Raw genomic sequence first — 144,179 nt, forward strand, 5'->3', positions numbered from 1 at the left:
ACCATCATTTGTGTTGAGTTTCATTCATTCATATATATATGTATTGACCCCCTTCTTTAAATTAGATGTTTCGGAAGCGGGATGAACTCCTAGCACCAGCTCCCATGCGAGCAATTCAAGAGGAATTGGCGGCATTCTTTCTTGACCACGTGATCCCTGAAGACGGAGAATTCTATGTGGACCCTTAGTCCGTATGATTATATTTGTAAGAGATAATTATTGTATATATGTAGCCGGTAGTGTTGGATAGATATACGAGAACTTGTTGTTCGACCAATCTCTCGGAGAAGGAGAGGTGGTCGATATCACTTCTCTCTGTATGCATATATGTTCATGACGATCTTCTGTTTCCTTCGTTTGCTTACTAGCTAGCTAGCGTGTCTAGTCATCTCTATACGTATGTATAGTACGTAGCGTCGACCAAGCACGGACATAAAACGGGACACTTCTCTCTATTAATTATAGCTAGCTAACACAATATATGAAACATCTAAATTAACCCCCCAAAACCCCCAAACCCCCCCTTTCAAAAAAAAAACAAAAACCCCAGCCACAGAAATGCTGACGCGTGGATGCCTATTGGTCCCGGTTGGTGCCACCAACCGGGACCAAAGGGTCTCCTGCCTGGGCTCTGCGCACAGGCCATGTGGAGGCCCATCTGTCCCGGTTCTGAATTGAACCGGGACTAAAGGGACAGGGCATTAGTACCGACCCTTTTGTCCCGATTCCAGAACCGAGACAGAAGGCCCTTACGAACCGGGACAACATGCCCTTTTTCTACCAGTGCTTTAGCGCCAGTTCGTGCGAAACCGGTACCTAAGGGGGGGGGGCTTTAGTCCTCACACTTTAGTGCCGGTTACCGAACCGGCACTAAAGGGTCTTACGAATCGGTGCTATAGCCCGGTTCTGCACTAGTGTGGATGCATATTTGCGTTCTTTTAAGACAATCTGCATGTTTGCGTGATTTACGGACTCACGGTTTAGGCATGTGAATGGATTAGTGAGCTGTTGTCTTTGGGCCCTTTGTTCCACATGAGGTGATTTGTTGGGGTCAGCCAAGATATTTTACTGGGTTCACGTCATTTAAATACATATACATATGCACGTACCAGGCAAAATTCACTGGGTTCACTTGAACCCAATAGCTCTACGCTGGCTCCGCCGCTGTACCCAAGAAGAAACGGGAACACAAATTTTATTGCCCATTCAAAATATATCGTAAGCTCTTGCCTACCAAGGGACCTAACTCATAACCGGAGCATTAGTAGCTATCGACCTAACCGAGAAGCAATGACTTTATTTCACTACCTCAAGTCTTCCATAAAGAGTGAGCCTTCACTAATCTTATTCCTCATCTTACTTCTATGTACTGGAATTGTTTATTCTCACATCATGCATTCTTTGTTTGGTCCATGCATACTAGTTAGGAATTTAGATTTCATAGATGTAAGCATAGGAGACACCAGGAACTATCGGTGAATAACCAAGATTAGAACATGCACAAGCCTGTTGTTGAACTCTAACACGTAAACTATTTTCCCCGTCTGACCAGTGCACATTGTATGTACCCTTGTACTCCGGTCTTCTTATACACTAGTCTCTCGTGCTATTTCGTGCAGCGAGCAATCCAATCTGGTGATGCACCACGAGGCCTCAAGAGAGAACGCTAGCATGGTCAGTCGATTTGGTTACACTGGGGAGAGGGACAATGGGGACGGCTTCGAAATGGTACATACAAGTGGTGATCGATGCATTTGGTTAGCATGACTCACATGGCAGCTCAATGCGACAAGGACTGAAGAGCCTCTAGATTTATAATGCGTGCTCCCAGGCCGAAAATATAAAAAGGCATGTACGAGTTTTATTTTTTTTCTCCGGATACATATCGATGTCCCCTATTTATTGGTACATTTTTATTAAATAATATACTGATATGTAAGGCACACAAAAGAGAATTTTCTGGCATATCAACAAGAAGGAAAGTAAGCCCCTTTAGATACTTGTATATTATTTTGTGCACACCACATGTAAAAACATATATTGATGAAAATTCACGTGCATATACTAGACATCTATATGTAGTTTTTTTTTCAGAATTGTTTGGGCTCTAGGAATCAAGTTTTCTACTCCCTCCTTCCATCCATATAGAGCCTAATGCGTTTTTCGAGGCTAACTTTGACCAAATGTTAGAGCAATAATATATGACATGCAACTTACACAAAGCACACCGTTAAATTCGCGTGTGAAAGAAGCTTTCAATGATATAATTTTCACATTGTGCATGTCATGTATTATTAATCTTGTCAATAGTCAAATACGGTCTTAAAAAACCCATTAGGCCATATATAAATGGAAGGAGGGAGTATATTTTTCATTAAATAGAACGGCTTTTATATATAGTTTTTAGTACTCCCTCCTTCCCAAAATGTAGGACGTGCTTGACTTGCGAATGGTCTTTGATGCATGAGATGACCATTAATATATATCAAAATACATGGATTGAACATGTATAAGTGGTAGCATCGTATTTATCTTGCAAAATAATTTTATTTCATATACCTTTATATTAATTTTGTAGACATACAAGACTTCAAAATCATGGTCAAATTTGTGCGATGAAGACTAGAAAAAATCAAGACGCATTATATTTTGAAAAGGATGGAATAGTAAACTCGCCCCCTTACATATAGTGTCGTTGGGGCCTGTACGATGCAACATCAGATGTTAGAGCATCTACATCTAATCTCCTTGAATCTTCCTCAAACATTCGCGTATGTGTCCGGACACTGACCGGATGTGAGAGGAAAGGAAAAAGGTGACACAAGCACACACATCCTATATCATCTTTGTACATTCGGGCTGTCCACAAATCCTTATTTTGAGACCAAATATGGGGAGGATATGAGGTCTCGTAAGCACGTCCGGTCAATCCGTCACGTAGGACACGACCCACCACGGACCACATTTTCTCTTTAGTTTTTCCTTCTTTTCTTTCTCTCTCTTCATCTCCGTCTGACCGGGCATATAAGGAAGAAAATGGGAAGCATGGCTGCATACACGAAAAATAAGGGTTTAAACCGGACACGCTAGGACACTGATCGGGCACGTCCGCCGACATTTAGGGGTCCGGATTTGCTAAGTCCGGTTGTAGATGCTCTTAGTTTGTTTGGGGTCGAACTGTCTTGGCTTGCTAAGGTCAGGCTTTAATCCTAACCAAGCCACCCACATGCCCCGTCAGCCTCTTCCTGCCACACTGCCGCCTCCACTTTTCCCCTTCCCAATGACGTCCCTGCTATTGTGCTACCAGTCCTCCCCTCTCGCGTCGCCACTAAATAAATATGGACGTCACGACACTCCTATTTCGCGTCCATGCTGGGCGGCCATGCTGATGTCATGTTTGCACCATGATCGTGTGACTGAGGAAGGGCGTCTCCATGGTGCCGTTGGTGAGCCGCGGGAGGCCAGAGGTGGTGGGTCACCATGGCCGCGTCGGTGGTCACCATGCTCCCGTCCCCTAGTCTCCACCTGAGGGGGTGGGTAACCACAACTCCGGCCCTAGTCTCCGCCTAGCTTGAGCAGTAGCAGCCACGAGGGCGCCTCGCTTGAGCAGTAGCAGCCGCGAGGGGGCCCGCCGGAAGCAAGCAACAGCAGTCACGAGGCCTCCATGGGGAATTTTAGGGGAAGGAGATAGAACTGACACTTGGGCCCCATATGTCATAACGTCCAATGTACAGGGGCGGATCCCAATAGGGTCATAGGTGTACGATGTGCACGCAAAATTTTCTGTAAGAAAAATCGTATATATAGTATATAGTGGACACATATATCACTTGTGTTAGTGCGACGGCGTTTGCTCCGGCGTCGGCGTGGAGCTTGGGAGGTAGTTCAGGAGCGGATGCAGATTGCGATCTATATCGACGACATCTGGAAGACAGAACGTGTGCTGGGTTCGTGGTTCGTCGATGGTAGGTATGGTTTCCTCCTTCGGTGTCTTAGTCGTGGTGGGGTGCTAGATCTGGAGTTCGATGATGTGTCCCGGGTGTTGCTCTGGTCTGATTCGTTCAACGGCAATGACTTCATTTTTGGTGAGGCACCTTAGAGGTCCGCAAAGCTGCATATCAGCGATGGAGCTGCGTCGAGCTTGGTTGAGGGGGTGATCCCGTCATTCTTTTCTTCGGTGGCTGCTATGGTGGTGCCGGAGGCAGGTGACGGGTGTTGGTGTAAAGCTCAGAGATGTTCAGCTATCTTTTTAGTTTTGTCATGTTGGTCCTTATGTGACTTGTATTTTTGTTCTTTACAATATGAATGAGACACGTATTACCGTGCAAAAAGAAAAATATGTATAGCTAGTTTTTTTTAGGGGTGTGTAGGTGGTATTTTCTCGTCCAAACCAAGCTCAAACCTCAAACTAGTAAAAGCCCGTCTAGATGGTCGTCTCCTTTCAGCCAAGTAGCACATTTATAGTCAGCACTCGTACACATTAACACAGGACCATGCTGGAGTCAGTTGATGCTAGAGAGGGGAGAACAGCACGACAACCAATTTCCCAATTCGAAAATTCAATTATATTTGTGAAATCCCTAAATTTGTAGCTTCCATCAATGAATATTGTTGCTATAGCTCGCCACTTGATTTGCCTGTTAGGTAGGGGAAGTAAATCCGATATCATGAAGAAAAAAAATGGATTCTATGTTAGGGTGAACAAAAAAATTGAACACACAAAGTTGAATTCCTGAATCTGCCACTGCCAATGTAACCGGTCAATGTGACAGAGTTGACATTCGTGCCCTGGCAAATCGGCCATTCCTGCCATGATCAGTTTTAATTTTTACCTAATCGGTCATTAAATGCTAAAAAATAGTGCAAAAGTGGTAGTTTTTTTTGGAGAAAAGTATACTTTTCATCCCTCAATTCTTGGCCGAGTCTAGATTTGGTCCATCAACTCCAAAACCAGACAACTTGCACCCTTAACTTCTCGAACCGGACAAGATTCATCCCTGGTCACGGTTGACCGGTTTTGGTGGTGTCCCACCCCAGTTTTAACCGTTCCTACTCAAATTTGCCTACCTTTTCCAAATCCACGTACTATTTTCAAATTCGGTTACTTTTTCAAATACGTGAACCTTGTTAAATTTTGTGTACTTTTTTTAAATTGGCGTACTTTTTTTCCAAGTTCATGTATTTTTTTCAAAAATGCATATGTTTTTAAAGTTCATTTAGTTTTTCTAAGTTTTAATTTTTTAAAATTGATGCACCTTTCATATTCGAGTACATTTTTCTGAAAGAGTTCATGAATTTGAAAATTTTATGCGAACTTGAAAAAAGTATGCGGATATGGACTTCTTTTGCGCAAAATATGTGAATTTCAAAAATTATTTCAACTTGAAACAAGTACGTGAATTTCATACAAAGTTCATGGATTATAAAAGAAACACGGATTTGAAAAAAATGGACTTTGAAAAGCATGTGGATTTGAAATAAGTATGCGAATTTCAGAAACAATTCATGGCTTTGAAAAATACTTGGATTTGATAAATTTACACAAACTTGGGAAAAATACGGGGATTTGAAAAAAATACGTAAATGTTAAAAATCACGGATTTGAAAAAAGTACGAGAATTTCAGCATAGTTCGCTGATTTGAAAAAAAAAATATGTTTATTTTTAAAAAAAATGTGCGACCTTGAAAAAACTATGCAGAGTTGAAAAGTGTATGTGAATTTCAAAAAGTTCACGGATATAAAAAGTTTACAGTAATATGAGTGAGCACCGGTCAAAACCGGGGTGAGTCAACACCAAAAACCGGTCAAAACCTAGTCCAGGGACAAACCTTGTCCGATTTCGGTAGTTGGGGGTGCAAGTTGTCCGGTTTTGAAGTTGAGGGACCAAATTTAGACTTCACCAAGAGTTGAGAGACGAAAAGTATACTTTTCTCTTTTTTTTTTTGCCATAGTTGGTCAAATTGTGGCAGTTTTTTTGCCAAGTACTCTCTACATAGGTTCTGATAAATATATGTACAATGGAGAGCTGGGAATGAGCCAATTTTTCAAGAACAAAGACCGAGTAAGTGTCAGTAGAAAATGGTGTTTGTATAGTTTCAAGAATATAATGTTTATATTTGGTGAGTTCTTCAACGTGGCAAAACAAAGGCTCCAGCCATCCTGACCCGCACAAAATATACCCCTCCGTCTGAAAGTAAGTGTCTCAAGTTTAGTACATGTATTAAAGTTGAGACACTTTTTTTTTAGAACTGGCATGGTTGAGACACTTGTTTTAGAATGGAGTGAGTATATCGCTAAATGCTGATATATGCGTACAGCTATTTTGACCGGGCACAAACAGATGAACAGTAGCAGAGAGTGGCCTTATGAAGAAAAAAACCCGCAGAGACGAGCTATTGTCTCAGGTGCCGTCCATGCATGCACCTCATTGCCAAAAATCCGAGGCCAAAGTCCCGAAAGCACCATATGAAGCATGCAGACGCGAGGCAGGCTCAAAAGGCACACGACACAAGACGTCCACACGCCGTCTCCTGCATGCAGTCCAGCGCCCTGCCCCGACGCCACTGCGCGCGCCATTCCCCTACTTCTACCCTTCAATCTGCTCGTCCACATGAAGCAGAAACAAGATGAGCTAGAGTACCTAAGGTCAACTCCACCGCGCGATCCCAAATAAACGTCCGTTTTATTCGATTCTATCCGTTTGAGTAGGGATTTGGGATCGTTTTCGGGCGTGTCCTGAGATGCGGTGGCCGTGCGCCAAGCGCGCGGACGCATCCCGGCCGCATCATGTACGCGTATTATTTCTTTGCAAGTCTTTAATTTTATTTCATCATTTATTTTTTGTACATGAAAAATACATCGTCACATTTTGACTAGTAAAGCAAGACCAAAGAAAACAAGAACCACAAGAATACATTTTAGAAGATACCCAACTTCCATAACTGCTCCTTTGAGTTGGGTTAGGGCCTTCTCGATGCACTCGTTGTTGATCTGTGGAGGAGGAGGCTCGATCTGGTATCCTCCTTTTTTCTTCAAGCCAGAAGTCGATATTGCTTCTTCCTCACACCTAGTCTCGTGTCTAGCCTCTAATCTAGCAACAAGTGCACTTGTCTCATTTACAGCCTCTATGCTAGCTAAAAATGCACGAACATGTACTAAATTTCGCTCTATCAATATATCGATGTACTCTTCTTCCCAATACTAAAACTTGCATCCATTCTACACAACAAAATTTGAAGTTAGCACAACTAGTCAAATCTAGAGCACAAACCGAAGCTAAAAAAAGTGCATACCCCATCGTTTAAGCACTTGATGAACACCCATCCGGGATGTTCCGGCGTTGTAGACACGCGGCACACGACCATCCTTGGGCAGTGGTCGCACTTAATGAGTGGCAACGGTGCGCCGGCGAGCTTTTGCGCAAGCACCGAGCCCGGCCGGCCGCCATTCGTGTATCTGTCGGCGGACCACCGACGGTGCAGATCCGAGCGGCTAGAGGAGGAGCCACTGCCTGCATGTGACCTTGCGGCCCTGCCAGGGCCTTCCAACGAGGTGCCCGGCCAGTCCATGACGCGACCCGGCCTCCCACAGCCGGCCGAGCTCAAAACCGACCGGATCCGCCCCAAAATCGGCCGGCGGGTGCGCAAACCAGGTGGCCGTGGTTGGGTAGCTCGGCGGCACCGAGGGGAAGGGGTTGGACGAGCTCGCGTCCGAACTGCACGGCTGCAATGGCAGTGGCGGCGGCGGCGACGACGAGGGGAAGAGTGGAGGGGGTGCGGCCGAAGGGAGCGAGGGGGCGGATAGAAAAAGGCCTACGTTGTGCCACCGACGGGCGGGTCAGCGGAGGACACGCGCAGACGACCCGCGCGTCCGCGTGGTGTCCGGTTCACCCCAAAAGCGGCGTAAAGTTGGGCCGCGGATGGGTCGAAAGCGGACACAAAGCGGACAAAAGTCCGTCTATGGCCGCGCGCTGGGCCGTCTTGTTTGTTCCTTTTACCCCAAACGGACGGGGACGGACATGATAGAGTCGCACGGTGGAGTTGCCCTAACCGTGTCACGCCGCTGTGCCGCCCGTCGCCATTTGCGCCTAGGCCCGCCTGTGCGACGGGCCGTGCGATGACGTTAAGCTACGCCGATGGCGCCGTCACGGCGGACGCGCCCGCGCCCGTGCGCAGCAGCAGCAGGCGGGCAAGCCAGACGCAACAGTGCAGCACTGTGCGGGCTTTCTTTTCTTGCTCCTCCACCGCCCGGCACCACGTGTGCTGCTGCCACGCCAGGTCATGCCGATCACGTCAAGTCATGAAAGTAGCAAGCAGGCTGTAGGGCCGACGCACATACGCACGCATGCACTCCCGGTCTCTCCGGTCTCGCACTGTATCTGCTAGTGTTGGAATTGTTGGAATTGTTTTGCTTATGAACAGTCGTTTTAGTTTAAACAATGCACACATGAAGAGATAAATTCCAATATAATTGAACCGAGGTCTGCAGAAAAGAATATAGCTCGAATGTGCCATTTGATATATAGTATTATACCCAGTTTTCTCACGTACAAGAAGACAATCTTGAAGTAACTTGCAAACAGTTTTATCTTGCTGAGGCATGTTGGGAGGATTGTTGACTCGCTTAGAAGAGGGCACAACTAGAAAAATCGGTTCTATTTAGCTCGGTTTTTCCTCGCTGAGAGTGTGATTTTCATCCCTTTATGCTAGCTAGCCGCATCTACTTGGAAAAATAAAACTTTGGAGGAAACCCCTTTTGATCAACAAAATAAAACTTTGGAAGCTCATTGTTTTCTCAAAGGGCCGTTGGCTGAACTTTATTAGATTGGGGGAAAGAGTACAACAGGGTAGCCCAAAACAAGAACGCCTCGCAAAGCCGGATGCACTGGCCATGACAAGAGAGCAACAAGTCTGGCCAGGCTTAGGTCGTCAGATCACTGATACAACCCACGGCCCTCCAGACGCTGATGTCTTCCATGGATAAGTCCAAAACTCCGTCCGCGGAGCTGGCAACATTATCAAATATCCTCGCGTTTCTTTCCTTCCGAACCCTCGAGTGTAATAAGGTGTCAATCGTGTCGAAGTTCGGCCTCATTTCCTTGGGGATCCCCGCCCTAGCCTTCAACCACCACTCCTCCGCCTTGTTGAAACTATCATCCGAGGTCAGGAAATCCGCTCTTGACCAAGTCCTGGATCACATACAACCCTGCTTTGTGAAGTTGCAATGCACAAATAAGTGAGAGCAGGTCTCGGGTTCAGATATACACAAGGGGCAGGTGCCATTTGAGGGCTAATTCCTTCGTTCCAAGTTATCTGTCGTCAGACATCTCCGGTGAAACAGCAAACCACATAAAATAATTGCAACGGGGTGGCGCTTTGGATTTCCAAATCGGCTTATAGCAAGCAAACCGAGTCTTCCCCATGAAGAACATCTGATAGGCACTTTTGACAGAGAACAGAAGATCATTAGTCAACTTCCAAATTGGTCGGTCCCTAGTGCCCATTGTTAGAGAGGTGGCTTGCACAATGTCCCAAACCCTAAGATATTGGGCCATGGCAATAAGCATTAGTCCTCCTTAAATGTCATTGATCGAGGCGCGGCCTTGCAAGGCCTCTCTGACCGATCGCCCTTTGTTATTGACAAACGAGAACAAGGCCGCACTATGGCCGCGATAGAACGGTCATCGAGGAGCCAGTTGTCTGTCCTTTTGACCAGGAACTGAAGCTCATTGTTTTGAAGCTCCTGTATCCTAATAGCCTAGCCTTGCTAAGGACAACCAAGCGCAAAAAAAATCATCATATGTTTAAAATCTTCATCGCTCACAACCTACGCAAAAAGAAATGAACACACAATTTTTATCGTATGTCCAATAGATATCGTAAGCTCTTACCTACCAAAGGACCAAACTCATAGCCAGAGCATTATTAGCTATTGACCTAACCCAGAACAAATGACCTCATGTCACCACCTCAAGTCTTTCATAAGGCGCAAGCCTTCACTAGCTTATTCATCATCTTACTTCTATGTGTTGGAATTGTTTATTCTTACATCATGCATTATTTGTTTCATCCATGCATACTAGGGATTCAAATTTCATAGATGTAAGCATAGGAGGTAGCAGGAAGTATCGGTGGATAACCAAGATTAAAACATGCACAAGCCTCTCCGCCATACTCTACCATGTCAACAACCCTTGTGATCCAGTCGTCCTATACCCTACACTCTTGTGCAATCCATCTAGAAGGAACCATAGAATTTGGTGATGCGCCACAAGGATGGATTGGGCATTGGAGGTTGGTTTACGGGACCATTGGTCTCAAGAGACAGGAGAGCATGTTCGGTCGATTATGTCTGCACGGGGAGAGGGGCCAATGGGGGGGGGGGGCAGCTTTGAAATGCTACATAGTAGTGGTGGTCGATGCATTTGGTTAGCATGGCTCACATGGCAATTCAATAATGTAAGGACCGAAGAGCCTCCAAATTTAAGAGCACTTCTCTCTTTTTTCTTGCAGTTGAGATTTAAGAGCACATCATTCTTGTTCCTGTAACATCCCCAGCATCACACTACAGTAATCTCCCCCTAATGAAGGTCATGTCATCATGATCATCATGCCAAAAGGCCACTTGTCCAAAATCTGCTTCAAAGTCAAATTCAAATTGCATGTCAAATATTTGCTTCTTCCTTCATGAAAACTAAATGTTCATCAGGTGGCAAATAATCATTTGTTAATATTGATGGTGAACCAACATTTTTGTAAAAGGTTTGAGTGGCCTAAACTACTTAAAACAGTGACCTAAGCAATAAATTAAATGCCTTTTTAATTTATAAAATTGGCAACTATTCCAAAAGCCTCCCAACCTTTTTGTGGCAGTGCACAATAATTCCTTGAAATTATCTTGCCCAATGACATAATTTTGCAAAGTCCTAATGGCTAAAAGAAAAAGGCAAATTGCTGCTGGAAATTAAAAAAAAACAAAGAAAAAGGAAAAGCCCCCCCCCCCTCAGCTGGGCCGACTGGCCCAGCTGGCCACCGTGCCCCTCCCCCATGGGCCTCGGCCCACCTCAACCAGCCGGCCCAGCTCCCCGCACCGCGCCCCCTTCCTGTTCCCCCGGTGCGCGCCGCTACAGGGGCGCCGTCCCCGCCGGACCCGCCTCGTCGGCGACGCCCGGGCGAGGGGATAAGGCTTGCGCCTCCCCGATGCCTCGGCCTCCTCGCCTGCCACTCGCCCACTTGCCACTCTCCCTCCCTCTCCCTCGCTCGCTCCGCCCTTCTCTCCTCCAGATCCGTGGCCCGAGTGCCCTCGCCGCCGTCCTCCATCGTTGTCGCGGCCACCGGTGGCCCCGCGCCCGCTGACCTTGTCGGTGACCTCCGACATCGCCCTCTCCATCGACTGGTGGCCTCAGCGGGGGATGGGGAGCACCGAAGCGTCGGATCCCCTTCTTCCTCCTCCGCGGGTCGTCGGACGCCATCGTCGTTGATTCGACCTCCCTCTGCGCTCCCCTTCACTCACGGGGCCTCCTTGCGCCCGCACGGTGAGCACCGCACGTCCTCCCCCTGCCTTCCCCTCGTTCTGCTGCGAATAACATCGCCGCCATGGACGACCGAGCTCAGCTCCGCCGTGCCGCTCATCGTCGTCGCTTCCATCGATACCAAGGCCGTCCGAGCACACCATCGTGCTCGGGGCACTCCAGCGGTGCGGCCTAACGCTTTAGATCGCTTGTGAGCGCGCTAGTTCTTCGTTTTCGCCGAGCAAACGTAGACCGCCGCCGCCGGCGACCTTGCAGCTCCCTGTTCCGGCCATCTCCGGTCGGTCCAGTGGCACCACTCGACGCGCGATAGCGTCAGCGTTCGAACGCAAGTGAAAACGCGTGATTTGGTGTTCTGTAGCGAAGATCCGAGCCTCTCCGGCGGACTCGCCGCCGCGGAGAGCTCGCCGGCGCAACTCCGGCGCCGGCCGCCGACGTGGCCGACCTGGGGCCAGGTCGCTGCCAGCGGGCCCCACAGGGCCCAGTTGACCGGGTTGACCCAGTCAACTGCTGACTGGGCAGCCCCAGCCACTAACGTGCGGGCCCCACCGCTTAATTAAGCTAATTAAAATGTTTTTATAAGTTAAAAGTAATTAGTAATCTAATCTGCCACTGCCATAAGGGGCCCAGCTGTTAATTTAACCTCTTTTTAGTTAGTTTAAAGTTCTGTTAGTCCACTGTCTATGACAGGTGGGACCCACTGGTCAGTTTGACCAGTCAGCGGGTCTGTTGACTTGCTGATGTCAGCATGGCGTCATGCTGACGTCATATTCCTTTTCTGTTAATTTAAATAATTTCCGAATATTAATAAAACTTTAAAAATTCATAGAAAATAAACCGTAACTCGGATGAAAATGTTTTCTATATGTAAGTTGCTCAGAAAAATCCAACGAATCCGAATACATGGTCCATTCATCTGTCACATGCCCCTAGCATGCTGAACATGGAACTTTCCCCCTCTTTTCCTTTGTCCGGAATTCACCTAACGTCGGGAATTCACCCTCGGATGTTTCCCAACGTGTAGTACCGCGTTAGAGCACGCTTAGCGCTACGTATCGTCATGTCATGCTTAGTGTTACCTCTGTTTGCTATGTATTTACTGTTTCTTCCCCCTCTTCTCTCCGGTAGACCCCGAGGCCGCTGATGCTCCGGTGATCGACTACGTCGACGACGACCCCTCCTTGCCAGAGCAACCAGGCAAGCCCCCCCTTTGATCATCCCGATATCGCCCATTCCATTCTCTCATGCTTGCATTAGATTTTACTACTGTTATTGTTTGCTCCTATTCTGATGCATAGCCTGCTTTTGTATCTACTGTTGTACCTTACCTGCTTATCCTAAACTACTTAGTATAGGTTGGTTAGTGATCCATCAGTGACCCCCACCTTGTCCTTGTTGCCCCTGCTTCATCATTGAAGACCCGATCAACGGGATTGAAGACCAGGCCCCGGCACCGCACATCACTTCCCCTTAGTTGTTCGACACTGTTGGGTTACTATCGAGTGCCGAGGGTGAGACCTCTACCGCACTTCTGATGTTAACCCTGTAGTGTAGCTATTCGGTCGTGGTCATCGAGGGTGATTCCACCTTAACCACTTCTGATATGACTCTGTCGTGCAACCCCTCAAGTGTGAACCTCGGGGGTGATTCCTCTTACGTTCACCTTGATGATTACATTGAGTGGAATTCACCGGGGGTGATTCCTCGGGTTTTCCCCTTGATGTTTAAACACACAGTTACTATGGTTACTATGACTTTACACTGAACCATGTTTCTAAAGACGGGTCGACCCTGAGGGGTGCCCGCGCGAGCATAATTGCGAGTGATGAGGAGTCGGGTTGACCTGGAAGGTGCCCGTGAGATAATTACGAGGCGTGGCCGGGCATTCTTAGCCCTTGCCGCAAGTCCTCGAGACGGGGCAACGGGGTCACATCTTTCGTGAGTCTCTGCTTGTTACCGCGCGTTCCTAATCCACTACGTTTTGGATATTTGATCCGAGGGGCCTCTGGCCTGATAGCACTAACCATCACGTAGGCATAGTATGGGCGTTCTGCGTCGTATGCATCAGCCGAAGCTTAATAGACGTCAGCGACTGAGCGGCGCGCGCCGGGTTGGACTGGTAAGCACCTACCTTTTTAAGGAGGTAGCTAGGTCTGCTCACAGGCCGCGTTCGCAACGTGCAGGAGTTTCCGGGGAGATGGCCCATGACCCCTGGGGGCATAGGTTTAGTCCGGCGTGCTGGCCTCTCTATTAAGCCTAGGTCGGGTTGCGGCGTATTGTTTGGCCGAGGCCGGGCATGACCCTGGAAAGTGTGTCCGGCCGGAGTTAAGCGAGCGTGGTGGGTAAGTTGGTGCACCCCTGCAGGGAAGAAAACATCTATCGATAGCCTGTCCTACGGTAACGGACACTTGAAGTTGTATCCCGATCGATACAACTAGAACTGGATACTCATGATGAGAAATGGATGGTGATGAGAATTGGATTGTGTTGATAATTGGATAGTACGGCTCTGGGATTTCTTTCTCGCAGGGAGTCGAGAAAGGATCTCTGGCCGAGGTTGATAACGCTACTACTACTTTACTTTATGCTACTCTACTCCCTCCTGTTTGCTGCAAGAGGGTGGTTTCCAGAAGATGCTAGTCTTCGATAGGACTAGGCCTTCTCTCTATTCTGGCATTTCTGCAGCGCAGTCCACATATACAACCTTACTTTGATAATGTTGCATCTGTAGTGTAGATCCTTGCTTGCGAGTACTTTGGATGAGTACTCACGGTTGCTTTGCTCCCTCTTTTCCCCCTTTTCCATTCTTCTCGGATGACGCAACCAGATGACGGAGTCCAGGAGCCAGATGACACCTTTGACGACTGCTACTACACCGAGGGCGTCTACTACCACGTGACGAAGACCGCCGATGACCAGGAGTAGTTAGGAGGCTCCCAGGCAGGAGGCCTTGCCTTTTCGATCGTAGATGCTTTTGTGCTAGCCTTCTTAAGGCAAACTTGTTTAACTTATGTCTGTACTCAGATATTGTTGCTTCCGCTGACTCGTTTGTATTCAAGCTGATGTATTTGAGCCCTCGAGGCCCCTGGCTTGTAATCTAAAGCTTGTATTATTTTAATTTGTGTCTAGAGTTGTGTTGTGATATCTTCCCGTGAGTCATTGATCTTGATCGTACACATTTGCGTGTATGATTAGTGTACGATTGAATCGAGGGCGTCACAGTTCCCATGTTAAAAAAATGAAAAAGGCATTTACGATTTTTAAATTGTATCCTCTGTATAAATAACAATGTTTCATATTTTTCATTTTATCAATGCATTTTTATTAAATTATATACTATTTTTTAGGCGGCACAAAAAATATAATATTTTGGTGCATCACCAACAAAGAAAGTAAGCCCCTTTTGATACATCTGTTTCTTTTGTGCACATCACATGTAAAAACATATATTGAGGAAACTATGTATGCATATACTAGAAATCTTTATGTATAATTTTTTTTATTCAAAATTGCTTGGCTTTAGAAATCATGGTTTTGATTATAATTGTTAGATCGGATGACTACAGTCCAAATCCAAATTGGTTTTTTGACTACTCCAAAAGGCTCATAGATGACACCTGAGGAGTGATGAGGACATATTTGAGCCCATCACTTGTAAATGGGTCATGAGTAACGTGCAAAAGATATTGGTTCATCATTGGTTAGTACTCATGCCTTCCTAGCCTGTAGAACCGGTGGGGCATGTACCATGCATCACATGTTAGGCCTCTTTTGGTTCATAGGATAGAATTATCACAGGAATAGGAATTTTGTAGGAAATGAGATGGCATGTATCTCAAATCCTATGAGTAGGAATAGGAAACAAGATGTCATTTGGTTGACACCAAAGAAATTTTTTCATTGAGTCTAGGATCATTTTTATTTTCCTATGAAATATGGACGATAGGAACCAATTCTATGTAGGAATAGGAATCTATTCCTATGAATCAAAGGGCTCTAAAGGAAAAAATCCTATAAAAATCCTATCCTCTAAAATTCCTATGAAATTCCTCCAAACCAAAGGAGGCCTGCTAGGGTCAGGGTTTTAAGACTAACCAAGCTGGCACATGTGCCCCGTCAGCCTCTTCCTCCCTCAGCGTCGCTGCCACTTTTCCCCTCTCTAACATTGTCCCTGCCACCAATTTTTCAGGAATCAAGGCCGATTAATAATACGTTGTCGGTAGAACATGGTGTTCGTATAGTTTCCAATAAAAGTAGTATGTGTATTCAGTGAGTTTTTTAATTGGGGGAAAAGGAGGCTTCAACCATCTAGAGTACTCATATATCCAGACAACTATGTTGCTCGAGGAGCACAAACAGACGAACAATACCGGCCTTGTCCAAATAAAAAAACACAGAGGCGATATGTTGTCTCAGGCAAGTTAGAAATAGAGAAAGAGAGGTATGATTTTCCATGAATAGCCCCTTGGGCATTTCCTTCTGTTTATGCATGAAGTTTCAACTTCTACAACAAGACAAAACAAAGGAGATCAACCTACATGATCCTAGAATCCCTATAAAATTGGGATATGATTACAACCGATCATACACCAGACATTGGGAGCGGAAAAGCTCTTTGATGAGCTATCGTCCTGGCGAGCGATCCTAATCTCTTCCGCACCAAATTTTAGGTGGGCCTAATAAGATCACGGAAGATCTCCTTTAAACGAGTAATGCTACACATACATAAAGTTTACATGGGTTTTACAAACAGGCGGGTTATGATTGCAGGTTAAGGGGAAGGAGGGGCCCATCCCCCATGAAAATCAGGGGGAGTGGTTAGTTAGAAGGAAAACAAATCCTAGTCAGTGTGTAAGTGTGTGTAATTCTTTGTATGTTTAGCATTATTGCCTATAAATCTATCTGCCCCCCTGATTTTAGCATGGGGCTGGTGAGATATTCCGTCCCGTGTTGATCTTCGTAGCACATTTAGTGAATGTGTCCGCCACTTGATCACCAGAGGACACAAACCGGACGTCCAACGCCCCAAGTGCCACCTTTTCTCCGACTAAGTGAAAATCCACCTTGATGTGTTTCGTCCTCGACTGGAATTATGGGTTTGCACTTGAGTATGCGGCACCCAAATTGTCACACAAAAAAATAGGTGATCGTGCCAGAATTACTCCGAGTTCTGTAAGTAGAGATTGCGCCCAAGTGATTTCAGTCGCGGCATTTACAAGGGCCTTGTAGTCTAGCTCGGACTAGACCATGATATTGTTGGTTGTTTCTGAGCAGTCCATGAAATTAGAGGTCCTAGCAAGACCACAAAACCGCTTATGGATCTCCTACATCGGCACAACTGACCCAGTCAGCATCAGAGAAAACACTCAAAAGTGTGGAGCTTGACTGGTGAATATGAAACCAATTGTCTGAATGGGAAGATGATGAAAAATTGGGTAAGCTAGATAGTCTGGGTGTAAAGACCTCAGATTGAAAAGGGGACCTAGGAAATTCATAGTAGTTTAAAGCTTATGTGGTATATTTCCTCTGACCTACACGAGAATAAACAAAAACATGAGATTTATGATGTCTTTCAATATATCGATGGTTCTTATCCACCCAACCAATGTTCAGCTATTAACCTAACAAAGCCCAATGACTTCATGCCACTACTTTTACTAGTAACCCTTCCCTATGGGAAGCATGAAAGCTAATTCCACATCTTACTTCTCTGCATTAGAATTATTCATTCTTATTTCATGCAATATTTGTTTGTACTACACACCGGGAATTTCAATTTAATTAGTCTAGGCATATGATGCATCAGGAACTGACGGATAACCAAAAAGGCATTACACCCTATGCACTTCACACACCCACCATGCCTCTATGCATCAACCAGATTACCTTTTTCCTCCACCAACCGAGTGGTTGTTATTCTCAGGCTACACCATGTGATCATTTCCTATGGTGTAATTCAAATAAACATAATCCATCCCTTCTCGACTAGTCTTGTACCACCATCTCGTCACCATTGGATGCATCATTGTCAACCGGTAGCACCATCAATCTCCCTCCCAAAATATAGTTCACCATGTTATACTTCTAAAAATACTTTATTGATCGAAAGGTTTGAGTTGTGAGCAAACTACAAGTCTTTATTGAACAGTCTTCTTTGACTTCATCTTGGAGTTGAACACTAGATGAAAGGTATATTGGGAACATTTATTTTACACACAATTGAACAAATGGAAATAGAGTAGCCAGACATTTTAAAGTCCTCCTTGATTCAGAGGCTTTTTAGGATTGTAATCTTTAGGGATTTATCTTACATTGGTTGTTTGATTCATAGAATTAAAATCCATAGGGATTATCCTTACGATTTATTTATACAAGGTTTCATTGCAAAACATCCATCCACTCTAACCATTTGGAAATAAATCCATATTTTTCCTATCCACAATCAAACAAATGTTTGACCATGTAGCATTGAAATGGCATGACACTACAGCCATGTGTTTATCTATTCCCTCGTGATAAAAATTGCATTGAAACTATGGATACTTAATCCTTTGGCTTCCTCATTTAGCTTCTGGTCCTTAAATTATCACAAGTTTCCCAGTTTGCTCTTATTCACAGATAGACTAATAGGTAAATTTCACTTAGGCGCATTTTTACAACATAGTTTTTCTTAGGTGGGTATTTTGCATTGACATATTGGTGGTAATCAAGTTGATATGGTCAGGCTAGGATGTCAAATACCACTAATCTAATTTTTTTTGAACAAACAAATTTATTGGGTATGCACATACTTGTGTTATGATAGAGCCACCTTCTAGGTTTTTCATTAGTCATTTGGCATCTCTCTTCCATTGTCTTCCTCTTTGTCGTACATCTAGCCCATCTCCATGTTGCTTGTTGCGGTTGCGGAAGGCTAGTCCTAATTGCATGGTTATCTAGCCGATACATCCTATTTTTATCTACGCAGTACATATTACATGCTAAGTTTTCAAACACCTACAAGTTTATTGTTATTTTGACATAAGGGCATATCTAGCTAGAAATGTCAAATTGCTTCAGTTGTAACTGAAGTCGTTGGATTTGGTCTCCAATACTTGTTTCGGGATATAACTGAACTTTGAATATGTGGAGGTTATATGTTGGAGTCAAACATGTGTAATTTGGACATAATGTTTAAACGCAGTGACAAGTAACTAAAATAGATTAGACAAATCTAGTAGTCTAGACATGAGATCTCAAGAGCGATGGTCCACACGCCACTAGAAGGGGCGGCCGGATCAACCATGGTGCTCTAGTTGGAGATGCGTCCGATGTTGTCATTGCAATTTGTCGTTGCTTGTACTTGTTGATTTAGAACATGGGGAAGAGCAACCCTGAAGTCATGCTCAGTACGTGTAGATATTGATCAATAAATCACATAAAAAATATCGCCTCTCTGTCTACTTTGTGGAATGGGTTTTTTGTTCAAAAGGACCATCTGCCAAGTCAACTTAACAAAAAAGACTACCTCTGAAATTTTTTTGATAAAAGAGAGAGGCGGCAGGACCAGCCGCCACAACACCAGGCGGCAGCCCTGAAATTACTGAAATCCGGTGAGGCCTGCTGCTGGAACGGAACAGCCTGTGGTTGATGGGCCCGGCCGCTACACATCGTGGCGGGAGGTCTCCAGCGGCAGCAGCCAGCTCTCTCATTCTATTCTTTGTTCTTCCTGTGTTGTTAGCTAGTGTGAAATAGGAACGTTTGACTGAGATTTGAATCAATTTAAAGGTCGATTTTGAAGATGATGTAGTTGAAGAAAAGATAGATCAAGGTAAGACGTATCCATTTTTGTGTTTTTCGCTCACATGCACGATGGTTTCGTACTGTATGATTAGTCGTAACGTTGTATTCCCTGCTGTATTAGGCATGTGATAATAAGTTTGGGGAGTGTTTTGTAGCATTTGGAAAGTACAAGACCATCATGCATGTAAGCGGAAAACATAAAAATCAATAGATCTCATCTGGATCTATCTTTTCTTCAACTGCAACATCTTCAAAATCGGTCTTCAAATTGATTTAAGTTTCAGTCAAACTTGCTAAACCAAGTAAAACAGAGAGCCTTTGTCGAAAAAAAGTAAAACACAGAGCAGAACGACACAGCCGAGCTGCTGCTGGAGACTTGCCACCACGGTGTGTGGCAGCAGGGCCCACCAGCCAAAAAAGCTAGACTTACGGACTGGTTAAGGAATCATCTTACGGACCCCCTCCAACTAACCAGGACGAGACTTGACTGCTCCCCCGACGTGTGCCCATTTGTGCTCCCGCGTATGTAGCTTGATTTGATTGAAACAAAATAAGGTCCGACCCCATCCCTTAAAATCAGGGGGGAATGATTAGATTAGAAAGGAAAAAGAAAAAAAAGACAACCGTAGGATGAAGTGGGAGCACGGATGAAAGCATGGGGAGGAAGCAGGCAAGCCAGATCCAACTAACCAATCTCTCCTCCCCTTGAATTCACCTGTGGGCCGTGTTTCTGATTTCCCATTCAATCAAATACTACCACACATGTTCGTAACTTAAAGTCTGTAAGATGCTGTCCGTAAGTGTAGCAAAGCTCGCCCACCAGCCCATCCAATTCCGTTGCAGCAGCTGCTCGCCCGGTTTCCCGGTAATTCCAGGGTTGCCGCCTGCTATAGTGGCGGCAGGTCCCGCCGCCTCACCCCGTGGCGGCAGGTGTCACGTGTCGGCTGGCGCGCCTGCCGCCGCGGCCTAGCTGGTCTCTTTTGTTAAAAAAATTCAGAGGTGGTCTTTTTTGGCAATTCGACTCGGCGGATGGTCCTTTTGAACAAAAAATTTGTGGAATGGTCGAATTACGATAAATTACGAGAAAGCTGTGCTCAATGACTGTCTATAGCACAACTAAGACAAAGTAGGCATCATATATCACATATATACATTCAAATAACCAATAATTAGGCATCCTGTATCACATATCAAAGCATCATCGTTCATGAACATAGCATCATAGATACATCAAAGAATGATTGGTTGTGTCTCTAGCTCATTACATAATTGTCAGGCTAAAATATTTGAAAAAGAGAGAAGACATGAGAGAGGAACCTTGCCTTGTGATGGAGCTCAGTTTTCCACAACTGGGTCATTGTTGGTGTCGAAGTAACCGAAGCAATCATCGTCGTTTGTACCTGGGAGCTCCGTCAGTTGCCGATTCATTGTCGAAAGTGCTGAATTGAGTTCGAGCGCATAGACTCTCGTTATCTCCCACGTTGTTTCTCTGTAAGATTCGGACATCCGAGTGTATAAGCAGGTGTATTTCAAATAGTATATGTCCCATCAATTTGTTGCGTGGCCCACTATGGCCCAACATTTATTAAGCATGTTGCCATCACGTAGAGTCGGGACAGATGGATCGTTAACGAGCTGAGCCATTTTCTCCGACCCCGAGCCTTCTACCGCCAATTGTTCCTTGTCTCAGAATTCAAAACAGAGCAAGGATTAGATCCTAACCAATTTCTGCCTACAGCTCACACGAGTAATACTGCCACGTACAAATAGGGCATGAAGTTTAGATGCACATCAATTGTCGTTCAGTCTAAAATTCACGTACCATATCAGTCCCGTTGAGCCAATTCTTTGTCCACAAAGGAAATAGAAGATCGTTACAGCACAAATAACAGACACATGTTGACATACAAGTATCTTTTTTACTCTAAAAAATGATGTTATACAATTTCATAATGCCATTGCTGGCAAATTTCAACAGCAACTTAATTACCCAAGTTGGAATTACGCCCAAAAAACAATTCCATAACTAAAAACTCTTTGTGATGCACAACTGGAGGGAATTCGAGCCCAACTGTGTAACCATTTGGCATGAGCGCCGACTCAAGCCCCTGCACCCAGTCTCATTTCAGCCGGCTTGTACAAAAAAATTCTCGAGTGACCCTGTACACCATGGTTCTTGCAGCGAGGAGGTTTGCATGGTCTCCCAATCTCTTTCATTATTGCGGGCGCCCACAGCTAACTTGACCACGCTGCCTCTAAATGAACTTGCTGATCCAATGTGAATCCTGCTTACAAATGACACCCCAGTTTAGTCATTACCGCACCATATAACTTCCATACTGTTGTTTCATGTCCAGCTTCAAGCACACGAACGAGTCAGTGTACTTCCAAAAAGAAATGTACTGGATGCACTTAGCTTTTCCTAAACACCTTAATCAGCATAAAGTTCCACTACATTCTATTTCTTGGTAATCACCAAATCACACAACACTTATTTCTAAAGGTTATTGCGACTTCAGTTCTGACATGGAGGGAGCGTACATCCTACGAGCAATGCCGCAACTTAGCCCTTTAAAAAGTCTGCGAACAACATTTCTATTTCAACGGTTTGTAGCTTTCCTACAAATTACAAAGTGCAACCTGATGTCCTTTAAAAACTTGTAAGAATTTTTCTGAACATATTTCACTAGTGTCTTTTTTCTATTTAAAAGGGAGTTTTATCAGTTGACCACAACTTTGCTCAATGCAATTGAAGTGAAAATAACTGGCGGCTGCTACATATTTCTGTCAAAAATGCATGACACACTTTCTAAGTACAGTCTTACCACACTGCAGCAATGAATGTTTCCGCACATCTACTAAAATTATTATGTCAAATACTAACCTCCTTGCCCACCATGGTGCTTGCGGATTGAGTTTCCCCGCAGACAGCTCCAATTCCGGCGGGGAGTTCTCCTTCCCGAAGCCCACACTAGCAGCCAGCTCACAGACCTGCCCTTCGGCACTAATGGCTGCTGTCGACATTAGATGGACATCAATGGCATCCGCGGCCACCGGTGTCCTAGACGGACCCCTCAAGCATTACGTGTCGTTCACCTCCTCAATCTACGAAAATCCGGCGAGAACTTGATTTCAATCACCACTGATGCAGTGCAGTTTCAGATCTGAAAAAAGTACGATCAGAGAGACAAGAACATATACTCACCAGTTGTACACATCAATGTGCTTGTGCGAGGGCTAGTGGATCGTCTCACCAAAATTCAGTGAAAGGGAATGGTTGTGACTCCCCCTATGCTCTGCAATGTACCACCCATCGTCCTCTGCCCGTAGCAGTCTTATTAGAGCCGGGCATTCGCAACGACAAGACCTCGTGTTCTCAACACCAGCTTTATCCTACATATGTATTTTATTTTATCAGAGCAATAACAATCATGAATCAATTAAAAATCAACCCCAATTAAATGAATGCCAAATAAGTAACCATAGTGCTCCACATGTCATACGTACCGAGCATCCGCATACTATTTCCTGCATGCATTTCGTTCTCTAAACATTCAACCTGCTCTTTCCATGTCAAATCCAAAAACCCCTTTCCCAAGAATACAAGTCCTATAAATTGTACGCCTCGCCAAGTGAGTCGATACTTGTCCCAAGCGCTGGAGTGATAACATTATTGCTCGGGTTCTCTGCAAACATCCTAACTGCCTTCTTGAAAGCGCTCCCGCGATATAGGCAAGGTGCCATGCTGGGGGTAGCAGCACCAATCGCAACCTGACTACTTGCCTCAATTAACTCGAACCGGTAAACAACATGCTGCACTCCCAATAAATAAATTACTAGACCATCAAAAACTGTTATTTCCAGTAAACAACATCCAGGCAGGACTCTTTCAGTTGCATCAATCAACTGAATTAACTGAATCCAGTAAACAACATGCTGCACTCTCAACTAATGAATGAATATATAGTGCAAAATTCTTATTCCAGTAAACAACATCCATCAGTCTAACTGGACCATTCACCCAAGATTTCAAAAGCAACTTACAGTAGTCTGGATTCTAAATGGGCAAAATTAACTCTAAGCAGCTAAAGAAAAAATGAAACGTATTTTCCTCACCTCTAATTCCAGATAGAAGCATGTGGATTCATCTTTCCAGTTCAGAGCTCCGAGGCCTGACACGAGCTGTCCCTCATTCACCACCGCTGATGTGTCCATCGCGCAGATCCGTGCTTCCGCGCTCACTGTCGTAGGCCAGTGTATTGTCTGTCCATACGTTTGGGAAAGTGCATGGTTGTGCCCATCTCGATGCTCTGCTATGTACCATCCATTGTCCTTTGTTCGCAGTAGTCTGATGAGGGCTGGGCATTCACACCGGCAGGAACGAGTATTTTCAACAATTGGCTTCCCCTGATGGAACAAACAAAAAGTCAGATTCAGTCACAGGCATTTTCAAATCTGTTCTCTATGAAAAACTAGTAATCAATTTCTGCTGTAACATTAGCCATACCACACATCCACGGACTATCTCTTGCATACACTTAGTACTGCTAACGTTTAGCCTGCTCTTTCCATATCGTATTCCAAATCATTTCTCCCAGGAGTATAAATTGTAAAAGTCATAAGCTTCTCCAAGCGTGTCAAAACTTGTTCCAATCTTTGGCACCATAACTATGTCACCTGGATGCTCGACAAATTCCCTGACAGACTTCTCCAGCGCCGTGACCCTGTCCGGGCAAGGAAGCCTTCCTAGAGCAGCAGCACCTACACGCACTCTGCCCAGTCACAGCAGAGAAACAATCAGGTGGTGTTTTCTGCTACAGCCATTTGTTATGAAATTCCAGCCCACAAAATTCTGAGCTACACTAACATCTTACAAAATTGCAGTTCATGCTATATTATCCTAAACAAGTTTATAAAACCTTCCCACACACGTATATATACTGCTGGTGTTCATGCTATTTAATCACGGTTATGTATATTGTTCCACCCTCATTTCATCAGTTACTGCTTGCATATCTGACAGGACACACACATTTGCAGTGCCAAATTTTGATGCAATTCAGATAGTAAGTTGTAGTACCTTTGCGTCCACCCTGGTGTTTATGGGTCAATTTGCTCTATTGAGTGCTCGGAGCACTGAGCCATGTCCGCGCCTGCTACCTCCGCCCGGCAGATCTGCCCGTCAGCACTTGAAGCGGCCGGTGCTGGATCCTCAACCTCAGCCACTGCGGATACTGGGAAGTGGGAACCGCACAGGCTCCATTGCCCCGTTGTTATCATTCACCTCTTCCAGGAGCGTTCTACTTAATCAACCCAAAATTTTAAGCGACGGAATCTAGATCAGTACCCAAAATCCGAGTCAAAACCATTGAAAATAATGGGCCAAGTAGCAGATCCCAACCTGTTTATCGGCTGCAGTAAGAACTCCATGGTCGCCGGAGCCTGTCCGAGGTTGCTGCACCGCCCAGTCGCCATCGCCGGAGTCATTATCTCCACCTCTTCATCGACCGGGACGAGAGGCAAATCCAACTTCACTCCCGTAACCAGCGACTGACCCAACTACTGCATTAAGTGCGGGCACTGCCAGCGCTAGCGGAAAGCACCGTACCTGATCCACGGATCAGGACGCCGGCTACAAGCTCGAGCCACGGCTCAGGCACGCACAGGCGACGCCGTGCACCCCTCCGTCCACCTTGCCCCATCTGCCAGACGCGTATTGTGCCGTATATCCTAATTTTCCATCGTCGGCATGGACCCGCCAACTGTCTATAGCATTTAATGCGACGAATCTCGTAGCAATTCTGGACGGGCGTGATTCCGAGCTCCTGTGAGCTTGCGATCACATACTCCGCGTCCCAATTACCTTACTCACGGCGGTCACATCCTTCAAGGTTGGAAGTGGCAGCCAGTCGTTCCTTCGCAAACCTCTTTTTACCGGTGCAGGGATGTACCGATGCTAAATCCACCCTTAAATTCTTGGAGATTGATGCATGCTGTCTACATGCATACTAGTATTTTTTTGTATTTTGTTGAACATCATCATGTATGAAACGTCTTGTCAACTCTTGTCGGCTACTTTTTGTCAGTATGATGCATGCATGGCTCAGACATACTCTCCTCCTCTGGCCCCCATAACAAAGGTACCCATTTAAATTTCATTTGACATTTCAACCGTTAATATCTTTTAAACCAAAATTACATATGTGAAATATTTTATATATTTGATCTCCGGGTGTCAAGACCTTTAGAACAAGATCAATTTTGGATAGATTTCAAATACATTTAATTTTCAACATTTCAGTTAACTTATTTCACTCTATATATTCTGTGTGAAACTGCTTATTTCAGTGTTCGAAATTTATTTCACTCTATATATGGAACATATGAAACATGTTATTTCACTCTGTGTGAAACTGCTTATGTCAGTCAGATTTAAAAATAACATGTTTCACACATTTCAAAAAGTAGCTATTTTCATAGATCTCACTTAGTTCAAAAATCTAATTTCACTAATTTCATAGATTTTAATTACTGCAGAGAAATATGTGTTTGAATGATATTTTTTATATGAGTGAAATAGTTTTTTAATTGAAATATTATTTTTGTGAAAAATCCTTATTTATTTCTGTATATTGTGAGTGTAATGTGTTTTCTGAAACTAGTGAAATGAGCGGAATCTATCTTTTGTAACGAGTAAGATCACTTTTTGAAACAAGTGAAATATAGTATTTCAATTGACTGAATGTAATGTGTTTTTTGAAATAAGTGAAATTAGCTTCTTGAAACGAGTGAAACAAAGTTTGAAAATAATATTTTTTGTGATGTGTGAAATAAGTTTTTTAAACGAGTGGAATATAGTACTTCAAATGAGTGAATCTAATGTGTTCTCTGAAATGAGTGAAGTAAGTTTTTTCAACTGAGTGAAATCATTTGTTTGAAATAAATGAAATATTAGTTTGAAATAATAAAATCAATTTGTAAATGAGTGAAATCCGTATTTCAAATTAGTGAAATAATTTTTTCGGAATGAGTAAACTCTGTTTATTGAAATGAGTAAAATCGTATTTTTTGTAATGTGAAATTAATTGAAACAGTAAAAATTCAATCTAACCAAATTGTATCCAAGACCGGTCTTGTTTTAAAGGTCTTATCACCCTGAATTCAAATGTACAAAAAAATTCATTAATGAAAATTTGGTTCATAAGCTGTTAACCATTCAAAATATGATCAGCAAATAAAATGCAACTACTTTGTTTGGGGGGAGAGAACCCATGCGCCGTCCTTTTAATCAGTCATCCACCAAGTCACATCTAGAGCTGCCACACATCTGACATGCACAGATGTATTCCTTTATCTACTGCTTGTATTGCATAGTAAATTATTTTTACTTTATACACAAAAGGCTGGCACAAATCTCAGAGAAAGCAATTGAACGGCAGATTCTCCACCGGTAGCTCCCGGCTCCGGTAAAAAAACTTAGTCGCGACCGAGCGCGACAACAACCGAAGCAACTGATGATCGTAGCCGCCGTTGTTGCATGTTTTGTTTGTCTCTGGAACATGATTGAGGATTGCGGTAGGATAGGATTCAAAGACCTGAAATTTCTCTCTGGCGCTAAACTATGAAGAAACTTAGGGCTATTTCTGGAATAGCTGCACAATTAGCGGCAACATCTGTTTAACTCTTAAAACCCATAGGTCCCTCATTCCCGCTATAGCCCGCTATTTACAGGAATTTTGGTTTTTCTTTTAAAATTATGCACAATTTTTAAAATGTACAGCTGTAGGGCCTTTTTCAAACATGGAATTCCGAAAATTTAAGAGCAAGAAAAACGTAGGACTGAATGCCACGGCGTTCAGAGTCCTACTGAAAATAGGAAATAGGAAAAAATACTACTAATGAATTTTAGATGTTGGCGTACAAATTACGGGAGTACTCCTTCCGTAAAGAAATATAAGAGCGTTTAGTGATCTAAACATTCTTATATTTCTTTATAGAGGGAGTACAAGATAACTGGAGCATTCACATGCATTCTTTTCCATGAGATTAGAGCTTATTTTTTGGTTTACTCGAAAGCTAGATATTTTTCGTAGCGCAACGCTATGGCCAAACAGTAGAAATCGAGATTTTTTTACTTCAAGTTCTAAGATTGCAATCCTCCGTTCTTCTAAAATTACTAGTAAAAAAGCCCGTGCGTTGCAACGGGAGAGAAAACATAACACACGCTCTTAACTCAACAACCATCACTCAAGACCACAATAGATCCATCTCCTTTATTTTTGCGAGTCATCATATTTGTGTTGCCTCTTATCCTCCTTCTCACCCTCTCCGGCGATGGCCTCGGTGTTCACACAAAACAACAAAAAACGTGTGTTGAATATGGATAATCCTAAGACGTCTCTCTCTCCCTCTCTCCTCCCTCTCCCTCTCTCTCTCCCTCTCTCTCGCTCGCTTTCTCTCACTCTCACGATGAGAAGTCTGTTGTTTTCCCCTGCGACATTTTTCAGAGGTATGCATGTGTAGTTATCGATATTTTCTTTTCCGTATATGGTTATAGTTGGGTATTTATTTGTAATCCGGATTGCCGCCGGTATGAAAAAAAATGAATCTTGGGCGCTATAAATTATAAGTTTGCTTCCATAACAATATTTTAAAAATATTTAACAGGTAAAATTAACATCATATTTAGATTCCACACATTTTTCTAATAAAATTTCATATATAATATGTTAAAATCGCAGTTACGGTTTAAAAGATACAGATAATTTAGAAAATCATTTTGTTTGACTCAAATATATTCCAAGATAATATTTAAAAATACTTAACAGGTAAAAATAATCTCATATTCATATTCTACATATTTTTCTAATCAAATTTCATATTTCATATATAACATGTTCAAATCGGAGTTACGGTTTAAAAGATACGGATGATTTTAAAAAGCATTTGTTTGACTTAAATACGATCCGTGGATGAATTATCTAAAACATCAGGGGGTCTTCGAAAAAAATGTAAAATAACGGTTCGGGTGTGACTTAAATCCGGACGAAGGGTTGATTTTAATAAATAACTAGGACTTTTGTGTAAAATACAAAAATAATGATTCGTTTTAATTTAAAACAGGACTGCAGGTTTAATTCTCTGAAATAGAGAGACTTTTCTGAAAAATGCCATGACGGACGAAAGAAATTCAATCTGCTTTATTATTATAGGTAAAAATAAAAATTTGCAGATCCACTACTGTGACTGCTTGGATCACTGTTTGAGTACACTGCCCCAATGGGCCTGCTGTTCACTGGAGCACAGTTCGACACTTGCAGTGCACTTGAAGCTGCCAAATGGATATTATCAAAAAAGCATGCACGAGTAGCCAAAGCTGATGATAAATGAAATGAAGAATAATATAGAACAGTTATGATGCCGTTGGTACAACTTCCAAACAATCCTCAAATTTGAAGTCCGAAATCATGAAATAAAGCCATGGAAGAATACATAAACTGCAGTAGGTAGATAAATTATCATCGGTCTAGTTATCAGGGCCGGTCCTGAGGGGGGGCGAACGGGGCGGCCGCCCCGGGCCCCCAAAAGTCAGGGGGCCCCTCCCAGGGTATGTGCACGTATATGTATTACTTCGAGCGAAAATAAAAAATGAAGGCAAAGTGGCGAAGTCAGCGACGGCTCAGCCTAGGAAAGAAAGAGAGAGATGTGGGCCTTGCCAATGTTTGCACCACGTCCACGTACAGGCACAAGACGTGCACAGGAAAGGAATCGCTGGATTCACGGTTTCCTTTTTCTTCGTGATCGTTCGGTCGTTCTTCCGCTGATACCGCTGTTCTGTTCGTCTAATCGTCGTCTTCAACTCTGCGTCTCTACGGCCTCCGACCGTCCGACGAACGACGGAACGAGACGACCGCGGACTGCAGCAGCCAGTAGGTACATCTCTCCTCGTGCCCTCTGCGGCTCTGCCGTGCGGTCTGCCCTCTCTTCTAGTGTTCAGTGCTCTTCCTGGTTTTCTTAATCCTGATTCCCGAATCAACATGTCAATATGGAATTGTTGGCTGGGCGATCAAATCTTCGAGGATTGAGCACACATAGGCAGATTAGATTACAGAGACAAGGTACTATATTATGCCCTACCAGATTTTTTCATGATATTAGATGAAGATCATACGTAATTAATCTAATATTCTAATTAGCTTTCTGCTAATTGTTCCTTTAAATTTCATCAAGGTCATGTCGGCTCCGGGTAGAAAGTATCCATCCGCAAGTCATAAAAGAAAAAAGAAGGAGGCGGATGAGGAGAAAGAGGCATTAAAACGATCATTTTAAAATATTATAAGAGCAATACGAGCACTTCAAGAAATCAAGAGGAGTTGGCGATAGTTCTCGCAGTTGATCAAAAGCCATTCCGAAAGATGATGGTCATACCCTTATAGAAGACGATGTTGACATCAACATGGATGATACCAATGTGAGTGATCACGAGCCTATATTTAATTCAAAGCGGCAGAATATGCAGGTTTTCATGAGAAACCGGTTATTACGGTAGTTTTGATAACAAAGCGAGGGACATATTAGTGGAAAATGGGCCTAAAAGGAAAGAAGAAAACACTAAATATCCTTTGCATAAAACTTTAAAACATTTTTTGTATAGTCCTTACTCAAGAGAAATGAGTAATGGAGAGGTGCGTGAAATTATATCTAATATGATGATTACTAGTTAGACGATTATACTAAGGGCCCCAAAGGGCTCCGGATTACAGTTTCGTCCCGGGCCCCTGAAATCTCAGGACCGGCCCTGCTAGTTATGCATGCATGCGATGCTGGATTATGTAGAGATTGAAATTTGTACTGAAGCTTCCTATTCTAGTACCAACTATTCCTCACCCACAGACATGGAGATCATTGGTGTGACCAGAGACGTCCTTCACGGTGGACGGCAGTTCCAGCCTCGCAGGTCACCTGCAGCTTCTTGGACCAACCAAATGCACTCCTTCTCCATCTTCCTCACCACACCACCACCTCCACACTGCATCTCACGTTCTTCCCGGCCACTTGAGCTTCCTCCACTTTGGACTTCCGAGCATCTTTGCCGCCGCCTCGGCTACTCCCAACGGTGAGCGTCCCTCTGCCCCCTCCACTTCCACCACGGAGTTCCGCTGACCTGCTACATTGACCCCGTCGTCCCTGGTCATCCACATGCCGACGACCTCCGCAACGGCTCAACAAGCGACCGGATTCACACGCGGCACAGAGTCGGGGAGTCGCGTGGCAGGCCACGTAGTCAGCGGCGATGTGGCGTTCATCACGCGGCTATGGGCACGGCGTGTAGCAGTGGATGCGGATGCGGGCCGGTGTGGGCAGCGGCAGAGGGGCCTCCGTCTGTTCCTAAATACTTGTCTTTCTAGGCATTTCAACAAGTGACTACATAAAAAGCAAAATGAATGAATCTATACTCTAAAATATGTCTACATACATTCGTATGTAGTGGTTATTTGAAATGCCTATAAAGACAAATATTTAGGAACGGAGGGAGTATATATAGAGATTAGTACCACCTTGTTTAGATTATGATTTTGTGCATAAAAATTGTAAAAGCGTATTATGACATGAGAAAAAAGCGTATTGTGACGGTAAACCCGACAAAGTCAATCCGTACTTTATTATTAGGGAGATATTTCACCCAATAACAAGAGTTTTAATAGCCCCCTTTGCATTGATGACATGCAGCCCATGGAGTCGCCAATAGCACTATTTCCGGCCGTTTTCACAAAGCCAGGTTCAGTACAATGCTACAGGAAGACAAGCAACTGAAAACTGATGCAAAACGCAGCGAGACTTGTGCGTCGATCGGCTCCACCACACCACACACACAGCACAGCACAGGTAGGCCACATGACACAAGCAGAATCTGAAGGTGGGAGGACAACATGATTAGCACTCAAGTCCCCGGCGCTCTCGTTGACCGCTGTGGCCCAGCCTAGCAGGCGACGAGACAAAACCCTATGCCACACTATCACAGCTCTTAATTCCACTTGAAATTCTTGCACAAATTGAGGTTAAAGCTCTACAAAACAGCACGATTACATACAAGGAGGGAGAGAACCAATAGCAGGGACGGGCTGATGTCTCAGGTGCCATCGATGCATCCATCTGCCTGCAAAAGGTCCCCAAACCAAACAGGGCATGCACCCATCCCCTCGCCGTCTCCTCCATCAAGCGCCATGCGGCCCTGCCCCAACGCCACTGCGAGCGCCCCTACATGAGCACGAACCACAGCTCCTGCCTCTTGGCACAAACCCCGGCCTGCTCGCCCCCGTCGCCTTCCCGCATCCGTGCCCGCACCGTGTCGCAGTCACCGTGCCGCTCGTCGTCACGCCCGTGCGACGCGCTGTGTCGTGATGCCGAGCTAGGGGCAGCTGGCTCCGCCACGACGGACGCGCCCGCGGCCGTGCGGGGCAGCAGTAAACTGAGGCGGACAAGCCAGGGGCAACAGTGCGGGCTTTCCTTTCTTGCACCTCCACCGCCCGGCACCACGTGAGCTGCCGCCGCGCCAGGGCATCCCGTTTCACGTCAAAGTAGGCCGCGGGGCCGACGCACAGACGCGCGCATGCACTCCCAGTCTCGCCGGTCTCTGACTGCATCTACTCTCTGATGCGTGTGGTGCGCACCGTGGTGGCCCGATCGGATCGTGGTTGATTGTTCCGTGACTTCCGTCGACCTCACCCTCTCTCGCTAGCGAAAAACGGAAAGAGCCCATGCGGATGCTTTTGCTACATCTAGAAATGGAGTTGTCTTCAGTTCAAAAAAAAAAAAGAAATGGAGTTGTCTTGGTTAACATAGTCGTTCGAGTTTGGACAATGCACGGAAGGACAAAATTTCAAGATACTGCTATACTCGTTAAAGTTGAACCGCAATCGGCTCAGAAAAAAAAGTTGGAACTCAATCATTGATTGAAATTTTTTGTTGGTAGCTTACCAAGCCGGCCACTTGGTAGTTGAAGCGCAATCCGCCAAATTATAGTTTGAATTTGCAGTCGGATGTATACACTGTGGATTTGAGTTGGAAGCATTGTGTATTGGCGACTGCTACCAGTCAGCCGGCTGAATTGAGGAAGAGTTAAACCGCCCCCCAGGGCCGTCCGATTCAGACGCTCCCAGCCGAAGGATCAGGCAGCTCCCATGGCATCACCACGCACCAGTCCATGGCAGCGCCGCATAGCACCGACGGCGCTTCAATGCAACCCCATCGAAGTTTCAACGGTCCCGGTGCAACTCCAACGGCGCTTCAACGACCTCGCGGCGCTTCATTGCAGCTCCGGCGGCGCGGGCGATGCTCCACTGCCGCAACGTGGCCTGGCACCGGCGGTCACCGATCCCTCGCAGCACCGGTCGCCTTGTAGCGGCTTACGCACCGTGTTGCTTTGCAGCAGACAGCGCCGGCATGGACGCCCCGTTTCCTCGCAGCAACGACGGATGCAACCGCCGGCCGTTGCAGCACCGGCGGGTGTTGCCATCGCATCATCGGCAACGCCGATGGGTGCTGCACAGAAGCGCTGGCGTTGGGCGTTGCGCTAAAGGTGGAGGAAGCTCATGATCATGAGAGGATAGGGATGAAGAAAGGGGATATGGTTTGGAAAGAAGGAGAAACGGGTGGATCACGATCACCGAAAGAGAAGAAGATAAGATTGTGTGGTTGGTTGGGCCCATGGAAACGTGGCGACTGTGATGAGTCTGCGTGCGAGACGAGTGTCGTATAATCGGGCCCGATCGGACGCCTCATGAGGTGGTTGACGCAGTCAGAAAATAAGTCAGTTTAAGAACGTTTTCCTTGTGTATTTGAGTCAGAAAGGGGGCACAACAAGAAAAAATTATTTGTATCTAACTCATCTTTTTGTCATCGATTACAAGCCATATGAGACTCTCAGCCCGACATAGCGATGCACGATGAATAATAGACGAATATCCACATCGAGGCTCACTGATTCATATACATAGAGGAAAGTTGCACAAGGGTGAGGTCACTGAGAAAACATACTCAGAATGAGATAGAGCAACCATTACTGGTAGTACATTAGGCACGCATGCTTATTCCACATCTTGCATCTATGTGGTTGAAATATATACTCTTATTTCTAAGAGTTTGGTCCACAAATTTGTATTTCATAGATGTAAGCATAGGAGACACCAAGAACTACCGGTGGAAAACCAAATTTATAGCATTCACAAGTTTATCCCTTATGCTATATCAATTGGCTATTTCACCCAAGTCTCACCCCTCCACTAACCTATGAACTCTCCTACTACTATCATCCTACGCACCAACCTCTGAATATTTCTCGGTGGAACGAGCAATAGAATCATGTGGTTCTCCATTAGGATGGAATGGCATCGAAGGTGGCTGGTTCACATTAGTGGTGGTCTTAAAAAAAGAGGACAAGCATGTTCAATCAATGGTTCGGGAGGGGAAATGCATACGTGTTGGAAGTTGTACACAAAGCTGGTGATATACCATTGCATCTGGTTAGCTGCTAGTGTAGAAACAAGCATTAGAAGTGTCCCTTGGTGGTGGTTGTGACCCAAGAGATTTAAGAGGCATGTAATCCCTACATCGGAGCTGATTATTCTTGTTATAGAAAGTGTTTGAGGTTGTTAGAATTCTGAAACCTCCTGTAGGAAAATGTTGAGGTGCTTAGTAGAACAAAATCGTCTCTAGTTTCTCTCCAGCGCAGGTAGCTTTCTCTAAAGCATTTCTAGTTAGTGAGTACCACGGTCTGCAACCAATTCCCTTCTCATATTATTCAGATTCTCCTTTATCCCTATTCATTTTTCCCTTCCCCGGACCACGACAAACCCTAGCACCGTCGCTGCAAAGTTCGCCTTCCTGAGCACGCGAGACATTCACTATGTCTTCACTAGTGAACTCCGTCGACCAAGTCCTCCAATGAACCGAGTCGGCGCCATGGCAGATTCACTTAGCCACAGCATCGACCCAAGACTCTGCCGTGGTAGATCCTCCAGACCACGCTATCGAACCAATCTTCCCTCAAACTGGGCGCCACCATTGCAGATCCAATGGGCTACGCCATCGACCAAGGTGACTGGGCGGTTAGGAGAGGGTGACGGATGTCGGGATGAGAATGCCAGTGTTGCTTAAGTCTAGTGAGGCCTCCATCCATGGAGTACATCACCTAGGAGGAACCCTTACGACAAGATCGTCTAGGATCCGACACGGTAAGATTCCAAGTGTTATCACCCTCCTCTGATGGAGTTTTGTAGGTTTAGCCGTTTTATGCTAGTATATTTTTTAGGATTAATTGTTGTATTTAGAATCAGAAATCAATGATTAGGGTTTATAGTTTAGGCCTTAGAATTCAGAATGATATATCAAACTATTCTATTGGTGTTGTGCTAGCCTATAGCTTGATGTTGAAACTTATAACATTTAGACATATTAAATGTGTGGCTAGCTTTGGTATCTATGTGTTAAAGAATAACTAAAATTCTTTAACTCATGCTACCACAAAAGTTATACATTTTATGTTGAAAACTATGATTCGTTATGTGGTCAAAGGTATGTATCTTTTCCTCTCCTGTCACTAGATTATATATCTCACTTGATGTAATAAAGTCAAACATTAATTACACACTTTTGTCGAACATTTTTTATCCCACTCTTGTGTTAGACTTGTTCACCATGTCTATGCAGAGACCATGTCTAATGCAAGCATGCAGAGAACAATTTTTAAAGAAAGTTCAGGAAATGGTGTTGACCTGCCTACACATGTCTAATGAAACTATTCTAGGTCTAAATGAAATATTGTTCGTGTAGGTGCTTTATTTCGATGACACTTTACAAAATTGTCACTTAGGAGTTTTGCCCAACACCTTTGATGTTCTCCAAACAACTTGATTTTTTGTTGATTATACTTTTCTAGAATTAAAAATCATATTACCATGATGTAAGTACAAACATCAATTAGTTTTCCCTATTATCAACAGGGATACTGGAGGGGGGATGTAGCAGGTCTTGTCACCATTGTAATGTTTGGTGCATTACACAAGACGCCTTTTTCAGAAAGAGTGTTTTGTATAGTGTTCCTGAAATTTCATGGCAATAATGACATTATGTTTAAGGTGCACTCGACAAAAATTTATTTAAATAAGAGGAAGGGCCAAGAGGAGACATGGCTACTTGAGACGACAATTCTTGTATTTGGGAATCATAAGTGCACCTTCCTTTTAAATACCGATTATGTGTTGTTGTATTCTGAACTTCTTATACAGAGGCACATTGGTACTGAAGATGAAGACACTGCCGACAATAGGTCTTGGGAGGTATACTTACTCTAACTTTCTACGCAAGTTTCATTCAGTTCAATCATACTCATGTTTTAATTCTAAATCATAACTTGCTAATAAATTATTTATTTTGGAACAAGTAATGCATTCTGGGGACACTAGAAAATAAGGATAAGGTTATAGTTCCTCCAGGGTGCATCTCTTCTAGTGTGCATACTTTGAGCACATGCGAAAATACTTAAAAAGAGATCTACTAGAGACGACATGAAGAGGCGGGATGAGTAGACTACTCGGGACGATGGCATAGTATAAGCACATCACATTGACATGCAAATCTTCAGCTTGTGGGAGAAATTAGTTGGGATTTGAACAAAGACAAGAAGGGAACTATAACTCTACAAGTCTACAAAATATAGTTGATTTGTGTTCTCATATGTGACCATGTGTTCCTTGATTATTGTTACCTACACTTAATTTTCCTATACTACACTAAAAATATGTTCACGAATAAAAAGCAAAGCAAAGTATAAGATAGGTTGAGGGATCTCGTCTTCGTCGAATTCAGCTCTAGGATGAAGCATCAAAGAGAGAAGAAGAATAGAGACCCCATAGAGAAGACCATCAATGATGTTCTGGAGGATGAAGACAATGAGTTCATTATTGGGATTGTTCTCGATGATAATGTATGCAAAAAATTTGGTAATGAAGCTCAAGCTCAACAAGAGACATCAATATCACAAGCACACACAAGAAGGAAGATGTTTGCACCATCTAGGAATAAGAGGGAAAAGAACATGCACTCTATTCTTAATAGGATCAAAGAATACTACTTCTTCCAATTCTTTGTATTCAGAATCAGAAGATAATCATGCTATTCCAAGATGAGTCTCACTCGGCCTCTGCCGATTTAGACTGATTCAATGTTTGCATTGCACTGTGCAACTATAAGGCTATTTGTTTGTAGTTTGTCATCCTATTGTTTTTGTGTGCAGGTGTGCCTTTAGTCCCGCCAGTTGCTAGACTGTCCAAGTTATGTACCTTTTGCTGTCTAAGTCATGTACTAGAATGGACAATCTCCGGTTATGTACTTTGCAAGTTTGTGTCTTGTTGGGTGCAAGTTTGCACTTAATTTGCTATGGCTGGGTGTTATGTTAGCTGGATGTTATGTGCTAGGGCATCCTATAGTTATGTGAAGTTATGTACTGATTGTTGCTTTGGATGGGTGCTTATTGGTTGACATACATGCATAAAAAACTATGTTCCATGCAACTGATATAAAATAACATGTGGTTGTTGTCCTGGTTGCTAGTAGCTATACGTGATTGAAATATTTATCTATGACATATACATGTGACAATCATATATGATATCTGACTATATCATTATTATTTTTCATGATTTAGCGTTAGATGGGGGCATAGTCTGCTACACTAGCTTTTTAGGGCATGGCCAGTGCTACATGTTGGACATCTGCCTCAGTTGTCACATCGACTCAATCAGTACATCTCAAATAAAAGGTGTTGTCCACATAGGCTAACATGATCTTGTGGAGGAGCTCGGTTCCTCACTCACAAAAGTTGTTTAAGAATGAAGAAAAAGGAAAGAATTAGTGACGAGAGTCTAAGAATGGAGCCACTGCTACCATTGAGCAATGGTTTGTTTGGATAGCAGCTTCAAAACAAATGTCTTCGTGAAATGCACCGGGCAAGGTGCTGCCCCCCACTAGTAGAGAAAGAGCCTTTAGTCACGGTTTATAAGGGCCTTTTAGTCCTGGTTCTGGAACCGGGACTAAAGGGTCGGTACTAAAGCCTAACTGGAACCGGGACTAAAGGGCCTCCACGTAGCCGTTGCCTGGAGGTCCACCTTTAGTCCTGGTTGGTAACACCAACCGGTACTAAAGAAAATTTTATGATTTTTTTTAATTTCAAATTTTTAAATTATTTTAACCTCTAATCTCTAATCACCCCTCATCACTGCTCAATTTAACCTTTAATCTCTAATCACCCCTCATCATTCCAAATCATCTAACTTTCCGAACGGTCAGCCATCCTCTCACTACTCCAGCCTGAGCACGCTTAACTTCTGGGTTCTATTCTCCCTCGTTTCCAAGTTTGCACTTGTTGTTTTCCTGACAATAGTAAGATGTCAATCCTATTAACCCTCAGGAATTTAGCTTGAGCATGAAGTCACACATTTCACTGTTTGTGTTTGAAACTATTGTTCTAAAAAAATCAATAATTATTTAGTAACACTAATATTTCTTGAATAAGTAGTTTGACCATAGTTGACCAAAATTCAAAAAAACTAAAATAATTATTTAGTAACACTAATATTCTTGAATAATTATTTAGTAACACTAATACTTCTTGAATAAGTAGTTTGACCAGATTTAACAAAAATTCAAAAAAAACTAAAATTTGAGCATAACTTTTTTTCCTTTTAGAATTTGAGGATTCTAAAATTTGCAAACAGGCTGTAGGCGGTTTCCATCGGATGCGGATTTCGTTCCAAACATTTTGATATATTATACATTTTTTTCCAACATCGTATGCAAAAGTTATAGCCGTTTTATATTTTCCCTACATTTTTTGCAAAACATGTCCAAATTCAAGTTTTTAAATTTTCCTAACTAGTAGATGTAGTAATATAACTACCTCTCGAAGGATTTTATTTTTTGAAGTTTTTATCATTTTCTTTTGATTTTCTCAAAATAAAAAAGGCGATCCACCACGGGACGGGGGGGGGGGGTAGAGTTTGAAAATGGGACCTTTAGTCCCGATTTGAGACACAAACAGGACTAAAGGGCATCGCACCCTTTAGTCCCGGTTCTGTGTCTCAAACAAGAAATATCAGCCAAAATATGCACTACTAATTATCTGAACTGGAGCATCACATTTTGAAGAAGAAACAATATATTTGGAGAAAATTCCTTATTTGACACTGTCTTAAAATCTGGTTCCTTATTTGACACTTGAAAAGTTTTTCTTCCCTATTTGACACTAGTCTTAAATTTTATTCCCTATACAACACTTCCGTCTATTTTGAGCCTAAATGACACCTGAAAAGACGATTCTGCCCCTTATGCGGTATGTGTGTCATGTGTGCGCGCGTGTGTGCTGTTTTTTCTTGACGGGTGTGTGCTGTTGCGTGTGTGGGTGCACGCGCACATGTGTGCTGCTGCTGCATGTGTGCCTCTGCGTGTGTGTTTGCTACTGCGTGTGTACATGCGCGCGCATGTGTGCTGTTGCATGCCTATGTGCTGCTGCTGCTGTGTGTGTGCTGCATGCGTGTGTGTGTGCATGTGTGTTGCTGTGTGTGTGTGCATGTGCGCGTGCGTGTTGTTGCGTGTGTGTGCGCGTGCGTGTGTTGGTGGATGTGGATGTGTTGCTGCGTTTGTGCTCCTGCCCTCGCACTGGTGCTACGTGTGTGCGCTATTGCCCCCCCCCCCCCCCCCCCACACACACACACACATATCACATGAGGGGCAAAAGAGTCTTTTCAAATGTCATTTAGGTTTAAAATGAACGAAAATGTCATATAGGGAATAAAATTTAGAACTTGTGTCAAATAGTGAATAATTTTTTTCCAATGTCAAATAAGGAAGTAGATTTTAAGATAGTGTCAAATAAGGAATTTTCTCAATATGTAATAGACAACGTACTGAACTTGGTTTACAGTACACGACATTCCTTACGATATGAGCCTTGTAAAAAGAAAAGATGTATTTACTATATCATCTATCATTCTAGCATAGCGAGTACAGCCTTAAGATAAAGAGACGATTCACAATGGAGTTGACAGATGCCATGAGGACGATCAAGAGTACATAATCAGTTGGGCTACAAAGCAGCAGAGCAAGTCTGTGAATAGATCGGACAAGCCGCTTTCACATTTACAAAGGGAAGAAACCTGGCACAAAGACTTTGTGACCCTGACTAAATGGAAATCCTAATCAGTATGTAAAGGCGGAGATAAAGCCATAACTAAATGGAAATCAAAAGCTACTACATCTACAAAAAATACAGTCCTGTGCCATGGAGTTAATAACTACTTAATATTGGATATAAACAGAAAATATAAAAAAACTGCTACCTGTCCATCATTTCCACATTCTTACAACTGAGACATACTTTTAAAACCGCAAGCTCCTCAACTCACAACAGAAAATAAGAAATGTGACTCGATCGTCCGTTTTCAGGGAAACAACATGACACACATAATTAAGGATCCATTCGTGACGAAGAATCAAGTTTATAACGAATGGATGGCAAGAAATAAATGATCTCTAGCAAAGCAATCTTACATGGCTAATAGAGTGGAGGTTGAGAAACCTCACCGTCTGACATCAGCAGGAGGAGCTCAAGTGGGCCTTGGAATCGCCCGTGCTGCCATGGAAGTTCTATGCACCGCAAACAGTCCCAACGGCGCTTTCACTTCATATGGTGTGATAACCTGAACTCTGTACATCAAGCAGTAATCTTATTGTTACCACTCTTTTCACCTTATTATATGCCTAATTATTTAGAACTGACAGAGGTTTCCAAATTGGCGATTTTGTTTTGGCATATAAAGAAACTGAAGTTCATAATATATAAAAGCAAATTAATAGAAATTAAATATTGCAACCATGAATCCAATCCTCTAGTGATTACTCTCATTCTAAAGTTAAAACATACCATTATGTAGCTACTAAGTAATCAATTAGGTTAGCTTGCACGAACAAGGAGTTAACTGACAGGTATCCCTAATCACAATAGCTAGTTAGTAGTTTGCATGCTACTAACCTCACGCTTGACCAGCCTGCACTATATGGACTCCTTCAGGCTTCTGCATCCAATGGGTTCTCTCTCCGGCGCTCCTCTGTTGACTGTACAACAGGTAAGAAGTGCGGCTTGCTGCACCCCTGCGGGTGCAGTCATTCTCAACCCGGTAATAAAGCGATCAGAAAATAATGTAAGAACATCAGCAAGCAACAATGCAATGAACAAGAGAGCTAAAGGCAAATACATAAGAAACATAGATCAACTTCTTACATGGAACATAACATGAAAACCCATGCATTTATTAGTTTGGACCAGACCAGTTGCCCTAGGAAACATCACAAAGTTCAAGGACACTGCAAATTTGCTATAGAGCAATCCCTGTCATTTCACTATTCTGCTGGCAATATTGGGATCACAAATTCAGTAAATTTAGTAACTGAAAATATCACCACACTTTTCAGCATATAGTTTCCTGTTTATTTGTACTTGAGAGAGCTCTCAGGTATAGGTGTGAGACCAAGTTGTATTTAAGACCGCACATGGAAAAGTTGTGTATGGAAAGAACAACATGGACATGTGATAGGTTGTACACATGTCCGAGGTTACATAAAGTACACATGAAGCGACTTTACATCACTGATATGTTAGCCAGTTTATCCTAACATAGACTAATGCAACCTGACCTTACATACCATAGTGGCCAAAAGGGTGCAGCAACCATCTTGAATATAGAACTATAGACTACCTGTATATGATATGATTCGGGAAGAGCTAATACTAAGTGCTACTCCCTCCGTTCCAAATTACTCGTCGCAGAAATGGATGTATCTAGAACTAAAATACATCTAGATACATCCATATCTGCGACAAGTAATTCGGAACGGAGGGAGTATTAGGTAACTACTTGGATAACCATCAAATCTTACCATCAGTCTTAGTCTATCCAGATTCCTGAAAGTAAATACCACGTAGCCATGTGAGTGGCTAGGAAGCATATTTTTAAGACATTACAGTTTAGCATCATTTACCGGAGCTAAATTACATAAATTTCTATAGCTCTTTATCCCTGTAGTGGAAAACTATGTGAAACAATACAAATAAGAGAAAAATGAGGTATCATTTGGAAACACAAACTTTGGGAGCCCTCAACTACACCGAATGGAAATACATGATGATGCTAAGCACCATAGCATGATAGGGAACATGGCTCTGGTGTCGATGCACATTGTAGCGGAAGTTTCCACTGCAGAGGTAGTACACATAAAACCATGGTGGCGCAGGGAGTCTCTGGCAAGAAAACCACAAGATCCAGTCAAGCCCACTGCATGAAGTAGGGGTTCGCACAATAAACTCCATTCAAATCCTTTAAAGCATCTAGTTGATGAAACAGATAGAGGAATGGTCATATTAGCTCGCCTGCTCACCAAAAGAATAAATGAAGAAATAAAAACCAGCCTTGCATTATAGTATGGTGGAACCGGGCTTGCAATAAACTCCCGAGGGCCTGGTTTATGGAAAAGGATTAAAAGACACCAGGTTTACATCATCAAGTGACATGAACGACAAGATGGGTACGGCGGCGAAAGGGGCCAACCACCAACACGTCACCGCTGGATAGAGTTGCATAAGGAAGTGGTGAAGTGAATCGCAAACGAACTCTGAACATGCTTCCGTGATGAGCTGAGGCTTATGGGGAATCAGAAGAATACTTTTGATTGCAAAAACATAAATTTAGTATCTGGCAAACTGAATGATGGGATGTTACACAACCATTGTAGACTGACTTACTAATGTTTAATACAATACTTATTTTGCTATTTCTCACAATGTAAGATGTAGCAAAGTTCGGTGACGTTAGGCCTGAATATCAGCAACAGAAAAAGCAAGCAAGAACAAATACGTCTTAGCTCGAGCTCAAGCTATTTAGGTAAGATAATAAGAACCAGTTCATCGACATATTTTGGATAGCTATAAAACACATTAAACTTCACATTAAGATTGTGAGATATACCTCAGTTGAGTAGATCCTCTGATCGGCCCCCTTGGAAAAATCACCAAACTTTTGCAGAAGAAGTGGAGGAGTTTAAGAATAATTGAATCTTCTGACCACCTCCTCCATCGATAAAAGAGAAGAAATTACATGGTAAAATTATGCAGTCATCTGCCATAAAATGGAAAAATACAAACCATTAGCAAGTCTGGATTACACGATTGTGGAAATTCAACACATGACACCAGCAAGATAACTAATACAGGAAAGTTACAAATGAGACTGTAAAATACAAAGAATGTAGGATAACATACATTCTTTCTTCTTGCAAGAACCCTTCACTTTGGCAGCATGCTCTCCAACTGCCTTCTTCTCTTCTTTGGTTCCAAAAAGGTCAACATTGTTGTCATCGTCATTATCAGCGGCAGTAGCCTGCAAAATACAGGATTCATGATGTTATACTTGCGATACTGAAATATTTAAATAAACCACACAAGTTCCCAATAACAACCAGGACATGAATCAGTTAAGCAGTTGACACACTTATGCAATAGAACACAAATGCTGTTTGATCCTGTGATGGACAGATCCGAGCCGTCGGATCAAAAATGATTCATGCGCTTGTGAGAGGAAAAATTACTTCTTTCTAGGAAAAACTGTACTAAAAAATAGGAAAGATGTACAAAAATAAGTGAGAGCGTTGTGTTTGCCGCTGTTTTTCTACTACCGAGGTAAAAGAAGTGATGCACGTGAGAAATATTATATCTGAGTGGGTTTACCTGTATTGATTTTGTGTTTTTACCTGCATATTTTAGATGGTATGCGCGGAAGAATTAATATAGTGTAAGCCTAAAGGCATGAGCAGGCTAGAAGAAATAATTGGAACCTAGATGATTAAAATGAGAAAGACAAGGATCCATGTATACTTTTAAGTGGCCAACAAATTGAATAGGCAGAAGCAGAAAGGGGTTATAATACCCTGATTCTCTATTTATTACATGAAAATTCATTAAAGCACTGCAGGTGAGAAAAAAACTTGATCAACATATGAGTTTGCTGCATATTAGTGAATGAAATACAACAAAGTATTTCTAAAAGGTTACCATTCTTTTCCCAGGGGTTGCAAAGGTCTCCGCCATGTGGAAGACATAATAATAATTGGGTGTTTTCTTGTTTTTGATTATCTTCCGTAGGTTATGGGTATTGTGATCATATAACTTGACTCTATTCCACCACACACAATAGCCACTAAACTCATCGATGTGGCAGACACAAGGTTCGCCTCTGCCAATTTACATGAAAACATACCATTAGTATTTTTTCTAATATAGAACTTGAGGCAGAGGGTTACTATCAACATCGTTGCTGGCATCAACTTGAGTTATATAGTTAGCATCAACTTGAGTTATGTAGTTAACATTAACATCAACACCAGCATCTAATTCCTCTTGTTTAACTGCGAGTCTCTGAAAAAACAGTAGAAGCATCACATTGATTTAATTGTTGGTGGTTTTAGCTAGGAGGGCTAATTGAAAAATATGAGTGTGTTCATTAATACAACTATCTAAAACTAATCACATAGATCTGTAATAGAACACAACTTCATAGTCTTTGTGGCTTCGTATAAAGTGGGTGTTCACATGGTCATTTTATAGAATGAGTAAAAATTGTAGGTTGGTATAATCATAACTTGTGACAATACTCACACAGTCACATGGTGATAACTCTAAATTCCACACATATAATTAGCATGCTGATAGTGTTATTATCATGTAAAAAAGATCATAAATTGACATATACATTTGCTGCTAGCCATGGCCTATCTACTTTTGTGTGAGTATTAATATATTCGAGTGTGGATTATTAGTAAGCAAGTTAAATACTTTCAGAGCATTAATCTGAAGCACATACTTACACATGGAGTGTGTAGGTTTCTTTCCTAACACTTAGAATGTTGACAATTTGCCCTTTTAAACTATAATAAAAACGCAGAGAAGCAAGTTTCCTTCCCCTTCTATTTATTAATCCACATGCTGATATGCTTCATGACGAGCAGGCATTTGCCATCCCTCATCTTCTTTCATGTTTGTGAGTACCTAAAAAATATGTGTATGTCCCTGTGTGTGTGTGTGTGTGCAGAGAAGCAAGTTTCCTTGTGTGTGCAGAACCATATGTGTTCATGTGTGCCGCTCATCATGCTCATGTGTGCCGCTCATCAATTACTCCGCTATCTGAAACCTAACGCTAAATTGGATACCAAACAATGCAGAGAAATTGAGAGCAAGACCAGACTAAACTTCATCTGATCTCAATAAAAGGGATTATAAAACAGCTAGACTATCAACCTATGCCATCTTCTTTTTCACGCCTCGGATAGTATATCTTTAAATAGAACTGTTCGTGCCAACTTAATGTATTGCAGCAATTCAAAGACAAATCTGATTCAGGTTCAGTATGACAAAGAACACATCACCAAGTGAAATGTGATTAAGGTTCAGTATGGCAAAGAACACGCCACCATGAGAAATGTGGTTTTTAGTGTCTAGTGAGCAAGTATGGTGTGTATTCATCTGTAACTTGATTACATGGATTCAGGTTCGGCATGTCAAGAAAGAGCAGTAGTGCAACATATTAATGTGATTGGATGACCATGACCAGTATGTCAAAAGCTTCATCTTACCAGTACACTTCAGATAGTAGTATAAACACTGTCCTTGTAGGACAACAAAGCGAGGAAGCCAGTCATCGACATCGGCGTCGTCTATGATAGGTGGCTCCCCAGGAAGTTGAGTCCATCTCTGCAACGCACAAGAGATCATTTAGAGTCACCAGTCTGTTGAACAGCTGTCACACAAATGAAGCTGTTTTGGGGGCAAGCAAACAAAAGTGCACTGGTTTCTTACGTACACTTCTGATATGGAGGTACCCGGAAATTAGTGCATATCTCAAGGCTTCGTCAATATTTTCTAACCTGCAATGCTAAACTGTATGAATCACATCTGACGGAGAACAAAACACTGAATATAAATAGACACTTAGGTTCAGGTGAAAATCCACACAAACGTTGAGGCTGAATGTTGAAGGGGTACTTCATCATACCGGGCTTTTAGCTGGGACACCCTTTCATCGGCATCAGCAATTTCGCTTCGTAATGATTCTACTTCAGCTCTTGTCAATTCGGTCTGATAACAGTGAAAACCGTCGGTGTACTTGTAAGACAGGATTCGTGATACATGACAGAAACAGAGGTCCGATATAGTTAGAAAACATTGTAACCTTGTCATCATCCTTGTTGCTGGAAGACCACCTAATGCAAGGAATAGACAACAGTTGCAGAAGCAATAAACTCCCCTGACTCGTTTCGGGGTCCAAGAACGCCTACGTGGACTGTTTATTACAGGACAGGAACAGCAAGCTAAGCGTGTCAGTACACCCAGAATTAAAGGAAGAGGTTGAAAATTAAACAAGCCTTTGACAGCCATTGTTCGTTCTGCCATGAGTATCATCACCTTGGTGACGGATCCATGTTGCTCTTACTTGTGGACAGACCATCAGCACCGTCCATGGGCTCTTTCTCGGGCGTGAAGTGCTGCGGGAAGACCTCTATTCTTCCGTAAACACCATCCATCCAACGGCGCAGGTGCTAGAAGAAATTGCATAGTCTGTTTAACAATGATACAATGTAGCGTAGAATTAAGAAGTGTAAGACAATATCGATAGTGAAGTGGTACGCCACATATTAGACTATCCAGTGCAGGTATTATCTGTTGAATGCATAGTTTCAGCAAAGGTATTCTACGCAAATAGGAAGGCTCGTAATATGGTCCAAGCATCGGCTGAAAGCCTCAGATTGCTTCCACGAGCATGTTTGGGTGTTCTTACAATGCTGAAATTCTATTATTAAGACCAGTGCAATAAGCCATTAATCGACAGTTTTATTTATTATTCTATCATAATGGCTATACTATCCAAGAGCTATCACTCCCCCTAATTTTCTGTCTCGGAGAAGATGCACATTGGTCCATCAAAATAAAACACTAAAGCCTGGAGCACATTAGTTTGCAGTGATATATATAAATGTAGGTTTTTGAACCTAGCTAAATCTGAGAATTGGCTAGATAAGATAGATGTGCAGGGGTAAGAAGAGGGGGTGGAGCTCACCAGGTTCAGGAGGGTAGGAGGAGGGAGGAGCCATGAGGGCTCGTGCCTCGTCCACCTGCAGCAGTTGCTAAGAGGAGCAGGGACGCGTTCGTGCACCTGCGTGACCAAAAGCAGCAACAACGTGAGGGGAGGGGAGGGGATTAGGGTTGGAGCAGGGGGGTGGCATCCCGAGCAGGCCATTGCGTGGGCGCGGAGCAGGCAGAGCATAAGCACTCGGAGGCCAAGGTCGGACGACATCGCCGGCGAATCTGCGAGCACCTTGGCCGCCGCCTGACCTGCTCACTCTCCCTCTTCTATTCCCTTCCCTTCCCTTCTGATGACGAGAGGGCGAGGCTGCGGGCTGCTACGCCGCCTTGGCCTGCTACTGCTGCTCCCCGCCGCCGCCGCCGTCATGCTCCTCGTCCTCCCTCCTCTGCTGCTCGTCGTCGTTGGGGGGGCGCTCTGCTGCGGCGGATCTGGCCGCCGACGGCGCCGTTCGAGGCGGCAGCGGCGATGTGGGTGGGAGGAGAGGAGGCGCGCGGGAGGGGAGGTGAGGGGAGAGGAGGCGCGCGGGAGGGGAGCGAAGGCGGCGGCGAGGCGGGAGGAGCTGGGCGCGGGGCGAAGGCGCGAGCGAGGGAGGAGGGAGGCGGCTGCAGGAGCGAGCGAGGGAGGAGCGGCTAGGTCTCCAGCGCCCCCTTTTATACCCCCACCACGCGAAATGACCGAAATGCCCTGGTGGGGCATGGTATTTACATTTTATTGCCATTACTATTCATTCCAGCAGTGATTCTTCCGGATCCGACGGCCCAGATCCTCCCACCTCTCGATCCAACGGCCCAAAACCCATCAAGCATCGCGATCCGACGGTCCACGATCGCTGAACTCTGTGGAGAACATCCTTCTCTTATCTCTTGATGTCCAAGAATCTCCAATAGCAGCCTTGTTTTTGAAAAAAAAAAGGTGTTATAAAAAATTTGGGCACGAAAACACATTTTTTTTGGCACAACAAGGCGATGTCTCCAACAGCTGCCCTAAAATAGGGCACAACTACTCCAATAGTTACCTAAAATAGGGCACCACACCACAAATTTGTTCTCCACAATTGCATATGTATTAAACAAAATATGAACTTTGAAGAGAATTTAACTTTTCAAGATCACCGCGCACATAATAAAAAATATATTGAATTGAACTACAAATCCATCCATCAATTCTTTTTGCCGTTCTCTTTTATTACACATCTACTTGAAGGAGTATATGAAACATGACATTCATAATTAGGTTGAATCAAGGTATTTGTGGCATGCATAATTACATGATTCGACAAAATAGAACCAAATGAGTATGTTCAGTTACTAAATCAAACAACAGCAAGGAAATCCTTGTCCAACAGATGATGGAACTTGATTTTAGAAAGCATGTGCAGCTTGGTCAACTTGAAAATTACTATTTTCTTGTCAGGTAAACTTACAGAACACCAAATTTGTAAGAACAAAGAACCAACTGAACGTGCAAAAACTCTGTACATTCGCTAGCCGGAATGTGCCAAAACTCTGACCACAATACTTTGTACTGAACTGAACACTAGCTAGCCTGAACTCTGAAGGTGCATCGGTTTAGTAGTGAACTGAAAATGCATAGAAGGCAGCGGAGGTGCATGTCCGGAAGGGAATCCGAGGACATCTACGGACTGAACTCAAACAGCATAGAAGGCAGCGGAGGTGCATGCCCGGTTAGAGCCGCCAGATTTTTGATGCAGCAGCCGCAGTGCTGTATATTTGCAACACTTAGAGCTGTATTTTACGGTTTGGCTGTTGTTGGAGGATGTTGGAGTTGCTCGTAGCTGATGGCCAAGCCACCGCTAAATGACATATTAAAACTCTGGTGCCAACAAAGCCATGGTGAGTACTACAGTGCTACAGGGAGATCAGACCAGCGACTGAAAACTGGTGCAAAATGCAGCGCAAGACCAGCTCAATCGGCTCCACGCAACAGAGGACACAGGCACACGATGCATGAAGACAATATGATTAGCACTCCAGTAGTCCCCGGCGCTTTCGTTGACCGCCATGGCCCAGCCTAACAAGCCACGAGACAAAACCCTATGCGCGCCACTGCCCACTGTGCCGCGCCACCACAAATCGACGAATCCTTGCACAAATCGACGTTACTACTTACTACTACAAAGCAGCAGAATTACGTACAGGGAGCGACCGAGCGAGCGATTAATCAGTGCGATTACTACATCATCAGCCATGCGATGCGGGTCTCAGAGCAAGAGGCAGCAGCAGAGCAGCGCGGAGGCCGACGGCCAGAGGGCGCCGCCCCTCGCGATGGCTCTGCCGGGGGAAGCGCCGGAGCCGTCGCCGCCACCGCAGACGCCCACGCCGATCTCCTTCGTGGCGGCCCGGTCGTCCACGCACAGCCCCGGGTTGCCGCTCAGGTCGAGGTTCCGGCCGAGACGCCGGAGGAACGCGCCGTCGAACGGCACGGCGCCGTCCAGCCCGTTCTTGCTCAGGTTCAGGTGGTACATGCGCTTCAGCCGGCTCAGCCCCGCCGGGATCCGCCCGGTGAGGTTGTTGTTCTGCAGCGACAGCGTCGTCAGGCTCGTCAGCCGCCCAAACGTCTCCGGGATGGACCCCGAGTAGCCGGAGTTGGCCAGCCGCAGCTCCTGCAGCCGCGCGATGCCGCCCAGCTCGGGCTGCAGCGGCACGCCCATCGGGTTGTTCTCCATGATCAGGTACTGGAGGTCCCGGAGGCCGGCGAGGCCCGCGGGCAGGCGGCCGCTCAAGCCGTTGTTGCTCAGCGCCAGGAAGGTGAGGGAGCTGAGACCGGAGAAGGTGGCCGGGACGCTGCCCGTGAGGTTGTTGGAGCTCAGGTCCAGCTTCTGCAGCTGCGCGAGCCGGCCGAGCTTGCTCGGGATGGGGCCCGAGAAGGAGTTGTAGCTGAGGTCGAGGCCCTGGAGGCTCCGGAGCTCGCCGATCCGCGCCGGGATGGGGCCGGTGAGCGAGTTGTAGCTGAGGTCGAGGTGGACGAGGCCGGCGAGCTCGCCGATGCCCCGCGGGACCTCGCCGCGCACGAGCGGGTTCTGGGAGACGGTGAGCACCTGCAGCGACCGCAGGCTGGCGAGCTGCGGCGGCAGCGTGCCGGACAGCGAGGGGTTGGAGCGGATGCTGAGCTGCTGCAGGCGGGACGCGGAGAGGTTGGCCGCGGGCGGGAGGGCGAGCGCGGCGGTTTTGGCGGGGTTCTTGAAGCAGTCGACGAGGAAGAGCGACTGGAGGTGGGGCAGCGCGGAGAAGGCGTGGGTCGGGAACGCCGCGGCCTCCCTGCAGGCCGGGTTGGGCGGCACGCCGAAGTCGAGCCGGGTGACGCGCATCAGCCGCTTGTCGGCGGCGTCCGGCTTGCACTCGAGCCCCGGCCAGGGCGCGGCGCAGGGGTCGGTGCCCGAGGAGGAGCGCCAGTCGCGGTCGGAGGAGACGGCCTCCATGACGCGCAGCAGCGCCTCCCGCTCGGCCGGGTCCATGGCGGCGCCGGCCACGGCGAGGAGGGAGCAGAGGAGGAGCGCGACGGCGGTGGCCGGCATCGTGCCGCGCGTCCGTGTGGGTGCTGGCTGGGTGGCTGGGTGGCTGCGTCTGCGGCCCGGGCCGGGGGGCGTCGCTTTTTGACGTCGTCTCGTCCGTCCGTCCGTCCATGGTTTATTGATTGGGCTATGGGAGTGAGTGAGGGCGGTGGGGGCGTCTGACTGACTGACTGACTGACCTGAGGTGACGGGACTGGGGCCTGGCTGCCCCTGCCCGTGCAGGCTACAGAAACAGGCAGGGGAAGAACAGCGTTCGTGCGTGCGTGCGGGCTTTGCCGGGGAAATCCACTGTTACCGCCACCAACCTTTCTCTCCATTTGATTCGATCGGGGCCTCGCCGGCCGGCCGGCCGGCACCGGATGTGATCGATCGATCTGCTGAAAGAAACCATGGGAAATTCCAAGAAATGGCCCCGTCTTTCCCCGATTCACACGCGCGGAAATCGGACTGCTCCCCGTAATATTTATTCACACTGGCCGTGATGGTCTGTCTTTCGCTTGGGGCGTGTTTGGTGGTCTCTCTTACCTTGAGGCGTGTTTGGTTGCCGTAGTCTACAGTGCCAAGGTGCACATGAGAAGATTGGCAATGCTGTAAAGACAGATTTGATAAGTATCAATCTGCCATCATAAGAAAGCATAGTAGAGCATCCAGTGAGCCTTCTTTCTATCCTTTGCATCATTGGAGGAAGAAGACAATGATGACTTCAAAATGGCCATTAGCATGGATCTTTAATATGGATTTTCGGCGGCCGAGAAGAGAATCACAACTCGGCCATATACACATGAACCGGGATAGAGCAGAGGGCCATGCCAAGATTGTGAGAGATTATTTTGATATCAATCCAACTTATCTAGAAAAGTATTTCCGCTTGTGACTTCGGGTGCATACAAGTCTCTTTCTCACCATTGCAAAGCCGTGGAGAAGCATGCTGATTTGCTCAAACTCAGGAGGAGTGCATCGGAGAGATACGTGTGAGCCCTTTGATAAAGTGTATCACGACTGTTCGAGTGCTAGCATATGGGTGTTCGGCCAACGACGTTGGCGACTATGTCCGCATTAGAGAAGATACAATCTTGATGGCTGTTCAAATGCACCCAACGCCGTGATTGAGATCTTTGGGCCAGAGTACCTGATAGCACCATGTGATGAAGACACCGGGCTTTAAGCTCGGAACGAGGATGACATAGGATGCTTGGATCAATTGACTGCATGCACTAGACATAAAAGAATTTTCCTACAAGATGAAAAGGTTAATACAATGGCCACTGCAACAATCCAACAATCATTTCTTGATGTTGTTGCATCGGACGATCTATGGATTTCACATTCGTTCTTTGGATTGTTTAGCTCTCATGCATTGGCGGAGCTATAGGCATAGCTCTAGGCGAGCCAGAGGAGGCTAGATCAAGAAAATCCTCTGAAATTTCGTACTCTGCCACAAAATTTGCTCTACTCTTCACTGAATATTCGTTGGGCTGGGCGGGCCATAGCCTGGTTTGGCCCAGCCGTAGCTACGTCACTACTCTCATAATGACCTGAATGTGCTGTCGAGATCACCACTATTCGCTAGGCTTGGCAGAGATGCTCCTCTTGCAACTATGTTGTCAATGGTCACGAGTACATGAATGGTTACTACCTTGCAAATAGCATCTACCCTCCATGGACCATATTTGTCAAGACAATCCCATGTCCTAAAGGTAACAAGAGATTTCACTTTGCAATGCCTTAAGAGTCGACAAGTAAGGATGTGAAGACAACTTTTCGGTGTGCTTCAGAAGAGTTTTGGCATCAGTCATGACCATGCTGAGTATTGGAACCCCAAGGTGCGATGGCAAATCATGACATGTTGTAGGGATTTCCATGCTGCATCATCTTGCGTAACATGATCATTGAAAATGAGAGAGGCATGCCTGAGAACTTTGGGTACATTTTTAACTAGGATCATGCTGAGCCAGAGAATGATGAAAAAATGATACAGAGATTCCTCGCAAGGCATCGCAGCATTGGAAACTGAGAAGTTCATACCCAACTCGAAGATGATCTATTTGAGCATGAGTAGCATCTCCATAGCACTGTGTAGTTGTGATTTTATCACGCTCTTTAATTCATTTGAACCATTCATTGTGTTTGAATTTGAATAATTTGGTTTCTAAACTATGAATTTATAATATCTGTGATTTGTGTGAAACTTATTTTTTTAATATTTGGATTAATATGTAGTTGAAATGTAGTATGTAAACAAAAATTAGAAAGATTTGGCAAAACAAATTTACTCCGCTAACTTTGAGTGGGCCGTGTCGATTAGAAACGATACTTTTGTAAGAAGTAAGGGCTTCTTTGATTCAAAGGATTCTCAAAGGAATTTTGGAGGATTCTAATCCTTAGGAATTGTTCCTATCTTGGGCCTCCTTTGGTTTGTAGGAATTTCATAGGAATTCTAGAGGATAGGATTCTTATAGGATTTTTTCCTTTAGAGTCCTTTGGTTCATAGGAATAGATTTCTATTCCTACATAGGATTGGTTCCTATCCTCCACATTTCATAGGAAAATAAGGCCTCCTTTGGTTCATAGGATAGAAATTTTATAGGAATAGGAAAATCGTAGGAAGTGAGATGACATGCATCTCAATTCCTATAAAGGAAGAGATGTCATTTGATGCATAGGATAGGAATTTTTCCATTGAGTCTAGGCTAATGTTTTTTTCCTCCAAAATGTGAAGGATTGAATCCTATCCTACATAGGAATAGGAATCCATTCCTATAAACCAAAGGGCGTCAAAGGAATTTTTCCTTTGCAAATCCTATCCTATAGAATTCCTATAAAATTCCTACAAATCAAAGGAGGCCTAAAAATGAGCCTAGACTCAATGGAAAAATTCCTTTGGTGTCAACCAAATGCCATCTCGTTTCCTATTCCTACTAGTAGGATTTGAGATACATGTCATCTCATTTTCTACGAAATTCCTATTCCTACGATAATCCTATCCTATGAACCAAAAGAGGCCTTGGTTGTTTGATTCGTAGGATTATAAACCATAGAAAGTTTTTCATAGGATTCATTTGCACTAGATTTCATATGAAACATCTCATCCACTCAAACCTCTTTAAAAGAATCATGCGTTTTTGTATGTACAATCAAACACTTCTACAATCCTGTAGGATTCAAGACGATGAAAGACGACATTCCACTCTAAGGCTTCATTAAAGGATACTAGGTTGCCTAGTGATGTGAGCCGGGACAGTGGACAGATGAGGTTCGCATGGCTTGTTAATTGCAGTCTTGCTGTCTCGGCTCTTGCCTGGCCACAGCAACACGAACTGTGGAAACCCAACCCTGCTGAGTGGTACAGCTACAGCATGCAGACTACAGAGATCGATCCCGAACAGTGGCCGGTTTAGTACGAGCTAATATAAATCGACATCTATCGATCGCACGCACGTACGCATTGTTTGCTTGTGCATGCATGTGGGGATGGACCGACCATGTATGCAGTAGAGGGAGAAGCTAGTTTCGTAGCCATGCACATGCACGTGATCGATGTGCCTCTAGCCGCATGACTCTGAATTATTGAGGCGAGGGTTCCTTCTCTGTAGCCTGTGCTCTCTAGTCTGTAGACGTATCGACCGGCCGGCTCCACGCAACTGGAGCTCATCGACCCGTTGCTCATAGGGCTGGTCGACAGTATTCGTCGGTCGAGCAGTTGCAGTACGTGCCGCCGATCGATGAGTTTTTGTAGGATCACAGTACGGTGCATTGCATGCGGCTGAGCTGAGAGATCACCGCCCGAGTGCCAGTGAGTGAGCGAAGCATCATATGATTGGTCATCTACTCATCTGGGAGCCACCTCCTGTCCTCATCGCTCGTTGCCACAACGAGAAGACTAGCTGCAGCTAGCTACATACTGGCTCTACGATGCGTACACACATACACATACGTATGCATGGAGGGTACGTGCGTGCACATGCAGTGTGGGATCGTACGTACAGGCGGGAGACAGGAGCATCTGGGGACACTGTAGCGAATTTTTGTTCGTTTTGGGCCGGAGTAAAGCATGCATTCAAACCGGAGGAGGGAGAAAAGGTGCCTGAGTTTTCCAAAGACAGATCGGCGCGCATGTGGGTGTGGTGGATCACCCACTATCCGACGGACCAATCTCTACAGGGAGGACGCACAGTGCGGCGATCGATCGATCAGAGGCTCGTGCATTGAATCGCTCGTCCGATATACCCCCTCGACCCGGCCGTCGTACGCCGGACGCAGACGAAGCTAGACGAGGAGAGCTGAAGCTCGACCTGGAGCTCGTGTGTGTGCCGTGGAGGGGCAGGCAGGCATGCAGTGCAGACGCGGCGCCAGGGGGCCATCACCTCACCGGCCGGCCGTATCATGGCCATGCATGCATGGCGAGGCGAGGCGAGGTCCCAGGTGATGTGACAAAAGATACCTGACGGGCCCTCCGTGTTTGGCGAAAGTTGACCGGAAAAGCGGAGGCTGAGATGACCGATCGCGCCCTCACCTTCACGGCGTGCCGCTGCAGGCGCAGGCCGAGACGAGACGGACAGGCGCCATGTGCGGGCAGCGCGCACGTACCCGGACATGGAGCCATGGGCGTCGCGCGTCGCGGGCCGCGAATCATTCCGTCCATTCCTAGTTTTCTACCCCATGCCGGTCCGTCGACATTAACGCACGATTTTGGAGCACGTAGGAGCAGCTGGGGGCCTGTGCACGTACCATTCCTGGCCGAGAGTAGCTGAGTTCCTGATGAAGCCAGGGATGGGGTAGGTATGCTGGTAAGTAATAGCCGATCTGAACTCAACTCCGGGAATGATTGTGCGTCGCGCTTCAGCGCTGAACCAGAGTTTCAGAGTCGGCCGGGCTTCAAGTAGAGTCATGGCGTGTCACATGAATGAGGTTCAGAGCTCGGCCATCCGACCTGTAAAAATCGTTTCATCTCCAGCTTTTTTATGCACTGCTACGCTACTCTGACGAGTTGTCGATGGAATCCGGAGGGCTAGACCAGGCCCCTACCTCCAGCAGTCCAGAAAGAGGCCACGTATACATATCAATTTGATGGTAGGCCTTGTTTCAAGTTTGAAAGCGGAGGTGCACATCGCAGATCATGTAGCATATGATATCAGAACGAGGCAGGCATGCTGAAAGTGGGCAGGCCATGTTTATACACGGACGCGGTCGACTGTGCATTGGCTCATTCAGATCCCATCAGCTGCACGCGAGCCTCATTCAGGGCGTAAACAGTCTCGAGATCCCATCAGCTGCACGCGAGCCTCATTCAGGGCGTAAACAGTCTCGTGCCAGCAAAGAAGAAAGAAGTTTCACCGGAGTGGAACCCCGACGGCGGTCGGAGCAGGAACGGAAAGGAAAGGGAGGGTCGCAAGTCACGAGCTGCAGCGCTGTAGCAAAAGTAATGGTGCTACCAAGGGACATGTCTGAGGGCACATGATTATTCATTCAGTTGCAAAAAGCAATGGCTGGCGTTTGGCGCCGTAGAAAATGAAATAAGCTTTGGACGTATGATTTTCGCAGGAGTGTTTCGATCTTTCATTTCTAAAGCGACCATATATTTATATTTTTGTACAGAGCAAAAATGAACAAACAGGAGAACCTATAAGTAGCTATGAACCCATGCCTGAAAATGTGCATGGGCCTTCCCACTAGCTCTGTGTCTGTGGAGCTTAGCCTCGTTTCTGAATCTATGCCTACAACTGTACAAATTAGGCACTTTCCCTGTAAAGATAAAATCATTTCTTGTGTACCAAATCGCCCAAGTAAGAAACACCACCTCCAAGAAGAATGGTTTTGCTAGATTCTGCCCGTTGCACTTTCTACCTTCGTTTTGATCTCGACTTCTTTCTTGGACATGTATCATTATTTTTCATGTCCATCTTCTTTTGTGTCAACGTTATACTGATAGTTTCTCTTTTTACTAGAGTCTTGGGGGAGGAGAGAGCTTACAAGAACGAGAAAAAACTCATCCAGAAAATTTCTTCCAGTTGGGAAAGAAGACCCCTATATATAGGCCAACCAAATCTGCCTCTTACCCAAACAAAAAATTGGTCACATCCTGTCAAGAGGTCCAAGCCAGATAGTCTGACCTAGAGACCGAGCGGCCTACTGTTGCTTCAATTAATAAGGCTAGTAGAATGCCCATGCGTTGCCACGGGCATTTGAGTGCTTTTACCGGTTGCATATATGAACATATTGCATATCAAGTTTTACATGTAACAAAAAGATAGCTAGACAGAAAAATAATTGAAAATCCACTTCACATGCAATATTCTTGGAGACAAATGTAATTCGATGACGCATACATAGAAAGACAAAATGTAATTCGATGGCGATACATAGAAAGATGTCAGATGCACAAAATAAAGAAAGTGGTACAGAAAGATAAAACTCTTTATTGTGCACTATATTACAAAAGAAAGATAGCATTTCAATTGTTGTTATTCATTAATTAAAGACAACACATGGGAGGATTTTGTTATTACCTTTGAACAAACACTTTTGCTTCGATCCCCCCCCCCCCCCCCCAAACACATTGACGACTGAGATAGGATGGTCTTTTCACCCGTCTTTTCCAGCTTCTTTTTAAGTGAAAGAATAGTGCAGGTAACATGAATCAAACTCAAGACCACTTGTTCTAAGGAGGACCACACTAACCAACTAACACATCATAATGTTTGTCCATATTTACTTTTTTTTCTTTTACTTCAGTTCGCGGCTGGGCCAGACCATTGTTGAATCGATCATTTATCACTTTTTTTGTTTATTTTTTATTTTTCAAAAAATTCTCATGCTTATAAAATTTTGTTCAAAAATTTAAAAAATCTTTGCTTTTTAAAATTTTGTTCATAATGTACAAATATTCACATTTTTAGAAAATTGTACATATATGTCAAAATAATTGTGTCTTCCAAAATTGCTCAGAATGTCATAACACGAACATATTTTAAAAAGAGCGAACAAAATTTTGAAGACAATCATTTTTTGAAAAACACTCCGAAATTTGAAATGTCAAGCAAAAATCAGAAGATATGTACAAAAATTGAAACCAATTTATTTTGAATTTCTGCCAACATTTTTTGTATTTGTGTAGAAAAAAATTGAATACATGATTATTTTCTAAAATCCTAATAAAATTTGAAAGCACGAACATTATTTAAAAATGCAGAATTGTCGATATCACAAAAACTTGGCATGGTGCCTTGGAATGGTGATACAAGGCCCTAGAATTTTTTTGGTCCATTTGAACGATGTCGAAAAAAGGTACTCCGAGACAGAACCTCCCGCCCAACCTGGACGCCCTACCCGAACTTTTTTCCATTTAAATTCATGAACATTTTCTTAAATTCGCAAACTTTGTTTTCAAACTTTTTTCCATATCCATGAAGTCTTTTCAACTTTTACACACGTTTTATAAAAGCTCGCAATTTTTTTCAAATTCATAACATTTATGAAAGCATGTTGTGTCACATTCAACTAGTGGTTTAGGATTTTTTTTTGACCGGTCGACCGAGGAGTTGCAACTAGTGATCTGATTTGCTAGAACCGGCAAACGGTATTGCTAGAACTAGGGAGTGAGCCAATGATGATGGGGCGCGAGAATGTTGCAACCACGATGCTGAATTGCTGGAACCGGCAACGGCAGAAGCTAGCAACCCGCAGCGCCGTCGCATTTTTTGCTGCAACCGGCAAACTGAAATGGTACAACCGATGAGTTGTTTTGCTGCGATGGTGACTGTGGGAATGGTGACCCAGTAGACGACGGCGGTGCGTGTGGCAAGCGTCGACGACGAGGACGGCGGAGGGTGGTGCACCATGCTGCAACCATAGAGACGGCGAGCTGCAACAGCTGTCGGCCAAGGCTACGTGTTAGTGCCATCCACGGCTGGAGTTGCCGGAGCTGCAAGCAGCCATGGCCGAACCACCGCCCGGCGACAGCGGGGTGCTGCAGGGAGGGCAAACGGGCGAAGAAGATGGATAGCGAGGTGACGGGGAGGGGGCAGCGACGCGCGGGGATCCTGGAAGCTGGGCGGCGCTCTGTCCTCTCCTTTTTTTTTCTTCCTGTGTGCGCGTCGGGGAAGATGAAGTAAGGGGCGAAAGGAATAAATCAGACGGTCAGCATTTGGTTGATCTTTGCTAAAAAAAAGCAGTTGGTTGATCTGACGGATCGCGCGCGACCGGCCTGAAATATTCGGCCGGCCAGCCGGCGCCTAGCGCGGGCCTTCTTCATAGCAAAACATGTCACGTCCTAGCCAACGCATGCACATACGCGCGGGTGCTGATGACGCCGCGAGCACGGCATGGATGCACGTTGCGTGCCCCAGAGGGAGAAGCGCGTGTGTGATCCCGGCGCCGCGTCCGGAGCCCGCGGCGGGACGGCGCCAACGGGATCCACACCTCTCCCCACCGCCTTCATACCACCAGACGTGCGGACTCCGTCGAGCGAGCGCCCGGCCGCCGTCGCGATCGACCAGACGCGGTGGGACGGAATGCCATCCGTTTACCCCGCTGATATATAGCGCCGCGTCTCGAGCACTGCTCCATCGCAGCTCTGGGCACGCCTCCTCCCGGCTCTCGCCAGTGCCAGCCGCCACCCCGTCCGATCCTACTGTGGTGGCGGTTAATCAATGGAAGAGCTCGACGAGTTCGAGGTGCTCTGGCCGGAGTACTACGTGGGCCACGCTCACGCCGACGATGACCAGTACAAGACGCCGGCGCCGGCGTCGGCGAGCGTGCAGAGCCCGGCCACGTCGTGGCAGCGGCGCGCGGCACGGTCTCGGCCGGTGGACGTTCCTCCCACTCCCAGCAGGGCCGCCGTGCTGTTGCTACGGTGGAAAGACGGCACTGATCGTCAAGACGACTTGGCGGAGAAGGACGGCGGCGGCAAGATCGTCGTGCCGCCGCACCTGCTGGTCTCCGGCAGGCGGCTCTCCGACGGGGAGGCCGCCGCGGCGTACACGCTGCTGCGGTCGGGGGCGGCAAGGCACGGCAAGCGGGCGCGCGACCTGCGCCACCTGCGCAACTCCGTGCTGCGGATGACCGGCTTTATCGAAGGATGACACGTCCTATGTTTGGGGCTACCACTTCAATTTGTAGATCAGAAATGGTCAAATGGATTTGAACCGGTCTGTACGTGGCATCAATCTAGTCTATCTATCTAGTAATTTAGTACGCGTAAGCACGTGCATAAATTCCTCGAAAATAATCTTATGCGTGCGTTCAATGAATATGTTATGAAAGTGCAAAAGAAAAAAAAAACTTGTTGCTATCGATGGGATTTGCACCAAGTTCCGAACCAAGGTATACTACTTATCTTGCCGTGTGAGAATTCTGTCAAATATTGGTCAAACGAAGCAAGTTTACAGAGGAGAGAATTCCGTCATTGGTCAGTAGGACAATACGCGTGCAAATACGTACACGTACACGACTTACTCCGAGGCTCGGAGGGCTAGAGCGAGCTTGCACGTCCACGTGGCAGCCGAGGATAGGGTGCACCGCACTCCAACTCAACCCCTTCCTTCGCAGCCACAGCCACAGCTAGCAAAGTTTGTCCTAACGCGCCACTACTCCTCCGATCCAGTTGCCAACTCCCCAAGGAAGTCTGCTTGCTCACCAAGACACGCCAGCTTCTCCCTCTCCTTCCCCTTCCTTCCACAGCACACCTACCTCCGCTCGCTATATATCCCCCTCGCCATGGCAGCCCTAGCCCTTGCCTTCCCGGACACACGGCCGGGGAGGCCATGGATCAGGAGCTCCAAGAAGCCGACGTCCTCTGGCCTCAGCACAACTCCGACCACCGCCGCGACGGCGACGACGGCAGCAACGTCGACGGGGACATAACAAAGCTATCCTCGCCGGAGCTGTCTGCCCCGGTCCCCGTGCCTCACCGGAAGCGGCGGTCTCGCTCCTGGTCGACGTCCGACGGGAGCGGCAGTGGCAACGACGACTGCAGCGACGGCGACGTCCGATGCACCAACGACGCAAAGAGGAACGTGCCGCCGCACGTCCTGGCCGAGCGGCGGCGGAGGCTCGCCGGGAGGTCGACGGCGGCCTACTCCATGTGCAGCGGGAAAGGGAGGACGCTCAAAGGGCGGGACCTCCGCAACATCAGGAACCTCGTCCTCAGGTTGACCGGATTCATCGAGAAATGAAATGGATTCAGCACCGTGGATGTGGGTATATTGCTGCATTGCTTGGGAACGTCCATGTCCATGGACGTGTGTGAAAGTTTGTGGCAACCTAATTAGAGTTTTCAGTGAGCGCAGAGGTGAAGAAAGACAAGAAATGTAGCAATAACTCTCTGTTTAATTAATTAATTTTATCTGTTTAATTGAATTTAGCATGTGTAGCGTGCGAGCAGCTTGCTCAAGAATAAATGTACATTCATAAGAAACAGAGCAAAAGGGGTGGAGGATTAAAATGTTAACTGGAGCCGAATAATAGAGCTACTACTAGCTATGTAAAAGCATTTTATTAGCTTGTGATCCTTATGTAAGCCAATTGTATGTAAGCGGCCGGTGTTTACTCGTTGCTAAATACAGTATATTGAGAAGGTACTAAGTAGTGCAAAAAAAGAAGAAGGGGTAATGGCATTCTTCTGTAACATGGTTGCCACTTTTGCATCTCTTTTTGCCACAACTCCCATTTGGCTTCGTCCTCTTGAAAATTAAGGAAGAAGGTGAACATTCGTCGAGAGGAGTCTTGCTGCAGCATAGGGTGTGGGGAGCAATGCTACACCTACGTAATGTTTGTTACGTATTTTATGTATGAGCTGATTTGGCATATTTTTATTGGCCATTAGTTGGGGACACGAGTCTACCCTTGAAATCAGGGGGGCAGTTTGATTGGTGGGGAAAGAGATTACGCAGGTTACATAGAAGTTGTACGTAGGTGTACCATTTTTGGGTGCGGGGGGTTAGGGTCGGCGAACTAGTTAGCGCTACAAGTATGGCTGATATGTACCTTCATCGGATAGATCATATCGTGCATGACACACATGGATTTACAGGTCGAGCCATACAATTAGAGAATTTGTAGTAAAATGAAAATGGGTCCTTTTTAATTCCTTGCATTTTCTTTATTATTCTTTGAGAACTAGACCTTCCAAAAAAATGTAACCAACCAAACTTCTATTGCAATTATCTTACTTCCACAAATATGACAATCATGCTAAGGCCCCATAGGACCGATACAGCAGAACAGCTACCGCCGCCGATGAAGAGAAGTTTAGATCGGAAGAATCCGACTTGCAGACGCATGGACGCACACGAAGAAAGACCGGATGCAAGCGGATCCAACTTCGACAAACGCTGATCAGATCCCACTAGATCCGCTGAAGACGCGCCTCCACACGCGCTCCGACGACGTTAGAAGCACCATCGGGATAGGAATAGACAGGAAGAACCTTATTTCATCTTCAGAAAGTCGCCACCATTTCGTCTTCATGAGCATGACAAAAACCCTAACGAGGCTCGAAAAAACAAAACGGAGCCCTCTCGCCAGCAAGGGCCTAAATCCACCGTGTCTTCATGGTCCGAAGACCATAGGAGGTCTTCGCCTCGCAGAAAACGATTCACAAAAAAGTGCAACTTGACAACACAACACCAGACGTCTTCAAACACTGGAATGCTCGTCGACCAAGGTTGATCCGGATGCAAAACATAGAGGTGGTAGAAGGCTAACCGCAGGAAGAAGGGTTCATCGTTTGCTTCAAGCCAAGACATGCTTTCGAGCCACCACGTGTTGGACGTGGAACGTTTGGGATGAAGAACCAGCAAGTATACTGTTGAAATATTATTGTCTGCCTCTCTCCATGGAAGCATTCCACCATGAAAAGAAGCAAAGCACAAAACCAGTTGTCGATGAAGCGGAAGTGAGAATGTCGAGTGGTCTGCAAGTTCACCTTTTTTGTTTCCGTTGTTGCTCTTCCGAAAACGAGTTTGGACTTTTGAAACAACTAATTGAAGCATGGATTCTAGTAACAAAAGAAAAACTGAAGACTGGATTCAGTGTATATATAATCCGGCACACATGACAATATAATGTTTTTTTATATAATTATGTAAAAAAGATCTGCAGCAACGCAGCCAATTATGCCGTACTATGACCATTTTAGGGAGAGGCCATGTTTTCTGAAGGAGAGGAAAGTTTGCCCGCGAGAGATTTCTTAGCGTAGAGTGATGCAGTTTCTCTCCAGCAATTCCGTGTCTTTGTGTGCCTAATAATGAGGGGGGCAGTCTTTGGGCAATAATTTAGGGGACCCTGGCGTTGAGCTAGTGCGGCAGCTTGCGTGTACGAGAGCACTCGATATGCACTGTAGATTATTCGTTCAAGGAATATCATGTTACCAGATCGGGACGGAAGCGCGTCAGGTCTTGATCGCCACCGTGGCGGACGCAGCTCCATCAGCACAGGTATGGCAATATTCTATCAAGCGCAAGATCACCCTGGCAGAAAATATAACCCAATCAAACAAGGAGAAACGAAAAGCTGCAGAAAAAAAAACAAGGAGGAACAAAAAGCTTTGAAAAACAAGGAGATACGAAAGCAAGAGAATCAAATCAAAATAAAAATCCAGGTCGAAAACAAGCAAGGGAAGCAGGCAAACGAAAACCAAAGAAATCAAATCAAAAAAGAGTTCAAAAAGGAAAATATTCAAATTTTGAGTTCGGGATCAGATGGTGAATCACGGGGATGCCCCAGTGTCGTAACAGGCTTATTGGGGCGGGCACCCCTCTCGCATGATTAAGCGAGCCTGTACCACTCCTCATTTCCCTTTGCTGCCTGAAGGATCATGCTCTTCCACGGCGCACCCCGTCCCCTCTTTAAGCGCCTCGCCTCCACTCGCTCGCCCCCTGCGGCCGAGGTGGGACTAATAATCTTTCCAACCCCGCTGAACCCTCTCCTGGCCTTTTTTTTTTTTTGAGGGAACCCTCTCCTGGCCGGGTGCTGGGCGGTTTTTCAGGATGCCGCGGGCCGTTAAGGCCTGTAGAACAAGTCGGCCGGTACTCCCGAATCACAGGGTGGCCCATCGCGCTTTAGTCCTCGCGTAGCAGAAGTAAATTATGATTAGAACCTTTTTATCAAAACTGCAACCAACGGGGATGTAGCTCAAATGGTAGAGCGCCCGCTTTGCATGCGGGAGGCACGGGGTTCGATCCCCCGCATCTCCAAATTTATTTTCGTCGCTGGTCTTTTTCTCTATAATTTTTCTCCTCTTGCCTTGTTGTTATCGTTCTCTTCCTCCTTGAGAGGTTTTTAGTTTTTACCATTCGGGTTTCACCTATCTATTTGTCATTTTTACCATGCCACTGTCAAGCTTCTCTTTTTCTATCTTTTCATGCCACAATTAAGTTTTGTTCCATCTATCATGTCATACCTTTTTATGCCACCATTAAGTTTCCTTTTCTCCTTGTGGATCCAAGCCTCCAACTTCTTTCCTTTTTTTCTGTTGCTATGGCAACTGATATTCTTTCTCTTCATCATGACATCCTGCATATACTAGGAATTGTAGAAAAGAAATCAATCCACGTATATAGAATACTACTGATAGCCTAGACAAACTAACGTCCGAACAACTATGCAAAAAAAAACTAACATCCAAACATGTCACTCCATGACGCTCAACTTTGACTAGATTGACCCAATTGAAAAAAGTTTTCTCCTTCTCCAACCACCTATGTCTATTTTGTCATATCTTTTTATGCTACCATTAAAAAATCATATCTATTTTCTCATATCTTATAATGTCACCCTTAAGTCTCCTTTTCCATACCATTTCATGTCGCCCTAGAGTCTCTCTTTTCCATGTTTGCTTTTTCGTATATACTCATGTCACCATTAAGTCTTGTTATTCCGAGTTCATTGTTGGCTCCTTTTTTTTCTCTCGTTCTCTTACTCTTTGAGGGTAGATGTTCTCACCATCAGGTTGATTCCTATATGTTTTGTCATGTATTTTCATGGCAAATGTGATGTTTATCGTATTCATGCCATCATTAAGTTTATCTTTCCCTTCTATTGTGTCATATATTTTTGCCACCATTATGTAATTCATAAATGACACTCGGATGTTCAATAAAATTATAAAGTTGGCTCCAGGTTCATTAATGCAACTTTTGTACTTCCTCAATTTTTGAAATTGGAACATCACTCGGAAGGGAAAATGTAATGCATATTTCAAAAAATTGCCTCCAAGTTCATTGATGCAACTTTTGTACTTCCTCAATTTTTGAAATTGGAACATCACTCGGAAGGGAAAATGTAATGCATATTTCAAAAAAGTTGCCTCCAAGTTCATTGATGCAACTTTTGTACTTCCTCAATTTTTTCTATACACTTGGCCAAACTTTATATTATTTTAAAAAAAGAACCGAGGGCCCACTTTGGATTTTTTTTGAATGCCTCCATTAGATATAACTCCATCATAGTTCACAACAAATGTAGATGTCACTTTTTCTGTTGAAAATCGAGAATTTAATTGATTAGATAACAGGGTTGCAATCTGCAGCCAATAAAACAACAACACTAGGGAGTCGTGTAACCACATGTCGGTTGGATGACCCCTCCTTGAAAGTTTAGTTAAGAAAGTTGCAACCCTATTTTGAGTACAACCAGTCCTTACTAGATCAAGTTCTCGATCTCCTCTGACTAGTGCCTTCATTTCCTCCACAAGGTGGCCAAGGCTGGATCGATCCAAATTGTTGCCCGACAGCGCCACTATAGTTTTGCCACTATCAATTTGTAACACCAGTGGCAGGGATGTATATGGTTTTGCTACCAGTATGCCCTCTTTGATTATATTGCCAATAGATCCTCTTTAAAAGCATCATCACACGTAGGAAGATGTTTGCAGGCGCACACTATAGCTTGTTTCATATTATTTCTGACGATTACTAAGGGTCTGTTCTGATTCTCTCCAGCTCTCAAATTCAAAAACTCCACACGTGAAGTCCCCCCGAATGTCCGAGCTCCGCGGAGTGAACTTCTCGGAGCTGAGCGCTCGCGCAGTGCAAAAAACTGAAGCAGCGTCGGCCCAGCTCCACCGAAACCAAAAGCTGGAGTTTGCTCAAATTACACCTGAAATGCCACTGCCAAGTATAATGATTCGTTCCTGGCCGCCGAACATAATGTTTCGCTCGTTCCCAGCCACCAAACATAACGATTCGCTACCTGTTTCCACAAGCTGGCCAACCTTTGCTGGTTCTGGCCCATTATGGCGCCAAGGCAGGCCACCCATGCTGCAGCCCATAGTGTCAATGGGAGAAGCCAGCGATCGTTGTCGAATGAAGCTCTCTCGTTGTGTGGAGTGAGAAGCTGGGATGGGAAGCTGGAATCGTGGAGTTCGTGGAGTTGGGAGGAGATCAGAACAGGCCCTAATACTCCACCATCTCTGGTCATTGCATCAAAAGATCCATCTACAGAAACAACACCCCAATTCGGGTTAGGAAGTGGCCACTTCGGTTCTATTTCATGATGATCATTTTATAACACGCTTGATTGTCATCTCATATGCAAGGACATTTTTTCCTTTGATTGGATCTTTGATTTATATTAAGTTACTCCAATAGCCGTTGAGAAATCTTTCGCGCAACTTCGACCGGCGGAACATCCTTTCCATGGGTCAATTTGTTCTAGAAGCGTGACCATGAGAGGAAGGGGGAGGTGAGGAAGGAGGATGAGGTTGGCCCCTCGATGTTGATGAACCTCGAGTCAGAGTTGGGGGAGGAGGAGGAGGAGAGTTGAACTCCTCTAAGGAGGAGACCATGTCGCTTTGGAACTCCGTCGACACCGACTATATGTCGGACGATTAGAACCTTTATGTTTTATAGGTGATGAAGAAGTAGTGATCTTTATGTCTTAGGGTGATCAAGTAATAGGATGAACTTTATGTTTAGGGTTTAAATCTTTGTAATGTTTGGATGTTTTAAATGTTTAAAATAATCTATGCAATGTTCTTTCAAAAAAAAGTTTGCATGTGCCCTATTTTAAGGCACATCTTGGGTTGGACGTATTTTAGTGCCTAAAAAGCATTGTTTTCGTGTTGTAAAATTTACCCCAAGCAGTTTTTGGTGCCCTAAAAATAGGGCACCTATTAGAGAGGCCTAACCTGATGTGGATGTAAGTGGTATTGGATCCCACTGAGTAAATTGCTCAGAACCACCATATTTATGGCCAGCGTAACAGGTTGCCATCGTTTTTGCCAAAATCCACAAATAATCACCAACTTGTGACAAGTGAGTAACAAATCGCATTGATCTGGAGTTGATCCGCGACTAAGCACGAAAATGACAGGCTAGTTCACCTGTGGGGTCCATGTGGCTCAGGCAAACGGAGGCACGCAAACGACCGTCACGGCCGGCCAGCACCACACCCACCTAGCAAGGCTGGCGCAACAACAACTGCAATGGGCAGCGGCGGCGCAAGCAGCGACAAACATCAACACCAACGCACATAGTAGCAGCGGGCAACAACACCAGTGGTGAAAGGATCGATACGGTCGACTAGAGGGGGGGTGAATAGGAGACTACAAATTTTAATCCTTCTTGTAGATTTTAAGGCTTAGCGGATAAAAGAGTTCACTAGATATGCAACTAGATGAATGCAACCTATATGACAAGCAAGCTCCAAGAAGAAAAGCTAGGCAACAAACTACTTAGCAAGCCAACAAGCATACAACAACAAAAAAAGGTGCGGGAAAGAATTAACCACAAGTGAGACGAGGACGCAGATTTTAACCCGAAGTTCACTCTTCCTTGGGGAAGAGCTAATCTCCGTTTGGAGCGGTGCCGGAGCCAAAGCTTGCGGAATGCCACCAAGGGCTCACCGTATTCTCCTTCGAGTCACCCCCAACGGATGAGCCTTGAACCACTCGGGGTTGGTCTTGAAGGAGACCACCACACCTTTACAAACTTCTCCGGAGCACACCACAAGCAAGGAAGCTTCCGGAGGAACCTCTAACCGCCTAGGAGCCCAAGCTCCAAGAGTAACAAGTCAATGGAGAAGAAATGTTGCGGGGAACACGATTTGGTTTGGTCAAGTTGTAGATCGGGTCTTGCTCTCCCAATCCCCAAAGTTTCAACAAGTTTGGGTGGAGGGATTGAGAGTATTGAGCAAAATGGGGTGTAGCAATGGTGGAGCTCAACAAGACATTAGGGTTAAGGGTTGGAGGTGGAAGAAGGGCCTTTTTATAGTGTTCATGGGCTGGTGGGGATTTCTGCCCGTTGGACCCCGTGCACACGGGCTAAGTCAGCCTCGTGCGCACGGGGTATCCAGAGACAATCGCACCACCCCGTGCGCACGAGGGTCAAAAGACCCCGTGCGCACGAGGTACCCAGTAACTTACTGGTGCAACTTTCTGAGTACCACAACACACACACTAGGTTCATTTGAGGTGGTCGGAGTGGGAAGGGTAAGATAGTAAGGCTCGGCAAAGGCATTCCCACACGACATTTATCCACACAGACCCCTCTTAATAGTGCGGTCTTTCGTATGACTCGAAGCAAACCAAAACTAAACCTTCAAAGCGTCGAAAGACCACGCCTTTGTCCTTTTTGAAATGGGGGGGTCGCACATCTCCATTGCGGGCACTTAGAACCAATAACCTGAGATAAAGTTTAGCAACCGATATTAGTTCAACTAACCACATTGTCATCACACCAAAATATAGCTTAAGTGCCATTAGCACTTTCAATCTCCCCCTTTTTGGTGCATTGATGACAACGTGGTTAGAGCATGGCAAAGAGGATAAATAGATAGAAAGCCATGGAACAAATAATGATCATGATAGCTCCCCCTATATGTGTGCCCAAAAACAAGAATGCATCTAGTACACCCATAGGAGGTTCGACCAAGATCATTATTGATAATTCATGAGATTCATCAAAATAAACCTATAACGGTGCCTAGATCTCATGACATAGTGTGGTGAGCAAATAATGTGAGACCCAATAAGCATAAGAGGATAATAGCAAGGTTCAATAATAAAGCTAGAGTCTCACAATAACGTTAGAGGCTCACAACCACACAGACGGAAAGGAAATAAGAGTATCTCAAGCCAACTAAAACCAACCAACAGCGAGAAACACGAGGCTTGAGATCTCAACACACCCACGAACACACAACCACACACACCACTTCTCCCCCTTTGTCATCAAGACAACAAAAAGGAGACAAATGGCGACTCGAGACCCACTAGACAAGAGGAGGAGCACTCTAGGCATCATCATCATCATCAAAACGCCACCCGACCATTGGGAAAGACCGAGCAGTGGCCTCACTGTCGACGTCCTCAGAACCTGGACCGACCTCCTCACCAGCAGCAGCCCTTGCTGCCTTCTGCTCACGCTGAACAAGCTTCTCCTTGTTGATTTCCTTGATCTGACGATGTTGAATCGACTGACACATCTTGAACATGTTGCTCAAGGTCTTGAACAGCGACTTCTTCTCTCCCTTGGCAAAGATGGACTCGGAGCCAACAGACTTGGCCTTACCACGAGGGATCCGTGTAGTAGAGGACATGCTTGAAGTGTAAGTAGCACGATCCTCAGGCCTAGGGTTGCGCCCCTTCTTGATGGGCACATAGGGAGCAGGAACAGCTGGGGTCCAGTTGGAGTTGCGCTTGGGAACAGCAGTCTTGAAGCTGGCAATGTACTTTGCTGGACAGACGGTCTCAATCAACGCCTGTATGAATGGAGCATAGTTCAAAGTCTTGTTCTCTTGTACACACTGACACAACTCGTAGTACATGAAATCCAGAACATCCACTTTCTTCTTCTGATGAAGATACACAAAGACATCAAGCATGGAGCTCCGAATGTTATGGGAATCCCCGGCCTTTGGAGTGAGGGTATACCGCAGGATATGGCGCATGGTGTCATAGAGGGGCAAGAGGTCTTTGATTGACACAGTGACAAACGACTTCTCTTGTTTGTAAGCAAAGGCAATCTCACCCTTAGTGCGCTGCCCACTTTCCCGAACAATGCCAAACTCATCAGAAACAGTCTCTTCATCCATGAACGGGTAGGGAATGATCTCGGAGAACTTTGCCATAGGAGCTGAGCACTGATGCGTTCCGGACATCCATGTGAGGGTGAGAGCAGAATCATTGGAGAAGTACAGAGTGGCAAAGAACTGCATCACTAGATCTTCATTGTAGGGGTGGTTGAAGGTGACAAACGGAATGAGACCCAGTCGTCCCAGAGCGGAGTACACACCGGGATACAGATGATCATTGTCGCGTAAACTCTCAGTGTTGACTTGCTTGTGAGGAGCAAACTTCTTTGACTTGGTCATAAGAAGCTCATGATAGATTCTTTGCTGAAACCCATTCTTGAAACGGGGATCCATTCCCATACTCGTGGCCTTAACATACGGATGGTTCTGTCTCTCAGCCCAGATCTCTGGCTTGGTCCACTTGACAAGAGGCATATTCCGGAGGTCACGCCTGCCCGGAGTGACTTTCTCTGGACTAGACTCCTCTTCCTCTTCTTCATCTTCCTCACCACGATCATCTTCTTCTTCTATCTCATCATCTTGTGAGTCATATTCTTCCTCAGATTCATCGGAAGCCTCAACAACGGGCCGCTTTGAGGCTGCACGGCGAGCACGGCCCGGACCTGACCCAGACCCCTGACCCATGCCTTCGGACGGCTGACAACGAGCAATGGTGAAGTCCTTTGATCCTCCTTTTGCACGCTTGCAACGAAGCTCAGACCTCTTGTCAGCGGAGTCTGAAACACATGCAAACACCCAACAACACAAAGAACGAGACACAAATGAGTACAAGTGCAAGATGAAAGGCAAGGAGATAGACAAAAATCTAGGCAACAATTCCTGGATAGCCCGTGCGCATGGGGGTTTAGACCCCGTGGGCACGGGGTCCCGTGCGCATGGTACAGGACCGTGGGCATGGGGCCCCATGCGCACGGGGGTCAAACACCCCGTGGACACGAGGATCTCCCAGCGCCAGCCACTACCAGAAAGAACTCCGGGAGTGGGTGCAGCAGAGGGACCAAAGGATCTAAGCACTAGACTTCTATCTACAAACTAGTTGAGGCCAAACGAATCTAGGGAGCAAGAAATCCTAAAGATAGAAAATTAGATAGGGACTCAAGGAGATAGAACAAAGGAGACAAGACCAACAGGAGGAGGACCCCATCAGGATCCAGATCCACGGAGGAAGAACTCCGACAAGGCCCGAAGGAGCTCCGGCGAGTGGAGGCGACGACAGCGGCGCTGGAGGCTTCCTGGGGAGTGGAGTGGGCGAATGGGTGGGAATGAACCCGAGCCCCCCCCCCACGCCCCACCTCTTCAGGACCAGAAACCGCAGACCCCGTGCGCACGGGCTAAGTGAGCCCCATGCGCATGGGGGTCCCGTGCACATGGTACAGAGCCCGTGGGCACGGGGGCCCCGTGTGCATGGTACAGGCCCGTGCGCACGGGGTATTCAGGAACTTTGACATGAGTGGATTTTTAAATACAGGGCTGAGTGTATACTCTTACCCCTACTTCACAAAGCACTCGGTCTACATTTCTGAACACGCCGCGAGGAAAGTCCTATCACTATGGAAAGGGTATATGTGGAGCACTTGTACCAAAAGAGAAGCGAGGAGAACCAACCAAAAAAGAAAAGAAACACCACACCACACACATGAAACAAACACGGTTGAAAGGGCATTTCCCTACTTTATGTTTTGGATGATGATGACAACCCTTTGTGGTCTAATTGTATGCTATATGTTTCAGGTTCTCAATGCTTAGGCTTACATCGGATTGCTATTGCCTCTCGAAGGAAAAGATCGAAGACGTGTCCTCTACGCTTTTATTTTCTTTGGTCGTAGAGTACCCGTACTATCAAGAGGGAATCCTCATTAGGAAGCTCTGGGGGAATCAGTTCACGTACACTTTCCTCACCCCTTCCTTGTCTTCCTCAGTTGTGTGAGAGAGAGAGAGTTCCCCCTATCTTTCCCTCTTGTTTCTGCTCTTCCCAGCGGTTGTACCGCTCCCTGGAGCGGTTGTACCGCTGGACCTTGACGCTCTCCAGCTTTGACCGAGCGGTTGTACCGCTGCCTCCGGGCGGTGGTACCGCCACCTTGCTCAACAAAGGCTAGGACGGTGGTTCCGACCATGCACCGCTCAAGTACCGCTCAAGGCTCTGTTCTGATGCGGTTCTCGGGCGGTGGTGGCCCGGTTGATCCGGTCGATCCTTGTTGACCGGTACCACCGGTGGTCTGAGCGGTTCTTCCGCTCAGAACTTCGCCGTCCAAGAGCTCAGAGCCATGCGGTTGTTCCGGTCTTGCACCGCTCAAGTATCGGTCTCATCTCTTTTTCGAGGCGGTAGTTGTGCAGTGGCTGGGCGGTTGGTCCGGTCATTCTCTTAACCGATACCATCGCCTAGTGGCCCGGTTGTACCGCCTGGTAGGGTTTTGCAGCTACACCGTGAGTCCCAGTTGTACTGGGACAAGGACCGGTTGTACCGCTGCGGGGCTGAAAGCGCAGCAACGGCTGGATTTTTAGGGTTGGTATTTAAGAGAGCTTCTTCCACCTATCACACTCACCTTTGACCCCTCTCACTCCACCATTAATGCACCTCAAGCTCTCTTGCCCGATCTCTCTCTAGCCACCCAAACTTGTTGATTTGCTAGGGATTGAAGGAGGAGACCTAGATCTACACTTCCACCAAAGGATATTTGCTTCCCCCATACTTTCTTGTGTGGATTTTGTTACTCTTGGGTGTTTGAGCACCCTAGATGGTTGAGGTCACCTCGGAGCCATATTCCATTGTGGTGAAGCTTCGTGGTTTTGTTGGGAGCCTCCAATTAAGTTGTGGAGAGAGCCCCAACCTTGTTTGTAAAGGTTCGGTCGCCGCCTTCAAGGGCACCAATAGTGGAATCACGGCATCTCGCATTGTGTGAGGGCGTGAGGAGAATACGGTGGCCCTAGTGGCTTCTTGGGGAGCATTGTGCCTCCACACTGCTCCAATGGAGACGTACTTCCTCTCAAAGGGAAGGAACTTCGGCAACACATCCTCGTCTCCACCGTCTCCACTCTTGGTTATCTCGTGCCCTTACTTGAGCAAGATTATTTGTTTCATATCTCTTGCTTGCTTGTGTTCCTATCCTTGTTGCATCATATAGGTTGCTCACTTAGTTGTATATCTAGACAACCTACTTTGATGCAAAGTTTAAATTGTTAAAGAAAAGCTAAAAATTGTTAGTTGCCTATTCACCCCCCCTCTAGTCAACCATATCGATCCTTTCAATTGGTATCAGAGCCTCGTCTCTTTATTAAGGACTTTACCGTCCAAAGAGTATGGTTGATACCGTAGATAGTGTGGAGGAACACTCCGGTGTGAATCCGGTCTTGTCTACGGGCGATGGGGGAACCTCGGTCTCTCGTGAGGAGTTCAATGTGGCCTTGGAGACATTGAAAACCTCCATGACAACCGAAGTTGAGAGCATGTTTACTAAATTTCTTGAGGGGCTTAAACTATCCACCGCACCGTTGAAAGTGGGTGATCCCGCCAACAAGGTGACGGATGCTATCCCCGACAAGGGGGAAGCTAGTAGTTAAAAGGCTCCTTCTTCTAGTGGTAAGAATGGCACCAGCATCTTTGCCCATGTGGAACCACCACTTGTTTATGGTGGACCGATTCCTTCCACTCATTTGAATCATGCCGGTCCTCCTCCTAAGATTGTGAAAAATGAGGACTTTGATTCTTGGGTTTACCGCTTTAAACGTCATTTAAATCATGTGAACACTAACCTTTGGAGAATAATTGAAGAAGGTTTCTATCCACATGATCCAAGCAACTTCACTCCTCGAGAAGCCGCAGACAATCAATTCAATGAGAATGCTCTCTTCATCATTCAAGATGCAATTCCACCCGAAGACCTACCTCATCTTCGTCCCTTCTCCTTGGCCAAGGATGCATGGCATTGTGTTGTCTCTCTCTACCGAGGAAGTGCAAGCATTCAACCCTCCAACTATGAAGTGGTACAAGATGAGGCCGATGAGTTTGCAATGAAAGAAGATGAAGAACCTCGTGAGCTTTATCGGAGAGTAACCAAACTCGCGGTCTCACTACGAGATCACGGGAGCAAGGACACGGATGACAATTGGATCAAGCGCAAATTCCTCAAGGCAATGATGCCCTATCACAAGGCCATGTCCTCCATCATTCGTCAAAGACCGGACTTCCACACTTTGACCTCAAGCGAAGTGTTGGATGAGTTTGTGTCCATGAACATTCTGGACAAGACCACCGACAATGCGGTGCTTCGTTCCCAAAGGGCAAAGAGGCCTAATCTTGCATTGAAGGCCAAGCTCACCGTTGAAGAAGAAGAAGAGGAAGAAGAGGAGAGCAACCCCGATGATACGAAGTATGCATATCATGAACACATGGCACTTGCTTCAAGGCAATTTTGGAGCAAGAAAAACTCGAGGCCAAACTTTAGCAAAAACAACTCGAGTGGCACAAGGGGCAAGCAACGTGTAAGGACTTGCTACAATTGCGGCAACGTGAGTCATTTCGTTGCGGAATGCCCGTATGAGAAGAGGAAGACAATGGTGGCAAGCTCATCCGAAAGGACAAGGCCAAGTCGTTCCCCAACAAGAACAACTTCACCAAGAAGACTCCTCCCAAGGCTTTGGTTGTGCAAGAAGAGTACAATGAGGATGATGACGATGATGAAGATGATGAGTCGGTTGCCATGGCCTCCGTTGCCATTGCAACAACGTCACGGGTGTCTCTCTTCGACTCACCCAATGAGAGCATCACCGCCAAGTGCCTCATGGCTAAAGCCACCAACAAGGTAACCTCCAACATCAAAACTACCATCATTAATCATCCTTCCCCGACGGATAGCATTTGTAACATCCCAAAATTCTAAATTTTGGAATGTTAAAAAAAATAGATAGATTGATTGATTGTTTGATTGTTGTTTGATTGATTGTCTGAAAGTGAGTGAATTCAAAACTTTTTGAAAGTTAAATGAGAGGGAATAAAAGGACTTTCCCAAACTTTCATATTTGCTTTCTGATCTCCATGATTCAAATTATTTTCAAATACAAAACCCTTGAGCGAAGATGATATGACTTCTTCCATTTAAATTAAATGAAAGGGTATTTGAAAATAATTGAATTTCATTTGGAAAAATTTCAATTCATAAACTTCATGCAGCTCAATGATTTTCATGAGAGAAGATAAAATGACTTCTTCAAATTATATGAAATATGAGTTGGGAGTTTCAAGGATCAAATTCAAAGTCCTTTTGAAATTATTTTCAATTTGGAATTATTTGAGTTTTATTCAAATTATTTTTCTCCAAAAATAAAATATATGGAAATTAGGGTAACATGATTCCCTACAATAGAAAATTGGAGAAAAATTAATTTGAAATCATTTTGTTTTTCTTTTAAAAATGATTTTTGTTGGATTTTAATAGACCAGTAGCACTCTTTGAATTATCTGAATTTGTGTGGATTTTATTTGGCATTATAAAAATGTCCATGTTGTTGGAAATCTTTTTCTGAAATTTTGGTATATTATATGCCTATATAATATTTTCTTTTAAATTTGTTTTTATTATTTCTATTATCTGGAAAATGTTTAAAAAAATACTTCCCTCCACCGAACTGGGTCGGCCCAGCTCCTGCCAGGCCAAGGCCCAGCCCAACGCGCCAGCCTCGCTCCCGCCCCCGACCGGGACTTCTCCCGAGTCCGCCGCCACCACGACATCGCCGCCGCCGCCGTGACCGCCCCGGCCTCCGTGCCCCCTTCCGCACGCCACCGTCCTCCCTTGCCCCTTTAAAAGGCCACCCAGGGACCCCTGGGTCCCGTTTTCGCCGCCGCCGCCGCTCCTCGTAGTCGCGCCGCCGCCGCAGATCTCGCCGTCGCCGGCGCTCGCATCTCCGCCGCCCTGGTCGCACCTTGCCGCCACCGCCCTCCACCTGCCGCGCCGCTCGCCGCTCCCGACGCCGCTGCCCATGCTGCGCCGCCCCACGCCACCGGAGCACCGCCGGCGACCACGCCCGACGCCGGACTCGCCAGAGTTCATAGCCGCCACTGCCGGTTTTCGTCGAAAAGCCGAACCGGTAATAAACCACTCTGGTTTCTTTTCAAAAACCCTAGAACATTTTTTCCTATAAAACTGGTTCTGTTAGGGTTTACTTATTTAGAGAACGCTCGTCAGATTAGATCTGGAGCGAACGGTTTTTCGTTCGTTAGCGAACGTTCGTTAAATAGCCTTTTCGTTTTATTTTATATCTGCCAGGGACCCGTCTGTGATTTTTTTATAGATTAGTCCCTAATCTTAAAACAACCACATCTTTTTACTCGTTATCCCAAATTCAACGAAACCAATGCCCACGTCTTCGTTATGATCTCCTCTATCCAGTAAAACAACTCAAACATGTTTTTGAAAGTTTTAAAATTTGGATTAGACCAGATTTCAATTCAAACTTCGTTTGATCATAACTTGAGTTTCGTAACTCCGATTTAGTTGATTCTTTTTGCAAATCGAAGCTCTTGACCTAAACATTCTAATAAGGCCAAATTCACATAATTTTGGTACTGTTAGAAATTGTTTTATGTTGCAAGAGTTATTTGCTTGGTTTTGAAGTTTTCTGAATCGTCTTCTTCGTTCTTTCTGATCTTTTGAGTGATTGCTTATGTGTGGTTACTATTGCTTGCTTACGATAGATTGACCGGAGTGTGACGAGTAGAACTATCAAGAGTTATGAGTGCGAATCATCTTCATCAACATTGCAGGCAAGTTCACACTTTGATCATACTCTTTATCACCCAATTTTATGCATTAGTTCCAATCCTCAAACATTGCATGGTTAGGATGTCATTAACTGGTGGGTTGGGAAGTAGTTGGTGAGGTAGGAACCTATTACCTGTTTATTATCAAACCCTTGGGAGTTACTATTACGTTATGCTTATATTGCCATGCTATGCTCGTAGACGTGGATTGGGTTTGAGAGTATTTCATGACAGATGTGAGAGATTATTGTTAACTAAGGTTTAACTTAAGGTGGCTACTTTAATACACATGTGGGTGGATTGGTTGGGGCACCCTGGGGATATACCAGTGGACTTGCCCGGACACCTGGGGATATACTAGTGTTGTCCTAGGAGATCCCGGGGTTATCGTGTGATCCTGCTATGGTTCGCCACCCAGGCTCAAAGGGATCATAAGATTATTCATGCTAGAAACTTCCGTGTGCAGCCACAAGCTATTATGGGCTCTAGCATAGTTGATTAAGATGTGTGAACTCTTACAGTGGTAGACTAGCAGATGTAGGGGTTGTAGGTGGTACGGTCTACCCATCGTAAGGTGCAAACGCTTCTGAAAGACTATGTCTCGGTCATCCGTTTCTCAAACACCATGTAGTGCGAGAAATCCAACGGAGGAGATCGAGTCTTGTGGGGAAAAGTGCGCAAACCTCTACAGAGTGTATAAACTAATCATGGTTAGCCGTGTCCCCGGTTATGGACATCTTGAGTATCTAGTACCTGGATTATCATGTGAATCTCATCATGTTACTTTAAATGAATATTGTTGGGTTTTAATGATGTTACTTAATTGGGATTGAGAATGCTGTCAACCATTCTCAATGTTTAACAACCACCATGATAGTAAATTAAAATGTATTCCTTTGCAGTAGGAAAAAATTGGCTTTTCGCACAAACACTATAACCATAGAGCTTTTCCACCAGCCAAATATGCATGTAGTGATAGCCTTTATTCATCATTATCCTCTGGTGTGAATTTGCCAGTACATTCAATGTACTGACCCTCTGTGGCTGCAACGTCTCATGTTGCAGGATTTCTTACGACGAGTAAGTGATATGTTAGGGTTACGATTTCTACACTCAACTTTGCCATTGGTGTTGATGGGAATCCACAACCTTGTTTCTTCCGCTATTTTGGATTGAGATAATAGTATTTACGTTACTTGTACATGTGATTTACCTCTGTTATAAATCCTCGAGTACTGTGTGTGTCAGCATACCGATCCAGGGATGACACTTAAGCACAGAGACTTGATCCATTCGGGTCGGGTCGCTATAGCATTAATGAACTTGAGGGAGATAATGTGGAGGCTAACGAGTTTGAGGCCTTTATGGGAAAACTCAAGGGAAAATCCAAGAAGCACTTTGTTGCTCTCTTGGAACAACTTGGTGAAGCCAATGACATGATCGAGGCTCACGAAGACACCATCTCTAAGATGGAAGGGCATAGTCGTGACTATGCCGATGAGATTTCGGATCTTTCCAATGCTCTTGAGGAAGAGCATGGTCTTCATTTGGCTCTTGAGGAGTCACACAACGTTGATCATGCTAAGTTAAAGAAAGATTATGATCATGTCCTCATTGTTTCTCGTGTGCTAAATTCCGAGAAGGCCAAACTCGGGGTTGATCTTGCTAGACTCAAAGAGGAGTTTGATATACTTGACAAGGCCCACAAGGCCTTGAAGGGTATTCACGCTAGTCTCAAGGAGTCTCATGATCAACTCCAAGTGAAGCTAACTAAGGAGAAAGCAACTTTTCCTCATATGGTTTTAATTGATAATGCAAATGCTACTAACCCGTGTTGTGAGCATATACATCTTGTTGAGAAAAATGCGAAGTTGAAGGAGCAACTTGAGAGAGGTCTTGTGACTTGCATACAAGGCAAGAAGAACCTCAACGATCTCTTGATCAACCAAAAGGGAGGTGTGGCCAAGGAAGGGGTTGGGTATGTGCCCGACTCCAAGAACAACAAGAAGAATGACAAGACCAAACGACCTCCTCCCCTCATGCAAACCTTTGTGAGGGAGGGAGAGAGTGCCCCTGAGGAGAAGAAGAAGAAAAATGTCAAGAAGGGCAATGTCACCCCTCTCAACAAAGCCGGCGATTTTAACCCTTCTTATGTGTTATGTCGTGCTAGTGATGGGCATGTTTATGCCAAATTTGTTGGTTCTCTTCATGAGTACATTGAATGGTCTATTTGGGTTCCTAAGACCCTTGTTACTAACATCAAAGGACCCATTACAAAATGGGTACCTAAAACCAAGCATTGATCTCTTGTAGGTGTTTGCTTCCGGTGGTGGATCATGGTTGCTCGATAGCGGAGCTACAAATCATATGACCGGAAGCAAGGACTTGGTGGTGGACGTGCACAAAGTTCCATCTATGCCCACCAATGTCGAGTGGGGTGACGCCTCATCTTCTAAGGTATTGGGACTTGGCAAGGTGGTCATCTCTCATGATCTCACGATCGAGAAGGTCATGCTTGTTGAGTCCCTTGCATACAATTTACTTTCCGTTCGTCAACTTGCAATCATGGTCTTTGCCACGTTCTTTGATATCGATACCGTGGCCCTCTTGTGAAGCAAGACTCTTAAAGTAGCTTTTGTTGGGCATGTCGAGAATGGTCTATATGTGATTAACTTTTCGAAGCGACCCACTAAGACCGCGACATGCCTAATGGCTAAAGTTGATATGGGATGGCTTTGGCATCGTCGTTTAGCCCATGTCAATATGAGATCTTTGCAAATTCTCCTCAAGAGGGACCATGTCCGTGGACTAACGAATGTTAGTTTTGCTAAAGATCGTGCTTGCAGTGCCTGTATCGAAGGAAAGCTACATGAGAAGGCTCACCCTCCCACGACTATCATTTATTCAAAGAGGCCCTTGGAGCTCCTTCACATGGATCTCTTTGGGCCCCCATCCTTCGATAGTCTTGGAGGTAGGAAGTATTTCTTGGTGATTGTGGATGACTACTCAAGGTACACGTGGGTGTATTTCTTCAAGAGGAAGAGCGAGACCCAACAAACCGTCATTGACTTTGCAAATGAAGCACAACGTCAACACAATGCAAAGATCTTGACAATAAGAAGTGACAACGGCACTGAGTTCAAGAACTACACCTTGGATGAATTTCTTAGTGATGAGGGAATCAAGCATAAATATTCCGCACCATACACCCCTCAACAAAATGGTGTTGCGGAGAGGAAGAACCGGACGTTGATGGATGCGGCAAGGACCATGATGGCGGAGTTCAAGTCTCCGTACAACTTTTGGGCCGAAGCCATCAACACCGCATGTCATGCATCCAATCGGCTCTACCTCCGCAAGGGCTTGAACAAGACTCCATACGAGATACTCACCGGTAACAAGCCCAACCTCAAGTACTTCCGGGTATTCGGGTGTAAGTGTTTCATTCTCAAGAAAGGTGTTCGGTTGTCTAAATTTGAGGCTAGAGCTTATGAGGGCATATTTGTTGGTTATGCTACAAACTCTCATGCTTACCGTGTCCTCAATAAATCCATGGGACTTATTGAGGAGACGTGTAACGTGGAGTTTGATGAGAATAACGGCTCCCAAGTGGAGCAAAGTGGCACTTGTGATGTAGGTGATGAAATTCCTCCCCAAGCCATAAGAAGAATGGGTGTTGGCTTTATCCTACTGACGGTGTCCTGGACTAGGGGGTACTCACCACGTCGTCTCCCGATCTATTAGATTGGGCCGAGGACCCCCGTGGCCCTATACTCATGGGCCAGTTCGGACGGCTACCGCATACAAGGAATATTCCACAAGACTTGGCGATCAAGACAAGGACTTCTCCCCACCGGCGTATTCGGCTAGGACTCTTGTTATCCTAGGCCTCCGGTGCATTATATAAACCGAGGCCAGGCTAGTCGATAGATATACAATATATACAACAATCATACCATAGGCTAGCTTCTAGGGTTTAGCCTCCTTGATCTCGTGGTAGATCTACTCTTGTACTACCCATATCATCAATATTAATCGAGCAGGACGTAGGGTTTTACATCCATCAAGAGGGCCCGAACCTGGGTAAAACATTGTGTCCCTTGTCTCATGTTACCATCCGCCTAGACGCACAGTTCGGGACCTCCTACCCGAGATCCGCCGGTTTTGACACCGATACCAGCCGTTCCTCCGATGCTCCTGCGCCAGGGTACGAGATGGTGGACTGCCGGGACTGGAGGAAGGGCTGCATGCCGACCTTCAGCCTCCCCACCACCAGCTACAGCGCGCCGGAAAAGCGGTTCACATTCGTCAAGGTGGCGTCCACCGATTTCTACGGCTACAACATCGGGTACAACATCACCGTCACGTTTGAATACTGCAAGAGCCTCTGCTTGAGCATGTGCTTGTGCGCCGCCTTCGCCTACAAGAGGAATGGCCAAAGTCAGTGCTACACGAAAGGGGTCCTCTTCAACGGTTACATGCCGCCCATCGCCCCCAGAAACATATATCTCAAGGTGCCTACCGACCTCCACGCCTCGGCACCGCCGCCGTCCATGGTCCTCGACTACAATCTTAATGGCTCTGATGCGGCCATCGACCCGCCATACGTCGACATGTATGGGGCACTAAGAAGTGGCCCGAACTTGTCGTACCTTTGCTGGTTCGCCGTGGTGCTGGGATTTCTCGAGCTACTCTTCCCCGCCACGGCATGGTGGTTCATGTCTGGCCAGGAGAGCATGCCCAGCTCGCTGGAGGCAGGCTATCGGCTGGTCATGGGGACCTAGTTCAGGAGGTTCACATATCGAGAGCTCAAGAAAGTCACTGGGGACTTCAACGAGGTTCTCGGCCGCGGCGGCTCCGGAGTGGTGTACCACGACGTGCTTGACAAGACCACCGTGGTGGCGGTGAAGGAGCTGACAAACATGCTGCAGGGCGAGGAGGAGTTTTGGGCGGAGATGAAGGTGTTTGGGAGGATCAACCATATCAACCTGGTGAGGATATGGGGGTTTTGCTCTGAGGGCAAGCACAAGCTGTTGGTGTACGAGTACGTGGAGAACGGGTCGCTTGATAGGCACCTGTTCAGCGAGGACAGCAGCAAGGCACTGGCATGGAGAGTGTTGGGGAACGTAGTAATTTCAAAAAAATTCCTATGCACAAGCAAGATCATGGTGATGCATAGCAACGAGAGGGGAGAGTGTTGTCCACGTACCCTTGTAGACCGAAAGCGGAAGCGTTAGCACAACACGGTTGATGTAGTCGTACGTCTTCATGATCCGACCGATCAAGTACCGAACGTACGACACCTCTGAGTTCAGCACACGTTCAGCCCGATGACGTCCCTCGAACTCCATTCTAGCCGAGTGTTGAGGGAGAGTTTCGTCAGCACGACGGCGTGGTGACGATGTTGATGTTCTACTGATGCAGGGCTTCGCCTAAGCACCGCTACGGTAATATCGAGGTGGACTATGGTGGAGGGGGCACCGCACATGGCTAAAAGATCGAACGATCAATTGTTCTCTCTCTGGGGTGGCCCCCTGCCCCCGTATATAAAGGAGCAAGGGGGGTGCGGCCGGCCAGGGAGTAGGCGCGCCAGGAGGAGTCCTACTCCCACCGAGAGTAGGACTCCCCCCCTTTCCTAGTTGGATTAGGACTTGGGAGGGGGAAAGAGTGGAGGAGAAGAAGGAAGGGGTGGGGGCGCCACCCTCTCCTTGTCCTATTCGGACTAGGGGGGAGGGGCGCGCAGCCCAGTCCTAGCCGCCACTCCTCTCTTCCACCTAGGCCCACTAAGGCCCATTAAGTCCTCGGGGGGGGGTCCGGTAACCTCCCGGTACTCCGGTAAAATCCCGATTTCAGCCGAAACACTTCCGATATCCAAACGAAGGCTTCCAATACATCAATCTTCATGTCTCGACCATTTGAGACTCCTCGTCATGTCCGTGATCACATACAGGACTCCTAACAACCTTCGATACATCAAAACATATAAACTCATAGTATAACTGTCATCGAAACATTAAGCGTGCGGACCCTACGGGTTCGAGAACTATGTAGACATGACCGATACACGTCTCCGGTCAATAACCAACAGCGGAACCTGGATGCTCATATTGGCTCCCACATATTCTACGAAGAATTTTATCGGTCAAACCGCATAACAACATACGTTGTTCCCTTTTTCATCGGTATGTTACTTGCCCGAGATTCGATTGTCGGTATCTCAATACCTAGTTTAATCTCGTTACCGGCAAGTCTCTTTACTCGTTCTATAATACATCATCCCGCAACTAACTCATTAGCAGTAATGCTTGCAAGGCTTAAGTGATGTGCATTACCGAGAGGGCCAAGAGATACCTCTCCGACATTCAGAGTGACAAATCCTAATCTCGAAATACGCCAACCCAACAAGTACCTTTGGAGACACCTGTAGAGCACTTTTATAATCACCTAGTTACGTTGTGACGTTTGGTAGCACACAAAGTGTTCCTCCGGTAAACGGGAGTTGCATAATCTCATAGTCATAGGAACATGTATAAGTCATGAAGAAAGCAATAGCAGAATACTAAACAATCGTGTGCTAAGCTAACGGAATGGGTCATGTCAATCACATCATTCTCCTAATGATGTGACCCCGTTAATCAAATGACAACTCATGTCTATGGTTAGGAAACATAACCATCTTTGATCAACGAGCTAGTCAAGTAGAGGCATACTAGTGACAATCTGTTTGTCTATGTATTCACACATGTATTATGTTTCCGGTTAATACAATTCTAGCATGAATAATAAACATTTATCATGATATAAGGAAATAAATGATAACTTTATTATTGCCTCTAGGGCATATTTCCTTCAGTCTCCCACTTGCACTAGAGTCAATAATCTAGATTACACAGTAATGATTCTAACACCCATGGAGCCTTGGTGTTGATCATGTTTTGCTCGTGGAAGAGGCTTAGTCAACGGGTCTGGAACATTTAGATCCGTATGTATCTTGCAAATTTCTATGTCTCCCACCTGGACTAAATCCCGGATAGAATTGAAGCATCTCTTAATGTGCTTGGTTCTCTTGTGAAATCTGGATTCCTTCGCCAAGGCAATTGCTCCAGTATTGTCACAAAAGATTTTCATTGGACCCGATGCACTAGGTATGACACCTAGATCGGATATGAACTCCTTCATCCAGACTCCTTCATTTGCTGCTTCCGAAGCAGCTATGTACTCCGCTTCACATGTAGATCCCGCCACAACACTTTGTTTAGAACTGCACCAACTGACAGCTCCACCGTTCAATGTAAACACGTATCCAGTTTGCGATTTAGAATCATCCGGATCAGTGTCAAAGCTTGCATCAACGTAACCGTTTATGATGAGCTCTTTGTCACCTCCATAAACGAGAAACATATCCTTAGTCCTTTTCAGGTATTTCAGGATGTTCTTGACCGCTGTCCAGTGATCCACTCCTGGATTACTTTGGTACCTCCCTGCTAGACTTATAGCAAGGCACACATCAGGTCTGGTACACAACATTGCATACATGATAGAGCCTATGGCTGAAGCATAGGGAACATCTTTCATTTTCTCTCTATCTTCTGCAGTGGTCGGGCATTGAGTCTTACTCAACTTCACACCTTGTAACACAGGCAAGAACCATTTCTTTGCTTGATCCATTTTGAACTTCTTCAAAACTTTGTCAAGGTATGTGCTTTGTGAAAGTCCAATTAAGCGGCTTGATCTATCTCTATAGATCTTGATGCCTAATATATAAGCAGCTTCACCGAGGTCTTTCATTGAAAAACTCTTATTCAAGTACCCCTTTATGCTATTCAGAAATTCTATATCATTTCCAATCAACAATATGTCATCCACATATAATATTAGAAATGCTACAGAGCTCCCACTCACTTTATTGTAAATACAGGCTTCTCCAAAAGTCTGTACAAAACCAAATGCTTTGATCACACTATCAAAGCATTTATTCCAACTCCAAGAGGCTTGTACGAGTCCAGAAATGGATCGCTGGAGCTTGCACACTTTGTTAGCTCCCTTTGGATCGACAAAACCTTCCGGTTGCATCATATACAACTCTTCTTCCAGAAATCCATTCAGGAATGCAGTTTTGACATCCATTTGCCAAATTTTATAATCATAAAATGCGGCAATTGCTGACATGATTCCGACAGACTTAAGCATCGCTACTGGTGAGAAAGTCTCATCGTAGTCAATCCCTTGAACTTGTCGAAAACCTTTCGCAACAAGTTGAGCTTTGTAGACAGTAAAATTACCGTCAGCGTCAGTCTTCTTCTTGAAGATCCATTTATTCTCAATTGCTTGTTGATCATTGGGAAAGTCAACCAAAGTCCATACTTTGTTCTCATACATGGATCCCATCTCAGATTTCATGGCCTCAAGCCATTTTGCGGAATCTGGGCTCACCGTCGCTTCTTCATAGTTCGTAGGTTCATCATGATCTTGTAGCATGACTTCCAGAACAGGATTACCGTACCACTCTGGTGCGGATCTTACTCTGGTTGATCTACGAGGTTCAGTAGCAACTTGATCTGAAGTTCCATGATCATCATCATTAACTTCCTTACTAATTGGTGTAGGCGTCACAGAAACCGGTTTATGTGATGAACTACTTTCCAATAGAGGAGCAGGTATAGTTACCTCATCAAGTTCCACTTTCCTCCCACTCACTTCTTCTGAGAGAAACTCCTTCTCTAGAAAGGATCCATTCTTAGCAACGAATGTCTTGCCTTCGGATCTGTGATAGAAGGTGTACCCAACAGTCTCCTTTGGGTATCCTATGAAGACACATTTCTCTGATTTGGGTTCGAGCTTATCAGGCTGAAGCTTTTTCACATAAGCATCGCAGCCCCAAACTTTCAGAAACGACAACTTTGGTTTCTTGCCAAACCACAGTTCATAAGGCGTCGTCTCAACGGATTTCGATGGTGCCCTATTTAACGTGAATGCGGTCGTCTCTAAAGCATAACCCCAAAATGATAGCGGTAAATCTGTAAGAGACATCATAGATCGCACCATATCTAGTAAATTACGATTATGACGTTCGGACACACCATTACGCTGTGGTGTTCCGGGTGGCGTGAGTTGCGAAACTATTCTGCATTGTTTCAAATGTAGACCAAACTCGTAACTCAAATATTCTCCTCCACGATCAGATCGTAGAAACTTTATTTTCTTGTTACGATGATTTTCAACTTCACTCTGAAATTCTTTGAACTTTTCAAATGTTTCAGACTTATGCTTCATTAAGTAGATATACCCATATCTTCTTAAATCATCTGTGAATGTGAGAAAATAATAATATCCGCCACGAGCCTCAATATTCATCGGACCACATACATCTGTATGTATGATTTCCAACAAATCTGTTGCTCTCTCCATAGTACCGCAGAACGGCATTTTAGTCATCTTGCCCATGAGGCATGGTTCGCAAGTACCAAGTGATTCATAATCAAGTGGTTCCAAAAGTCCATCAATATGGAGTTTCTTCATGCGCTTTACACCGATATGACCTAAACGGCAGTGCCACAAATAAGTTGCACTATCATTATCAACTCTGCATCTTTTGACTTCAACATTATGGCTATGTTTATCACTACTACCGAGATTCATCAAAAATAGACCACTCTTCAAGGGTGCATGACCATAAAAGATATTACTCATATAAATAGAACAACCATTATTCTCTGATTTAAATGAATAACCGTCTCACATCAAACAAGATCCAGATATAATGTTCATGCTCAACGCTGGCACCAAATAACAATTATTTAGGTCTAATACTAATCCCGAAGGTAGATGTAGAGGTAGCATGCCGACCGCGATCACATCGACTTTGGAACCATTTCCCACGCGCATCGTCACCTCGTCCTTTGCCAGTGTTCGCTTAATCCGTAGTCCTGTTTCGATTTGCAAATATTAGCAACAGAACCAGTATCAAATACCTAGGTGCTACTGCGAGCTCTAGTAAGGTACACATCAATAACATGTATATCACATATACCTTTGTTCACCTTGCCATCCTTCTTATCTGCCAAATACTTGGGGCAGTTCCGCTTCCAGAGACCAGTCTGCTTGCTATAGAAGCACTCAGTTTCAAGCTTAGGTCCAGACTTGGGTTTCTTCTCCTGAGCAGCAACTTGCTTGCTGTTCTTCTTGAAGTTCCCCTTCTTCTTCCCTTTACCCTTCTTGAAACTGGTGGTCTTACTGACCATAAACACTTGATGCTCCTTCTTGATTTCTACCTCCGCAGCCTTTAGCATTGCGAAGAGCTCGGGAATTGTCTTATCCATCCCTTGCATATTATAGTTCATCACGAAGCTCTTCTAGCTTGGTGGAAGTGATTGTAGAACTCTGTCAATGAAACTATCAACCGGAAGATTAACTTCCAGCTGGGTCAAGTGATTATGGTACCCAGACATTCTGAGTATATGTTCACTGACAGAACTATTCTCCTCCATCTTGCAGCTGTAGAACTTATTGGAGACTTCATATCTCTCAATCCGGGCATTTGCTTGAAATATTAACTTCAACTCCCGGAACATCTCATATGCTCCATGACGTTCAAAACGTCGTTAAAGTCCCGGTTCTAAGCCGTAAAGCATGGCACACTGAACTATCAAGTAGTCATCAACTTTGCTCTGCCAGACGTTCTAAACATCGTCAGTTGCATCAGCAGCAGGCCCGACACTCAGCGGTGCTTCCAGGACGTAATTCTTCTGAGTAGCAATGAGGATAATCCTCAAGTTATGGACCCAGTCCATGTAATTACTACCATCATCTTTCAACTTTGCTTTCTCAAGGAACGCATTAAAATTCAACGGAACAACAGCACAGGCCATCTATCTACAATCAAACATAGACAAGCAAGATACTATCAGGTACTAAGTTCATGATAAATTTAAGTTTAATTAATCATATTACTTAAGAACTCCCACTTAGAAAGACATCCCTCTAATCTTCTAAGTGATCACGTGATCCAAATCAACTAAACCATAACCGATCATCACGTGAAATGGAGTAGTTAATGGTGAACATCACTATGTTGATCATATCTACTATATGATTCACGCTCGACCTTTCGGTCTCAGTGTTCCGAGGCCATATCTGCATATGCTAGGCTCGTAAGTTTAACCTGAGTATTCTGCGTGTGCAAAATTGGCTTACACCCGTTGTAGATGGACGTAGAGCTTATCACACCCGATCATCACGTGGTGTCTGGGCATGACGAACTTTGGCAACGGTGCATACTCAGGGAGAACACTTTTTATCTTGAAATTTAGTGAGAGATCATCTTATAATGCTACCGTCAATCAAAGCAAGATAAGATGCATAAAAGATAAACATCACATGCAATCAATATAAGTGATATGATATGGCCATCATCATCTTGTGCTTGTGATCTCCATCTCCGAAGCACCTTCATGATCACCATCGTCATCGGCACGACACCTTGATCTCCATCATAGCATCGTTGTCGTCTCGCCAATCTTATGCTTTCACGACTATCGCTACCGTTTAGTGATAAAGTAAACCATTACAGGGCGATTGCATTGCATACAATAAAGCGACAACCATATGGCTCCTGTCAGTTGCCGATAACTCGGTTACAAAACATGATCATCTCATACAATAAAATTTAACATCATGTCTTGACCATATCACATCACAACATGCCCTGCAAAAACAAGTTAGACGTCCTCTACTTTGTTGTTGCAAATTTTACGTTGCTGCTACGGGCTTAGCAAGAATCGTTCTTACCTACGCATCAAAACCACAACGATAGTTTGTCAAGTTGGTGTTGTTTTAACCTTCACAAGGACCGGGCGTAGCCACACTCGTTTCAACTAAAGTTGGAGAAACTGATACCCGTCAGCCACCTGTGTGCAAAGCACGTCGGTAGAACCAGTCTCGCGTAAGCGTACGCGTAATGTCGGTCCGGGCCGCTTCATCCAACAATACCGCCGAACCAAAGTATGACATGCTGGTAAGTAGTATGACTTATATCGCCCACAACTCACTTGTGTTCTACTCGTGCATATGACACCTAGGCATAAAACCTGGCTCGGATGCCACTGTTGGGGAATGTAGTAATTTCAAAAAAAATCCTACACACACGCAAGATCATGGTGATGCATAGCAACGAGAGGGGAGAGTGTTGTCCACGTACCCTTATAGACCGAAAGCGGAAGCGTTAGCACAACGCGGTTGATGTAGTCGTACGTCTTCATGATCCGACCGATCAAGTACCGAACGTACGGCACCTCCGTATTCAGACACGTCCAGCCCGATGACGTCCCTCGAACTCTGATCCAGCCGAGTGTTGAGGGAGAGTTTCATCAGCACGACGGCGTGGTGGCGATGTTGATGTTCTACCGATGCAGGGCTTTGCCTAAGCACCGCTACAGTAATATCGAGGTGGACTATGGTGGAAGGGGGCACCGCACACGGCTAAAAGATCAAACGATCAATTGTTCTCTCTCTGGGGTGCCCCCTGCCCCCGTATATAAAGGAGCAAGGGGGTGTGCGGCCGGCCAGTGAGTAGGCGCGCCAGGAGGAGTCCTACTCCCATCGGGAGTAGGACTCCCCCCTTTTCCTAGTTGGATTAGGACTTGGGAGGGGGAAAGAGTGGAGGAGAAGAAGGAAGGGGGGGGGCGCCGCCCCCCTCTCCTTGTCCTATTCGGACCGGGGGGGGGGGGGGAGGGGCGCGCGGCCCAGTCCTAGCCGCCTCTCCTCTCTTCCACCTAGGCCCACTAAGGCCCATTAAGTCCCCGGGGGGTTCCGGTAATCTCCCGGTACTCCGGTAAAATCCCGATTTCACCCGGAACACTTCCGATATCCAAACATAGGTTTCCAATATATCAATCTTCATGTCTCGACCATTTCGAGACTCCTCGTCATGTCCGTGATCACATCCGGGACTCCAAACAACCTTCGGTACATCAAAACATATAAACTCGTAATATAACTGTCATCGAAACGTTAAGCGTGCGGACCCTACGAGTTCGAGAACTATGTAGACATGACCGAGACACGTCTCCGGTCAATAACCAACAGCGGAACCTGGATGCTCATATTAGCTCCCACATATTCTACGAAGATTTTTATCGGTCAAACCGCATAACAACATACGTTCACTACACCACAACACTGATGTAAGGACAGAAAAACTGCCATGAGAAAGCTTTTTAAAGGGCAGATAAACTGCCGGGAGAATGGTTCTCCCGGCAGATAGAACCGCCACTAGAACGGCTGCCGGGGATTACTTGTCCTGGTAGATAAACTTCTCCCGGCAGATTTTCTGCCCTAGCCCATCTATTTGCCGGCAGTTTAACTGCCAGCACAAATAGGTTGGCCTGGCAGATAATATGCCATCCTGTTTTGTTTCAAAAACAATCTGGCTGTTCTGGGCAACATATCCCCGATTTAGAATCCAATCACAATATGCCCAGGCATCATACATCATTTCACTCAAGGTTCAATTGCAGACCTCAAACACATTAAGACTAAAAATTCAAGATCTCAATATCCATAGATGTGTTCAGTAACAACCAGCCACATTGGTAAACATAATTTACATCAGATAATAAGATGTTATGTCTTCAAACAGTATGAGCTTGACTTACAGCTACAGCTATGTCTAGGAAACAATGGCAGGTTCACACTTTTGTATATTTCTGCTCAGCCGTTTGTTGAATGGCATTGCCATATTCATGAGATGTTCTGAATACCAGACTCGCCGCCATCATGTGAAGCTGCATTATTCAAACAGGGCCACGTGTCTCCAGCAGAAGAGTCATCAAACTTGTACTGCTTGAAAGACCACAGACAAGCCTCACCCCACTTGATCGTGTTGTCACTGAACAGAAGAATCACCATGTAGACATCCTAGTTGACTTGTACAACTACGTGTTGACCAGAAGATCTTCCAGTGTGATGCCAACCTGAACAGATAAGATGGTACAAATGAAGAAACAACTTAGCCTGTGTTTGACAGTGAAGTATTGCAAAAACCAAAGTATCAAAAAACTATAGTAATTTAGCTAGTACGCATGAATACCGTGGTATTGACATATCAGAGTATTTTAAAGTATTAATACATAGAAGCCGTTTGACACAGCATTGTAAAATTAGTTGTACTAGCTGCGAAATGTCTGTTTTTCTAGCGGAGCTAGCCGTTGCATGTAGCGACCGGCCAAAGAACATCCATGCACACGGCTATAGAGCAGCACATTTTTCTAGCTAGCTAGCCAGCTGGCCAGTCCTTACCATCCGCATGCATAACAGCCGAAGCTTGCATAAACTCAACTCTACTGAACAGCCATGCTCAAGGCTTGTGGTTATCAAAAAGGACACTCGGTCAGGGGGGCAGGGCATGGGAGCAAGGCGAGTTTTCTTGGAGAGCGAGGCGAGCTGCTGAGAATAGAGGGGGAGAGGATAACAGGGTGCCATGCCCGTTCTTTTCGGCTGCTCTGTTTTTTAAAAAGAGGTCCAGGGCTCTTTTTTTAATATAGAGGTAAAACCATGATTTACCAAATACTGTAGTATTAAAACCACAATTTTAAGGGAAACCAAACACCTCATTGTAAATAAAACTATGGTAATCTCAAAAACTGTAGTATTTCTCAAAACAGAAGATGTTGGATCTCTAGGGAAAATAGTAAGGGGTGCGACGCTGACCTGCACTACATGTGGCGAGGATGAAGAAGGGTTTACTCTTTGGATGGGTAGCAGAAGTGTTGCGTCGCTACAGAGCTGCTAGTTGTGCTCTGCTCTACGGACGATGCAGACGGGTTTGCAGCGAGCAGAGGAAGTCGCATTGTGCTCTGCCCCATGGATTGCAGAAGATTCCTCTCTATTACCCCCCCCCTCTCTCTCTTCATGTGTTCAATTCCTCCTTCTAACTCCTTTATCTACGTGCATAGATCAAACGAGGAAAGCAACGGAAAGCTGGAATAAGTGTGAGCAGGATCAAACTCTGTTAGGTGAGTAACTGAGTATTACAACCACAATGTTTTTTCCATATCAATGGACTCTATGCAGGCTTGAGTATCTTTTTATTTGCATTATCTTCTTACTTAGAGTGAAACAGGTTAATGAATATCATCAATTGTTAGATCATAAATATTTTTCCATAATCTACAATGGGATGGCCTCTTTCCAAAAACTGTGACTACAATCTAACTCATTTGTTCAGAGTTCATGAAGTTTCAGATACCAGAAAGAATGTTCAATTGCATATACAGCTGGTTGGAAATCTGTAATACCTGGTGATTGGTATGTGTACATCAATAGTGTCTCTACTCCAAATTCATCAGTTTGAAAATCACAGGCGAACATGTAATGGTAGAGGCTGCATTGCTCGTGGCCTCGTTCAACAATTAATAGTAAAGCTCTGTTTCCTGCACAATGTCAAACGAGGCCGCAAAGCTGCACAGTTAGTTTCTATCTATCTATCTGCATATTTCATTTTAGGATCTTTGCGACTGAAGGATCAAAATAAGACGAGGAACATGATTGGTAGATTAGATTGAAACAACAACAGAATCATTGCAGATTGAGAGAAAAATCCAAAACAATCCTAACAAGTTCATGCACAAGTCTGTCTAGAAGAAGCATGGGTGAAAAACATCAACACAGATGGTGTGCACTGGCTATCACAAGATCTCGCGTTAAAAAGCATCTCCCTTTTTTGAGATAAAAACATCTTTTGTAATTTCCAAGTGTACAAGGTCCATCTCCCAATAGAAGAAAATAAAATAAAAGGGAGTACCTATTTAACATGGGTCTGGAAAAAATTCTAGGACGTTCGGTCACCGTCCGACGGCTAACGTGCAAGCGACACTATTCTTCTTCTTCCTCTATTACTTCTTCCTCCCGCGCACTCTCCCGGTCGGCAGGCACTGCCATGTGCCACCCAATCTCCCCTCAACCTCCACTCACTATTGTGCTTGCCACCGCCGCGGAGTGGAGCGGATCATATAAGATGTGCTTATTACCAAACATAGGAGACACTAATGTGCAGAACAAAAAACAATTAACATTAACCATAACTTCTGATGAAACAGACAACTACAAAGCGTGTTGTAACCCATTTACATGTCAGACTGGAAATGTGATGAGCTTCTAGACGTTTTTTTCTCTCAAACATGAGCTCGTAGAAGATGTTAATCCAGTGTTCATGTAAGGAGATTGATGACTAGATTAATTCACATGCTAATTTTGTGATTTTTCATTTATAGTGACCAAAAGAACTACCTCAGTTACACAAATGAACCAAGCAATTCTGGTGGCAATCAATTCTACTTGATTTTTTCTTACAGAAATGTGGTATAAATTAACTTAATCTTGTGCTTACATCAACTTGAAGGTGTATCGTCCACTGAGAGAATTAGTCGGTCTGTGCAGTCCATAAATTATACTAGTAATGCAAGAGAACATTGTATATCTAAAACTGTATCTGTAAAGTCCAAATGCAAGGAAATAACATAGGACCGAACACTAACCAGTGAAGGTTTTAGTGGCTAGAATACATCTTGAGGTCCACTTTTCATGAGGTAAGGGGCGCATCCATACTCAGCCACTTTCCTTGTGCTGCACCCTGTTCCATCTTTGTATCTCACCACTATATAATCAGATAAGGGGATAAATTCTTGGGAGGTCTAAAAAGGCCCAAAGTAGGCAACAGTCAGTAGCGACAGTAGCATCTCAGATTGCTGCAAAAAAAGTTGCATCTCAGTTCGAGCCTCAATCAATGCCAGCTATAGATAGCGCATATGAAGAAGTCCACATCTCCAACATGGATTGGCCATGGAGCTAAAGCAGCCAGAAGGGCTGATGAGGCAGGAGCATGTGGTGGAAGAAGGGGAAGGAAGGAACAGACCTGCGAGGTGGGACGGCAGAAAGAGTGGTGGCGACCGGCTCCCTGCTCGGGTGAAGCTTGCGGGGAGGACGCCTGCTTGAGATAGGAATCTCGCGATGTAGCGATGGAAGGCGTTCGACGGAGGAGGGTGGTCGGCAGTGGAGTGGCTCGGCGACGGGGCCGGTCGGTGCCGGTGGTGCTCCATGTCCGTTGGGTGCTCGGCGGCGCTGCTGTGGGGTGATTGGGGCGGCGTCGGCAGTGGACGGAGCGGAGGACGGTCTGCGGCGCTGGGGTAGTTGGGAGAGGCGACGAGGGCGCGGTGGGTGAGAGGCGACGGCGGCAGTGGTCGGCGGCGATGGATGGTTGGGGGCAGCGGTGGTGGTGCGGTGCTTGTGGCGGCGGTAGGTGCGGTCTGGTGTAGGGCACGGCGAGATTTGGGGGTGAATTTGGATTGGGCCGATTTGGGGGATTGGGGCGCGTCTTGTGCCAAAATTTTAGTCTCTCGCGCCTATTTTCCATCGCTAGCGCGGGCTTGGGCCCAGTACAATTTTGGACTTGCGCTAAAGACACTTCCTGGCACAAAACATGCTGTGGTTTACATGTCCCGGCAGAAAACGGCCCCTAGAATTTTACCGGCAGTCTGTGTGCCCTTGTTCCACAAGTTCTACCGGCAGGTTCCGTGCCCCGAAGTATTTCTCCCGGCAGTAATAAATGTCCCGGCAAATATTTTGCCCTCACGTATTTCTCCCGGCAGTTAATTGCCCCCAATCAAAGATTGTGATGTAGTGGTTGTTCCCTTTGTCATCGGTATGTTACTTGTCCGAGATTCAATCGTCGGTATCTCAATACCTAGTTTAGCCTCGTTACCGGCAAGTCTCTTTACTCGTTCTGTAATACATCATCCCGCAACTTACTCATTAGTAGCAATGCTTGCAAGGCTTAAGTGATGTGCATTACCGAGAGGGCCCAGTGATACCTCTCCGACATTCGGAGTGACAAATCCTAATCTCAAAATATGCCAACCCAACAAGTACTTTTGGAGACACCTGTAGAGCACCTTTATAATCACCCAGTTACGTTGTGACGTTTGGTAGCACACAAAGTGTTTCTCCGGTAAACGGGAGTTGCATAATCTCATAGTCATAGGAACATGTATAAGTCATGAAGAAAGCAATAGCAGAATACTAAACGATCGTGTGCTAAGCTAACGGAATGGGTCATGTCAATCACATCATTCTTCTAATGATGTGACCCCGTTAATCAAATGACAACTCATGTCTATGGTTAGGAAACATAATCATCTTTAATCAACGAGCTAGTCAAGTAGAGGCATACTAGTGACAATCTGTTTGTCTATGTATTTACACATGTATTATGTTTTTGATTAATACAATTCTAGCATGAATAATAAACATTTATCATGATATAAGTAAATAAATAATAACTTTATTATTGCCTCTAGGGCATATTTCCTTCAGAGAGAGCGGTTCAAGATTGCGTTGGGCGCGGCCAAGGGCCTAGCCTACCTCCACCACGAGTGCCTCGAGTGGGTCATCCACTGCGACGTCAAGCCGGAGAACATCCTGCTCACTCGAGACCTCGACCCAAAGATCGCCAACTTCGGGCTGTCCAAGATGTCCGGGAGGAAAGCCGTCGGCGACGGCATGCAACTCTCCCAAATGAGGGGGACGACAGGCTACATGGCACCCAAGTGGGTGTTGGGCCTGCCGATCGACACCAAGGTCGATGTGTACAGCTATGGCATCGTGCTTCTGGAGATCCTGATGAGAAGCAGGATAACAGAACAGAGGACTGTGGACGACAAGGAGCGGCTACAGATGAGCCAGATCGTGCAGGCGCTGAAGCAGGTGGTGGCGAGCGGAGACATCACGTCATTGGTGGATAGCAGGCTGAACGGGCAGTTCAACCCTCGACAGGCCATGGACGTCATCTTCAAGGCTCTTAGAGCTTGCGATGATGAGGATGAACACCCTACGTACTTGTTGTGACTTCGATCATCTTTGGATCGACTTACAACTCTGCAGCCGAGTTGGCGCCATCGCCGATAGCAGAGTCCCGATCGATCAACAAGAAGAAGAGTTGTGACACAATCAGATCAGGGCGCCGACTCGTAACAGTCCGGGAATTGCAACACGGGCGGTGCAAATATAAGGTGGAAAAGATAACCTCACGCAAAAGGTATACGTATACGCACATATATACTCCGATCCGAACTAGATTGGGAGGAGCCATGTTGGACTCTTTTTTTAGAAAGCTATATGTTGGACTCTTGTTGGGAAGAATAGTTGAGTTAGTTATTTTTTGGGCCAAATTGCTATGAGTTGTCCAGTGCCTAGGAAGAGCTACGGAAGTCTTCAAGCTTTGTGTGTGAGAAAAGCTTTGGGAAAATTTATATTTTGGTTCACCCAAGTTACAAAAGTTGACATCTAGTTGCGCAAATTTTTAGCCTGACAGTTAGTCCTTCAATTTATAAAACCAACGCGTTTTATATACAACCGAAAATGAGTGGGGAACTGTCTCGGTACATCAGTTTTCTCTCTCCTCACTTGCCACGTCAGGCGGGCCATTAGGTTACTTTGGCTCCCCTTCGTTATCTCTCTCCTCATCACTTCTCTCTTCTGATGCACTCTTCATCTCTACCACACCTACTCTCTCTCTCTCTCTCTGCCCAAAGACGGCGACCTCACCAGTCTCTGTCACCATCGCCACATGCACTCGAGGATAGTTTTTTGATGTGGATGAATGAGGATATATACAAGCATCTCAACTTAGCAATAGATAAGGGTTGCGGTTTGAAATTATGGTTTTCGGATTTATGAATTAGAGTTTTGGATTTGTGACTTTGAACTTAACGAGGATTCTTCGGTCATAGCTGCCATCCCGCCATGGCGCCGGCGAAAAATAGGGACTTCCAGGTAACGCCGCGGGGCTTGCGGCCCGGCCTTCTTGTGTGCCTCGTCCCAAGTGACATACCAATTCACATGTTCGACGGGCAGGTTTATGTCTCACTTCATTTTTTAGGGCTTGTGTCTCGCTTCATGTGCACCGGTAGATCGCGTCATCTGCAGGGAACCAGTAGTGGGCCGGCCCACTAACCATGTGGTCCCATTACACTGACATTGCATGCATGTATTTATTTTATTATTTTTATTTTAAAGAAATACTAAATGCATATATTATGAAAAATAATTTTGTTAATTTCCTAACAGTGTTCATCGCACATTTACAAAAATGTGAATGGGTGTAAAAAATGTTCGCTCAACATTTAGAAAATGTTTGTTCCAGTCAAAAACAATTTTGTGACATTTGCAAAAATGCACACATGTTTCAAACAAATGTACGTCACATTTTATTAAAATGTTATACGATGTAAACAATGTTTGTGTAACTAAAAAAAGTTTATACCATCAAAAAATGATTACATTTATAAAAGTGTGCATGAGTTTCAAACAAAATGTTTGTGACATCTTTCAAAAAATTTGTCCAATGTAAAAAATGTTTGTATGGTTTGCAAACATGTTTTGTATCATAATAAAAACATGTTTCAATATGTATTTGAAAAAAGTGTAACACATATTCAATTTGTTTTTCAGAACAAGTATTTAAACAACATGTGTAAAAAACATTTTAGATGTATAGGAAAAATGTACAATGTGTATGACAAGAAGTAGACATCAAAACATATATTTCAAAAAATGTAAATTGTGTACTTGAAAATATTAAATATGTATAAAATAATAGTTCTGATGATAAGAAACATGTACAGTGTGTATGAAAAATATAAACATGTGCTGAAAATAAGAAAATAAGGGGAGGAATAATAGAAGAAAACCGAAGAAAGAACAAAAAACCGAGACAAAAACAGAGAAAACCGATGGAAAGAGCAAACGAGAAAGGAAAACCAAAGAAAAACAAAGAAAACCATAGAAAAAAGGAAAAATGAAGAAAAACGAAAGAATAACGGAAATCGAAGAAAACCAAAGTGACAAAGTTTGGTGTTGTGAGCTGAAGTAGACAATATAACAAGCTGCCACAAAAGAGTGCATAGGTGATGTTTTAAAATTATTTTTTAATATTTTATCAACTAACTAAGCAATCAAACATTAAATAAAAAGTAACTACGCAAAATAGATAAGAAGTAAGAAATTCTCATGCAACAGCGCCAGAAATTTTGTATTTGAAATTTTTTAATCTTGTATTTGAAAAATATTAATCAAGCACTTGAATAGTGTTATAAATATTTATAGAAAAAATATTGACCATGAACTAAAAAAATGTCAAATTGCATTGGATAAATTGTTAACGGTGTATTAGATTTTTTTGCTGATATATACAAAAAGATAGAATGAAAAATAAAAGAAACAAAGAAAAGCAAAAAAATAAAAACCAAAAAAGAAACGAAGTAAACTATAAAAATGAAAAATAAAACCAAAGAAACAACTTAAAAAAGAATGGAAAAACTAAAAAAGCAAAGAAAAAAAGAAAAGAAGAAAAAAAAATACCGGGAGAAAACCGAATAAAACAGAAGAAAAATAAAGAAACCGAGCTCTTTCAAACGGTTCGCGCTCATGAACTCGATGATGGCGTATTGACAAGCAACACTACAATCAAATCCTCACACAATTCTTTTTCTTCCCTTGCGCGCAAGTGCTAAAGTGCCAGGCTGTTACCCATAGCGCTCGACGTGAGAGATCCTTCTGTCTCGCTCAATACGAGATATACCTTCCATGCGTCTCTCGACCCAAAATAGCGTCTGGAAGAAGAATACACTACCCCAAACTAACTTTGTAGGGCTCGTTTGGTTTAGAGGAAACCAAAACTTAGGCATAAGGAGTTGTACATGATTTTGAAGATGACGCTTGTCATTTTAAGGATTTGCCTTGCCTCGTCCCTACACAAAAAAAAAGAGTTTTAAGTGAATGTATAGTTTCCCTGTATACATTTTCTATAAACCAAATGCATCTATAGGAAATTTTCTTCTCGAATTCCTTGTTCATATGTTTTTCGTACGAATATCCTTGAATAAGGCCTTAGTGACGGCCCAGGATATTTGTGAAGGGCCCAAGGCCTCGAATTAAGTTGATGGGCCCAACGTCAGGAAAAGGGTCAAAATCCCTAGAAAGACTCTCGGTCGTCCTTCTCCTTCATCCCAATCCCCGCGATGGACGCCGCCTCCCGTCCGGCGCCGCCGCACCCCACTTCCGGCGCTTGATCCCACGCCCGCTGCCGCCCCCACTCCTCCAGCGCCGTCTCCCTCCCCGCCGTCGTCCAGCCACTCGAGTGCGCCGCCAACATCCCCAATCGACCAGCGCCTCCCGTCAAACGCTGCCCTGTCGCCGTCCAGCCACTTCAGCGCCGCTTCCTTCCCCATCGACCGTCACCTCCTCGTCGTTCCAGGGCTAACCCTTCGACGTCCAGCAGCCCCCCTCACCGTCGAGCACCGGCGCAGGGCCTCCCTCGTCTGCCGGATCTGCCTCACGGCCTCGTCCTCCTGTTTCCTCCCAGTCCAGCGCCTCCAAACAACACAGAAAAGGTAGCAGCTTCCACATTTCTTCAGCGCGCACGATTAACCCGGGGATCGACTCGGGTTCTTGGTACCTCAGATCGAGACCTAATTAACCTCGGGTTGCCCACAATCGCAGGTCGCAAGTACCGCGCGCCGGCCCCCAAGGAAGATCGATGGAGACGCTGCCGGACGACGTTGTCGTGGAGATCCTGGTCCGCGTGACGGAGGTGGCAGCCCTATTCCGCTGCACCGCAACGTGCAGGCGATGGCGCCTCCTCATAGCTGACCCGTCTTTCCTCCGCCGCCGCTGGCCGGAGGGCGTGAGCCTCCAGTCCTCCCTGCTCGGCTTCTTCGCCTTGCAACAGCCCCGTCAAGAACCAACAGAAGGGAGCTCTACAATGCCGCTCTTCACCCCGGTGCCATGCTCCCCCCACCGCTTCATCGCCATCCCTGATCAGCCTCGAGGCGGCCAGGCAGTGGTGCTCGCCTCGCACCGTGGCCTTCTTGTTGTGCGCTTCGTCCCACTCGACGCCATCAGCATGTTCGAGAAAATCATGATCCTGGCTGTGTGTGATCCAATCGCCGGCACAAGCCGCCCGCTGCCTCCGTTGAAGTGCAGTAGGTCTTTCCGAATAGAAGGATGCGCCCTTCTAACTGGTGCGGATTGTCGCGTGACCAAACGGCGAGGGGCGTCGCCGTCAGTCTACTCGTCCTTCAAAGTGCTAATCATCAGTTACGACGGACGGTACAATCTCCATGTGCTCGCGTCCAATGAGTTGAGCTGGAGGACGTCTAGAAACTGGTTTGAACCTGTTGAGTATGCCGGACGTGTGGTGCCCCAGCAGATCAACATCGTCGTGTGCCGAGGCATGGCACACTGGCTCTTCAAGTACTCGTCAGACTTCTACACACTCAACGTGTGCGCTAAGACCATGCAGATGTCTATAACAAAGCTCCCTCTCACAAGGAACCCCCTCGGCTTCAAGTTTTCAAGTGCACTGCTTAATGTCACCAACGATGGAAGTCTATCGCTGCTTGGTTTATACAGGGACTGCAGCTGGCTGGAGATGTGGACACATGAAGGTGACAACAAGAGTGTAGATGGCATGGCAGACTGCTGGCACCAAACCAAGATGATTGAGCTAATACAACTCAAGGAGAGTACGGTTGGCCTGGTGCAATGCGTGTGCGTGAGCGAGATGAGCGGTAAACTGCTCGTAAAGGACAATCAAGATTGCGCGTACATTGTAGATCTCCAAACTGGGGCGATGGAGAATGTCACCGACTGGTTTTGCGGCATTGTCACGATGGCTGTCCCATTTGAGAAGGATTGGCCGACCTTCTTCATGTCTCGCTTGGCGGGTGGTAGGATCAAGCGGAATAAACTGAGAGGAGCTATATCGAAAATTGCTTCCACTTTTTGCAAACCAATAGTTGTGGCAATTATCTTTGGGTTAATTGTTATGAGTCTGGATCATGAAGAGCTACAGGAATCTTAAGATCTGTGTGTGGCAGACTTAATGAAGATGCAAGTTAATTTATCACGTGTACCTGCGCATATTTGGGTTAATTATCTTTGGGTTAGTTGTTATGAGTCTGGATCATGAAGAGCTACGAGATTGATCATAGTGCAACGTCTAGGCAAGGAACAGATGTTGCAAGAGTTGCCCTGCTAAATCAGATCAATAGGATAGAACTGCCTTGTGCAGAATAATTTGGTCTAGTGGTGTAGAATATGGCCTCTGTGTTTTATTTCCAGTTTTAACATGTGCCTGTTTAGACTTGGTGTGCTACTGCTAGCTGAACCTTTGATGTTCTGTTGAACAAATACTACCTCCGTAAACTAATATAAGAGCGTTTAGAATACTAAAGTAGTAATCTAAACACTCTTATATTAGTTTACAGAGGGAGTAGTAATGAGGTGCTGAGTAGTCGTTTGTATTATTATGAGAATCCCCATTATCTACAGGACTTCGCTTGGGCAACCGGCCTCTCTATCAACTTCACCAAAACAACGTTAGTGCCTATGCATGTCGCACCTATACTGTCGGCATCCATTGCATCTACCATGCAATGCACAACCTCCTCCTTCCCACAGATCTATTTAGGCCTACCCTTAGCACCCACTCGCCTGCCTTCAAACGCCTTCCTACCCATCATCGAACGATGTCAAAAATTCTTAACAGGTTGGCGGGCAAAGCTCCTCTCCAAAGGAGACAGGCTGATATTACTATCTGCAGTCCTAGATTCAATCTTGGTCTATTTTATGTCTGTCTTCCTCATTCCCAAAAGCGTTCTTAAAACCCTCGATTCCATTAGACATGCTTTCTTCTGAGCTGCAGAAGAAACTTGTACTGGTGCTCAATGTTTAGTTGCCTGGAAAAATGTCTGTAAACCAAAAATGTGTGGTGGTCTAGGCCTAAAAAACCTGCATAAACAGAACAAATGCTTGCTCATGAAATTCGCTGTCAAAGCTCTTAATCCAGAACAATCTCCATGGCTTGACTGGATCACTTTGCAACACCCAAATGCCCTCCTCACCCCACAAAACAGTCACTCATTTATCTGCCAAACAATAAACCAGCAACTACCAGCCCTCCATGCCATCTCCTTTGTACTCACAAACTCTGGCACCAACACATATTTCTGGTTAGACAAATGGATCCACCAAACACCCCTCGCCACTTTATTCCCATGCCTATACTCTCATACCACTACACCCCTCGCTCGTGTGGCTACTGTTTTTAACTATGGTTTAGATTCAATCCTGCGGAACCGCCTAACCTCTAATGCCACTGCCGAGTTGTGCTCTGTGTTGTCTCTCCTGCAGGATTTCCAGCGGTCGCCTGGACCAGACGAACGCTACCTCTCCGGTGGCTTGTGGTTCTCTACCAAGGCCGCTTACTCACTGTCCATGGGTGACTCCACCGAGCATGATATGCACTCCATCCCCATCTGGTCCTCATGCATCCCAACAAGAGTGAAGATTTTTGCATGGTTATTGTTCAGGGATCGATTAAACACCAAGTGCAACCTACTCCGCAAGCACATGGTCTCTGATGCGCTATGTCCCCGCTGTGGTTTTGATGGTGAAAACCGATTACACTTGTTCTTGGCCTGCCCGCTCGCTCAGAGGATCTGGCATAGGGTAGGCCTATCACCCTCAGCAAACATCAACGAACTCTGGGACTGCCGCCTACCTTTCCAACTGAATGCGCCGGCCTGGCACTCAATCCTCCTCATCATTCTATGGAGGATTTGGGACTCAAGAAATGCCATGACCTTCAAGCAGCAAGACCATCATAGCATCCTCACTCTTAGAAGAATCATTGATGATCTAGCGCTCTGGACTCACAGGATGAAGAAACCAGCGCAAAAGCAGGCCGCCTCCTTATGGCGTTCCTACCTCTTATCACGACTACACGTGCTTATGTAATTTCACCTTCTAATCGGTCGAACGATGGGTTACAAACTTGAGAAATATATTCAGGTGGGGAGCTCCCCCCCGATGATTTTTCAAAAAAAAAAAGAATCCCCATTATCAAAGAAGAAAACATCACAGCTAATTATGATCGTAATTGACATTTCATTTGCACATGTAGCATTATCTCCTGGATTGCTGCTTAATTTGCTTTTTACGTTCTTTGCTATAAGTAGAGATTAAGGTAAAACTTGTGGCAGATGACCAGGACGCATGTATGCATTGAGCAAGCATTTTTTAAAACCTAAAATCAGATATTTTTGTATGCAATTATATATTGGATACCTGAATTATGGCCTTATGGGTCTGATTGTGTTGGTGGGATCAATACACATGCCGATGAATTACGCGGCAAGCACAGCATGCAAATAAAAAAGAGGAGATGGGCGTGAATATATAAGGGGACATCAAGTTAATATTAGAGTGAAGATGAATTATGTTATGATCCTGTTTGGCATTCACCTGAACCTTGTTGTCTCTTTTCCTGTTGTGGGGCCCTAATCTTGCTTGCCAACTGAGCAAAGTATCACAGCAGTTCTCTCTGACTAATTAGGTTGTTTTCCAGGAAAAGCTTCAATTGGAGAAGCTGGCATCTTTCATTCAGAAGTTTTTAGATGAAGATCTTCAAGTTTGATCAGTGTCATTGGTTGCAGGATATCTTGTTTAACCACTCCTTAGGATCTGGCAACTATCAGCCTAAATTGTTGTACACAGCATGCCACCCGATTTTTTTAGTTGATCCGGTTCAGCATTGTTCACCCAGGTCCGCTTGTACCTTCTTTTTTTAGGGTTGAAAAGCACTTTATTCAATCAGTTGTTGGACGGGATACAAATAATGCCGGACCTACTAGATAGCCATATGTGCCTTCCAAGATCTAAAGTAGTAGCTGCTTTAGACAAATTATGAGCTTCAACATTACAATATCGCTTCTCATGGATGATATGCACCGAGGTAAAATCCTCCCATCTTCTTCTGAATTCCCTTGATGATTACTCCTGATTTTCCCAGATGGACACCTTAGATATGCTTAACTGGAGCTGCACAAGCAGTAGATATATCAAGACGCTGGCAACGAATATCTGCAGCCAAAGATAGAGCTTCACTGCACGTCGTCGATTCCAGGATTTCCGGATCAATCATATCAGCTATACATACCGCCGAAGCTCCAAGATATGTATCAGTTTCATCTCCACAGATCGCCCCTATTGGACCCCTGTCTCCATGTCTTCCCACAGCTGCATGGACATGTATTTTGACTGATCCCCGGCTTGGGGCACACCATTTTCTTTCGGCTGGAGAAGGTTTCGATTAAGTCGTACACCATATAGCATTGTATAAATGAGAAAGTGGAATGGCATGGTGACATAGTTTCAAGACGTTTCATCCTTGGTGTTTCAGGCCATGCCCCGTTCCTTTTCTTTTGCCTGTTAATAATTTTTCGCTGGTAAGCTGTTACAACACCTTGTATCTTTGCCGTTCTCTATCTTTTTTCATTTCTTTGTAAGTGGCTCTTGTTGTAATCATGGCCTGTTGATGGCTTTTCAATTTCACTTCTGGACAAGATTTATTCCCTACACGCAGACTGGCTCCACACTTAGGCGTTGAGCTAAACTGACCCCAACAAGGTTGGATCGTCCTGGCGCAATGCATCTGCATGGGTGAGATGGGCGGCGCATTGCTCCTCAATGACAACCAAGGCTGTGTGCACATTATTGATCCCCAAACAGGGGCAATGGAGATGGTTCAAAGCTGGTTTGGTGGTGTTGTTGTCGTTGCTATCCCGTTTGAGATCTACTGGCCGGCCTTCTTCATGTATCACTTGCAGGCGGTAGCATTGAGAGGACTAAATTTGGAGGAGCTATATTGGACTCTTTTTGGGAGGAATTGCTTGGGCAATTACTTTTCGGTTAGTTGTACTTCATGTGGCGCACAAGAGCTACAAGAGTGTTAAGTTTTGTGTGTGGCAGATGTTCTTTCTTTTGAACGTGAAGTGTGGCAAACTTGATGGACTCGCAAATTAATTAATATCATGGACACCGGCTACGGCTTCTTTGTCGGATCAAGATGATGAAATTGCACAAGAGCTACACTGGTAGAAAAAGAGGCTTCCGTCCAGCCCCATTAGTCACGAAACTGTAGGAACCGCGACTAATGAAGTCTTTAGTCGCGGTTCGGCGGACGAACCGCGACCAAAGGCCTGGGCCCAGGGCGCTCGGTGGCCAGCTGGTGCACGTGAAGGGATTTAGTCGCGGTTGGCCAGGCCAACCACGACTAAAGGTGCCCAAAGGCCTTTAGTCGCGGTTGGCCAGGCCAACCGCGACTAAAGCTCCTCCCCTATATATACCAGTTCAGCACGCTCACTTAGCCATTTGGTGCCACTTCTCTTCACAAGCTTCACAAGGGGGTGTAGGTTTGCTTTTGGTTCCTCTTATGCACACAAGGTGTTTGATGAAATGCCCCAAGAGGGTGAAACAAACATGATATGAAGTGTTGGAGCCACACTTGAGGTTCCTCAGTTATTTTTTCCTCCTCGATCGCGGTTAGCAACTTGAACCTTTCATGCATGTGTGTCATTGATAAAATATGCATGTGTGTTGTTCATTGTTTAATTTCTATTGTTTATAGCTAGTTAGTTTAACAAATGCATGATGGTTAATTATATATTTTATATTATAATAATGCAGATGAATCGGCAATGGATGTACGGTAACCGACTCTCCCGCGAGTTCACTACGGGTTTGAAAGATTTCCTCGTAGTGGCTAATGCGAACAAGCAGAAGGGTTTTGTTATCTGTCCATGTGTTGACTGTAAGAATCAGAAGGGTTACTCTTCCTCAAGAGAAGTTCACCTGCACCTGCTTCGGCACGGTTTCATGCCAAGCTATAATTGTTGGACCAAGCATGAAGAAAGAGGGGTTATAATGGAAGAAGATGAAGAAGGGGATGATTTCATCGATGAAAGCTATCTTGCTCATTTCGGTGATACTTTCATGGAGGATGCTGAAGGTGAAGGGGAAGGTGAAGGGGAAGGTGAAGGTGAAGAAGAGGCACGTGATGAGACCGTTGATGATCTTGGTCGGACCATTGCTGATGCACGGAGACGCTACGAAACTGAAAAGGAGAGGGAGAATTTGGATCGCATGTTAGAGGATCACAGAAAGTCGTTGTACCCCGGATGCGATGATGGTCTGAAAAAGCTGGGCTGCACACTGGATTTGCTGAAATGGAAGGCACAGGCAGGTGTAGCTGACTCGGCATTTGAAGTTGCCGCCGTCGTCGTCGCTGCTGGCGGGGGATATCGCCGGCCGTGATGTAGTCCATGACGCTCTGCAGAGTCCGGCCGTACCACCATAGCCGACGGCCGGCCTCTGGTATATTATTTTGAATTGAATTAGTTTTATTTTTCTTAATTTTTTGATATATTATTTGTATTTTTAGAATTTTGAATTGAATTAGTTTTATTTTTCTGAATTTTTTGATATAATATTTGTGTTTTTAACATATTGAATTGAATTAGTTCTATTTTTCTGATTTTTTGATATATTATTTGTATTTTTAACATATTGAATTGAATTAGTTTTATTTTTCTGAATTTTTTGATATATTATTTGTATTTTTAACATTTTGAATTGAATTAGTTTTATTTTTCTTAATTTTTGATATATTATTTGTATTTTTAGAATTTTAAATTGAATTAGTTTTATTTTCTGAATTTTTGATATAATATTTGTGTTTTTAACATATTGAATTGAATTAGTTTTATTTTTCTGAATTTTTTGATATATTATTTGTATTTTTAAGATTTTGAAAAAGAAAAAGTATTTTGAAAAATACCTTTAGTCGCGCTGCCCAACCGCGACTAAAGGTCGTTGCGCGCGGGAACGCAAAAGCCCGCCAAAAACCCCTTTAGTCGCGGTTGGTCTGGCCAACCGCGACTAAAGGTTACCCTTTAGTCGCGGGTCGCCTCCCCAACCGCGACTAAAGGGGGAGGGGCTATAAATACAAGGCCTGCCGCCGTCGCCTCCATTTCTCGTCTTCTCTGCCACGCCGAAGGCCTGCCGCCGTCGCCCTCGCCCTCGACGCCGCCCGCCGTCGCCCTCGCCCTCGACGCCGCCCGCCGTCGCCCGCCGCCCCCTCTCGCCCACGTACGGCGCCCGCCGCCCCCTCTCTCGCCCTCGTACGCCGCCCGTCGGCCTCCCTCGCCCACCGCGCCGCCTCTCGCCCGCCCTCAACGCCGCCGGCCGGCCTCGCTGCCGCGCGCGCACGCGCGCGCCTCTCTACAGAGAGCGAGATCGTGGAGAGAGAGAGAATTTTTTCTTTTTTTTCTTTTTTTTGTTCTTTTTAATTTTAACTAGTTAATTAGTTTAACAAAAACGGTAAAACAACTTAAAACTTGATAATTAACAAAAAAACCGTAAAATTTGATAATTAACAAAAAAACCGTAAAATGCACGCGGTGTTTTTTTAGGGATCGAGAGGGGGCGGCGAGGGTTATACATGTGTGTTGTCCTCGCCTCCCTCTCCGTGACGCCGTCGTCTGCCGCCCCGTCTCGCGCTCTATCGCGACACCCTCTCCCACCCCTTCCTCGCCCCCTCCTTTTGCCACCGCCCTTTCGCCACCGCCACCGCCACCGCCCCCCTTCTTCACTTAATTAATTTGTTTTTACTACATGTTTTCAGGACTGACATAATGGCGGACGATAGAGCTGACCCGATTATGGACAACTATGATCCGGACGGTGAAGCACATATGTTCGGCATCATAAACGGCGATATTCTATATGTGCCGACCGGACAAGAAGAAGATGATATCTCTTCTTATCTGAACCTTGACGGTGAAGATGAAGGGCGCCGTCAGCAAGATGATGCCGAACAAACGTCGATAAACGACGATCTTCAAATGGAAGTAGCAACCACCTCCGGCGCCGAGGTATATATATACATTGAGCCTCTGGTGATACAAACTAACTGATTTGAATAAATATGTGTGTACTAATGCGCGCGACTCTCTTTCTTATTTTAGCCCTCGGCCGGATCGTCGAAACAATCGAGTACGTCGTCAAAGTGTGGCGCAACCAAGACGATGAAACAAGGAGAAACATGCACCATCGAGGTTGTCGACAGTGCAACCGGCAGGCCGCTGGAGCCCCGCAAGAACGCCACCAAGTTTGTCAACCAATGCGGAGCCATTGTTAGAGATGCATCGGAAATGGATGTGATGAAGAAAACCGTGAGTGTACTAGTAGCCGAAAGAGATGCAGCTCGGGCGCAGCATGAAGATCATCCAGCGGATCTCAGAAGCCAGCAGCGGAGAAGCAGTGTGGCTTCCACGGAGGCCCCACCGGCTAGTGCAGATGCACCGACGATCGAAATTACTGCACCGGAGCCTCTGGTGGTCGAAATTACTGCACCGGAGCCTCTGGTGGTCGAAATTACTGCACCGGAGCCTCCTCGCTACCCCGTGGACATAGTCCAAGGGTTTGAGGACCTGGAGATTGACATTGCTACACCTGAAGGGGAGAAAAGACTTGAAGATGTCAAGCGCCATTTCATTCTATGGCAAAAGAAGTTTATCAAGTTTCCAGGCGAGGCGCCAAGGACAACAAGTCCACCCCCCTACGGTGGTGGTGGTGGCGGTGGTGGTGGTGGTGGTGGTGGTGGTGGTGGCGGTTCACCTACACCTCCGTCACGTCAGCCGACGCCCCCCAGTCCACAACGTCCGGCGGGTGATCAGACGCCGCCCCCCAGTCCTCGTCCGGCGGGTGATCAGACGCCGCCCCCCAATCCACCTCCGGCAAAGAAGCAGAAGCAGTCCTGGATTATTAACCCGGACCCTTATGTACCTAAGACCACAAAGGTACCGGAGCCATCACTGAAGCCTCTCCCCACAAGGCCTTGGGAACGTAGTGCCGAGGAAACTGCCGCGGCCGCGGCTGCTGATCATGAGAAATGGAAGGCGGACTGCAAGAAGAAAAGAGAGCCCGATCCCAAGCCAGTATTTTCTGATGAGCAAAAGAAGTGGGCTAAGTCATTTTTGAGCACACCGTCCCAAGCCGCGAAGAATCTGCCTGACGACTATGCACGTGAACTTCGTAGGCAGGCACTCATGTTGAAGGAGAAGAAAGAGCGGGCGGAGAACCAGGAGAACAAAGCCTTGGAGGAGGCCGAGAAAACGGAATTAGAAAGTAAAAAAAGCGGGAAACGAGTTGCCCAGCTCGGGGAACAAAGTAAACAATCGATTGCCCCGCTTATAGTGAAAGCCGCCGGTCCGGATGACCCCGATATCATAGCAGCTGCGGCAGCACATGGATTGACTGTAACGAGTGCCAGAGAACAAGCGGCCAACTTAGGTATTACTCTTCGTGAACTGTTAGGCCTTGATGAGGCGCCAGTGAAGGAGGTAGTAATTACATATGTGAAGAATGGGCCTCTCGTCGAGCCTGCGCAGGAAGAGGATCTACCTCCACAAATGAAAGGTCTGCTGAAATGGTACAAGGGTTACATAAAAAATAAAAACGCCAAAGAATATATATTTATGCGGAAGTTAGATATGAGCATCACTTCAAACATTACTATGTACAAATTCATCTGAGTGAATTGTTCCAGCTTTTCAATCTGCGCGAGCTCGACAAATCTATCATCAGTTGCTACGTTCTGTAAGTGATTTATTTCTACCCCATCTCGTTCATATTGCCTGCACTATATATATGTCCTAACTATATTGTTGTGTCCGCTATTATACATGCAGAATGAAGATTAAGGAATGCAGAGTAAGGAACATCCATGATGTTGGGTTCATTGACCCACACATCGTTAATGGATATGTGTTGGAGCATCACCCCGCCGACATGGAGGCAGACCTGTGGCAGTTTCTTACAAAGCAGGAACTCAAAAGTGATATTCTATTTCCTTACCATTTTGGGTGAGTGTTTCTGTCTTGAGCACATTCTCTTTTGTTTACTCCATGCATGGTATGTGGCCGGCTAATCGATGAGTTATGCATGACGTACTGTGCATGTATCGTGTCCGCAGGTTCCACTGGATTCTGCTAGTAATTAAAGTTGACACCTCAGAATGTCTCGTCCACGACTCTCTGAATAAGGATCCAAAGCTTTGGGGCGGCATGAGAAGAATGCTGCAGAAGTAATTATTTTCATTCATTTGCGCTCTATATCGATCGGCCTATTTCGTTCATTTCCTAATATCAAGTAACTAATAACTCTCTTGTTCATTTAATTTTCTTTGCCTCGTAGGGTTTGGAGACGGTTCGTAGATACAAAGGTCGGTGAATTCAAAAAAGAGCTAGAATTCAAAAGGTCAAAGGCTAAGAATGATGAGGATATTCAGCCAGCGGGGACCAATCTATGTGCATACTATGTCTGTGAGATGATCCGGAGATACACCTCTGAGCGGCGGGTTCCGAGTGATACCAATGCTCAGAGGAATAACCTCCGGATGATGCTTAGTCCAGAAGCTCGCTTCCGACCACTTCAAGAGGAGCTGGATGGTTCAGGAGGGAAGTCCTCCATCCTAAAGGAGAACACCATTACGAGGACGTAGAACTTTATATGCATTAAATTATGTATGGAAACTTGTTCAAAATTGTATATGGTCATCCGATGATATTGAATATATATTTTATATTCCTCTTGAATTCTTTTTGGTTCTAATTTCAAATTTGTTTGAAATTGTACATTCATATGCATGTATGTAGTACCGTAGAATATGTGAAACTCCTTCAAAATTAAAATAAAGCACAAAAGAAATAAAACAATACAAATTAAACAGAAAACAGGTTTAGGGGGGGGGGGGCTAAAACCCTAAACCTGCGGCGGCCTTTAGTCGCGGTTGGCTAGAAGAACCGCGACTAAAGGTCCTCCGCCCCGACGGCCGCCTGGCGCCCACGTGGACGGGCCTTTAGTCGCGGTTCTTAAGCAACCGCGACTAAAGGGGGGGGCCTTTAGTCGCGCCTGTTTGGTCGCGGTTGCGCAACCGCGACTAATGGCAGTTGCGAACCGCGACCAAAGGCCCTTTTTCCACCAGTGCTACACAGTTTAATTTGTGCTCTCTGGGTTCTTTCGGGCTGTCTGTTTTGACATGTTCTTGTTTAGACATGGTGTGCTAGCTGAACAAATAGTAATGGATGTTGCCGTCTGTGTTATGTGAATCTCCATTATCTAAAGAGGAAAGTTTCCAGTTAATTGTGATTAAAATTGATATGTTTGCACCTATAGCACTATCTTGTTTCTCAATTCGTCAATGCTTCTAGATAAACAAAGCTTGGTAAAATAGAGGATCATGTTGATCCCATCTCATACACGAGCACAAGATTATGAAACATGCAAGGTTGTAAATGAGTTCGGATGTAGGTACACCTCATCTCAAAAAATCCACTCTCCGGTTAAAGATAGTCGGTAGCGACCCAAAATGGCCTCCTTCCTTTTCACTACGATAGAAGGCACGAATAGATTGAACCAGTTGCAGTGACATGAATCTGGATAGAAGGCTACAAAAGATAGATATACAACATTGATGCAAATGAAGATCACTGGACTGAAACTAATAAACAAGATCAGAATTTTGTGGGATGAAGTGTGTCAAAATTGTTCAGATGAAATTATGTGCAGTAACACATGCAACAGCAGAGTGTGCATGAAGTAGTTCAGAGAACATCTAACATGAAACAAGAATGGGTAAGTTAGACTTAGATTATTTTGCAGATTTCAGTTTTAGCGTTTTCATCCTGCATTCACTCCACCATTTACTTACTCAAATTTTCTTTTTTTGCCGGGTCAAAACTCACAAATAACTGAAGAAAACCTCAAACCTAAGAAAAGATTGAGCGCGACATCCTCTTCTATCTTCACATTTGTCTCCTTTGGGGTGCCATCCTGTGATGTTCGCCCCTCAAGTACATCTCTATTCACCCTGAGCCACGAACTCCATTATATGTTGAAAATCCACCAACTAGTCGATTGTTTTCCCCTTGCAGGGACTAACCGAATATTTTCATGATTCATAGAAGTTCATCCAGCTAATTAATATGGCATACGCGAGGAGGATCCTTCACCTAAATGTGATGAGCTAGTGCTAGACATGGTTTTGCATTTCAGTTTCAAAACTGTTTAATCCATAAGCAAAATCACCGATTTTCATTGAATTTCTGCGATTTTGGTTTTCATTAATTTCGGCCAAAAGTTCTAGCAGAATTAGATGGAGATCTGAAAATTTTAAAAATAATTTGAGAAGTATTTGAATTTGCGTGTACTACTGTAATTACCAAAAATATTTTTGCTGGAAGTTAGGCAATTATTTTAGTACCGAAATCAAGATTGTGTGTACATTGTAGACCTCGAAACTGGGGCAATGGAAATTGTCACCGACTGGTTGCAGCATTGTCACGATGGCTAAGCCATTTGAGATGGATAGGCCGACCTTCTTCATGTCTCACTTGGTGGGCAGTAGGATCAAGCGGAATAAACTGAGAGGAGCTATATCAAAATTTGCTGACTCATTTTTGGGACCAATAGTTGTGTCAGTTATCTTTGGGTCAATTGCTATGAGTTGGGCTTAGGAAGAGCTACAGAAATCTTCTGATATGCGTGTGGCAGAGACTTAATGAAGGTGCAAGTTAGTTTATTATGTGTGTCTGAGCATCAGCTACTACATTTGTCATGGGCAGCATCAAGGAAAGGAACAAATGTTGCAAGGGTTACCCTGCTAAATCAGATCAAGAGGATAAAACTGCATGCCATGTGCAGAATAATTTGGTCTTGGGGTGCAGAATGTTGCCTCTGTGTTCATTGTCAGTTTTAAACCGCTAGCTGAACCTTTGATGTTCTATTGAACAAGTAGTAATGAGATGTTGAATTGTTGATGGTATTATGGGAATCTCCATTATCGCTGAGATGTACTAATATACTCCTTTAGAGCAAGTACAATAGGAGTATATGATATTGTATAGTGAGCTGGCTCTATAACTTGTAATTGACTACTATTAAGTGCAGGTGGGTGAAAGACATAAAGTCGAACTTTAATTATTCAGAGTCACACAGTTTGGATACCCGATTATAAATACCACAGGGCTGAAGAACCATACTATACACAAACTAAGACATGGCCTTACAATGTACTCGTAGTATATATCAAAATCTCTTAATGCCCATCTCAATTCTCAATACATATTAGGTTTGGGATGCATCTGGAATTTGCGTGCCAGTGGTTTCATCCCTTTGGTAAGCAAAAAATAGTGCAAGACCCTCTATGGTTGGTTGGACTCGATGTGATCCATATCTCTACACTTTTGAGGCTCCAGTTTGCACATTGCCCAAGCATATATTTCTGGCCCCGGTACACAACACAAGAACAGGCACGGCCGATGAACATATATGATACGTATAAATCTAATTCACAAATCAATCAATACAAGTGTTTTTATCTGTAGATTTGTATTCTTTGCAGGTGTCGTCAGCTTCATGTTCAGCAATACTATCCACATAACTATTCCCTGGCGGTGCATGATTCCTGGCCGAGAGAAGTCTGAACAGAGCTACCGACTGCCAAACATGGGGCCACGAACGATCCTAGCAAAAGTTTTGCTCATTTCCTACATGCTGCATCTTCCCATTCGGCTCATGACTAGCTGCCATAGGAACTAAGCGACGACACTTCTGACAGGCTGTTTGAAGAAGTTGGTAATTTGCACCTCTAAGCAAGCTCGAGCCCGCTCTGTGCCAGGACGGCAAGATGGACCTATTTGTGACGCCCATATACAAAAGTGTAATGCATCCGGGGCATACTGTAAATTTCTTTAATGAGTATACTGTGTTTATCGAACAATGTAAAATCAGCAACACATGCATCTTTTTTTTTTGAGGAAAAGAGTGATACAAATCACTCAGGTGACACAATGCAACCATCACTTAGAGAATCTCTAACCGCTTGGAAGAGTTTCGGAGTCTCCTTTATATCACTGAGGATAATAGGAAAACACGCTGATCTGCTCATCTTGTCAAGGAAAATCTCATTTGCCAACGAGGTGCAGTCCAACTCGATTGTCATACGCCCCCTGAAAATGCTCGACAGCGTCTTGATGCCAACGAGCACTGCATTCGCCTCTGTTTCCTCTGATCCATTCTCATCCTCGGTAAAGTCCATCTTATTGTGATAGAAATGAAGAGAAATAAATAAGCTTTAGTTAATGTAATAAATATACCCATTGTCATTTCTAAAATTCCAACATTAGAGAAAATAACACTTTTTGTCCTCCATGTCTCTGGCGAGTAACGCTTTGGTACCGTAACTCAAGAAACACTACATTACGGATCGTATACATGAAAATACGTTGCATCTACGGTCCAAACTATTGTCCCCTTGACGGTCACTCGCTTTGGTGTCACCACATACCCCCCAACACGGACTAGGCTCTTTTTACGGTCACACCCCTGCCGTTTCTGGAAACCAACCCGCGCCCCACTCTAGCTGTCTCTGTCCTAAATCCTCAATCCCCATCCCCAGTCGTTCTTTCCCTCTCCCTCCTCTCAATCCCCTTCCCCATATCCATGGATGGCGAGAGCGTCGAGAATGGCCGTGAGATCTCTGCTGCCAGCGGTAGCACTGCCGTTGCTGGAGGTAGCAATGTCTTTGCCCTTCCCGCTAAGCTGGTGCAAGCCGGTGGACGAAGCTGTGCGAACCCACACTGGTGGGCTGGGAGGAAGTTCATGCAGGAGGTGTGGTGGCGCGGGGAGCCAGAACTCCGACCGGATTCTGGCTATGTTCTCCTCAAGTGCATGCTGGGGATGGATGCGTTGGAGGCTCAGTACCACAATCGGGTATTGTTGGCAGTCACTTTTGGAGACCGCATCACTGAGCTAACGGCAAAGGCCAGGCTTGACGTCCTGGAAAATAGAACTTTCATCTTTCCCTCGCAGGTGTGCATCAAGGAGGCCACCCCTCAGCATGACCTTTGGCCCACCTTGAAGGAGGAGGCGACGTGCACACACATGCTCGAATCGCCAATGTGCTAGCTCCTGGATCTAGTTTGTTCTCTAGCACCGCGTGATGCAGGGTACTCCCGACGATCTGCCGTAGAAGACCACAGTGAGCTTCGAAAGGGTACCCGGGGAGGCGTGTGAGCCAGAGGCCGTGAACGCGCTCCTGAACAAGCTGGTGACAAGCTCAGCAACATGAGGCCGCTGGAGGATAAGTGCAAGCTCATCCTGGACGCGTGGTTCCACAACCCAAGCAAGGTTCCCAAGGTGTTGGAAAGGTTCCCAAGGTCCTCTGTTTGGTCCATGTTCTGTAATTCAGCTTCTTCCATGTTCCCTTGCCCAACTTGCACTTCTCTGCCTCCCATGCATGTTGTATATTCTGCTCATTCATTTGCAAATACTCATTGAACCCTATCTGCCTCCCTTGCTCATCCTGGTGGTACAACAAAAATTCACATATTTCTCTGTCCTGCGATTCTTCTCTCAGCCTCTTCTTCTCTACAACTTTTCTTCATCTCCTCCTCGTCTGACGACGCCCTTCCCACCACCGTCGCCTATACGGAGGGATGCAGCTGCACAGGTGACCGTAAGGTGAAGGGGCCGGAGAGGAAATGGTGATTTCCGATGCCCCTGTCCTCCTCTGATTTGTATTTAGTTAATCTTTACTATGAATCTACTGTGTTTGATCCGATGAAATGTGATGCTATGTCCATATGAATTGTGAATCTATGTCTCTTTTGTTGCTATGTTTCATATGTTGATCAATGCAGTTTCTCTCACGTTGCACTGATACCATAGTTTCGTGTGTGTGTGTGGGGGGGGGGGGGGGGGGAGGCACACGTTGTGAAAGCGGAGTTGTGAAGGAAGACCGGTCACTGTTCTGCGGACGTGTCCGGGCGCATCAACGGATATTTACGGGGTTCGACTGTAGATGCTCTAAGCGGATTAGAAGCCTGCTATTGTACTTGCTCTAAAGGAGTATGCTAGTACATCTCAGTGATATTGTATACTGAGCTGGCTCTATAACTTCTAATTGACTACTACCATTAAAGGCATTTGGGTGAAAGAGATAAAGCCAAACTTCAATTATTGGGAGTCACACAGTGTGGATGCCCGATTATAAATACCATAGGGCCGAAGAACCATACCATACAGAAGCTAAGGCATGGCCTTACAATGTTGTATATATAAAAGTCTCTTAATGCCCATCTCATTTCTCAATACATTGTCAGTTAGGTTTGGGATGCATCTGGGATTTGCGTGCCAGAGGTGTCATCCCTTCGGTAAGCAAAAATAGTGCAAAACCCTCTATGGTTCATTGGACTCATGTGATCCATATCTCTACACTTTTGAGGCTCGAGTTTGCACATTGCTCAAACACATTTCTGACCCCCAATGCGCTTGCATTGTACTACACAACACAAGAATCAGCACGGTCAATGAACACATATGATATAAATCTAATTGATAAATCAATATAAGTGATCTTATCTGTAGATTTGTATTCTTTGCAGGTGTCATCGGCTTCATGCCCAGCAATACTACCCACATAACTAGTCGCAGCCGGTGCACGATTCCCGGCCGAGCAAAGTCTGAACTGAGTTACCGACAACCAAACTTGGGGCCACGAACGATCCCAGCCAAAGTTTGCTCATCTGCTACGTGCTTCGTCTGCCCATTCGGTTCATGGCTAGCTGCCATAGGAACTAAGCGACGACACTTCTGACAGGCTGTTGGAAGATGACGGTGAAACAATTGTATAGTTGGTAATTCGCACCTTTAAGCAAGCTCGAGCCTGCTTTGTGCCGAGACGGCGAGATGGACCAATTTGCGATGCTCATATAGAATAGTGGAGTACATCCTGGCCTTCATGTAAATTTCTTTAATGAGTACTGTATTTATCGAACAAAGTAAAATCAGCATTACAGTTTTTATCTATACATGGGCCAGGTAATGGTTTAGAGGTTGTATTTTCTGTTTTGTGTACAACCATTTTAAGAAAAGAAAACTCTACGTGCGTACATATCTTTATCCATATGTTTTTTTTTGCGGTATTATCCATACGTTGTTTCAAAGCAGGGCCTATGTATGTATGCCAACTGTACTTCAAGTAGGCTAGCCACCATAATAAAGCAGAATAATTGGACGTTGGTTGTATAAGACGGTGGTTGAGCCGTTGAGGCACATATTGGGAACCACTTGGACGCATGTATATAAAAGACAAAATTAATAACATCCTCAAGATTATTAGTAAATTTAAAATTTTGAAAAGTTCTACATTGATTTACGGCCCTCTCAGCTGTCCAAAACTATGTCATATATTAATATGTTGTGACCTCTCAAAATATATATATATTTTTAGAATACGCACAATCATGTGTATCGTATATTCATAGAAGAAAAGGAAAGAGTCTCATCCAGAAGTCTACAATGGTGGCTGGCCTACGGCCTTTGTTACATGCAACTACTCTCTAGAGGTCCGCCTATACAGCTTTTGGAAGAAAGATGACATGTCTCCATGTAGCAGGCCCACCAGTTGCCAAGTCCGTCCCTTGTCGTAGATCCCAGATGGAGAAGCGTTGACGAAGACTATTGCGTTACGGTGTTTCCAAATTTCCCGGCAAACGAGGACGACGACGGTGTGCAAATCCTTCCCGACCATCGCCTGTGGCTGCAATGAAGCGCACCAAGGCAGTGATCTGTCCTCCGACAAGGGCATCCACTCCTCTCCTCCCAGGCAACGAACACAGGGTGCCAGACCAAGCGCACGAAGACGCAGAACACCAGCAAGTGATCAATTTGTATCCGCATCCTGGTGCGGAAGTCCACATTTGGCCAAACGCCCTCAGGTCCAGCACCTGTTCTTACATGCAAGCCAAGCGAACAATCGACACCGCAATGGAACCCAGCAGCCAGCACTCCCAGACGATCTTGGCTGCAGGATCATGCTCGCGTCCAAAAAATTCGGCTTGTAGACACAGATTGGACAACCTAACTAGTTTGCGTGCACTTTGCTGATCTCGAAATTGGGTCACGAGTTGGTTTCACTGTGTTATCGTCGAGGCTATCCAGACTGGACGGCCTTATTCAGTCAGTTTTCTTTTAGCTTGAAAAATGTTTTTATATTATAGGACGGAGGGAGTAATATAAGATCGTTTAGATTTCCCTAAAAAATCGTTTAGATCACTTACATAGGGAGTGAGTCTTAAGCTCTGTGTGTGAGGTAGATCATATATTTTTTCTTAGATATATAAAAGTCTGAAGCGCTCTGTGTGTCAGGCAGATCAACCAGCTCTCCGAATCAGCAATAGATAAGATGCGATCTTTTTTTTTCCGATAAAGGGCGAATTTATTATCTCAAATGTAGCATCAAGCAGATACAAAACATTAAAATAAGATGCGATCTGGGAATTAGGAATTAGGATTTTCTGATTTAGGAATTAGGGTTCTTCGCATTTGGCAGTTAATGTTTTTGGATTTGTAGTTCTGAACTTAAGTAGGGTTCTTTGATCCTCGTTGCCACTGCTCCGACATCCATGGTTGGGCCTTCCAGGCAACTCCACTCGGCTTGCAACCTGGTCTTCTTCTTGTGCGCCTCATCCCATAGGACAACCCAATTGAAGTGTTCGAGAGGAGCACCAAGTTGCTCATGTGCGACCCGCTCGTCGACACAACCTATATGCTACCGCTGCTAGAATCTAAAGGGCGTTTCAGACCAACTGGATGTGCCACTGTAGCCAACACATGACTATTGCTCGAAGAACTGCAAACTCCAGTGTCTTCTTCAAGGTGCTAATCACGGATATCCGGTTGGGTACAATCTAGGGGACCGACTATTTGCATGTCACATGATATTTTTGCCGTAAGTTGATTTTCCCTGCCATCCTCTTTCTCATGCGATCTCCCCTACACCCGAGGTCCTTGCGATCTCTCGCCGACATGTTGCGGGTAGTTGTGACGTCCCTGGCTTGAGCTCGGTCAATGTCCTATCCGAGCAATGGAAAGAAGAAAAAGACCACTCACCCGCACTCGTCAACCTTCTTCGCACCTCCACCGACAAACATCGTCTCCGTCTCCGGCATAGTCCTGGTGAAGCCTCGCTGGGGATGCTGCGGGCGCGATCTTGGTGAGGCCTCGCCGGGACGCTACGGGCGGCCCTCATACCCGTCTCCGTCTCGGGGCCGCTCCCCCCTTCTGCTACGAAAATTGAAATGTTGCATGCATTGTATGGTTGATATAAGAGTAAAAATAGTTGGGGTGCATTTTAGTGTCAATTTTTGTGTGGGGACATTATAGTGGCAATTTGAATACTTTTATCATCCAGATCACACTTGGACAAGATGCGCACAATGTTGTCCACCTCAACGTGATGCCAGCATGCCTCACGATCATCAATTCACCATGGCACACATGGTTGATCATGCGGTCCCGAGACAATCACACACGGGCACACCTATATTTCTCGTGTAATAAACTAGTAGTATATGACAAGGTTTTGGTTAGTTGGTAATCGTAAATGTCGGTACCCCTCGAGAAACTGCCTTACCGCACAAAAAAAATCCCAAACTTTTAAATTTGGCTGAAGTTTGTTCAGATTCAAAATTCATTAAAAAATACATTCAGTTACCCACCCGGTATTTTCCGATTAGCGCGGTAACTGGAAATCCCGGTGCCCATGGGATCTTTGTTGCATATATTGATACACAGAAGGGAGCCTTCACTTGGATATCTGATAAACACCAACAATGCAATGAGTGAGGAATTCTCAAGTAAACAAGGAAACTTCCCTAGAAAAAAGTAAACAAGGAAACCCAATCTCAAACAAATAATAGTACTCCTACCACGCACGGGCTTCTCGGTACCCTTTTGCCAAGTCCCGATCAAGAAGATAGTTGTAACACGATCAGGGCAAATACAAGTTGGAAAGATAACAGCGAAAACCCTCACGCAAAAGGTATACTAACGCAAAGATAGTTTTTGCCCTTCATTTTTGCGAATCGATCAAGAAGGTAACTGTAACACGATCAGGGCAAATAAAAGTAGGAAAGAGAGGAGAAAAAACGCTCACGCAAAAGGTATAGTACCATACTCCAATCTGCGTTTGCCTCCGATGGCATGTCAGATCGTTCACAGTTACCGCGCGCCGGACGACTGACGATCGATCGATGGAGAAGCTGCCGGACGACGTCGTCTTGGCGATCCTGATGCGCGTGGCGGGTATCCAGGACCTCTTCCGCTGCGCCGTGACGTGCACGCGATGGCGCCGCCTCATAGCGGACGCTTCTTTCCTCCGCCGCCGCTGGCCGGAGGGCGTGCGCCACCCGTCTTCCCTCATTGGCTTCTTCGCCGAGCAACGGCGCCATGACCTCCAGGGACGACAAGAAATACGGAGCGCCCCTCCGCCCGTGATGCCCCCGTCCTTTGTCCCGGCACCGTGGTCTCCTCTCGGCCCTCGCCGCCCCAACTCCGACGTCCCTGACGATCAGGCCATCCGGGCGGCACTGCTCGGCTCGCGCCACGGTCTTCTCCTCGTGCGACTCGTCCCACGCGACGAACTAATCGACGCATCCGTTAGATTCAATAGGTTGGCCCTCTTCGACCCGCTCGCCGGCACAAGTCGTGTGCTACCGCTGCTAGACACCAATGGGCACCTCAGAATCACCGGATGCGCCATTATAACAGATGCGGATCGTTGCCCGAACGAACAGCAATGCCCGGCTCCGACGTCGTCAACCTACCCAGCCTTCTTCAAGGTGCTAATCATTGGTATGTTCCAAGTTGGTGATCTGCCAGGGTACAAGTTATGCATGTTCAGTTGAAGAGGTAGGTTTAGGGTTTTGCATGGGTGGCTAACATCCAGCCTCACATCTCTTTATATAGATGATCATAATACAATTACATATGTATACAAATACGTGTATATGTATAATATGCTAGACCCTATTTTACATGCCCCCTCAATCTGAACTACATACAAGATTCAGATTGGTTTTAAAACGGTCTAGCATCTGTCGAGTAGCGGGTTTAGTAAATACATCCGCTAGCTGATCATTAGTTGAGATAAACCTGACTTCCAGTTTACCAACAACTACTCGTTCCCTCACAAAATGGAAATTTATCTCAATATGTTTGGTCCGAGTATGAAACACTGGATTCGAGATAATTAAGATCAATTAAGATGATGGACAAGCAAAATAATTAAGATCATGGACACCGGCTACAGGCTACGGCTTCTTCGTCGGATTAAGAAGATGAAATTGCAGTATGCAACTTAATTTGTGCTTTGGGTGCAGAATGTTCTCTCTGGGTTCTTTCAAGCTGCCCGTTTTGACATGTTCTTCTTTAGACATGGTGTGCTAGCTGAACAAATAGTAATGAATGGCGTCATCTGTATTATGTGAATATCAATTACGATCTAAAAAGAAAAGTATACATTTAATTGTGATTAAAATTGACATGTTTGCATCTATTACACTATATTGTTTCTTAATTCGTCAATACTTCTTGATAAACAAAGCTTAGTGAAACAGAGGATCATGGTGATCCCGTCTGATACACGAGGGCTAGATTGTGAAACATGAAAGGTTGTAAATGAGTTGGGATGTAGGTACACCTCAACTAAAAAAATCCACTCCCCGATTAAAGTTAGTTGGCAGTGAAACAAAATGGTCCTTCCTTTTCCCTATGATACGATGGAAGCCATGAATAGATTGAACCAGTAAAAATGCTAGACGTATGGGGTCCTACAAGCCTTTATGGGCTCCTTCCTAACCAACTAAACATGCCCCTTCTGGTTTTCTGGTGAGAGGGGGCCCCTCCCTCCCCTTAGTGGCCAATTTTCGTGTTTTGGCCCTTTGTTTAAAGTCTAGCCAGATCTAACCCCGGTTCAAAAGTATTTCGGGATTTGACCCTTTTTCTGCCGCCGGAGAGGCTGACGGTAGGGTAGAACAGGCTACCGTCAAGGTCCCTGACGGTAGCACTTAACTATGTCGTTACATCCGTTTGAAATAAAAAATACCCTACCGCCAAAGCTCTTGGCGGTAGGATGTGCAACATGCACCCATCGTGCAGGTTTTGCTTTTTTAGTTTAATTTGTGTTTAGCTGGTGATAGTACTGTACTATTATAGTACTATATGCTCTGAGCCAACTATCCATCACGGAGCATGCAAGCATACATGCACCTCGCCCTAGCAGCTAGCTACTGTCACTCAGTTCTGCATGGTACAGCTTTATGCTTACCTGGGGTGAAGAGAGAAGAGAGAGACGGGCTAGCCTTGGCATGCATGCATGGGGTTACCACTAGTAGTACCACTAGCTACTACTAGCTTCATATTTCACATACTTGTGGCATGCCTACCGCCGTGCTCTTTGGCGGTAGGGTTGCACAATCTATCGCCAAAGGCCCTGGCGGTAGGGTATTTTTCATTATAAATAGGTATAAAGGCACAGTTAAATCCTATCATCAGGGACCATGACGGTAGCCTATACGTCAGACACTATGACGGTAGAAAAAAAAGATCAGATTCTAAAATATTTTTGAACCGGGGTCAGATCTAGTTAAACTTTACGCAAATGGCCAAAACATGAAAATCGCCCCCCCCCCCTTAGTCCAATCACAAATTGCCAGCTCAAACTCATCCTGTAAAACTCTATAAATGCCCGTCGATGTAGCATTTCTGGTTGAACTAGTGGCGATGACATGAATCTGGATAGAACGCTACAAGAAAAATTTGCAGGCAACGGCAGGAGCACTACCAATTCATAAAAAGGCGGAAGAGGCAGGGACCAAAATCCCCAAAGTACAGTACAGAACAATGCGCTGAACCACACAGGATTCACCCAAAGCACATAAAAACTCAAACTTGATCAAAAGAGGAAAATACCAAGGAAAAGAAGAAGAATAGAAAAATAGACACGGGCAAGCCTCAAGTGATAGCTCCCAAAGCAGCGAAAGATGCGAAAAAAGATAGGGATATAACATCGATGCAAATGAAGATCACTGGACTGAAATTAATAAACAACTCCCTCTGTCTCAAAATATAAAACATTATTTGGCCTAGATCGGAATTTTATAGGAATAAGTATCTCAAACATATTAAGATGAAAATATGCGCAGTAACACATGCAGCAGCATAGTGTGCATGAAGTAGTTCGGAGAACATCTAGCTGTTGGGAAACGTAGTATTTCAAAAAAATTCCTACGATCACGCAAGATCTATCTAGGGGAAGCATAGCAACGAGCGGGGAGAGTGTGTCCATGTACCCTCGTAGACCGAAAGCGGAAGCGTTTAGTAACGCGGTTGATGTAGTCGAACGTCTTCGCGATCCAACCGATCAAGTACCGAACGCACGACACCTCCGCGATTTGCACAAGTTCAGCTCGGTGACGTCCCTCGAACTCTTGATCCAGTTGAGGCCGAGGGAGAGTTCCCTCAGCACGACGTCATGGTGACGGTGATGATGAAGCTACCGACGCAGGGCTTCGCCTAAGCACTACGACAATATGACCGAGGTGGAAAACTGTGGAGGGGGGCACCGCACACGGCTAAAGATCAACTTGTGTGTCTATGGGGTGCCCCCTCCCCCGTATATAATGGAGGGGAGGAGGAGGAGGGCTGTCCACAAGGGGCGCACCCAAGGGGGGGGGGAATCCTACTCCTAGTAGGAGTAGGTTCCCCCCTTTCCTAGTCCAAGTAGGAGAAGAGGGAAGGAGAGGGAGAAGAGAAGGAAATGGGGGGAGGGGGGGCTTAGCCCTAGTCCAATTTGGTTTGGGCTAGGAGGCGTGCGCCACACCTTGGCCTGCCTCCTCTCTTCCACCATTAGGCCCATGAGGTCCAATAACTTCTCGGGGGGGGGGGGGGGTGTTCCGGTAACTCCTGGTACTCTAAAACTTATCCGAAACGACCCGAACCATTTCGGTGTCCGAATGTAGCCTTCCAATATATGAATCTTTATGTCGCGACCATTTCGAGACTCCTCGTCATGTCCGTGATCTCATCCGGGACTGCGAACAACCTTCGGTACATCAAATCACATAAACTCATAATACGAATCGTCATCGAACGTTAAGCGTGCGGACCCTACGGGTTCGAGAACTATGTAGACATGACCGAGACACATCTCCGGTCAATAACCAATAGCGGAACCTGGATGCTCATAATGGCTCCTACATATTCTACGAAGATCTTTATCGGTCAAACCGCACAACAACATACGTTGTTCCCTTTGTCATCGGTATGTTCACTTGCCCGAGATTCGATCGTAGGTATCATCATACCTAGTTCAATCTCGTTACCGGCAAGTCTCTTTACTTGTTCCGTAATGCATCATCCCGCAATTAACTCATTAGTCACATTGCTTGCAAGGCTTATAGTGATGTGCATTACCGAGAGGGCCTAGAGATACCTCTCCGACAATCGGAGTGACAAATCCTAATCTCGATCTATGCCAACTCAACAAACACCATCGGAGACACCTGTAGAGCATCTTTATAATCACCCAGTTACGTTGTGATGTTTGATATCACACTAAGTTTTCCTCCGGTATTCGGGAGTTGCATAATCTCATAGTCATAGAAACATGTATAAGTCTTGAAGAAAGCAATAGCAATAAACTAAACAATCATAGTGCTAAGCTAACGGATGGGTCTTGTCCATCACATCATTCTCTAATGATGTGATCCCGTTCATCAAATGACAACACATGTCTATGGCTAGGAAACTTAACCATCTTCGATTAACGAGCTAGTCTTAGTAGAGGCATACTAGGGACACTTTGTTTTGTCTATGTATTCACACATGTATCAAGTTTCCGGTTAATACAATTATAGCATGAATAATAAACATTTATCATTATATAAGGAAATATAAATAACAACTTTAGTATTGCCTCTAGAGCATATTTCCTTCAGTCTCCCACTTGCACTAGAGTCAATAATCTAGCTCACATCGCCATGTGATTTAACACCAATAGTTGACATCTTTATGTGATTAGTTCACATCACCATGTGACTAATACCCAAAGGGTTTACTAGAGTCAATAATCTAGTTCACATCGCTATGTGATGAACACCCAAAGAGTGATCATGTTTTGCTTGTGAGAGAAGTTTAGTCATCGGGTCTGCCACGTCCACATGTCCTTATTCCACTAAGGATAATTTTGACCGATGTACAGTGATCCACTCCTGTATCACTATTGTACCCTCTTGCCAAACATGGTGAGGTACACAATAGGCCTGATACATAGCATAGCATACTTTATAGAACCTATGACTGAGGCATAGGGAATGACTTTTCATTCTCTTTCTATTTTCTACCGTGGTCGGGTATTGAGTCTTTACTCAACTTCACACCTTGCAACAGAGGCAAGAACTCTTTCTTTGACTGTTCCATTTTTGAACTACTTCAAAAACTTGTCAAGGTATGTACTCATTGGAAAAACTTATCAAGCGTCTTGATCTATCTCTATAGATCTTGATGCTCAATATGTAAGCAGCTTCACCGAGGTATTTCTTTGAAAAACTCCTTTCAAACACTCCTTCATGCTTTCCAGAAAATTCTACATCATTTCTGATCAACAATATGTCATTCTCAGAAAGGCTGTAGTGCTCCCACTCACTTTCTTGTAAATACAGGCTTCACCGCAAGTCTGTATAAAACTATATGCTTTGATAAACTCATCAAAGCGTATATTCCAACTCTGAGATACTTGCAACCGTCCATAAATGGATCGCTGGAGCTTGCACACTTTGTTAGCACCTTTAGGATTGAGAAAACCTTCTGGTTGTATCATATACAACACTTCTTTAATAAATCCATAAGGAATGCAATTTTGACATCCATTTGCCAGATTTCATGAAATGTGGCAATTGCTAACATGATTCGGACAAACTTTAAGCATCGATATGAGTGAGAAAATCTCATCGTAGTCAACACTTTGAACTTGTCGAATACCTGTTGTGACAATTCGAGCTTTGTAGATAGTAACACTACTATCAGCGTCTGTCTTCCTCTTGAAGATCCATTTATTCTCAATGGCTTGCCGATCATCGGGCATGTCAATCAAAGTCCATACTTTGTTCTCATACATGGATCCTATCTCAGATTTCATGGCCTCAAGCCATTTCGCGGAATCTGGGCTCATCATCGCTTCCTCATAGTTTGTAGGTTTGTCATGGTCCAGTAACATGACTTCCAGAACAGGATTACCGTACCACTCTGGTGCGTAACGTACTCTGGTAGGCCTACGAGGTTTGGTAATAACTTGATCAGATGTTTCATGATCATCATCATTAGCTTCCTCACTAATTGGTGTAGGAATTACTGGAACTGATTTCTGTGATGAACTACTTTCCAATAAGGGAGAAAGTACAGTTACCTCATCAAGTTCTACTTTCCTCCCACTCACTTCTTTCGAGAGAAACTCACTCTCTAGAAAGGATCCATTCTTAGCAACGAATATCTTGCCTTCGGATATGTGATAGAAGGTGCACCCAACAGTTTCTTTTGGGTATCCTATGAAGACACATTTCTTCGATTTGGGTTTGAGCTTATCAGGCTAAAACTTTTTTTTCACATAAGCATCGCAACCCCAAACTTTAAGAAACGACAACTTAGGTTTCTTGATAAACCACAGTTCATACGGTGTCGTCTAATAGAATGCATGGCCCAAAATGGTAGTGGTAAATCGGTAAGAGACACCATAGATCACACCATATCTAATAAAGTACGGTTACGATATTCGGACACACCGTTATGCTGTGGTGTTTCAGGTGGCATGAGTTTGTGAAACTATTCCACATTGTTTTAATTGAAGGCCAAACTCGTAACTCAAATATTCACCTCCACGATCAGATCGTAGAAACTTTATTTTCTTGTTACGATGATTTTCCACTTCACTCTGAAATTCTTTGAACTTTTCAAATGTTTTAGACTTATGTTTCATCAAGTAGATATACCCGTATCTGCTTAAATCATCTGTGAAGGTTAGAAAATAATGATACCCACCGCGAGCCTCAATACTCATTGGACCACATACATCAGTATGCATTATTTCCAATAAGTTAGTGGCTCGCTCCATTGTTCTGGAGAACGGAGTCTTAGTCATCTTGCCCATGAGGCATGGTTCGCAAGCATCAAGTGATTCATAATCAAGTGATTCCAAAAGCCCATCACCATGGAGTTTCTTCATGCGCTTTACACCAATATGACCTAAACGGTAGTGCCACAAGTATGTTGCACTATCATTTTCAACTTTGCATCTTTTGGCATCAATATTATGAATATGTGTATCACTACGATCAAGATTCAATAAACCATTCACATTGGGTGTATGGCCATAGAAGGTTTTATTCATGTAAACAGAAGAACTATTATTCTTCGACTTAAATAAATAATGTACTGCAATAAACATGATCCAATCATATTCATGCTCAACGCAAACACCAAATAACATTTATTTTAGGTTCAACATTAATCCCGAAGGTAAAGGAAGTGTGCGCTGGTGATCTTATCAACCTTGGAATAATTTCCAACACACATCGTCACCTCGCCCTTAACTAGTTTTAATTTTGCAATTCCTGTTTCGAGTTACTACTCTTAGCAACTGAACCAGTATCAAATACCGAGGGGTTGCTATAAACACTAGTAAAGTACACATCAATAACATGTACATCAAATATACCTTTGTTCACTTTGCCATCCTTCTTATCCTCCAAGTATTTGGGGTAGTTCCGCTTCTAGTGACCATTCCCTTTGTAGTAGAAGCACTTAGTTCCAGGCTTAGGTCTAGCTTTGGGCTTCTTCATGGGAGTGGCAACTTGCTTGCCATTCTTCTTGAAGTTTCCCTTTCTTTCCCTTGCCATTTTACTTGAAACTAGTGGTCTTGTCAACCATCAATATTTGATGCTTTTCCTTTATTTCTACCTTAGCCAATTTTAGCATCGTAAAGAGCTTGGGAATTGTTTCCGCTATCCCTTGCATATTATAGTTCGTCACAAAGTTTTAGTAACTCAATGATAGTGACTAGAGAACTTTGTTGATCACTATCCTATATGGAAGATAAACTCCCACTTGATTCAAGTGATTGTAGTACTCAGACATTCTGAGTATATGCTCACTAGCTGAGCTATTCTCCTCCATCTTGTAGGCAAAGTACTTTGTTAGAGGTCTTATACCTCTTAACATGGGCATGAGTCTGAAATACCCATTTCAACTCTTGAAACATCTCATATACTCCATGTTTTTCAAAACATTTTTGAAGTTCCGGTTCTAAGCCGTAAAGCATGATGCACTAAACTATCAAGTAGTCATCATACCGAGCTTGTCAAACGTCCATAACGTCTGCATTTGCTCCTGGAATAGTTCTTCACCTAGCGGTGCATCAAGGACATAATTCTTCTGTGTAGCAATGAGGATAATCCTCAGATCACGGACCAAGTCCGCATCATTTCTACTATCATCTTTCAACTTAGTTTTCTTTAGGAACATATCATATATAAAATGGGGAAGCTATACGCGAGCTATTGATCTACCACATAGATATGCAAATACTATCGGGACTAAGTTCATGATAAATTAAAGTTTAATTAATCATATTACTTACACTACTAGGAAAAGGCCTACTAATGGCGCACCAGTTTTGCCTACTAATGGCGCATCACTGGTGCGCCATTAGTAGCATGCCACTAGTAATTTTTACTAATGGCGCACCACTGGTGCGCCATTAGTATCTGGTATACTAATGGCGCACCACCAAGTGCGCCATTAGTATATAACACCATGCGCCATTAGTGTGCCTCCCAGGGGCCATATTTAACCATGTGCTTTGGCACACTAATGGCGCACTGCGGATAGATACGCCATTAGTATACTTGGCATACTAATGGCGCACTCTGTCTTGATGCGCCATTAGTATCCTTTGGCATACTAATGGCGCACTCTGTCTTGATGCGCCATCAGTATCCTTTGGCATACTAATGGCGCATCTTATGGTGATGCGCCATTAGTATGAATATTTGTTTTTTTTACTTTTCTGATTTTTGCACAGGTTACAAAATATATTATTTGACAGAATATAGACAGTAGCACACAGCAACAGCAGATTCATCGAATACAATAGAAGATTAGTCTCCGAATACAATTCATCATATTAGTCTCCGAATTCAAAAGACCGAACAAAGATAAAACATTACAAGTCTCGAGACCGCGAGTATCGAGTTTGTCTTCACATTACAAGTCGATATCAATCATCTAAACTACCATCACATAGAAGAGAGCTGCGGTCATCACGATGAGCATCATCGCGATCAAACTGGTCTTCATCCGGTTCCTCCAACGCTCCCTCCTCTCTCCCGCTAGATAGCGGGCGTATCTAGATTCGGCCTCCGCCCTAGTGGTGTACCCTTTGTAACTGTTACCGCTGAAACGGTGAACCTGTCTCCGACACTCCTCCCAGTCGTCGTAGACTCCGGGAACCTTACCCTTGTACACGACATACGACGGCATCTCTATGCACAAGCCAAACAACAGACAATACATACATAAGCAATATATAAGTATGCAACAAAAGGATCGGAAGAGAAAAGCAAGACATTAATAGCACGATTCATGGTCCTACTAATAAATAGCATCGATTACATCTAAGTTGAACGACTGTCCAAACCAAAGAGACATACAATTCATTAAAGTTTAATTACAACATGAGCCAATCAATGTTTCAGAACTACACATCACTACTTTCGACTCGACTCATGGACAGGAGCGTGGATGAAGCCGCCGTCTGTCGTGATGGTCATGAAATCACGGGCGTTGTCAGCCTGCATTTGTAGCATTCCGTCTATCTCAATGTTGGACGGTTGATATCTGAGGAAGAACTGCCCCGAGGTATGAAGGACATCTTGATGGATGATGTCCGCAAACTCCGACTGGATGCGAAAGAATTCTTGTCTGATGTCCGCGTCCTGGATTGCCGACAAGCTCGCGGCCCAATCTTTGAGATTATTTGGTAGCAGAAGGTGATGATGGTCCCTTACGATCGCCCGCATGTGATGGAGGGCGTAGTAGGCATCCTTCTGACCGCCAGGCGGCTGCTTGACGCAGCAGAACGTCGTATTGTGGGCGAACACGTGCTTGCCGTACTTACGAACTGCCCTGATGAAGGTGCCTCCAGATTTGGCGTAGCCAGGGAGAACATCATCAAGAACTTTCTTGATATTTGTGTAGTCTATCTTGGAGTTACGGTTCGGGTCGAAATACGTGGCCATGGAATATTTCGGGCTTAAGAGGATGAGTGTGCAATGTGTGTCACTGCACAGAACACGGAATGTTAGAAAAAAAGAACGATCGAAATCTAAGAAATCATATGTTACGGGGCGGTTAAGGGATGACTTACTCGGGAAAGTAAGCCACAAGGAAGTTATCCTTATCTGGGTTTGCCAGAATGACGTCTTCGAGGTGTGAACTCGCGACTTGGCGGTCCCCAGCGCTGCTCAAGAGCTTGGCACGCATGTAGAAGGGGTCGACGATCACGATGTCCGGGGTCTTGTCTCTAATGATCCGCATCTCCATACTCAGCGAAAACAACCGAACGAAGGTGTAGTGCAGCGGATGAAGGTTGAACATAGCAAAGATGTCATCAAACCGCAGGACGATCGTACCCCCGATGGCGCCATCCACAAAGCCCTTGCCCTCTGGCACCTTGGCCATGAAAACCGGGTATGCCACATCATTCTCTCTGAGACGCCGCTTCTCCAAAGAAAGAACACTGTCGTGCAGACTCCGCATAGCACCGGTTGCAGCATTGAGCATATTTGTCGGTAGCATCGCCCTACCCGCCACATGCACCCTCCTCAAGATATCCTTAGGTGAAGGTGGCCCGTCCTGAGCACGGATCGTACTCGGTGCCGGCTAGCTCACACCGGCACCCTTTTTAGTCGGCCGTTTCTGGCCCTTCTTCTTGATCTGCTGTAATGGGACCGAGTTCTGCTCACAGACCGCCTTCTTGAGCGTGTTGGGGCTGATAATATTTGGCACCTCCGCTATCTGAGGCTCGGTGAAGGCGGCAGCTGGAGGCGTCTCCTGAGAACTGAATGCCAGACGACGCCTGTTGCAATTGGGTTTCTCCGTCGTACCAGCTAGATCGCAGTCGTCTTGTTTGGGTTCTTGAGAAGGAGGCCCGCAGAACTCGTCACCGTACCCATGTTCGACAAAGTACTTATCAACGTTGGTAAATGTACCATCGTCGTCGTCGTCATCGTCCGGATCCTATGCCATATGCATGTCCGGATCCTGTGCCATAGGGATGTCCGGCATGTCCGGTAGCGTTGCGGCGTTCTTGCCATGGCTTGGCGCCGGCATGACTGGCGGTCTTGTCTGTGGGGTGGTGTCCCCCAGCCCCAAATGAATCTGGCTCTTCGGCCAAAGCAGGGGCCAGCTTACGCAGGCGCTGAGGGTCATCTCATCTTCTTCGTCGGCCCCAGCGGGTCGAATCGGAGGTAACAGCTCGTCGCAGCCTGGTAGCACCCGAACCACTTCAACCCTATACATTGTGGGTGGCATCGGATTACCATGGAACACGGGGTTGCCCGGTTGAACGATTCTGCCCTTGGCAACATTGACCAACTCGCTGCCCACGAAGTGCAGGAGAGTGCAAGGAACGTCGGCGGAGCCCTGCAAAAACATGTAGGGCGTCAGGGATGCCCAGTCAAAGGCAAGGAGATGAAGTCCTCGGCCGAGAGGCTTAGTTACCGTGATGCCGTCGAGCTCGGCTAATGTCGAGGCACCGCCAACGGCGGGCGTGCAACTGACGGAGGGGCCGCTTGCTGGCGAGGTGCCGGCCGGCGTACACCCGGGTGCATTAAGCTCCAATGCCGGCGTCGGAGACACCAATACCGCCGCCGCCGGAGACACCAATGGCGCCGCCGCCGTAGACACCAAGACCGCCGCCGCCGGAGACACCAATGGCGCCGCCTGCGTGTTGTGCGAGTTGCTGGCTGTGAAGCTGGGAATCGGGGGCGGCCCCTGTTGGCCACCCGCAATCCATGTTGTTATCCCATGAATCAAGGTAGGCATAATGCCGGTGAGCGTCAATCCCAGTTGTTGTTGCACTTGCTCTTGGACCATCTCCGGAATCCGCGCCACTTGCGCCTTGAGTGCTTCAACCTCACGCGACTGGCTTTCCGAGCTGGTCTTTTTCTCCTTTCGCCCACCAGCGGTATAGTATGCCGACCATTTTGTGGACAAGCCTTTGCCGGCCACACAACCAGCTGACGTTGGCTTACTGAGCTTATTCTTGTTTTTCATTACGTTCAACGCCCTATTCAAAGGGGTGTCGAAAGGGGAGCTCTGAGACGACCCCGCGCTACTGCTTTCTTTGTCCTGCGGAAGGAACGTGAACCATTTAGAAATATTGGGGATTAATTAGAATGCAACCATATGGAGCTAATTACGCGGGGGTGTATTCCTTACCAGAACAAGCTCAAGCTCCTTGGTCTTCGGATCCGTGGTAAGCTCCTTTGTTACCGGGTCCTCCTTGTACCGGGCCCTGAGAAAGTTCCTGGTCTGCTTGTCACTGTATTTCTCGAAGCGGGGCGGTAGGCCTTGCTCGGCACGCTTCGCGTCCTCCTTGTCCCATACAGGCTCCGCCACTCTGTAACCGCCAGGACCGAGTTGGTGGACCCCTATGTTCAACTACCGCATTTCTTTCCCCCACTTACTTGATTCGGAGGTTGCGGGGCTCTCGCACTTGATCTTGAACTCCTTGTAGTCATCTTCGCTCATCAAAGGATATTTCGCCTTGATCTTCTCATAACTATCACCTTTGTCAATCATTGCCTTCACTGTGCTTTTCCAAGTAGACAGGGCCGTGCTCATCGTCGTGAGGGCGGCACCGTTCACTTTATTACCCGAGAGGCGTGTGTTTGCGAACTCAGCGGGGAACTTGTATCGTTCGTGCAGCTTCGTGAAGAGGAGGCTGCGCAAATTCCCTCGGTCCTTATGCCTTAGGTTCTCGGTGTTGATCGAGGCGGTGCTCCGGAGAATGCACCCGAGCTGAATCGAGTACCCCTTGACTACGTGTTTGGGCGCCATCGGATGCCCGTCGGAGTTCACTTCAGCAAATTCCTCCCTGACGGTGCCGAGCACGTTCGGGCGCCGGTCCTTCCGTTGCCTCTTCGGTTGGCTGCCATCTGTGCGTGCACCGCCATCATCAGTGGTGGCATCCGCGGTGCCATCATCAGTGGTGTCATCCCCGATGCCACTAGGGGTTGTGTAGTTAGGATCGGTGTCTTCCGCGGCGTCCTCATAGCGGTGAGGTTCTTCCTCCAACTCCTGGGACAGCTCCCAGAATTGCTTGCCGCCCGAACCGCCGGCCTCATCATTGTGGGCCATGTTTCGCTCTAAATAGGAAAAAAGTTTGGTCAAAAAGTTGGTTATTGTCAAGGAACAAGATCATGGTCTCATCATTTAGGGTTTGTCGACACCGAGGCATCCTAAAAGCTAAGCTTTTATCATTTAGGGTTTGTCGACACCGAGGCACCCTAAAAGCCTAAGCGTACATCATTTAGGTTCTCATCGACACCGAGGCACCCTAAAAGCCAAGGTTTCATCATTTAGGGTTTGTCGACGCCGAGGCACCCTAAATGCTAAGTTTTCATCATTTAGGGTTTATCGATGCCGAGGCACCCTAGGTTGGGCCTAATCACTTGGCACTAATCAGTTGGCTCTATTGCCACCTATGTTGGGTTTATCATCTAGGGTTTATCGATGCTGAGGAGAATTTCTAAGTTGGGCCTAATCACTTGGCTCTATTGCCACCTATGGTTTAATGCAGCAAGAATAAAGGGGCAGTTGATCCTACTTAATTAAGTACTAAGATACCCCGGCCCATGCATTAGTAGCAAGTACCTCATATGTCCGATTTTTAGCAAAGTCATGCTAAAATTCACGGAAAATTTCAGCATGACCTTTGCTGAAAATAGGACATATGGAGTACCCGAATTTGCCGGAACGGAAGTTAATCGACATTCCGGCAAATTCAAGGGCCTCTCGGGGTACCTGCAAAATCATCACGACACGAAGGGCCTCTCAAGGGCCTCAAGCAGTAGCGGCGTCTCCCAGGACCCCATTTTTTGCTAAATTTCTTTGAGCAACAATCAGAGCAGAAAATTCAGCATATTTCTATACAACAGCACTGTAAAGATGAAGAACAGTTCTACAGCAGCCCATTTATATACAATAGCATCTTTGGTCATACCAATTTCTAAAACAATTCAAATCTGAACTGTATCTTTGGTCATACAAATCTCTGAAACTATACAAATCTGAAATATATATCTTTGATCATCATCTTTGCATGTCTTTCTCAATGCGATCACAAGTAATTTAGAGGCATCACAAGTAATTCAGAGCATCACAAGGCATTAGTAGTTCAGTACATGAACAAGTTTTACAAAGCACATCAATATGTTACAGCAAGCAAAAGTTCTAAAATTTGTTTCCCTAACTGAATTAACTGAATTTTTAGTAACCGAATAAACTGAATTTTCAAAACTGCAAGAAGCCATTTAAAAAAAATCCTCTCATCTCATATGAGGAGTGTTAATCCTAAGACTAATAGTTTGTTGTGCAGTACAACTACAGTGATGCCCTGTCCGTTTGTCCCTCCCCAACTAGATACTAGAGTAGCACTGTTGATGCCCTGTTCTTGCTGAACTTTATGACAGTATATACAACAACTTATCCTAAATGTGGCTAGAACTGCAGATTTACAAATTAAAGGACACAAACTCAAGCAAGCTTCCTGAACAATACCCTGACAGAAAACATAGGACAAGCAATGAATTTCTATAACCAGTAAGAACGAGGGGATGATTTTAGCAAGTTAAGTGCAGCTCTAGCACCCTGTGCATGAAATGTATCATGTATCAAACCATCAATTAGCTGCTGAAAAACATAAATGTACCATGTGAACATATAATACCTTCACGAGCGAATTCAATGAGTGTGAACCAACAGAGTGTGGGTCACCACAGATTGTGTAGTCAAAAACCTTCAGGACAGAGTGAAAATAGTTACAATATGCTTGCAAGTAATTTGAGGAGGGAACTACACTACACTACATACCCCAATTTGAGAAGAGCGGGAACTATAGTACACAGCACTACACTACATGGTCACTACTACTCCAATTTGGAAATAATACTCCAGGCTGCCAAAGTATAGCACAGGAGCAACGATATTAAACCTAGTAGCACTACTGAACCTAATTGAACCTAGGCAATACTCCAACTGAATGCTGGACCATGCATGTTCTCACTACTAAACCCCAAGAGGAAAACTCAATAACAAATGGAGTAACAAATTAACAAATAACAGTACACAAGAACTAAACTTTGGTTAACTGAATGCATTAGCTACTAAGCTGTCCAGATTAACAAACTACAGTGCACAAATCTCCTGTCATCATCAGTAACAAAATTCAGATTAACAGATTACTTCCATATGTCAATTTACAGTGCACAAACTTTACTGTTATCATCATCAGTAACAAAATTCAGACATTACAGGTGGAGTTGGGGGGTGAAGTAGTCACAGTAGAAGGCGTTGCAGGTGTTTATCCGCGGCCATCCCGAATCCATTCATCATTACCCAGGGAACAGAGACTGATAAATTTGTCAATTTTAGAAGAAAAGGAACGAATTACTAGCATGTCATCTCCATTCTCCATTGTCTTTCTGTCTAAACCTAGGAACACAGTCATTACTGTCTGTCTGAACCTAGGAACCTAGGAACCTAGGAACACAAGAGAGGGAGGAAGGAGGAAGGAGGAGAGGTACCTGGGCAGGAGGACGGCGGCAGCGGCTGGAGGACGGCGTCGTCGATGAACTCGAGGGCAGGGGCACCAGATGCTCCTCTCGTTGATGGGGGTTGGTGAGGAGCAGGTGGCCGGCGTCGTGGTTGGCAAGGCGGCACTGCCTCCGAGGCTCTGCCTCCGAGGAGGTGGTTGGTGCCTTGGCGGCCGGCGGTGGCGGAGGCCTGGAGGATGGAGGGACCGAGAGGGAGAGATGGAATCGGGGGGCACGGGGGCGCGGGGGCGCGGGGCGGCAGGGGTGGAGTTCGGTGAGGGTCGGGGCGGCGTCATCGTGGGTCAGGGCAGCGCACGGGTGGATCAGGTGGTGAGGGAGAGAGGGTCGAAGGGGATCTGGCGAGGGAGAGGGAGGATAGCTAGGGGGAAGCTTACGGTGTGGTGCGCCATTAGAAATCTTTTTTAGATAGCAATGGCACACCCCGCAGCGGTGCGCCATTAGAATGTTTTTTATTACAGTTCGAGCACAGGTTATATTGCACCTAACCCAATCCACATCAGAACCCGCCCACTAGCTCGACTGGTCAGCACGCAGCACACACACCAGGAGGTCTTGGGTTCAATTCCTAGGCTTTGCAATATTTTTTTTGCATTTTAAATGCTGTTTGATATTTATTTGTGTTTAAATATGTTCAAAATTGTTTAAATCATAACAGTAATATTTTTTTATAAAAAATAGTAATAATTTTAAAAAAATATGTTCAAATTTGTTACTTGAAAATATCATCGACGGCGGCGGTGGAGCGGAGGAGGGTGCGGGGGGTGCCCGTTGGCGGCGGCGGAGCGGGGGAGGGTGCGGGGGGTGCCCGTTGGTGGCGGTGTAGCGGAGGAGGGTGTGGGGGGCCGGGTGCTCGTCGTCGGCGGTGGAGGGGGATCGAGATGGAGTGTCCTCATGAATTCAAAAAGTGCCCGTGAAATTTAAAAATATTCATGATATCAAAAAGTGACCATGAAATACAATCGAGAAATGAAGACTACGATTTAAATACAATCGATCTTAGCTAGCTATCTGTTCACAATCTTCTTGCCCTTCTTTTTCGCAAATGGAGTTCTTCTGTGGAACAGACGTCCTTTAGGTAGGGTGGTCCTGCTTCTTCTTGTGGTGTGTGCTGCTACTTCATCGTCGTCGTCATGTTCGATCTTCGGGTCGCCGTACTTGTCGAAGTCTTGCTCATTGGCTACTCCATCCATTCCGATGATCTTCCTTTTTCCTCTCCTCACGACAACATGACTGGGCTTTGACGGGTCGGTAATGAAGAAGCATTGGTCCACTTGGAAAGCCAGTACCCATGGCTCATTTTTCGCGGTGATGTTTGCGCCCGCGGTCTTGGATTTGGCTTCGGGTATAACCATGGTGGTGAAATACCGGTCTTCTTTTAGGACGCTCTTGGCCCATATGACACGGAACATCAGGACCTTCTCTCCAGCGTAGCTCAGCTCCCAGATCTCCTCGATTCTTCCATAGTATCTGTCCTTGCCGTTACCGGTGTAGGATTCCATCGTTACCCCGGAGTTCTGATAACCATCGCTCTTCATGTCCTTGTTCTTGGTGTAGAATGTGTAGCCGTTGATATCGTACGCCTCATAGGTCATCAGGTTGTGCTCGGCGCCCTATGACAAGGCGAATATGAGTTGTTCTTCCGCGGAAGAATCCTCATGTAAAGGGTACGACAGAAGCTTCTGCTTGAACCAACGCGTGAAACATGAGTTGTGCTCTTTGATTATATCTTCGTCCGTCCTCTGTTGGCCTCGGTCATTGTACGTCTTCTCAATAAAGGTTTTGTGCTCTACCACCCAAGGATCGACCACGTCTATGTGTTGTAGCGTGACTAGGTTTGCTCTTTCAAAGTCGGCGAGTCGACCCTCGAAGTCGACATGCATTTCGCGGCGACCCTCATGGTGACCCCATCCAGCGAGCCTGCCAAGGTGCCTGTTGACGGGCAGACCAACGGGGTTCTCGATGCCTAGATAATTCGTGCAGTAGGATATGCACTCTTCGGTCAGAAAGCCCCTGGCTATACTTCCCTCTGGACGTGACATGTTGCGAACGTATCCTTTGATGACACCATTCATCCTTTCGAACGGCATCATGCTGTGCAGGAACGTCGGCCCGAGTTGGATGATATCCTCCACGACATGGACCAACAGATGCACCATAACGTCGAAGAATGCGGGCGGGAAGTACATCTCAAGCTCGCATAGTATCACCACGATCTCTTCCTGTAGCCTTCTGAGTTGCCTCACGCCAATCGACTTCCGAGAGATGACGTCAAAAAAGTTGCATAGGCCAAATAGCGTTTCACTGACGTGCGCGTCCATGATCCCACGGATTGCAACTAGAAGTATCTGCGTCAACAGCACGTGACAGTCGTGAGACTTCATCCCACTGAACTTCTGCTTCGCTGGGTCTAGGTATCTGCTTATCTTCCCCGCGTAACCGTAAGGAAGTTTTACTCCTACGAGGTAGGTGAAAAACTGCTCGATCTCCTCCTGACTTAGAGTGAAGCACGCGGGAGGGTAGCCACTTCCGGTCTTCTTGGCCTTTTTTCCTTTGCGACGAGTTTCTATGTCCTGCTTCGCCTCATCATCATCATCATCATCATCATCATCATCATCATCATCATCATCATCATCATTAGCGTGAAGATCCTGCCTGATGCCCATTGATTTCAAGTCTGCCCTTGCTTTCGGCCCATCTTTGGTCCTCTCTGGCATGTTGAGCAGGGTACCAAGCAGACTCTCGCACACGTTCTTCGTGATATGCATGGCATCAAGGCTGTGAGGCACACGGTGGATCTTCCAGTATGGCAAGTCCCAGAAAACAGACCTCGTTTTCCATACCTTCAGCAGCGGCTTTGGCGCCTTTCGCTTCTTTCCCGGCTCTGGCGCCTTTTGCTTCTTTCCCGGCAGTGGGCAATCTTTCCAATTTTTCAACAGCTCGTCTATTTCCTCGCTGCTCCTCGTAAGCGGGCGTTTTCGGGGTTCGGTTTCACCATCGAACAGATCCTTGCGTTTCACCATGAACACGGTTTTCGAAGACCCGGGATCTCTATCTAGCAGGCGATACGTTGTGTCATCCATGCACCTTACGCATCCAGAAAATCCGTGGACTACCTGCCCCCCAAGATATCCGTAACCGAAATAGTCGTGCACCGTCGTGAGCAGTGCGGCTCTCATAGGGAAATATTCTTTCTCTGCGGCGTCCCACGTATTGGCTGGCGTTTTCCACAGCGTCTCTAGCTCCTCTTTCAGCAGCCCCAGATACAGATTGATGTCATTCCCTGGTTGTTTCGGCCCTTCAATTAGCATACTTATGTGAATGTACTTCCTCTTCATGCACAACCATGGGGGAAGGTTGTACATCCACACAAACACAGGCCACGTGCTATGTGTGCTTCTCTGGCTGCCAAACAGATTGACTGCATCGGTGCTCGCGCCCAGCATGATGTTCCTTGGATCCTTCCCAAATTCTGGGTATTCGAAGTTCAACGCTTGCCACTGGCTCGCATCCTTAGGGTGACTCAGCATCTTGTCTTTTTTATTTATCTCCGGATCATTTCCGTCATCTTCCCGCTTCTTCTCCTCCCTATCCGCGTGCCAACGCAGGAGCTTTTCTACCTTAGGGTCCACGAAATACCGCTGCAGACGAGGAGTGATCGGAAAGTACCACACCGATTTTCGAGGAGCTTTCTTCCTCTTGTTGTATCGAGTGACGCCGCACACCGGACATATGGTAGACTCCGCGTGCTCGTCCCGATAAATGATGCAATTGTTCATGCACACATGGTATTTCACATGCGGTAAATCCAGAGGACGCACAATTTTCTTCGCCTCCTCGAAACTGGTCGGGCACTTGTTCCCCCTGGGAAGACGTTCGTGCCAGAATGACATGTTCTCGTCGAAGCATGCGTCGGTCATTTTGTGTTTTACCTTCATCTCCAGAGCCATGAGCGTTACTTTCAGGAGGGTATCCTCGGGCCTGCATCCTTCATACAATGGAGTAACCGCGTCTATCTCCAGTTGATCCAGCTTGGCTTTCTCTCGGGCGGCAGCTCTTGCGTTATCCGTCTGCTTGCGCAGCAGCTCTTGAATATGAGGGTCCTGCACCCAGCCTCCATCATCGTCTGCTCCGGCATCTTCATCTTCATGATCATGCCCTTCGTCTTGATATTCCTCATCATCATGTACGACATCTTCTACATGATGACTGTGTACAGCATCACCGTCGTGATCATGTCCTGGAGATTCTTCGTCTTCTCGCCCGCCCTCGCCGCGGTGGTACTTGTCTTGTTGCCCTTCCTCATTTCTTGCCCGGCCCCCACGGACGACTTCATAGTCATCTTCATCACCTTGCCACTGATAGCCATCCATGAAACCACGCAAGAGCAGGTGGTCCCGCACCTGCCCGGAATCCGGGTCCACAATAAGGCTCTTCAGCTTGCATCTTCGACACGGACATCTTATCTCCGTCTCGTTCTTTTGAAGCATCTCGGCCTTCGCGGAGCTCAAAAACCTATTCACGATGCCTTCGATCATCGTGCGGACCATGGTCGCCTGCGGGGTAGAGCAAAACGATATTTTAAAACCAACAAAAAATTTGGCATGACCTTCCCTAAAAATAGGACCAAAAAGAATGCATAGTGCCAAAATTCTCACCGAAACGGAAATGAATCAACATTCCGGCAAAATATTGGCAACTATCGCATTTCAAATACCGGTACCTGCAAACACAAACATATATGCAACACCACAAACACATGCAACACCACAAACATACATAGATCTAGCTAGGCCACAAAAAGTGCATGTGCACGTTGTTGGAGCGAGCTAAGGAGAAAAAAAAGTAGATCTACATCATGAAGATAGCTTTCCCCTTACTTACCTATCAAAAAAGGTAATTTCACCACTTAATTTTGATGAATCTATGGTGGAAATGAGGTGAGGAGGAGGAGGCAGCCGAAAGCTTGGAGAAGGAGGTGGAGGGAATGAAGTGGGGAAAGTGAGTGGGTAGGTGTGGGGCTGTCCAAAATATCTTGTTGGGGTCCCAGGTTACTAATGGTGCACCACCTGCACATGCGCCATTAGTAACCCTGGTTACTAATGGCGCACCTGAAGGTGGTGCGCCATTAGTAGTTTTGCAGAAAAGTAAAAAAAAAATATACTAATGGCGCACTTTTACAGGGTGCGCCATTAGTAGTCTAAACTAGTAATGGCGCACGGTGAGGCGGTGCGCCATTAGTAGTTTTGCAAAAGAAAAAAAAAAATTCAGTACTGGCGCACTCCATGTCTGGTGCGTCATTACTAGTTAGAACTAGTAATGGCGCACCAGACATAGGATGCACCATTAGTATGTATGTAAAAAAATTATCACTAGTGGCGCACCTGTTTTCTGGTGCGCCATTAGTGTCTTCCACACTAATGGCGCATCGCCAACTGGTGCGCTATTAGTATATAGTAGTGGCGCACTACTTCCCTGGTGCGCCATTAGTGTCAATCCTATCTATAGCCCTTTTCCTAGTAGTGTTAAGAACTCCCACTTAGATAGACATCCCTCTAGTCATCTAAATGATCACGTGATCCATATCAACTAAACCATGTCCGATCATCATGTGAGATGGAGTAGTTTTCAATGGTGAACATCACTATGTTGATCATATCTACTATATGATTCACACTCGACCTTTCAGTCTTAGTGTTCCGAAGCCATATATGCATATGCTAGGCTCGTCAAGTTTAACCTGAGTATTCTGCGTGTGCAAAACTGGCTTGCACCCATTGTATGTGAACGTAGAGCTTATCACACCCGATCATCACGTGGTGTCTCGGCACGACGAACTGTAGCAACGGTGCATACTCAGGGAGAACACTTGTACCTTGAAATTTAGTGAGAAATCATCTTATAATGCTACCGCCATACTAAGCAAAATAAGATGCATAAAGGATAAACATCACATGCAATCAATATAAGTGATATGATATGGCCATCATCATCTTGCGCCTTTGATCTCCATCTGCAAAGCACTATCATGATCACCATCGTCACCGGCTCGACACCTTGATCTCCATCAAAGCATCGTTGTCGTCTCGCCAACTATTGCTTCCACAACTATCGCTACCGCTTAGTGATGAAGTAAATCAATTACATGACGATTGCATTTCATACAATAAATCGACAACCATATGGCTCCTGCCAGTTGCCGATAACTGTTAAAAAACATAATCATCTCAGACAACAATTTATATATCATCACTTCTTGACCATATCACATCACAGCAAGCCCTGCAAAAATAAGTTAGACGTCCTCTACTTTGTTGTTGCAAGTTTTACATGGCTGCTACGGGCTTCTAGCAAGAACCATTCTTACCTATGCATCAAAACCACAACGTGGTATAGTGATTGCTTTTTGATCTTCAGAAAAAACTCTGTTGATTGAATCCGATTCAACTAAAGTTGGAGAATCAGACACCCGCCAGCCACCTGTGTGCAAAGCACGTCGGTAGTACCAATCTCATGAACGCGGTCATGTAATGTTGGTCCGGGCCTCTTAATGCAACAATACCACCGAATCAAGAAACAACTAGTGATGACAATCAATATGTATATACCCACGCCCACAACTCCTTTGTGTTCTACTCGTGCATATAACATCTACGCATAGACCTGGCTCGGATGCCACTGTTGGGGAATGTAGTACTTCAAAAAAAAATCCTACGATCATGCAAGATCTATCTAGGAGAAGCATAGCAACGAGCGAGGAGAGTGTGTCCACGTACCCTCGTAGACCGAAAGCGGAAGCGTTTAGTAACGCGGTTGATGTAGTCGAATGTCTTCGCGATCCAACCGATCAAGTACCGAACGCATGGCACCACCACAATCTGCACACGTTCAGCTCGGTGACATCCCTCGAACTCTTGATTCGGTTGAGGCTGAGGGAGAGTTTTGTCAGCATGACATCGTGGTGACGGTGATGATGAAGTTACCGATGTAGGGCTTCGCCTAAGCACTACGACAATATGACCGATGTGGAAAACTATGGAGGGGGGCACCACACATGGCTAAAGATCAACTTGTGTGTCTATGGGGTGCGCCCTCCCCCGTATATAAAGGAGGGGAGGAGGAGGAGGGCCAGCCACAAGGGGCCCTCCCAAGGGAGGGGGGAATCCTACTCCTAGTAGGTGTAGGTTCCCCCCTTTCCTAGTCCATGTAGGAGAAGAGGGAAGGAGAGGGAGAAGAGAAGGAAAGGGGGCCCGGCCCCCTTAGCCCTAGTCCAATTCGGTTTGGGCTAGGGGGGCACGCGCCACACCTTGGCCTGCCTCCTCTCTTCCACCATTAGTCCCATGTGGCCCAATAACTTCCGGGGGGGGGGGGGGGGTTCCGGTAACCCCCGGTACTCTGAAACTTATCCGAAAAGACCCGAACCATTCCGGTGTCCGAATGTAGCCTTCCAATATATGAATCTTTATGTCTCAACCATTTCGAGACTCACTGCGAACAACCTTAGGTACATCAAATCACATAAAATCATAATACGAATCGTCATCAAACGTTAGGCGTGCGGACCCTACGGGTTCGAGAACTATGTAGACATGACCGAGACACATCTCCGGTCAATAACCAATAGCGGACCCTGGATGCTCATAATGGCTCCTACATATTCTACGAAGATCTTTATCGGCCAAACCGCACAACAACATACATTGTTCCCTTTGTCATCGGTATGCTTACTTGCCTGAGATTCGATCGTTAGTATCAGCATACCTAGTTCAATCTCGTTACCCGCAAGTATCTCTACTCGTTTATCAGTATGCATTATTTCCAATAAGTAAGTGGCTCACTCCATTGTTCCGGAGAACAGAGTCTTAGTCATCTTGCCCATGAGGCATGGTTCACAAGCATCAAGTGATTCATAATCAAGATTCCAAAATCCCATCAGCATGGAGTTTCTTCATGTGCTTTACACCAATATGACCTAAACGACAGTGCCACAAGTATGTTGCACTATCATTAACAACTTTGCATCTTTTGGCATCAATATTACGAATATGTGTATCACTACGATCGAGATTCAATAAGCCATTCACATTGGGTGTATGACCATAGAAGGTTTTATTCATGTAAACAGAACAACAATTATTCTTCGACTTAAATGAATAATTGTATTGTAATAAACATGATCCAATCATATTCATGCTCAACGCAAACACTAAATAACATTTATTTTAGGTTCAACATTAATCCCGAAGGTAAAGGGAGTGTGCGATGGTGATCTTATCAACCTTGGAGTCATTTCCAACACACATCGTCACCTCGCCCTTAAGTAGTTTTAATTTTGCAATTCCTGTTTCAAGTTACTACTCTTAGCAACTGAACTAGTATCAAATACCGAGGGGTTGCTATAAACACTAGTAAAATACACATCAATAACATGTATATCAAATATACCTTTGTTCACTTTGCCATCCTTCTTATCCGCCAAGTATTTGGGGTAGTTCCGCTTCTAGTGACCATTCCCTTTGTAATAGAAGCACTTAGTTCCAGGCTTAGGTCTAGCTTTGGGCTTCTTCACGGGAGTGGCAACTTGCTTGCCATTCTTCTTGAAGTTTCCCTTTCTTTCCCTTGCCCTTTTACTTGAAACTAGTGGTCTTGTTAACCATCAACATTTGATGCTTTTCCTTGATTTCTACCTTAGCCGATTTCGGCATCGCGAAGAGCTTGGGAATCATTTCCTCTATCCGTTGCATATTATAGTTTGTCACGAAGTTCTAGTATCTCGATGGTAGTAACTAGAGAAATCTATCAATCACTATCTTATCTGGAAGATTAACTCCCACTTGATTCAAGTGATTGTAGTACTCAGACATTCTGAGCACATGCTCACTAGCTGAGCTATTCTCCTCCATCTTGTAGGCAAAGTACTTTGTCAGAGGTCCTATACCTCTTAACACGGGCATGAGTCTGAAATACCAATTTTAACTCTTGGAACATCTCATATATTCCATGTTGTTCAAAACATTTTTGAAGTCCCGGTTCTATGCCGTAAAGCATGGTGCACTAAACTATCAAGTAGTCATCATACCGAGCTTGTCAAACGTTCATAACGTCTGCATCTGATCCTACAATAGTTCTGTCACCTAGCGGTGCATCAAGGACATAATTCTTCTGTGTAGCAATGAGGATAATCCTCAGATCACGAACCAAGTCTGCATCATTTCTACTATCATCTTTCAACTTTGTTTTCTCTAGGAACATATCATAAATAAAATGGGGAATCTATATGCGAGCTATTGATCTACAACATAGATATGCAAATACTATCAGGACTAAGTTCATGTTAAATTAAAGTTCAATTAATCATATTACTTAAGGACTCCCACTTAGATAGACATCCCTCTAGTCATCTAAATGATCACGTGATCCATATCAACCAAACCATGTCCGATCATCACGTGAGATGGAGTAGTTTTCAATGGTGAGCATCACTATGTTGATCATATCTACTATATGATTCACGCTCGACCTTTCGGTCTCAGTGTTCTGAGGCCATATCTGCATATGCTA

General features: G+C 45.4%; 3 protein-coding genes, 1 long non-coding RNA gene, 2 other non-coding genes and 2 pseudogenes across 7 annotated transcripts; 4 read left to right on the forward strand and 4 right to left on the reverse strand.

Moving 5' to 3' along the window:
- Window positions 1–41,283: 41,283 nt before the first annotated feature.
- On the reverse strand, window positions 41,284–47,183 carry LOC123064293 (uncharacterized; annotated as a pseudogene).
- A 1,148-nt stretch (window positions 47,184–48,331) lies between these two features.
- On the reverse strand, window positions 48,332–50,181 carry LOC123064282 (receptor like protein 29). Its single transcript, XM_044487794.1, has one exon. The coding sequence runs from the start codon at window positions 50,085–50,087 to the stop codon at window positions 48,774–48,776; it is 1,314 nt and encodes a 437-aa protein (XP_044343729.1). The 5' UTR covers window positions 50,088–50,181; the 3' UTR covers window positions 48,332–48,773.
- Window positions 50,182–59,796: 9,615 nt separating this feature from the next.
- On the forward strand, window positions 59,797–60,657 carry LOC123179900 (uncharacterized). The gene has a single exon (XM_044591810.1). The coding sequence runs from the start codon at window positions 59,846–59,848 to the stop codon at window positions 60,254–60,256; it is 411 nt and encodes a 136-aa protein (XP_044447745.1). The 5' UTR covers window positions 59,797–59,845; the 3' UTR covers window positions 60,257–60,657.
- Window positions 60,658–62,774: 2,117 nt separating this feature from the next.
- LOC123072570 (small nucleolar RNA Z279/snoR105/snoR108) lies at window positions 62,775–62,880 on the reverse strand. Its single transcript, XR_006435247.1, has one exon. It is a non-coding gene; the product is annotated as a small nucleolar RNA Z279/snoR105/snoR108 (small nucleolar RNA).
- A 324-nt stretch (window positions 62,881–63,204) lies between these two features.
- Window positions 63,205–63,277, forward strand: TRNAA-UGC (transfer RNA alanine (anticodon UGC)). Its single transcript has one exon. It is a non-coding gene; the product is annotated as a tRNA-Ala (tRNA).
- Window positions 63,278–70,466: 7,189 nt separating this feature from the next.
- On the forward strand, window positions 70,467–94,767 carry LOC123044612 (putative receptor protein kinase ZmPK1; annotated as a pseudogene).
- Window positions 89,397–93,222, reverse strand: LOC123064305 (uncharacterized). 2 transcript variants are annotated; one of them, XR_006430669.1, is made up of 5 exons: window positions 92,780–93,222; window positions 92,403–92,612; window positions 91,164–91,298; window positions 90,577–90,809; window positions 89,397–89,840 (listed from the first exon to the last, which is right to left on the reverse strand). It is a non-coding gene; the product is annotated as an uncharacterized lncRNA (long non-coding RNA). The 2 variants fall into 2 exon arrangements; XR_006430670.1 differs by lacking the exon at window positions 90,577–90,809 and having other exon boundaries at window positions 92,780–93,219.
- A 3,161-nt stretch (window positions 94,768–97,928) lies between the features above and the next one.
- LOC123179908 (uncharacterized) lies at window positions 97,929–100,249 on the forward strand. Its single transcript, XM_044591821.1, has 2 exons — window positions 97,929–98,312; window positions 98,422–100,249. Exon 2 carries the CDS (start codon window positions 98,459–98,461, stop codon window positions 99,782–99,784), a length of 1,326 nt encoding a protein of 441 aa, XP_044447756.1. The 5' UTR covers window positions 97,929–98,312; window positions 98,422–98,458; the 3' UTR covers window positions 99,785–100,249.
- Window positions 100,250–144,179: the final 43,930 nt, after the last annotated feature.

This window comes from Triticum aestivum, chromosome 1A (assembly GCF_018294505.1).
Source record: "Triticum aestivum cultivar Chinese Spring chromosome 1A, IWGSC CS RefSeq v2.1, whole genome shotgun sequence".
Taxonomy (NCBI): domain Eukaryota; kingdom Viridiplantae; phylum Streptophyta; class Magnoliopsida; order Poales; family Poaceae; genus Triticum; species Triticum aestivum.

Excerpts from the sequence above, each read along its gene's own strand:
- LOC123064282 (XM_044487794.1), bottom strand. The coding sequence starts at position 50,087 with ATGCCGGCCACCGCCGTCGCGCTCCTCCTCTGCTCCCTCCTCGCCGTG.
- LOC123179900 (XM_044591810.1), top strand. The coding sequence starts at position 59,846 with ATGGATCAGGAGCTCCAAGAAGCCGACGTCCTCTGGCCTCAGCACAAC.
- LOC123179908 (XM_044591821.1), top strand. The coding sequence starts at position 98,459 with ATGGAGACGCTGCCGGACGACGTTGTCGTGGAGATCCTGGTCCGCGTG.